At 40.6% G+C, this 123,685-nt stretch overlaps 2 protein-coding genes across 3 annotated transcripts; one reads left to right on the forward strand and one right to left on the reverse strand.

The window, feature by feature from the left end:
• Positions 1–234: 234 nt before the first annotated feature.
• On the forward strand, positions 235–3,051 carry CLDN2 (claudin 2). Its single transcript, XM_059910203.1, has one exon. The coding sequence runs from the start codon at positions 376–378 to the stop codon at positions 1,066–1,068; it is 693 nt and encodes a 230-aa protein (XP_059766186.1). The 5' UTR covers positions 235–375; the 3' UTR covers positions 1,069–3,051.
• A 10,749-nt stretch (positions 3,052–13,800) lies between these two features.
• On the reverse strand, positions 13,801–64,223 carry MORC4 (MORC family CW-type zinc finger 4). Of its 2 annotated transcripts, none has more exons than XM_059910094.1 (17): positions 63,869–64,223; positions 63,678–63,750; positions 57,506–57,638; positions 51,727–51,944; positions 50,828–50,975; positions 48,421–48,553; positions 47,958–48,086; positions 45,122–45,241; positions 43,612–43,712; positions 34,331–34,429; positions 30,950–31,078; positions 29,178–29,246; positions 28,730–28,781; positions 27,171–27,346; positions 15,587–16,280; positions 15,036–15,281; positions 13,801–14,670 (listed from the first exon to the last, which is right to left on the reverse strand). In XM_059910094.1, the coding sequence occupies exons 1-17, from the start codon at positions 63,968–63,970 to the stop codon at positions 14,590–14,592; spliced, it is 2,703 nt and encodes a 900-aa protein (XP_059766077.1). In that variant the 5' UTR covers positions 63,971–64,223; the 3' UTR covers positions 13,801–14,589. The 2 variants fall into 2 exon arrangements, with proteins under 2 accessions (XP_059766077.1, XP_059766076.1); XM_059910093.1 differs by having other exon boundaries at positions 14,998–15,281; positions 63,869–64,221.
• Between the last annotated feature and the right edge of the window lie 59,462 nt (positions 64,224–123,685).

A 123,685-nucleotide genomic window follows, 5' to 3' on the forward strand; every position in this document is an offset into this window, starting at 1 on the left:
CTTTGTCCGGCTGCCAATCTAAAGCATGTACCTACGCAGGAGCCGATGACATTTTGGCTCCATTTTCAAAGTTTTTTTTTTTCTTTCTCATGTGTTATTTCTAAAGATAACAAAGGTCAAAAGGCATCCAGCATTTTCTGGTTTCTCATAAGCTTCTGGTCAATATTTAATCTGGTTTATGGATTTTTTTAGGTCTTCTAGATGCCTTCTTGAGCCTGCTCGTGGCCACCCACAGACACTTGTAAGGAGGAGAGAAGTCGGCCTGGCACAGACACTCTGAAATGAGGGATTAGAGGCCGGGATCTAAGGAGCAAGAGCTACAGCCAGAAGACAAGGGAGCAGGCCCCTGAAGACGCATCTACTGAGAGGTCTGCCATGGCCTCTCTTGGCCTCCAACTTGTGGGCTACATCCTGGGCCTGCTGGGGCTGTTGGGCACCCTGGTTGCCATGCTGCTCCCCAGCTGGCGAACAAGCTCTTACGTCGGTGCCAGCATCGTGACCGCAGTCGGCTTCTCCAAGGGCCTCTGGATGGAGTGTGCCACACAGAGCACAGGCATCACCCAGTGTGACATCTACAGCACCATGCTGGGCCTGCCTGCTGACATCCAGGCTGCCCAGGCCATGATGGTGACATCCAGTGCAATCTCCTCCTTGGCCTGCATTGTCTCTGTGGTGGGCATGAGATGCACAGTCTTCTGCCAAGAGTCCCGAGCCAAAGACAGAGTGGCGGTGGTGGGCGGAGTCTTCTTCATCCTTGGAGGCCTCCTGGGCTTCATCCCTGTTGCCTGGAATCTTCACGGGATCTTGCGGGACTTCTACTCCCCACTGGTGCCTGACAGCATGAAATTTGAGATCGGAGAGGCTCTTTACTTGGGCATTATTTCCTCCCTGTTCTCCCTGGTAGCTGGAATCATCCTCTGCTTTTCCTGCTCGCCCCAGGGAAATCGGTCCAACTACTACGATGCCTACCAGGCCCAGCCCCTGGCCACTAGGAGCTCTCCAAGGCCTGGTCAACCACCCAAAGGCAAGAGTGAGTTTAACTCCTACAGCCTGACAGGGTATGTGTGAAGGACCAGGGGCCAGAGCTCGGGGGTGGCTGGGTCTGTGAAAACCAGTAGACAGCCTCCCCCAGGGCCACAGGTGAGGGACGTTGCCACTGGATCGTGTCAGAAGGTGCTGCTGAGGATAGACTGACTTTGGCCACTGGATCGAGCAAAGGCAGGAACGGGAGCTGGTGTGACAGCGTGCAGGCTGAACTGTCAAGATGCTTGTCAAGCCAGACTTTCTGTTTCCTTCATCTTGGCTCCCCATCTCCCACCCTGAGTTCCCAACCCTCAACTCCACTCCCCTCCCCACCGAGGCCAGGCCCCAGAGTCTCCCCTTTACCTTCTGCTTTACCTGGGAATCCATCCCCAAACCCACGAATCACATGCCACTGACTGACCCTCTCTGTGATCAAAGACCCTTCCTCTTGCTGAGGTTGGCTCTTAGCTCATTGCTGGGGGATGGGGGTGGGTGGGAAGAAGTGGCGGCTTCCGTGGGCATGGCGCTAACCTCCTTCTCAAGCCTCCCTGCAAAGAAACTGATTGGCCAGTAATGGGCCCTGGAGCCTCCTCCATCCCACTCTTGTTATGACTCCACAGTGTCTAGACTGGTTGGTGTATGAACTGAAATAAAGCCATCCCACAGTACGGAGGGAACAGAGAGCAGCTGGGTGTAGAATGAGAGGGAGAGGGTGTAGCAACTGGGTGTAGGATGAGAGGGCGAGGACAGCCTCGGATAAGAAGCCGAGGACCAAAAAAAAAGAGCAGAATCATGGCCCAGGGCTCTAGCCCCCGGCTAGAGGAAAGCACAAGGCAAGAAACTGTGGTGGAACGCTCAAGGCGGCAGCAGGCTCTGACTCTACTGAGGAACTCCCTCAGAAGCTCCAGCTCCAACGTTCACTGAAGCCCCTGCCTCCCTTTGACCTGGCTAACAACGAGACTAAAGGGCCTACACAGTGGTTTCTTTAGGAACGGGATACTGGTTTTTGTAGAGATGGCCCTTGGCTGGGGGATGACAGCATGGGAGCAGCTGGGGACTCAGGAAGGCACCACTCCTTGATGCTGCCCGAGAGAGAATAAGAACTTGGGTATCTAAGAAGCTGGGTGGACATGTGTGGGAACCTCAGTGGGTATTTCTATTGGGCCAGAGAGGCAGCCCCCAGAGAGTCTTCAGGCCTAACGGAGAATCAGCCCAAAGGCTGAGATCAGGCCCCCGGGGTCTGCCCACAGAGCACTGCAGAGCCTCTGAAAGACCACAGCCCCAGCTGGGCCCCCTGTCAGCCACCTTCATATTCTCTCCACCATCCTTTACCAGATATGGTAGAGCTGCTAGAAGGCATCCAAGGGCTCCAGCATGGAATAATCACGCCCAAGGTGCCGTGGCCCTCATCTGAGTGATAGCTGAGCTGCTGCCTGGGATTTCAGTTGAGATGGAAGAGTCGAGAATGATACCCAGGCAGCCGGTTCCAGCTCCAAGGTCTAAAAATGCCCCATTTCCCCTGGGGGGCGGGTCGGGGTGGGAGTCACGAACAAACGGAAAGTTTGAGCATGACCAGCTTCTGACAAACTCCAGTACACCTCCCCAAACCTCAGTGCCAGCAGGAGGGGCCCAGTGACTGTCTGTGACATGCCTTTCACAGTTCTACCTTCTTGCCTATATTTAAGTTCCTCCCCTAAGCGGGAAGGCCCTCTCCCCTTAGCCAAGTCTTCCTCATGCTTGGAGAAGTTGCTCGGCACCACCTCCTTCACTGAGCCTCCTCTGACCACTCCGTCCCTATCCTACCCCTCCGTCCTCCAACCCTCAGTGTAAAAATCACTCTTTGATGCTTATCATTCACAATTTTTGATGGATACTTATCTTTCCATGTGCATGTAACTGATTTCACAAGTACATTGTAAACTCTTGGAGGGTAGGGGCCATATCTTAGACTTGTCTATATTTCCCAGACTATCTGTAAGAGTGCTGGGTACACAGTAGGTGATCAATAAACACTTGTTGATTGAGTAACTGTTTTATTAATACAAATTAATTCAGACAGGGCAGGTGTGACTGAGGGAATTGGGTGAAGGGGAGGGTAGAATGGAAATTGGCCTTTCTCCCCACTGGGTGGATAGAAAATTCAGACTTTACTGGAGACGTTAAGAAAGGAGGACACGGGGCTTCCCAGGTGGCGCAGTGGATAAGAATCCGCCTGCCAATGCAGGGGACACGGGTTCGATCCCTGGTCCGGGAAGATCCCACATGCGCGGAGCGACTAAGCCCGTGTGCCACAACTACTGAGCCTGAGCTCTAGAGCCCGCGAGCCACAATTACCGAAGCCCGTGTGCCTAGAGCCCGTGCTCCACAACAAGAGAAGCCACCGCAATGAGAAGCCTGCGCACTGCAACGAAGAGTAGCCCCCGTTCGCCACAACTAGAGAAAGCCCAAGCGCAGCAACAAAGACCCAGCGCAGCCAAAAATAAGTAAATTTAAAAAAATTAAAATTAAAATTAGAATTAAAAAAAAATAAAAAGAAAGAAAGCAGGACACCCTCCCTCTCCCCAGGGAAACATTAACCTTTTCATAACATCCAGGGATCCTCCCGTCTCACAACAGTTGTTTCATTTATTTGTTAAATGGCTATGTGTTTATTCCGTTCACCTCTGAGCCACCATTATGAGGAAGGTGAAATAGATCAGAAAATCTTCATTTGGCGGATGGGGAAACTAAGGCCCACATCAGTAAAGAGATTTTCCCAGGGCCACACCGCTGGTGTTAGTGCCCCAGTCTCCTGACTCCCAAAACAGGACATTGCCGATCCAACAGTATTCACAGCCAAAACGAAGAGTCTGCCAGAGGTCCCAAGTTGTCTGAGGAAAACAATGTGTGTGGCCAGCAAGGTAACATCGGGGACACATATGCTCTCCTGGTCTCCCGTGAGGGGAATCTGGGAGAACAGGCCCAATTCACCGAGTGAACCACTTGGAACTGCCCCTCCTGCTGCGCTGGCCACTGGGCCAGCCTGGGCCCAGCTAGCTGTCCCATCCCAGGGATGCCAAGCTTACATTTGAATAAGACATGACACCTTAGCTCCAATTCCTCTACCTCTGGAGGTGTAGGAGTTTGGGAGGCCAGTGATTTGGCCCTGTTCTAACCTCACTGGGAATTAACCAAGCTTGATTCTTAAACATGTTAACTGTGGCTACACTGACAAGAATGAAGCCCTAGAAGTCTCAGCTTCCCCCGTCCCCAGACCTAGCGGGCCTCAACGCACAGGAACCTGTTATAAGAGGCACTATGCTTGCATTCCTGAGGTGGGCCTTTTTTGTTGCAGACGCTAGGACTGCAGCATCCAAGCCCATTTAGAGGGAATAGTGGCAGGTAGCAGTGAGGGTGGAGAGAAAGGGCTCTTTGGTCAGAAGTTTAATAAGAGGTCATGCCTCTGCTCTGGTACCAGGAAACCTGGAGTCCTTGACTGGGGGCCGCGGAGGCTGGAAAATGGATTTGCCTTCCTGACTCTGCTGTGCTGAGTGGGCAGCAGTCTGATATGGGCTCTGATGACCCACCACCTGGCAGCCAAAGCGCGTTCAGATCCACGATTTCACTGCATCCTCCAAATACCCCCAGTGAAGCAGGTCTTTTACAGGAGATAAAACGGAGGTCCGGACAGGTGAGTAAATTTCCTGAAGCCACAGAGTGTCAGAGTCTGAACATAAGCTTGGAAACTCTTCGCACAGCAACACGGGTCTGGGATTTTGTCTCAGAAGGTGTAAGAGGGCCCGTTGCTCTTCAGATTCCTGCTGCCCTCCTGCCCCTGTCTGTCACCGCAGTGTAGGGGCTTTTGAGGAAAATAGGGCACAGAGTTTCCCTTCCTCTTAGGTTGAGGCTGGCTGAGAGGTCCTCCTTCCTTTTAATCTGGGAGGATTCTAGGGAAGGAGTTAGAAGTTCATCCTCAACTAGAAAAACTAAGGCAGACCTGATAAAGATCAACTGTTCTCTTTGGCTGGTTGAGCAAGAAAAGCCTCGCTCTAGATAGTTTCCCAGAGTCAGGGTCCAAGTTGAAGAGCTTTCAGTTCACCCCATCGCCTTCCATCATAAAGTAATTTAGATTAGCCACAGACCCAGGGGATAGTGTAGGCCATTATGTTTATTCCCTGGCCTCATGGTTCTGACCCTTGCACAAGGAGAGATGTTTCTGCCCTCCCTCATTCCTCTGATAATGGCGTGACTCATATTCTCTCCCCCTGGGGGCCCTAGTGACCCACTGCTATGTGATCATTAATAGGGGAGGAGGAGGCCGAAACTGGCTTCTTGGTGGAAAGACAAACTCCAGCTTTCTGCGAGACCTGCATTCAGCCAGTCAAACATTCGGCCAGCTCTCTAGCCGGCGAGCTACCAGCCGGCCCACACTAACTGCGCTCTCATCTGGTGGCAGGCAATGTGCTGAAGGCTTTGAGGGTGACAAGGGTGAACAAGGTAAAATCTGTGCCTCGTAGGAGGTGGCAGTTGATCTAAGGGAGACATAAGACATGCACACCTACCTGTGGTACCAGGCGCGATATGGTCTGTCCTGTGAGAGATAAGGAAAAAGTGCCGTAAGATGGGGTGCGTCAGGGGCTGGTTAAAAACGGTTTGTGAATCCCTTCAAATCCCAGCCCATAGCAAATGAGGGTCTGGCACTGCTTGAGCTTCTGGGGGAAGGACGATCAAAAGAAACTGCTTCCTCCAGCTGAAGGACCATGGGAAACAGAGAAATAGGGGAGAGGGCAGTGCTAAGGTGGAAACAGGGCTGCACTGCACAGCGAACGTAGGAGCTCCTTGAGTTTTCCCTCACGGGACACCCTAAGTGGCTCTAACGGCAAGAGTGACACTGGGGCTGTGCCCACCCAGGTAACCTGAGGCCTTTTGGCTCTGGACCAGAGGACAAACACAGACGTGGGAGAAGGGAGAGAGGAGAGAGGAGGGGCCCAGTGCTAAAGGAAGCCAAATGAGGCCTCGCAGGGTCAACTGTTCTCTCCCACTCAGCCCTAGGCTCGCGGACGGGGTATTCTTTCGTGCCTGCAGCTGCCCACTCCGGGACATGGAGGCCCCGGGCTGGGAAGCCCATGGGCTCCTCCTCAACTGGCTGAGGCCTGGCCTTCGCCTAGCCTGGTCTCGCTGCCTGGGCGAGCGGCTCCCAGCTTTGATGAGAAGTTATGTTATCTCAACGGGAAGGAGGCGGGGGAGACCTCGAACAGGAAGTCCAGCAGGTTATCATCTCTCTCTTTGGCCCTAAGTGATGGCTCCCCACATGCTGTGATGTGATCACTGATAAAATATTAACAGGCTGTTATCAGGCACAGCAATACAGAAGCTGTCACCTGACACAACCTACTACCTTCCTGAGAATTGCAGCTCAGGGTTTCCTAGTTAAAACTTGCCTACAGTTCCCTGCTCTAGGCCTCACTTCTCCACAAGACAAGCAGGAGTCTCTTAGGGTTTGATGAAGCAGGAAGTCACCATACAAAAGGGCAAATCATCAGGTGCTGCTTGTCTGTCATCCTGGACGTCCCATTCCTCCAGAAGAGCGCCCTCTCACCGCTTCACAAGTCACTTCCCAGGAGGTCTTTGAAGAAGTTTCTCTTCGCAGACATGGCCTCGTGGAGAAAACACTGAGAAAACTCACGTGCTTTCAAACAGATATTAGGGAGTGTAACGGGATGTGAAACTAGATGCCAAATGAGTGTGAGTAGTGTGGCAGGCAACCCAGCGTTTCAGTGGTTAATTCCTTTTCTCCAATAGCACCTTCAGAGTCTGTGATATTTGACAAAGTTCTGTTTGCGTTGCTCAGGAGAAAGGCCAGTCACACCAAAAGTACAAAGAGAAGATGCTCTTGACTTGAATTTGTCTCTGGAATTACCCAACTGGATGCAAGAAGACGGATCGGCAGCCCCACAAAGGGTATCTGATGACATTGTGAAGACCCTGCTCCCTTGGTTTTAAAGGCACTGAACGCCCTGATTAAAAAGCAAGTATATTTTCTGGGAAGAAACATACATTCAGCCACAGATTGACCATTAACGCCAGAATTTGCACTAGTTTCTCAGTTTAGCCCTTGAAGGAGCCAGAGTGAGAAGATGAGTCTAATGAGTTTAAAAAAAAAAAATAGAACACTAATTCACAGACTACGGACACTGGAATTTGGGGGACCAGGGGACTTCTCTGAGTAACACACACACCCTTCAACTAAATGGTTCAACAGCTTTAAGAATGGAGATGAGGTAGGACTCAAGAGAAAGGCAGACAAGATGAGAAAGGTGGTGCCATCTTCCCCTTGGCAATTCCAGAGGCACCTCGTGTGGTTAATTTTACTCTTCCATGTGTAATAATAAACCAATATGTTCTCAAGGGTCACTTTCTCACTCCCGAAGAGATTTGCCCAACTCAGCACTGTCTGAGGGGGTGGTGCAAAGGAGCCAGTGAGAACACTCAAAGGCAGAGGCCAACAAGTCCAAGACCTCCTGGAGTGTAAGAATAGGATCTCGGTGGCTGTTTTGATATCAGGAAAGCTGCCAAGTGACAGCCCTGAGTGAAAACCCAGTCAAGAGGAAATGAATTTCCACGTTGTTTAGAGGGATATTCGTTACAGAGTGAACGATTTCCTGATCATGAGGGCAGTTAAACATTGTGTGGGATTGTGGAATTTTCTTCCTTGTAAATTCCTATTAGTGTGGGCTGGCTGTAGCATTTTCTTATCAAGAGGTAGAAGACGAGACTGATCGTTTTCAAGATAGTATGGTGTAGTGGGAAAAGAGCCTGGAGGCTCGTTAGCCACACACTCTAGCTGTGTAGTCTTCGGAGAGTCACTTCAATTCTTTACGCTTTAGTTTCCTCATCTGTAAAATGGGGATTATACCTGCCTCTCAGTGTGGTCATGGCATATAGTAGGTCCTCAACAAATGGTTAACTGTATTCTAAGCATAGGTGACCTAAAAAGTCGTGCCAAAGTCACACTAAAATGTGTGTGTCTTTGGGGAAAGGAGGCAAAGTATATTTTCTACCACAGATCAGAATCTGCATTAGCAAGGGGATATTCCTTCCCAGGACAAAACTTCTTAAGATTCTTCCCCAAAGTCTGAGTGAATACCTTGAAGATTTTGAATAGGCTTCTACTCATCAGATTCCATTAACAGAAGCCAGGGGCAAAATAGACTTGAGAAGTTGGAGAGGAAAGAGGTGGTGATGGCTCTTTGACCTTCATCCAGATTTGTAAAAATCTGAGGTGGAACAGAATCATAACCCATCACGTCCCACCGTTAGAGAAAAGCTTAGTCCAGGGGAACTGCAAACTAGGCTTAATTTCCCAAACTCAGCAACAAGTGGGGAGATTTCATTAGCCACTTTCCTAATTCATATCCTACGCAGGCTCCATTGTTAAACAGATTTAGAGCAGCCCCGCTCTTGCTGGCATTCCAAGCCCTTGGTCCATTCTGTTCCTTATGCTCCAAATCGAATAATTCACTATTCCTCAAACCTTCTTGGGCGTTCCCTTATTCACCCCACACCCAGTCTCGTGACTTTACTTATACTATTCCCTACACCTGGAAAACCCTCCCCACACACCTCCACCTTTCCAATCCTTACAGGTTTCCATAGCCCATCTGGAAGATCAAGCCTTTGTGAACACCTTCCTGAGCCTCTGCCTAAAGTCATCTTGCCTGTCCCTGAGGACTCAACGGGCAAATGTATGGAATGTGGCACCCAAACATTTGAACTACTATCTAAAAGTGGGTTGGGGATTTCTGGAGATTCACATCAAAACTTTGGGTTTAGATATAGAGGCAAGTAACAAAACACATTTCTCTTGCAGATTTTACTTTCCATTAGAAAATGAATGCTCTTTATGTCTCACTTAATGACTAAAGCTTTAACATACCCAAGAGTATCTAAGTCAATTCTTTCCAGTTGTGTAGTTTATTATCCAACCACGTGCCCTGACTTTGGAATCAGAAAGTATGGTTCCTGAATTTCTTCTCTGCCTAAGATAATTTATGAGTTAAGGATGTCCTTGTCACCAAGCACAAGTTATTCTTTTGGGGAAATTACACTTGACTTAGCTTGAGCTCACCCCTAGCTTTCCTGAGCATACCCCAGTGCTTGACTCCTAACACAGTACTACAGAAAGAGGTTTTAATGCATAGTACAGAACTCTGAAACATGTTCTATCTGGAGATTACTCTTGGGAACTGAGAGCCTGCCAATTAAGCCCCTCTCTCTAAATTGTTACCCCAGATTATTTGCAGTCTCTGAACTTGGGCAAGCGAATCTTCCTGTCCCCTGGGGCCTCAAAGTCTCTGAACTAGTCCTCTGGTAGGTGCCCATGTGTTCATCCAACAAGCATGTACATACAGTTGTCCCTTTGTATCTGTGGTGGATGGGTTCCAGGATCCCCATCGGACACCAAAATCCAAGGATGCTCAAGTCCCTTAGATAAAATGGTGTTCAATTTGCATAAAATCTATACACATCCTCCCGTATACTTTAAATCATCTCCAGTTTACAATACCTAATTCAATGTAAATGCTATGTAAACAGTTGCCTGAATGAGGCAAAATGAAGTTTTGCTTGTTGGAAATTTCTGGATTTTTTTAAAAATCTATTTTTAATCTATGGTTGGTTGAATTCGTGGATGCAGAACTCACAGATTTGGTGGGTTGACTGTACTTGTACTGATTTGCTAACTTGTGTGGGGAACTTACAGGTATACCTCATGGATAGTTCAGGTTCAATTCCAGATCACCGCAATAAAGTAAATATCTCAATAAAGAGAGTCACAGGAATTTTTGGTTTCCCAGGGCATATAGACTTATGTTTCCACTATACTGTAGTCTATTAAGTGTGCAATAGCATTATGTCTAACAAAACAATGTACATACCTTAATTAAAAATACTTTATTGATAAGAAATGCTAACCATCATCTTAGCCTTCAGTGAGGAACAGCAAAGATTGTTGATCACAGATCACCGTAACAAATACAATAATAGTGAAAAAGTTTGAAATGTCATGAGAACTACCAAAATGTGACACAGAGACATGATGTGAGCAAATCCTGTTGGAAAAATGACACTGATAGACTTGCTCCACACAGGGTTGCCACAAACCTTCAATTTGTAAGAAAAAAAAAAATCGCAACATCTGCAAAGCGCAATAAAACGAGGTAACGAGGTATGACTGTATTTCCTTGAGGTGTGTTCTGTCTGTCCTTTGAAAGAGGATAGCTCCTCTTTCTTCCCTTGAAATAAACTATCATCACTGCTCTTGGGAAAATGAGCAGAAGATTCCTCAGAATTTTTTTCCCTTTGAGTTCTCATTCTCAAGATCTGGTCTCTATAAACTTCTTCTGATTACATTCTGTAATTTTCAGTATGTCAAAATTGAAATCTAGGGAGCCTCCTTGTGATAATATTCAAATATTTGTGGTAAAGGACACCCATATTCCCTTTCTCCTTGATAGCCTAATTATCCAAATCAAAGATCAGCTAAAGAGAAACATTAGGCCTCCCATAACCTGTAGCACTTATTGTCTCCGGCTTTCATTTTCAGAATTTAATGCCCAGGATTGTTATCTACCTCACTCATACTGTATTTATCCAACCCCTTCTACAAACGAGGCACTGTTTCAGGCTCTTGAGGGAGATGCAGATATGAACAAAACACAGTTTCCATCATTAACTCGTTCAGTAACAACCATTGATCATCTACTGTATACCAGGTACCATGATAAGCTCTGGGGTACAGTGATTGGCAAAAACAGGCGTGGCCCTTCCCCTCATGGAAGTGAGGGAAGGCAGAAACTGCGTGTTGTGTTCTCCACTGTATATCACACAGCACACAGTAGGTACCCAATAAATATCTGTTGAATACATGAAATTAAACGGCCAAATATGTGACTGCAAATTGTGAGAAGTGCTATGGATTCCACAAAACAGGAAAAAGTGATAGAATTGGGTAGATAGAGAAAAATGGCTGCTGGGGAAGGCCTGTCTGAGAAAGTTGACACGCTAAGGCCTGAAGGATGAGGAAGAGTCCACCATGCCAAGACTGGAGACACAGCATTCCAAGAGAGGAAACAGTATGGGGAAAGGCTCTATTTAAGTAAGAGCCTGAACTATTTCTGTGGGAAAAGCACAGTGAGCAAGGGGAAAAGTGAGATATGAAGAAGAGTTGCAGGAGACTAAGTAGAAGAAGCAGGCAGGGCTCTTGTAGGACATAGTAAGGAGTGTGGATTTTATTCTAAGTGCAATGAGAAGTAATGGAAGGGCGTTAAGCAGGGAGTCACATGCTCTGATTTGTACTTCTTAAAAAAAAATCACTCTGGCTGTAGTGATAAGACAATTGTGGGAACAAGAGTGGAAGCAAGGAACCAGTTAGGAGTTGCAATTATCTATGGGAGATGATGGTAGTGTGGACTAAGGTAGATGGTGGTAAAAATGAGCGGAGTCAAGACACACTTTGAAGACAGAATTGACCGACTTTCTGACAGACTGGATGTGTGGGACTAGAGGAGGAAAATTAAGGATGGCTTCCAGGTTTCCAGCTTAAGCAACTGGGTGGGTGGAGGTGCCATTTTCTAAAATGAGTAAAATTGGGGGAAGGAACAGTTCCAGGGTGTGTGTGTCACTGTTTATTTTTAACATGTTTTATTTGAAATGTCTGTGAGACCTAGAAGTGTAAATATCAAGTAGGCAGTTGAATTTATTTGAACGTGGGGCTTTCTAATGGGGAACACAGGATAAGGACACTCGTGATAAGAGCCTAAGTGACACAAAACTTGCATGTTCAAAGAAAATGTCGTACCTGGCTAGGTTAATCGGAGGAATTTTCAGGAAAAAAGGTGATTTTAGAGCCAAAGGAAGGATAATGAAGGAAAATATTCCAGGCAAAGGGGATGGAACACGGCAAAGACGGAAAAGGAGACAATCTCAAGGCAGGTTCAGAAACTGAAAACTAGTTGAGTTCGGATGGAACACGGTTCGCGTTTGGAATGTTGGAAGAGTCTAGAGAGCAGGGTTGAAGCCAGATGGGAATTGGTACCGCACTCGGCGGGCAACTGAAAGCGCTCGCAAGTCGTTGAGCAGAGGCCTGACTTGATGAGGTCATTAAAAGCAATTGAGTGACAGCGAGTAGAGTAGACTGAATGAACGAGAATTGGAGACAAGGGAGGCCAGCTAAGAATCTGTCAATTAGGAAGGCATGAGGTAGTAAGGACCTAAATGTTGACTGTGGAAATGAAAAACTGAAGGAGAATTATGATTATGTTAACCTAACAGGATAGCCAGGACGAGGCGCCCACTTCTTTTTTCTTTTGCCTCCACGCTAGGTCATAACCTCTGCTAAGGCTGGGTGACACTTTTCAATCGCTCCACTGCTGCATTTAACTTTGCTTAAAGGGACCTCACGCTGGTAAGGTTTCATTGTAAACAGGTAACAGAGAGGCAGCTCTGGTACTGCCGGGAATGAACTCGCACAGGTAACTCTCGCTGGAAGGAGCATTTTGGGGTTGAGGCCACAGACTAGGAAATGGGCTGCGAGTAAGCACAAGTGGAGTTGAGTTAAACTGTTTCCCCTTTGTTCATTTTAAAGCCCAACTGCCTGACCTCCTTCCTACTCTGCTCCACCGCTGACCCGGCACCAGCCCCGCCCACATCATCTCTCTCAGGCTGACTCTCCAATGCTCTGAATTTCCCCCTGCACCACCCTCCCCTCCACATTGTCCCTATCTGTGCAAAGTCCCACCGTTTCAAAGCCCTCATCTGGAGAACAAGTATCCCTGAGAGAATGGCTGAATGTGCTACCCGCCTTCTCAGTAAACTTATATTTAGACAACCAGGGCCTTCCATATCATGCTCTGTCCGACATGAGAGTTCAACACATGGCAGGCAAGAGCCAGCAGTGAGGCGAGGGAAGGGGGCGGGGCTATCTCTCAGCACTCATTCTACTGGTGAAGCGTGGCTCTAAGCCTCCCCCTACTCCCTTGCAGTCCCACTGGAATATCTATGATGGGCCTCCTTTTTAAAAAGTTCAAGTAAGTTTGGGAGAGTCTTCTGAAGTAACTCTGCAGAGGAGAAATAAAATGACCACCCAAAACATCCCTCCGGACTAGCTAATCCTTTTGCGACTGCTTGATCCCACCTCCTTTTTCTCCATTACTTCCTATTTTTCACTGATGGTATATTTTTATGTGTTCATTGGTCGAAGTCTTTCGAAGAGTACCTTGAACTCTCCGGAGAGTATGCACTATATAAATACAATAAAGAAATGAATAAATAAAATGGCTACTTTTAAAAGAGTGTAAGTTTTACTATTTCTGATAATGTGAGATCTACCCTCACTCAGCACTAGCCTGAAGAGGAGGTAGGAGGTGTATTCTGAGGGATATCAAATAGATCTCGCTGCTCTAAAATACCTCCCCCCCCACTAACTTAAATCCCACAGTTGTGCTGATACACATTTTAAAAATTTGAGCCTTGAAGATTTCTTTTTCAAGAATTCCTTATTAAAATGCAAATACCACAGAGGGGGGTGGGTAGGTGGGTCATGATTTAACCTTAGTTCCCTTTACATTAACCCATCACTCCTACCAGACACATTTTTTACATTCCAGCTTTTTCCATGCTTTCTTTCATGTTATTCTTCCAGAGGTAATGCTAAATACAACATAAATTATAAATACAAAAATTACCTTATATTTTCACACAGTCTTTCATTTGATATCTAAATCCAAGCCTACTCATTTTTTAAAAAAATGATTTATTTTTCCAATGTAAGAAGAATAACAGGTTTATTATAGAAAATTTGGAAAGGCAGGAAGATAGGAAGAAGAAAAAAATATCAACCATAGTCCTACCATGTAAAGAACAACCGTTGTTAACTGTGTTGTTATGCCCATTCTTTAAACAAACCTTAGTTTAGCTCCCATTACTGATGTGGTGCCTTCCTTGACCTTCCTCCCCCAGAACTTCTCTATCATGTTTGTACCACTCACTGTACAAGTCAGTTAACCTGGTGTGTGTCTTGTGTTTCCAGCTAGATTGTTAGATCCTTGACGGCTGAAACCATGAGTTATACTTCTTCACTTGTCCCCAAACACCTGGTACATTGGACCCAATATTTGCTGACTGATTTAACCTAAATGAATACAAATCATTTCAGAAAGGATATGAAATAGGCCAAGTATCTGAGTCATGAAAGTTAAAGCTTTCCGGTCACCTGGTTTGGTGACTACTGCTTTTCCATTCCTGGAACTCTTGAAAGCCTATTTAACTAGCCTCTTTCTCCACACCAAGACTGAATAAGAAGCAGACTGATTAAGAGCCAGGATTTACTCAAAGATTCTCCACGTAAGGCAAAAGGGTGAGAGAGAGACTGAGAGAGAGAGAGACAGAGAGAGAGAGGTGTTCAGAGGGAGGGAGGAAAGAAGAGGGTAGAGAAGGGGATATAGAGTATCTGGTGCTCAATCCAGTATGTGATTTGCCTCCAGCACCGTATACAGGATCCCATCCACTTGTTCTGAGTCAAACCCGATCTCACGAAGCTCCAAGTGAGGGAGGACAGAGGTAAGGAGATAGCTGACGTGGATACGCAGCCGCGTAAGCTTTGCCAAAGCCCTGTATGATGGAGTGAGGGACAGGAGAAGAGATGACATGAAGTCGTTAGCCAACAGAACAAAATGAAGCTCCTTCAAAACGGGCCTACATTTCTCAACAATTACGTTTCCATTAGCTAGAAAGAAAGAAGAAAGCACAATGCCACCAAGCACCGGGAGGTTGGCTGCAGCTCTCTAAGAAGCAATTGCTCAATCCTTGGTGGCCTAGGAATTAATTAAGGCTTCTTCCCTTATCTATGACCAGTAATGGGGGTGGGGGGGGGGAGGGGTCCTAAGGGAGGCTTCCCATTAGCACTCACAAGCTGATTACTAAACCCTAGTAATTAACCTTTCTAGGTCATCTCCCTCTGGGGTCCGGTAGGAGACCTGAGCCTTCTGCAGCACTTCCAGGTGTGTCTCTGTCTCCTTCAGTTTCTCTTTTAGTTCCTGCTTTTCCTCTTTGGTTCTTTCCAGCTCAGCTTTCAGAATCTGGAACTCAGCTTGGCGATAGCCCATGTGTTTCTTGCTCCAGTACAAGCCTTCCGTCTCCTGGGTACTATAGGTCACCAATTCATGTTGGACTTTCTTGAATTCAGAATGCCAGTGATTCCTCTCCTGTTGCAGCTCCTCCACCTGCAGTCCAAGAAACAGAATTTCAATGACCCCACATACTACTGAAAGCTAAAGAGAGCGCCCCAAATTTTCCTGAATATATTCACCCTGTGATTTCTCTAAACATATTCTACTTATGGACCTTTTCAAACCCCAAATATAGGAGGGAAGCCCATTAGGGTTCACTCAATCTGAGATATACCACAGGATCATTCAATGGCTTATTCTGTTTAAAGGCCACAGAACATGAGATCATTGGCGTTCCATCTCTCTGGTTCCTTGGTTACAATGGCCTCTCATTCCTAGTGGTAAGGTGTTACTCTAACCTTTTGCTGGAACATATTCCTTTCTGCCAAAACACGTTCCAACTTTTCCGTGGTTCTCTTCAGTTCTTCTAGCTCTCTTTGGTTCTTCATCTTTGGTGTATGACGACCTCCACTCTCCTCAGAGCCTCTTCCTTTCTCCACAACAGCTGCAGCAGGAGTTGCAGCAGAGGCCACAGAAGAGTAAGGCACCGGGTTCCAGGATTCAACTGCTTTCCTCCTCTCAGCAAGCTCCTCTCTGTTAAAAGGGATCAGCTGAATGGGAGCTCCTGAATCTCTAACACCTTTTGCAACACCGACAACAGCTACAAAAGGTCCCTTGCTTACTTCCTCCTTGTTTAGGTGTGTGCTGCCTCTGTTAGATTCTTCTGCCACCAACCTTGGCATCTGATCTTCTAATTCTTCAGGGAGCAGGGAGCCCTGGTGTTGGTCTTGGGCCCCTGCATACAGAACTGAGACCTCCCTACTCTGACTGGTATTCTTGATTGCTTCTGGGTACTCTGGGGAAAGGTATGGTGGTGTGCTTCTCTCAGAACTCGATTTATCATGGCTGTTCTCCCCTTCGGGGTAGGCAACTGCTGCCTCTACCCTCCTGTAAGGGCCAGGCATGGAATAATCTAGAGGAGGTGTTGTCATCTCATTCTGGAGCCTTCTTCGTTTCTCCACAGGTTCCTCACCTAGGATCCATTTGTACTTACTGCAAGAAGAGAAAATTAAATTTTAAGCTGTCACAATACAAGCTAAGTATATTCTTATCCTGCGGAGCCCCTCTTCAAATTTCCCATATTAAAACCGACTCTAGCTGTCATTCACAGATCATTTCAGATTAGGAATACATCTTTACCCCCAAACCCCAAACCCTTCACTTATGCAATTTGCTGAGACAGCAATGTGTCTTAAGAGAGAGAGTAAATCGGAAGGTATGAAGAGTCAGCATCTGGATATAACAGCACCAGGCTGACCTTGGTAAGATTTCTGAAAATAGGATTGAAGCTAACCTGACTTAGAAGCTTCCGAAAGGCAAGTAAAGGAAGAAAAACAAAAAAATACACATTCAAAATCCCCTAACACGAGAATGGAAAAAAAGGTCATAAAAAGCCTAGTGGAGTAAGCGGAGGAGACCGAGCCAGCTCGTTAACTTTAAAGTGTCACAAAAACCTTCCAGTATCAATGACTTATGCACATTTTTTATACTGCTATGGAACAACACACAATGCCTTTGCCAGCCAACTGGATTGTGGCTATTGCCCATTATCCACTTGTAAAAGTTAATTAAAACACAGGGCCCTAGTCAGAAACAAAGAAACTGAATTGGCCAATTCAAGTCATTCCCCACTTAGGGCAAAAGAATTCCCCTTTGTCAGGGCAAACAGGCACTCCCTCAGTTCTTCAGGAAAGGACAGTGACCTCAAATCACCTTCCATTTGTGGCTGCTATATATACTAACGGTTGAAGGAACTAACAAGAAAACTGATGCCAACGAAATCCATATGCAAGTTTATATCATGCAGCACCATGGGACCCCCATTTTTATCCTTATAACTCTTGTGCTCTCTCTCCAGAAAACCAAGAAATTTCAAGGTGAAAATTAACTTTCAAATTCTCAGTGAGAGGGCTTCCCTGGTGGTGCAGTGGTTAAGAATCCGCCTGCCAATGCAGGGGACACGGGTTCGAGCCCTGGTCTGGGAAGATCCCACATGCCACGGAGCAACTAAGCCCATGCGCCACAGCTACTGAGCCTGCGCTCTAGAGCCCGCGTGCCACAACTACTGAGCCCGCGTGCCACAACTACTGAAGCCCGCGCGCCTAGAGCCCGTGTTCCGCAACGAGAAGCCACCGCAATGAGAAGCCTGCGCACCACAATGAAGAGTAGCCTCCGCTCGCCGCGACTAGAGAAAGCCCGCGCGCAGCAACAAAGACCCAACACAGCCAAAAATAAATAAATTAATTAATTAAAAAATTTTTTTTTCCAATGAGAAAGAGCCAGGCATGTTACTGGCCACCATATCTCAAGGCTGCTTGTATTTCTCTGCAATTTCTGAGAACATCTGTTAAGACATCTCAAACCTTAGCTTCTTAGAATGCCCTGAACGTTCTTCAAAACTAGTGTTCATCCAGAAATAAAACTGGTCTGTCATCTTAATAGATCTTGTTGTGTCGGCCTTAGGGGGAAAGCAAAAGGACTTAGGGGCTATGTAAGAACGAATGTATCCATCTTTAAACATGCGTAGGGCCACTCTAGGCGGTCCATTTAGCGGTGGTGATGAGGATGATAGTAAAACAAGCAGTTTGCAGGTATAAAGGAAGGGTACATGATACTAGATAGCAACAACAAAGTTTTATGAAAGGCAATTAAAGTCAAATTATCTGCCTTCTCTTCATTTTCCCACCTCTAAGGATTCTGTCTTTAATTATCCTCTCTTCTCTCCCTGCATTTCTTTTCTTTTTATTTATTTAATTATTTAACTATTTAATTATTTAATCATTCATTCATTTGGCTGTGCCGGGTCTTCGTTGTGGCATGCGAACTTGTAGTTGCGGCATGCATGTGGGATCTAGTTCCCTGACCAGGGATCGAACCCGGGCCCCCTGCATTGGGAGCGTGGAGTCTTAACCGCTGGACCACCAGGGAAGTCCCCCTACATTTCTTTTCTTTGGTAATCTCATACAATCTTTTGGCTCTAACTTCTGGAAGATATCTTCCAAGTCATTTTCCCAGCCTTGATCTCCAGTACTGAATTTCAAACTGCCTGTTACACATTTCTTTCTGGAGGTCTCACTGGTATCTCACTCGGTATGTATAAAACTGACCTTTCACCTTCACCTTCAAACCTGCTCCCTCTCCCACGTTTCCTATTTGTGTTATGACACCACCAAACTCTCAGTAATTTTATATAGTTCTACCACTATCAATACCCAAGTTCAAGTTCTCATTACCTCTCCTGGACTCTTGCAATGGCCTCCTCCAGTCTCCCCTTGTCACACCTCCAGATCACCCACTGCCAAGTTAATCTTCCTAAGGCATTGCTCTGATTATGTCACCTCCCTATTTGCAATCTTTAGTTATTGTTCCCCACAACATAAAGGTTCAGATGTCTTAGCTTGGTATTCAAGCTTTTCCCTTCCAAAACACAGGAACCATTTACTGAGCACTTACTCTGTGCCAGACAGCTCTTAATGTGTATGGTCTCACCCAATTCTCCCAATAACCCTGAGGGAGGAGGTATTTTAATCTTCATTTTAAAAAGAGGATGCTCAGGCCTAGAGAGATTAAATAACATTCCGAAGGTCAAGTAGCTAGTGAGTGGCAGAGCTGGGATATAATTTGGCCCTAGCTTTATTTCTCACTACTTCCCTTCAAAGATACCAGCCAAACAGAATGCCCCACAAATTCTCAGGCTGCTTCTTTTGATCGGAATACACTTCTCCTCCTCAACACTGCAGGTCTTAAGTCCAGTTCAAATGCCACTTCTGAATTCCTATAGCACTTTAGCACTCTCTATATAATATATATTACTTTCTACTGTGTGTGTGTGTGTGTGTGTGTGTGTGTGTGTATTGCAGGTTTCCCACTAAAGTATAAACTCCTTAACAGAAGGTAGTTTAACTAACTTGCTACATGGAGATGAGGGAACAAAATTTTGCAAATAAGAGGCAATCAAAAAAGGAACTATTATGTTAATGAAAGACAATGTGTGGATTTTACTTACTGGTTCTGTAAATACTCCTGGTTCTTCCCTCTAGGGATCAAATCTTATTCCAGACCTGTATTCACTGATTCAGTAGAGATTAATTTAGGGTTTACATAGCAGGAATTATTTTCCAACTACATAGTTTCTTCTCATTTTCTTTTTTCTTTCAGTCATATTCCTCCATTGGCTGTCTGCAGAGAAGTCAGCTGATATTTTGATAGGGATTGCATTGAGTACTCAATTTGGGGAGTACTGCCATCTTAACAACATTAAATCTGCTGATACACAAACATGAAATGTCTTTCCATTTGTTTAGGTCTTCTTTAATCTCGTTTAACAATATTTTGTAGTTTTCAGTATACAAGTCTAGCTTTAATTTCTGTTAAATTTGTTCCCAAAGATTCTATTTTTGAACCTACTATAAATAGAATTATTTTATTAATTGTTTTAATTTTTGTTGTTCCTTTCAAAGAGCCAACTTTTGGTTTCACTGATTTTCCCTATTGTTTTTCTATTCTCTATTTCATTTCCATTCTGATCTTTATTTCCTTCTTTCTCCTTGATTTGGGTTTAGCTTGCTCTCATTTTTGTAGTTTCTTAAGGTGGAAGTTTGTTACCAATTTGAGATATTTCTGCAGCTTTAATATAAGCATTTACAAATATAATTTTCCCTCTGAATACCTCATTAGCTTCAATCCATAATTTTTTGTATATTTTATTTTCATTTTCATCTTAAGATATTTTCTAATTTCCCTTGTGACTTCTTCTTTTACTCATTTGTTATTTTGGAGTGTTATTTAATTTCTACATATTTGTGAATTTCCCAAATTTCCTTCTGTTGTTGATTTCTAATTTAATTCCACTGTGGTTGGAGAACATCCTTTGTATGATGTCAATCCTTTTAAATTTGTTGAGTCTTGTTTTATGGTCTAACATATGGTCTATCCTGGAGAATATTCCATATGCACTTGAGAAGAATATGTATTATGCTGTTTGGGGGTGAAGTGTTCTGCACATAACTGTCAGGTCCAGTTGGTTTATAGCATTCTTCAACTGTTTTACTTCCTTGTTGATCTTCTACCCATTACTGAAAGTGAGATATTTTTTTTTACATCTTTATTGGAGTATAATTGCTTTACAATGGTGTGTTAGTTTATGCTGTATAACAAAGTGAATCAGCTATACATATACATATATCCCCATATCTCCTCCTTGCATCTCCCTCCCACCCTCCCTATCCCACCCCTCTAAGGTGGTCACAAAGCACTGAGCTGATCTCCCTGTGCTATGCAGCTGCTTCCCACTAGCTATCTATTTTACATTTGGTAGTGTATATATGTCAATGCTACTCTCACTTCGTCCCAGCTTCCCCTTCCCCTTTCCCCGTGTCCTCAAGTCCATTCTCTACATCTGCATCTTTATTCCTGTCCCACCCCTCAGTTCATCAGAACCTTTTTTTTTTTTTAGATTCCATACATATGTGTTAGCATATGGTATTTGTTTTTCTCCTTCTGACTTACTTCACTCTGTATGACAGACTCTAGGTCCATCCACATCACTACAAATAGCTCAATTTCATTTCTTTTTATGGCTGAGTAATATTCCATTGTATATATGTGCCGCATCTTCTTTATCCATTCATCTGTCGATGGACACTTAGGTTGCTTCCATGTCCTGGCTATTGTAAATAGTGCTGCAATGAACATTGTGGTACATGTCTCTTTTCGAATTATGGTGAAAGTGGGATATTAAAGTTTCCAACTATTATTGTTAAATTATCTGTTTCTCCCTTCAATTCTGTCTGCTTTTGCTTCATGCATTTTGGGGGTTCTGTTGTTAGGTCCATATATGGGTATAATTTTTATATCTTCCTAATGGACTTTATCAATATGAAATGTCCCTCTTTATATCTAGTAACATTTTCTGTTTAAAGTCTATTATTCTTTGTGATATTAGTATAGCCACTCTAGCTCTCTTATGGTTGCTATTTACATGGTACGTCTTTTTTCAACCTTTTATTTTCAACCTATTTGTATCTCTGAATATAAAGTATATAGATATTATATTTGTATATGTTAAAAAAATCCAATTGGATAATCTCCATCTTTTGATTGGATTGTTTAATCTGGTCACATTTAATGTTATTACTGTTATGTCAGAATTGACGTCCACTATTTAGCTTTCTGTTTTCTGTATGTGTCATGCCTTCTTTGTTTCTTTCTTCCTCTACTTTTCCTCTTTTCATGTTATGTGCATATTTTCTAGTTTAACATTTATGAATCTAACAATACATTACTACAATTATTACTTTATGTAATGTTATGCCTTTTGAGGAAGCTAAGAGAAGAAAGTGGAGCAAGGACATATTTATAATATTTATAGAGTTTGTTAAATCAACCTTCTTTTTCCATTTTTAATTTTCTTCACTTCTTACTGTGGATCTGAGTTACCATCTGGTGTTATTTCCTTACTCTAATACAGCTTTGCTCCCACCCACTTCTTTTATGCTGTTATCGGCAAATATTTTACATCTATAGACAAGCCCAACAATAAAATTATATTCATATATAAAATTATATACAAATATATACACATATATATGTATAATTAAATATATATATATATATATAATTGTTTATGCAATTATTCTTTAAATCAGTTAAGAATAGAAAGAGGAAGAAATATGCCACTGTATTGTCTTTTATAATTAATTACAGTTACCACTGCCAGTACTCTGTTTTTTCATGCAAATTTGAATTACTATTTGGTGTCACTTGCTTTCAAGGTGAAGAACTCTTTTTAGTATTTCTTGTATGCAGCTTTGCTAGAAACACATTCCATCAGCTTTTGTTTACATAAGAATGTACTTATTTCACCTTCATTTTCTAAAAATAGTTTTACTGGATTTATGATTCCTGGTTAAAAGTCTTTCTTGAAGTACTATGAATATGTTATCCCACTGCCTCCTGGTTTCCATTGTTTCTGATGAGAAGCCAGATGTTAATCTTACTGGGGTTCTCTTTTACATGATGAATATTTTTCTCTTCCTGCTTTCAAGATATTCTCTTTGCCTTTGGCTTTCAATATTTTCACTGCATAGCTGTAAATCTCTTCGCATTTATCCTATTTTGAGTTACTTGAGCTTCTTGGATGTGTAAATTAATGTTTTTCATCAAATTTGGAAAGTTTTCAGCCATTATTTCTTTGAATATTTTTTATACCTCTTTTCCTCCCTCTCCTCTTCTTCTTGTACTCCTAATTTGCATATGTTGGTGTACTTAATGATGTCCTACATTTTTCTGAGGCTCTTTTCATTTTTCTTCATTCTTTTTTCTCCCTATTCTTCAGATAGCATAATCTATAATTGCTGTATCTTCAAGTTTGCTGATTCTCCTGCCAACCCTAATGTGCTGCTGAGTCCCTTTAGTGAAATGTTCACATTAGTTATTGCACGTTTCACCTCAAGAATTTCCATTTGGTTCTTTCAAAAAATAAATTCTGTCCCTTTATTAATATTCTGCACTTGATGAAACATGGTCTCCTTTAGTTCTCTGAACATATTCATAATGGCTGCTTTGAAGTCTTTGTTGGCTAAATCCAACATCTGGGTCTCTTTAGGAGCAGTTTCTATTACCTGCTTTCCCCCTACCCCTATGTACAGGTCACACTTTCCTGTTTCTTTGCATGTCTCATAATTTTTTGTTGACAATTGATATTTTAGATAATAACAGTATAGCAACTCCCACTTCCCTGAGTGGTTGTTGCCATTGTTTGCTGGGTTGTTTTTTTAGTGACTTGGCTGAAGTGACTCCATGAAATTTGTTTCCCCTGTAGTATGCTGAGTATTCTGCTCAGATTTATTCTTGATTTTTATCTTTTACCTGGCAATCTAGGAGTTACCCTGAGTCAACATAGGCCAAAGGTTATAATTAAGCCCTCTTAGCCAGTTAGATTTTTACCCTTTACCACTGGATATATGTGTGGCTTGGAGGCTGCTATCACAGTTCAAGGAATTCATGTTTCTACCCCACATTCAGCCAGGTAGCAGTAGCTTGGATTTTCCCTCTCCAATCACCTCTGACCCCTGGGTCAGAGTAGCTTACTGTTCATCCAGTGGTTGATTAGAGGCTGTGCTTAAGTCCCTAGTACCAGTGAGGCTCCTGCTCTCTGTTGTTTGATCTGTGTGAAGCTTGGGGACTGCATTCAAGTCCACCTTGTGTCCTGAATGAGTGCGGTCTTGTGCTTATGCACAGCCTTCCTAAACGCCAGGGTTGACTATGATCCCAGGAGTGCTCTTCTTGGCTATCTTTTTGCTTGGTTCTCTCTGTTACCAAACTTATGATTATGCAGCCATTTTGCTTGTTGTAACTTGCATCAAGGAGCTATGAGTGCCCTCTTAATTGTTCGCCACTAAGATTTCCATTGTTTGTGACAATGCCCTTAGGAATGGAATTCTTCATGATCTGTTCCACACAAGGTCAGTTCTCCCTAAGCAGAACCTCTGTGACACTGTGCAAGAGCCAATGGCAGGGACATTGAGTGGTCCACTCTCTAAGAGGGAAACCTTTTCTTTACAAATGGGTGCTGGGATGGTTTTTGGCTTGCTCCTTCTGGCATGAACCTCTGCCCTATAAGTAAGCTAGGGCTGGAGCAATAGGAGTGCAGGATTGTCAGCATGCTGTCCCTAGGCGAGTGCTTCCACCCTTTGAGTGGGGGCTGGGTGGGGGAAGAGAGACCCAGTCCTCCTGAGTCTGCTTGGAATAGAGCTCCCACAAGACAGACCTGGGGGATATGAGAAATGTCAGAGGCCTAACCTCCCAGGTGAAACCATAGCTCTAGACTAGGAGCTAGGAAGAGAGGGAGCCCCCAACTTCTTGACCACACCTACCTGGATTACAGCTTCTTGAGTAGTTACATAGCTTGGAGGGGGATGAGAGCAGGTGAATGCCAAAGACTCTTGCTGTTCTTTCTGAGATTTAATAGATTTTCTTGAATGAATGTTTCTGTACTTGCTGTATGCCCCTAGGACAATTTCTAGGAACTAGGAATGATTGCTTTGTTTTGTTTAATAACTTTTTCCAGTTAAGTGGGTACTTGTTGGTGAAAGAGTTCATCACACTACTCATTTTGCCATTCTGGAAGTCCTTCTCAAAGATCATATTTTAAAATGTTAATACTGGCTCTTGAATCAATCTTATTCATTTGCAAAACTCTTTTTCTATTTCTACCTCATGTTTGTTGTTTCAAATATTCCTTTAACTATATTAGAATGTCTTCCTCCTCTCCTTCCACCATTACGATGTAATTTGGATTTTTTTTGGTTATCCTTTTAAAACATGAAATAATTAGCCTTTGACATATAGCTTACTCAAAGGTTCTCTAAATATCTAAATAAATTCCAGCCACTAATTCTCACCTTTGTCTGTATGCTTATGGCTACTTTAGACCTTAGTTTATATCACTCATATGAAACCTAGCATGTACCAGGGATGTTTACATATATAACTCTGAGTACCATAAGCTCCTTCATCTTTGATTCCATCACTGCCTTAGAACACTGCTTTCATATAGTAAGCACTCAAATGTATGAAGAATGAACAAACAGAAAGGGGACTATTTCCTTTAACAGATATAAGCTGTCTTCCCCTCAAAGGTTATGCTTGCTTACATACTAGCTAAACTTACTCTTTATTGCAGGTCTTCCCCTCCCCTTGCTAGATTCGTGAGACTCACAGAGCTGTTTCCAATGACACCTCTGGAACACCTTCTAGGTCTTATAACCTACTCCACTAGAAATTTTTAAAACACACTTGGATAGTGTAGGCTTTATTTTATCTAGAGTTAAAGAGCTGTACTACATGACCCAAGGACCCTTATCAGCTTCAGGTTTCGATAACGAAGGAGACTTTTGCAACCCTTGACTAAACTTATTATTCCCTTAACATGGTTTTAACAGAAAACCTTGTATATTGTATTAAACTCTTGGGCACCTTAATTTTCCTCTATAAAATTTGAATCCCCCTATATGTGTAGCTTGAAAGGACATATCATTTACTGACCTTACATAAAACATATGACATTAGCATCATCGATTATCACATATCTCTTGAAAGAACACTATTCTTGAATTAAAATTACACGTAAATAGTCAAAGTACTTTGCCTGTCCTCCAGAGCCAAAACCCAACTCTGGATACAGCAGTTCTATAAAGACCCATATAGAAATCCTAATTAAGACTGATGAAGTATGCCACCCAATGGATGTACTGCCATACTGCACTCATAAAATACACACATACATAGGTTAGCATTTGTTATCTCCTCCAGGTTACCAAAATTCACTAGACAGTACCAAAAGAAACACTGAAGAGAAAGGAAAAGTGGTCACAGAAGGGAAAGGACAGCCTTCAAGAGCAATGACACCCTGATACTCCAGTGGCAATTCTGATACATGACCATCTCAAGGAGATCGAGGTAGAGAGGTAACAATGTGCTTCGAAAAAACACAGCACTTTACTGTACACCCCTCCCAACTGAAAAGGGGAGTTGGAAAACTGTGGATGGAAACAGTAGAATTAGACTCAAATCCCTGAGACCGACTAGGCTATATTTCTTACTCCCTTGCTGCATGGTTCTATCTCAGAAATAGCTCCTTCAATATGACTCGATTCAACCATTAGTTACTGAGTACCTACTCTCTTCCAAGGCACTATTCTTGATGCTTTCATACAGATTCTCACTTAATTCCTTCAGAGTTCTACTAGTTTTTCTCCTAACAGTTTACTTCTTCTTGAGACTTTTTGTTCATGCTCGGGGTGACATGGGGTTCTTTCAGTATCTACAGGGCTTAATTGTGGAAGAATCACTGAAGAGGGGACGTGCACACATAAAGAGATGTTTTTCTAGGTAAGAAGCTGAAAAGACCCACCTCAGAAGCAAGAAAGAAGGAAAGGAATCAGTAACATTGGCAGGGGCGGGGGCAGGAATTATTTTTACCCTATTATATATTCCATTGCTTTTTTCCTACAGTATGTTAAGAAAATATCCAAACTGAAAAGGGTTAATGAAAACTTCACAACCTACTATTTAACAGTCATATTATTGAGGACTATAGAAGTTTCTACTGTTAGAGAACAACTCTGTACCTTCCCTATGGCTTGGCCCTGCCCGAAGTGAGAAGCACAGTGACGAGGAGAAAGCAAGTCATAAATAGCAGTCCTGAGTTCCAGTCTCATGGCAGCACAGGGGCAGTCATACCTTTTAGTGCTTCAAATATTCCCGATATTTAAGAAAATTTCTGTTGTAAAGACTAACAAAATAATATTGATAAGGTGCTAGAAGATGAACAAGTAAATCCCAAGACTAAACTTATACTAAAAATTTACCCTAGGAAACAATGAACTAGAAGGCTTACCTAATGGCACAAACTTCTAATACTTATTTTTATATGTGGCCAACATGTGCTAGACCTATGGGGCTGCACAGGATTTCAATATTCCTAAACTTAAGGAAAGAAACAATGCTTATCTATGTAATGTTACCTTACATTTGTATAGTACATTATGCTTTTCAAAGAGTTTTCATGTCTGTTATTTCACTTACACAATTCCCAACATAATGTGAATATATAATCCATAAAAAAGCATTTGTCAGATGATCACCTCAAAAAAGTAAAAAAAAAAAAAAAGATCGACAGACTTGACATGACAGTTATAATGCTGAAAAATGGGGGATACATGCAACATACAATTCTATCAACCCAAAATGGTGTTTCTCCTTCTGAATTCCATGCCAGGCCTTAGGAAAAACAAAAACATTATAACCATACTAATTTATTTTACAGGAAAACAAACCCTGAGGCTTATTACTGAAGAGAGTCTATGTTTTTTTACCCACCTGGAAAACTGAAAAACACTGGAATCCAGAGGCTTAAGTTGAAGAGAAGGTGTTCTGCTTTCTTCTCCAACAGATGAAAGCCGGCTAGGGCTATCAATTCCCTCATATTCAATCGTCTTATTATTCAAGTCATCCATATCTTGAATAGAAGGGATCTTGAGTGGATTAGTGAATACCTAGCAAAGAAAGAAATAACTCATAAAAAATCCCAATTTCAAACTAAATACCAAAGGATGAGTCAATCCTTCTGATGCTAGGAAAGAACACTTGGCCAAATAAAAACGAACTGTTTCCTACACAAAACAAACAGCGCGCAGTAATGTACACTAGAACACTGACCCCGGGCACGTTCAGTTATAACCTTATCAACTGGACACCAACAGACCTCCCCAACTCACTTATTGGCTCCTAGAGTCATCCCACCCGCAACACAAACCCAGGTCCCCTAGTCACTGTCTAATTCTCTCTTGTGACCCAGTTTAAGGCTGGGTTTTCACTCCTATGAGCTCTGTGATGAGGGAAGGGATGGAGGGAATAAGCACTGCAGCAAGGGTCTGTGCTGGTCTTGGAGAAATGCATGCGAGAGACTAATATATATTCGTATTGCACACACACAGAGACATGCATCTGGGATCTTGTGGGAGAGCCAGCTTATGAAGATAGTATGAATGATGAAGGTGAAGGAGTATAAAGGGGAGGTAAACTGAATGAGGACAGGGCGGTCCCAGGAAATCTCCCAATCTCTAGATCAGACTATTAAGCCAAGACATGAGGGTATGCAACCTGTTTATCAATACACCTGGGTCTTGGTAGGATATCAGAGGAAGAATTAGTATTTAATTGCCTCTATCCTCACCAGTCTGACCTACCCTGACTGAGTGGGTGGAAGGTGAATCTAACATGCTACTAGCAGATATCTCTGGGAAAGAGGGTCAAGAGGAAAATCATGCAGAAAGGCAAGGTTGGGTGGGGAAGATATATGGGTGCTATGGTGGCTGTCAGGAAAGGAGTGTCCCTGAAAGGACGGCCAACCTTATTGCACCCTTCAGCGTCCGGAGCTGGGCAACCATGTCCGAGAGACAGTGCTCCTGAAAATTCAAAACAGCAGAGTCTTTATAAAGCCAGCCAGCCTGAAAGCAGGGATGGGGAGGGGCACAAAGAACCACCCCTTCTTCCCAAGAGGAAGGAGAAAGGAATCACCCCTGAATCCTGGAAGAAAGGAGACTGAGGAAAACCAGACACTCAACAGGAGCAGCCTGTATGAGGATGGAACATAACCCTGAATATTCTGTGACACCGAATGTGACATTCACACTGTCCAGAATCAGTACTGAATCCAAATCTGGGCAATAAATGATTTGGCTTTTCTATTTTTGGTGATCTGAACATCAGTAACAGCAGATCAAAGCAAAATCAAAAGATCCAGTGAAAAAAAAGACCACCAGGACAACTGGCTTGTTATTTCTATGCAGCTTTCAAGAGTGCTGCTTCCTTCAACCTATGTCCCCTGTTGGGGAAAATTTTGTGTAAGAAAAGCAAGAGGGTGGACTGTCTCTCACCTGGTGGCTCTCACTTTCCACTGGTACCTTCTTCTTCTCAACAGTTTGATCTCTAGGAGAAGATAAAAGGGCTATTTAGTTCACTCATGAAATTTCTCAGTCTGAAATGGATTACCAATTATAGACTTAGGTTATAATGTTCCTTCTAAACTAGAAATAATGTGAGCCTTGTTGAGTAACTAAGTGTTCCTTCCTGAACTCTGCTACTGAAGAGAGATTTCAAATGCCCTATCAAAAGGTGGGGGGAAGAGGGAGAGAGGTTAAAGTCAATCACTAGTTGAGACATTCAGGAGATGATTAGGAAGAATAAAGAACTGGAAGACCAGAGAGGTGAATAGGGAAATCATTTTTAAAAAATCATCTCTCTTCTCAAAATTCCCCTGTCCTATTAGGAAGGGTCAGGCTCCTCTACTGTATGATATAGAGCACCACCTCGGGTATACTCAACTGTTTCTTAGCTTTGCTCAAGTACAGGTCTTCATCAATGAGTTCTTGTTCCTCTGGAACAGAGCACCTCCTGCAGTACAGAGAAGAAATCATCTTTCAGAAACAAAATGTGCCCTTCACTGTTACCCTTTACTTTCCTCACGACTATGACAAGGCAGGTTAACCACCCTCTAACATTACAGAGTTCAGATTCCACCCACATTATAAAACCTGTGTGCAGGATAACATGTAGCGATTCTCTTTTCAAGGCATATCATATCATTATTTTTGGTGTATATATCACCATTCTCCCAAGACACTCAAAGTACTAAAGCATAATTCTCTAGTTTTACACAGTGAAGTTCAAGCACAAGAGAGACTTGCTTGAGGTTCCATACAAAGAGAATATTGCTGGGACTAGAACCGAGGTCTTTTGCCTCATGTACTAAGAAAGTAATTCCCAAGGTGCCGTCTAGAAGCAGGAGCATCCCTAGACTATGTGATGACGCCTGAAGAGGAAAATCAGAGGCTATGATAGAGAGCAGCAAGAAGAGACTAGGAGCTGACATTGTAAAAGGAACAGAACAGAGACTAGCAAAGAGGAGAAAAAGAATTCTATAAATGAAAAGACTAGATGTAAAGCACGAGGAAGAGAATTTTAGGAGTAAAAGCTGAAAGGAGTACTAGAAAATGTATTCAGTGGACAAAAGCAATCCTAGAAATAAACAAAAATTAATAATAATTGGAAACCCTATGTTACACCCATTTTATTAGGGCACAAAGTGTCCTGGAAGGCTATGTCTCCTGGACTAAGTATAAACTGATAGCATATACAGGATTCAAAAATGAGACTTCTAAGCACTCAGTCCTACATTTTAATCACACAACCCTAAGAGATACTTAGGCACATCTGGAGACTACGGGGAAATGCTTGCTCATTACAGATCTGGACTTCATTTATTTAATTTCCTCCATTTTAAATATTTTTTTCTAAAAAGCATACTCTGGTTTAGTACCTTTTTTCTATCAGCATTTATTCTGCAGAAAAAAGTTAAGAAAGTCACAGCTGAATTGAAGCAAACTGAGTTATTACTATCAACCTATGTGACTAAGTCATATAAAAAATATCTGTCAAATTGAAATGAATACCCATGGGTATGACAGGCACTATCTAGATGTTAGCTGCTTCAAGAAACACATGGTATATTAGAAAGACAAACGTGTAAACAACCTGCATTGAATGTACAATAGGTACTACAACAGATGCAAGTATAGGAAGCATATGAAGAAAACTGTCAACTCAACCTGAAATGTAAATCCCTTGTTCTCAAGTAATTTATAATCTCTTGAAGAGCCCAAGTATATATATATGAAAAACATCCAAAAAATTCAAACAGTACGTGAACAAATGTGAAGAATTAAATACCACAGGAAGCCAGAGTAAAATAACTGTAAACTACTGTCAACTGGAGAAGTATCACACAAAATACTTAAGCTTACCAGACGGATATGATTTAGATAGGCAGATGGAATACAGAAAGTCACTGTAAGCAAGTGGAATGACAGTATCAAGTCATGGAGAAGGGAATACGTATGGCATGTGTGGGGAAGAGTGAAGCCACAGGCCTGCTAAAGCAGGTTTGTGTTAAGATACAATGAATAGGTAGGGTGGGACCAGTTAGCATAGGGGCTTGAACGCCAGGGTGAAGAGTGTGGACTTGAGATGAAAAGTGTTTTAGGACACAGAGACAAATCAGGAGTGCTCTCTGACATAATACTGAGTCTTAACCTTACCTGTACTTTGGATGGGAATTATAGTAACAAAACCATCTTGCAGGTAATGTAGATGGATCAACCTTGCCAGGAAGCTTCCTCCATTTAAGACACTCATCACACTGTACCCATGTCTGGTCAGGAATCTTCCTGAATGAAGGAAAACAGAAGCATGACTGTGTATATCCTAGCTCTGTACTCTGTCTTACATTAGAAAGGCATACCCTAAAAGTGAAAGAGCATGATTTTATATATGAAATGTGTTAGAAATGTTATCGTCCAGGTGTCTAAAATGTATATATCTTGAACTTCACAGATAAAATAATGATAGGACTAGACCAGATATGGATATGAAAAATAGTAGCAAGTTTTAACATGGTGAGCTACCATATTACAGAGGTCAATAGTACTTACCTTGGAATCTTATCCTTAAGCAAACAAAAGGATAACTTTAAAATTTATTAATCAGCAAAAAGTTTTATATATACTACAATATTACTAAAAAATAAGACCGATAGAATCATTTTATTTGCTTCTATCCAATCCTGTGATAGATTTGAAATGCATTTGTGAGAGTCATTGAAGCACTGTCATTAAAATGACTCCCCCATTTCCCTGCAGGCTCCCTAGTCCTCCCTTTTTTTTTCCTTTCAAGAAGTCTTTGTTCATACTTAAATCAAAATCAATATTAGGTTGATATTCCCAAAGTTAACCTTAAAAAGTAACATAAATTTGATTAAATTTCATAACTAGAAATGGTGGCTCCAGTTCAACAACTGGGTTAAGTTATGAAGAGAAAATTCTTCCAGAGTTCTACTCTTAAAATACATGCCCATTCCCATCTCCTCTAGGAAGTGTAACCCAGTCACCTACACCTTAGAGTAAATTTGTTTCTCTGTAAGAGGAGATGATCATTGTATAATAGAAGTAGTCAGCATCTAATATGTGAAAGTCAGACCAGAGTGGGAAGGGGGAAGGCTGGAGAAAAGACAGAAAGAGGGTAGAGACACCTAGGGCCAATCTGAAAAACATGTAATTTACACTAAAAGATTTTGTGTATGTTACATTTACACTGCTCTTATACTAGACATTTCAATAGAGTGGTATGATTCTTGTATGTCTTAGTTCAATATTTTTCTTATCTTTTTAAATGGTGTTTTTTTTCTAGTTATAAAAGCAATATAAGCTCATATAGAAAATACAGAAAGATATAAAAAAGAAAGTAAAAGGTGCCCATAAGTCTACCACTCAAATACAATGCCCTCTTCTTGTTCAAAACTCTGTTTTAACAAAGAGTATTCATACACATTCTTGGATATATAGCTTCCTATCTCCTAGCTACAGGCTGCTCCAGCCTTGCAACCTCTAAACTCTAAGCTCAGGCCTGACCTCTGGTGTCTAAATATTTCTGTACAGTCACTGTTTTATTTAGAGCCAGAGAAAGGAGTTTCAGCCGTAGTGGAAGGGGAGAGGAAAGGTCATATTAGCTTTGGTTTTACATGCACACACACAGAAGAGTCTCATGCAGAAGCGTGCCAATATTACTCTCCTGGGGACAAGCATTAGAGACAGTAACTCCCTGCCTCAGGCTACATGCAGACCATAGTAGATCCTCCCATCCAGGCAGATAGGAGAGACTTTTAGCTTGTGCTTGCAATAAGTAGGTAGTTGAAGGGTCTATACCATATTCTCATTGCATCCTTCCAGAAGAGTGTCGTGGTTGAGAACCTGGGTTTGGGGGCCTGACTGCCTATATTTGAACATAAGTGGATCTACCACTTTCTACTTATCCAATCTTGAACAAGTTACTTAAGCTCTCAGTGTATCAGTGCCTACATTTGTAAAGAAGTAATAATATCATCTGTCTATCTCATAGGGTTGTTGTGATGATTAAATAAATACATGTAAAGAACTTAGACCAGTGTCCGGCATGTAAGTACTCAATAGATAATCATCATTCTGCCTCCAGAAAAGGTTGTATAACATACATAAACACACTCCAGCAATATACGAACATCTGTTTCATTGCATTAATCACTGCTTATTTAAAAGGCAAAAAAAGGCATCTCAATTTTCATTTCTTTGAAAACCATGGATGTTGGACAGGAGTAGAGATCTTTAGAATAAGATATAGTGATATTCATACAGCAATCATGTTGCATTTAAAACAAAATTTTATATCAAACATTTGTCTGATGATTTCCATTTTTAAAAAAACATGGGTGCCTACCCCAAAATGAACCTCTAATCTTTGTCTTGATGGTATAATTGACTGTATACATGTTGTTACACATCCTATCCTCTATATTATGCTCCTTTCCTGGCCTACTAAGGCATTTCATCCTGATCCACCATTCTGTGTGTAATTTCCTGTCTTAGATTCAATAAATTCTACATTTTTTTCTGACATGCCGGGTTCTCTACTTCTAGTCTCAAATTTCTTGGTACAGTTCCAACAATGTTCGCTAGTAATAAAGAGAAGGGAAGTTGGCTAATATTTCTGAATGCCTAAATGCCTACTATATGCCAGGTACTGTGCAAAAAAGGTTATGTCATCTAACTTATTATACTCAGAGAGGTGAAGTGACTTACTTAACCTAAGCTCAACCAACTATTAAGAAGAAGATCTAATAGACTTGTGGTTGCCAAGGGGGAGTGGGTAGGGGAGGGAAAGAATGGGAGTTTGGGATTATCAGAGGCAAACTACTATATATAGGATGGATAAACAACAAGGTCCTACTGTATAGCACAGGGAACTATATTCAATGTCTTGTGACAAACCATAATGGAAAAGAATATGAAAAAGAATATACATATGTATAACTCAGTCACTTTGCTGTACAGAAGAGATTAACACAACATTTTAAATCAACTATACTTCAATAAAATCTAAAAACAAACAAAGACTAATAGACATTTATCCATGATTTAATTTCATGATTTTTGCCTAATTATTTGAAAGTAGAGAATACACTAGTGATTTATTTAGGTTTTTAAGTAATATTCATAATTTTTATAGAACTTATGACCTGAAAGCAATTGTAATACATTAGATAGTACATTGATACAATAAAAGTTTCAAGTTGTTTATTAAAAAAAAAGAAGCAGCAGATCTAGATTTTCAACCCAGGAATGGCTGATTTAAATGGTCATCATCTTCTACTATATCATGCTGCCTGCAGGATAAACTGACAGTACTAAACTCTTCATATTTATGATCCAAATCACAGAAGTGTTAAACCAGAATGAAGAGGTCTAGAGAATGATGAAATTAGTACCTGTGATTTCTTATTTTTAGTTAATTAAACTTCCTTATGTGAAAAGCACCATCTTATCCCATTCCTTCCATTTGCTCCATAGACATTACCCCTAATACTTTTATATTCTAAATTTACTACTCACAGTATTGGCCTGACTATGGCTGAGGTCTCAAAATTCTCTTGGGAGGTCTTTTCCTTCCAATAAGCATTGAGCTTCTGGGCAAGGGCATTTATTGTCAACCTGAAAGAAAAAGAAAGAAACATGTCAATGTTGAGAATTTGTTGAATAATTTTGCAATCTTTAAGATGCTCCCATTTAACAGAAACCAGCAATTTAGAATATTCAGCATAGGTCTGAACATCTACACTTTCAGAAACTAGGATGGGAATGTACTGCCTTTGTAACTTACATGTCAAAATGACAAAGTCAGTTGAAAAGGTAAGATGGTCACAAGTCCTAAAAAGTACTGTGTTCTCCAAATTTTAGAATCACGGCGAGGGGAGCTGACATTAGAGACAATGATAGAAGACTAAATTGCAGATAAGTTGTTGGGGAGTTATTCAATGGTCAGATGACTACAGGTAAACAATTGAGGACCAAGTTGAAAGGCAGAGGATCAAATACTGCACCCTATCTATTACAAATCAAACACTAACTTAAAAATGTCTATATAGTTCTTCTTTATCTAAATGCTGATCACAGCAGTTATAGCAGCAACAGGCAACAAAGTCTCCTTCAACCTTCTACTATATAGCTGTTAGTGGAGGCTATGCCCCAATTATGGCTCTTGCCCTTTCTTCTTTATCTCTCTTCCCAAATGAACAACAGCAGACCCAGGGTTAAACAATACAATGTGTAGAAAACCTGAATTTTACTTTTAAAAACTGCCAATTTCTAGTGACTAATTCCTATTTAATTCTACAACCCAGGATTACAACTTAATGTAGAGCTGTATACACCTGAAACACTACAAATTTAGTTTTTAGATCTCTTGACTCACCGGATAATTCCCCAAAGGTTTTGTAGACCTCTTCTCTCCTTAAGAGGAATTCTTCCTTAACTCCACCTTACTCATATTAAATTAGATTCTGACTACACAGAGAAGATTAAATCATATATGAGTTCCCCTATAAACTCTGATTCCCCTCCAACCTACCAGTGTTCCTACCTCTATGTTTATATCCTTCCCTAAAGTCACAGATGAAGAACTATTTCTTGTTTTCTCTTAAAATTTTACTTTAAATCTACTTTTTAAAAAAGATTACATGGGATTCTGGAAAGGTGGTAGAGTAGGAAGCACCAGGAATCTGCCTCCCATCTAGACAACAATTACACTGGCAGAATCTGTCTAATGTAACTATTTGGAACTCTGGAGTCTACTGAAGACTTGTAATTTCCAAGGGAATGCTTGGATGATAGATGGGCAAATTTCAGCTCTTAGCTACCCATCTCCTACCCCAGCCCTGTGACAGGCAGCTGTGCACACATTTCAAGACCAGCTTGCAGGAGCCAGGGTAGGCAAAAAAGACCTTGTCCTCCAAATATTGGGGATCTGTGCTCTGATCTCTGTTTGCTGCTCCTGATCACAGGGTAATGTAATCCCATGGTAACCACAAGGGAAAGAGCTATAAAATATACACAAAAGGAAATGAGAAGAATTTAAATGTTTCACTACAAAAAACCAGCTAAACATAAAAGACCATAGTAATACAGGAAATGAAGGACAAAATATCTATAAGGCATATAGAAAACAAATAGCAAAATGACAGTAGTCCTTTCTTATCAGTAATTGCTTTAAATGTAAATGGATTAAAGTCTCCAATCAAAAGACACAGAGAGATGGGTAAAATAAAAAAATGACCTAAATATATGCTGTCTACAGGAGACTAACTTTAGATACAAAGACACAAAGAGGGTGAAAGTGAAAGGATGGAAAAGGATATTCCATGTAAACAGTAACCAAAAGAGAGCAAGGGTAGCTATACAAATATCAGACAAAATAGACTATAAATCACAGGAGCTAAAATGGTGAAGCAATCCAAGTGTTCACTGATAAATGAATGGATAAGCAAACTGTAGTATATACATACAATAGAATATTATTCAGCCTTAAAAAAGGAAGGATATTCTGACATATGTACATCATAGATGAAACTTGAGTACATTACATTAAGTGAAATAAGCCAGTCACAAAAAGACAAATACTGTATAATTTCACTTATATGAGGTACTTAGAGTAGTCAAATTCATAGAGACAGAAAGTAGAATGGTGGTTGCCAGGGGCTAGGAGGAGGTGGGAATGAGGAGTTATTGTTTAATAGGTATAGAATTTCAGTTTTGCTAGATGAAAAGAGTTCTGGGGGCTTCCCTGGTGGCCCAGTGGTTGGGAATCCACCTGCCAGTGCAGGGGACACGGGTTCGAGCCCTGGTCCGGGAGGATCCCACATGTCGTGGAGCAACTGTGTGCCGCAACTGCCACGGGCTGTGTTCCACAGCTGCTGAGCCTGTGCTCTGGAGCCTGTGAGCCACAACTACTGAGCCCGCATGCCGCAGCTGCTGAGGCGCGTGTGCCTGGAGCCCGTGCTCCGCAACAGGAGAGGCCACTGCAATGAGAGGCCCGCTCGCCGCAACTACAGGAAGCCCACGCGCAGCAACGGAGACCCAACGCAGCCAAAAATAAATAAATAAGTAAATAAATTTATAAAAAAAAAAAAAAAAAAAAGAGTTCTGGAGTTGGATGGTGGTGATGGTTGCATAACAATATGAATGTACTTAGTATCACCGAACTGTACACTTAAAAATGGTTAAGATGGTAAATTTTATGTTATGTGTATTTTACCACACAAAAAAATTGAAAAATAAAGGAAGCAGATTATGTGGTTACCAGGGGTTGGAGAGGAGGGGAAATGGGGAGTGACTTCTAAGGACAAGGTGTTTCTTTTTGAGGTGAAGAAAATGTTTTGGAATTAGATAGTGGTGATGGTTGTACAACTTTGTGAATATACTAAAATCACTAAAGTATACATTTTTAAACGGTGACATTTATGGCATGTGAATTATATCTCAATTTAAAAAATAAAAATAAACCTCTGTTCTCATGTACTCAGGCAACAAATATTGAGGCGAAATTTACATAGAGTAAAATTTATCTTTTTAACATGTAGTTCTATCGGTTTTAACAAATGCATACAGTCATGTAACCACCACCTCAATCAAGACACCATTCTCATGTATTTTGAAACCCCATTCCTTCTTGCAAAAACCTGGCTTGACTCCACTGTTCTAGTAATCTCTTTCCTTTTACTTCCCCAATCCTGGTATGTGGTCTATACCCACTATCTCCTCTTCATTCTCCTGTCTTAATCTCGTGCAATCTAGTTTCCACCATTGCCACTACACAAAACTGTTCCTTCCCCCAACCTCGTTATTCTATCAACGATCCTGTCAATATGCCAGTCTACTAAATTTGAGGCTTTGAAGTGATCTTTGATTCTTTCCTCTCCTTTATTTCCCTTATCCCATTATTAATTTAACACCAAATTTTTTGATCTTTTTTTCAGTATCTGTCACATACTTCCTTTCTCACAGCTACTCTTATTTCACACCTTCACCCCACACCTAGATTACTCAAATAGCATATAATCCTTCTTTCAATCTATCCTGCACCCTGTTTCCAGATTTATCAACTGATATAATTCATATAGAGCACTTTATAAGCCATAAAGCAGTATATAAGTGTAATGTACTATATTCTTAAGATAGAATTGTTCCAAGTCACCCCTCTACTCAAGAATACACAACGAATTCTCATTGCCTAAAGCATCAACTACTCTATCCAATGTCCCTCTAAGACAGAAGTTCTCAGACTATCTCGGTTCATGGTACCTTTAGTGTCCCAAGTTTTTCATGGCACCCTTAGGTCTAAAGAAATATGTACTGGTTCCAATTACTATTAAATGGTTATGTCCAAACAACTTAATAAGTATTTATGTACTAAAATTTAGTGCCCATTTGAAAAAAAAAATATATATATATTTTAAAAATATTTCTGTTTCAATCTTAAATAGCCACAATTACTTATAATGGAATGGGTATGCCTGTTGGGTATTGTACAACTACTCAAACCTTGGAGTCAAACTGGACACAACTTCCCTCATTCCTTATTCAACATTGATTTTTGGTATTACTTGCTTTTTATCACAGCAATCACAAAAAACCCAGATTCACAAAGATATGATATAATCAAGAGGAATGTAAACATTTTTGTACCTGAAAGTGGGGTGCTACCATAACAAATACCTAAAAATGTGGAAGTGGCTTTAGAATTGGACAGTGGGCAGAGGGTGGAAGAATTGGAGGAGCATTACAGAAATTGCCTGGATTGCCTTGAATAGACTGTTAGTACAAATATGGATGTTAAACACCCCACTGGTGAGGGCTCAGAAGGGCAGAGCATGGTCGAGAAAACACAAATTTCCTCAGAGTATATCTAAATAATTGTGAACGGACTGTTAGTAGAATTATGGATGTTAAAATTGTTGCTGGTGAAGGCTCAGAAGGAAATGAGGAACATGTTATTGGAAAACTTGAGGGAAGGTGATCCCCGTCACATAGTGACAGAAAGCTTAGCAGAATTATGTCCCACAGTTATGTGGAAAGCAGAACTTGTAAATGATAAAATTGGACGTTTAGCTGAGGAGACTTCCAAACAGGCTGTTGAAAGTGTGGCCTGGTGGCTGCTTGCTGCTTATATAAAATGTGAGAGGAAAGAAACAAATTGAGGGAAGAACTGTCGAACAAAAAGGAACCAGGACTTAATGATTTTGGAAATTCTCAGTTTATCCAGACTGCAAAAGATGCTAAAATTTAGAAAGATGCTCTAGAGAAAAAGCCAAGGCAGTGGCTGGACAACCTTTTGCTAATATCTCAGGAAGATCAAAAGGTCAACGTATTCAGTCACACAAAAAGCTCTCCGAAAAGATTAAACACGTGAATCAGATCTCCACCACCATCTCAGCAGAAGCCAAGAATAGAAATAGGATTATCTAGGAAAGACCCGTCAAGAGTCTCTTGTCTGATGGAGTGAATATCCATGATATATACTTGAAACCCACAAGGTTCTCGAGAATGGTATACAAGGACAAAACTGCTATATTGGACTGAAAGGGACAGAGAGAGTATAAATGAAAGAAGGCAGTTAGACCCCCAAAACTCTACAGTTAAGAAACAGGCTGATGAAACTACTCAGCTACAAATACATGCTACCCTTCAAGAAAAAGGAAAAATGAGTCTGTGGGTGGAGCCATGAGGACAGAGAACAGAGCCTTAAATCCAGAGGGTGGAGCTGAAAGCCCCAGAAGAGTATTCCCAGGCCTTGAAATTTAGTGGAGTTAGCTTGGAAATTGCTTGGAATCTGTGATTCCTTTTTCCTTCATTTTTTCTCCCTGTTTGAACTGGAACATCTATAACTGGTATCCTATGCCTGTCCCACCATTATATTTTGGGAGTAAATACAAAAAAAAAAAAAAAAAAAGACACACATCTGCAGATGGAGAGGAATTTTACTCCAAGATGCATCAGACTCAGAGTATCATCCATACCTGATTTAGATGAGGAGATTTGGGAATTCTGAGCTGATGACATTAAGAGTTTAGACTGAGCTGCTGTAAGAGTTGAGACTTTTGGGGATGTTGGGATGGGGTAAATGTATTTTGCATGTGTGATGTAAGTGGATCTTAAGGGGCCAGAGGGCAGACTGTAGTAGCAGAATAATGGTCCTCCAAAGATGTCTATGTCCTAATCCCTGAAACCTGTGAATATATTAGATTACATGTCAAGGGGGAAATCAGGTTGCAAATGGAATTAAGGTTACTCATCAGCTGACCTTAAGATAGGGAGATTACCTTGAATTACCAACATAATCATTAAGGGTCCTTAAAAGTGGAAGAGTGAGGCAGAAGAGTCAGAATCAGAGGAGAGTGATGACAGAAGCAAGGTCATCAGAGTGTTATGATGTGATGACCCAACCCACCACTGATGGCTTTGAATATGGATGGAGGAAGGGGGCCATGGGCCAAGGAATACTGGCAGCCTCTAAAAGTTGGAAAAGCCAAGGAAACGGATTCTCCCTTAGAGCCTCCAGAAATAAATGCAGCCTTGCCAACACCTTGATCTTAGCCCAGTGAGATCTATGATGGACTTCTAACCTACAGAACTCTAAGACAATATACCAGTGTTGTCTTAAGGCACTAAGTTTGTGGTAATTTGTTACGAGAGCAACAGAAAACAATTTCTATTGCATATAGGCAAGAGTCAATATCACTGTATCCCCTCGAAAACTGTAAACATCCTGTGGCTCCTCTGTGAGTTCATTATGTGCACCTTGGCACACAGTTTGGGAACTGTGGCTCCAGGACAGGGGTGAGCAAACTACAGCCTGTGGGGCAAATCCGGGCCACCGCGTGTTTTCGTAAACAAAATTGTATTGGACACAGACACCGTTCATTCCTTTACTTATTGTCTACGGCTGCTTTCCTACTACAGCAGAATTGAGTAGTAGTGACAGAGACCATACGGCCCACAAAGCTTAAAATATTTATTTCCTGCCCCTTCACAGAAAAATTTGCCAACCCCTGCCCTAGGACAGGGCCATACTCTATCCATCTGACTTCACTCCCCTTCACTCTACTTACATCCCCTTATCCCCACTCCCCATATTCTTCCCACTCTGAGTTGCTGTCACTTAGCTCACGCTATAATTCCATCCTGGAATTCCTTTCCCTCCCTTTTCTAAACCTGTATCCTTTAGGCAAATCTCAAGTCATACCTTCTACCTAAAACCTTCCCTATCTGTTCTATCAGGGAATGTTTCCTATACCATACCACTTAGTTTTGATTGATCAAACAGCAAGTTTATTGCTCTCTAAACTGTTTCGTGTCTGTGACGATGCGTCATTACAATTACACTGTGAGCTCCTCAAAGACAGCAAGCATGTCTCGAATTTCTCTGGAAAACTCCACAAAATCTAGCCACTGTGCCACGTACCAGTGAGGTGTGTTCACTTAGTATGCGTTGACTGCATTTCTTTAGCTGAAATTCACTCTAAAAATGTTATAAGTTTGAGCCCTGATAGTTGTAGCTGAAATGTGATATCTACAACTATTAAAAGTGATATTACAAATGATTTATTTGTAGACATTCCAGCAGTATGATGGCTGGTATCTCTTATAGCGGTTTTGAAATGTATAATAAATACTCTTAGGATGAGTTTGTGATAGCAGACAACCTTCTCTAATCGCCCTCTCAAACTCCCTTATATTTTAACTAAAGACTTTTTTTCATTTAACATAAAATAAATTGAGTAAAAAGGGAAATGATGCCAGAATTGGGATGAGCTATGCAAATTTATTACCCTCCGAAGACTCTGCATGCAGGATAGTATACTAGTTTTCTGTTTTTAATAAAATGTGTGGCAGATATTAAGCTACTTAAGCCAGAAGTCCCATATGTTTAGCTGAATAAACCTACTCTCTATAGAATACCTCCATTTGGTTTCCCCTGCCATCACCTCAAACCCATCATACTGAAACGAAACATCACAAACCAAGCGTCTAATACCTCTAAAATTTAAAAGCTAGATTGGGGGGTGGCAGAGATGGCTTAAGAGGATGTTACATAATTTTTAATATCTAACATTTGGATTTCACACGTCTTAACTATTCGGTTAATCACCAGAAATTCTCTATTCCTTTCACTCAAGACAAATAGAATGACTTGGCTCTGAGACTTTTGTCAAACTGATGTCATTTCTAAACTTTCACTCTTGTGAGTCAAGTCCTAGTCAAAGATCTCCATTATGTGCCAGACTCATATTTAAAAGACCATTTTACTTAAACTAAGGGCAGGTAGTTATTATAATCATTGAGTAGCCCGAGTGACCAAGAACCAATTACCTTGAAATTAATCTGGGGTTGTCATCCAAATAGTTCTCTGTCAAATACTAAACCTAAAAGTCTTATGGTTTCATATAAATTAAGGTACAACATTTAACTAATTTTACTACAGTTTTGGACACAAAACAAAAGAGATTTGGGGAAATACTTTTCCCCTACTCTAAGAAAAGATTTGCTACTGAGATTTCTAGAAAAATGACACCAAATGTCCTCATGCCTTCTTTCTCCATCCTCCCAGAACACCCTTTGCCCTTTCAAATACTTCCCTGTGCTTAGAATGTCCTCCCCCTCTTCATCCACCTAGCAAACTCCAATTTTTCCTTGAAGTTTAAGCTCAAACATATTCTGCTCTGTGAATTCCTTTAGGCATATTTAAAGCTTCTTCCCATTTGGCATACATCCCCCATTAAAGCAATTATTCTATAGGTATTTAAGTTTCTTATTTACATATATCTCATCCCATTTGTTCATAGGCATCAAGGACTCTTTTTTTATTATTATTTATTTATTTATTTATTTATGGCTGTGTTGGGTCTTCGTTTCTGTGCGAGGGCTTTCTCTAGTTGTGGCAAGCGGGGGCCACTCTTCATCGCGGTGTGCGGGCCTCTCACTATTGCGGCCTCTCTTGTTGCGGAGCACAGGCTCCAGACGCGCAGGCTCAGTAGTTGTGGCTCACGGGCCTAGTTGCTCCGCGGCATGTGGGATCCTCCCAGACCAGGGCTCGAACCCGTGTCCCCTGCCCTGGCAGGCAGACTTTCAACCACTGCGCCACCAGGGAAGCCCGGCATCAAGGATTCTTAACTTTCGTTCTTATGTCCCTAATACCTGGCACAGAGGAGATATCTCACAATACTCGATGAACGAAGGGATGTATGATCCATCCCTCCCCACAAGTTTTAAAACAAACTATTATATCCCGGCTTTAGCAACTCCCTTCTTTGTCTCCTAAAAATATCCTTGCTGGTTCAGCCTCAATGTCAAGTTCCTTTCTGATTCTTTATTGGTCTTACCTATTAAATCTAGATGCTTCCGGGAAAACACACGTTTTTCCTGCTGCTCCAATACTTTCCTCTCAATCTGTTCATTGGCTTCAAGGAAATCTTTTGGAACAAACTTCAAACTGCTGCTTTCCCCACAACATATTCAATAACTTCAGATCCACTCATCTCCTTTCATTAAGATCAATTTCAAGGCTCTTTGTTTCACCAAAGTATTTTACTAAACAACCCCTATGCTCTTTCCCTAATTTTTAAAGTTAAGGTTTATTTCAGTTGGGCTCCATACATCATGTATCAGTAAGCTTTTAATTTAAAAATCAAATCCTTTTATCTCTTATCTTGGAAAATAGATTTGAAAGGATTCTCAGTTAACTTATCTGGCTGGTTTTTAGAGATGATTTTAGAGGTTTCAGAGAACAGAATCGTATCTGAACAAACCATCAGAAACACCTCAGGCTGGGAGTGACTCACCGGTACTCCTTGGTGTACTCAAAGTCTTGTTTGTTGTAGGCAGGTTTTAAGAAATTGCACTCAATGACTCCAATTACTCCCACACCTTCTCCATGAGTTGGCTTACAAGAAAAATATTAATTTCAACACTTACATTACTGTTGACTGCCTGGAGGCACTTCCTTTTGATTCTAAACAATAATAGAAAGGTTACATAACGTTCACGGGCAAGGAGAGGCCAGTAATATCTAGAGAAACACTGAGAATGTACTCCAATAGACTGCAAGTATTACAATGAACTGGAACCTCTGGCAAATTACAGGGCAGAGATTTTCAAACTGTGATCCATAGATTTCCTAGGATTTTCCAGGGATTAATAGCCATCTCTACTTCACCCACACTACCTCCACTTTCATCTGTTTTATATTATGGGACTGCCATAAGATTTCACTTGAACAAAGAATGACAATGCTAAAAAAAAAATCAAGGTTATATACTTCTGTTCTAGGGAACTAAAACCAAACTCCATCTGAAAAAAATTTAAGGATGCTATATAAATCACACTCCATTAAAATAAACCATTTTTATATATGTATGCCACCAAACAACTGCTAAAGAGAGTCAGACTTGCAGTATTATTAATTACAAGTTGATACAAGAGATTTTTGGATTTATAATCATTTTTGTATACTTTAATGGAAGGAACTGAGTCAGAGTGTAATTAGACTGGCAAACAAACAAGTTGTATAAAGATGATATAACAATGAAAAGCAATATAGGTTGAAAACTAGCTCTCCTGGGTCATATGTAACTTTGTCCTACTGTGTAATATAAAGCAGTTTATCATTCTTTGTGCTTTAGCAATCTTATCTGTAAAACAGGAATGAATGGGATACTTGCGGATATTACTACTTTAAGTTGTCATCAAAATTTTAAGATGATGGTAATATTTGTAGAGTTCAGTTATAGAGTACTTTTGCATAATTTATCCCATTTAAATCTCTCAACCCTGCAAATTGTAAGATAGGCAGAGCAAGTAAAATTACTATCGTTGTTTCCATTTTACAGGTAAGGAAATTGAGCCTCAGAGAAATTAAACAGTGTAGCCAAGATTACATGGCTTTTAGGTGGAAAAGCCAGGCCTCAAAACCTGGTCATAAACCACTACATTTTATACATCTTCCACGATGCCTTACTGTCTCCCCAAGAAAATGGAAAGAGCTACCTCAAACATTAATAAACTTATACGCATGGCAGGGTTGCTGGTGCTCTAATTCTACCTCTTATTAACAGCTACCTAGAAAATGCATTCAGTAAAACTCCTGGGTTGATTGACATCTATGAAGAATGAGAAGTAGAAAGAGCTTTTGAACACAAGACAGCTCAGTGGTAACACAGAATTCCAGGATCAGATTTAACAACTATCTCAAGATGAGTAAAAAGCCATTCATTAGTCTATCCCTTTTGCAAAATTTAAATCCTCTTCCTACTCTTTTCAGCCTTCTATGACAAAGAAACATTAACTACTCACCTTCACCTGGCATCCCACCTTCTCAAAAGACTTTATGAGGCGGTTGTTATGATACATCAGTACTCCAAACTGGTTATTATTCTTGCAAGAGAACCCAAAAGTTATTTTCACCTGCTTATTCTGAGAAGAAAATCATTAAGGAGACAAACACCAGGAGCTTTAGCACACAAAATTTTGCACTATATTACAGCAAAAAACATCAAACACCATTGTATGTAAACCGGTATAACCTTTCTAGAAGGCATTTTAAAAATCGGTAGCAATAGCTTTAAAAATATTCTTAACCTTTGAACAAGTAATTCTCTTTCAGGAATTTATCCCACAGAAATAGTCAGAGAAGACCATAAAGGTTTATGAGTTACAGAAATTTATCAGTGATTTATAATGGCTAAAAAAACATAAATAATTTAGATGTCTGACAACAAGGGAATGACTAAATAAATGTTGGTGTATCCACATGGTCTGTTATGCAGCTCTTAAAATTAGGTCTTTGAAAAGTATTTGGGAACATTAGGAAATGTTCAGAACAACAAGTATCATCTAAAAATATATACTATAAATGTATACATAGAAAAGACTATAAGAAAATATATCAAAATACCATCAGTGATCTAAAAATTCATAAATCACAAAACGTTTCTTAACCCTTGCTAATTGCTTAATTTGCTGTTAGGTAAGATACATGGTACAACACAAATTCACACAATTACATGCAATAAGGTAAGTCCGGCTAATCATACAAAACACAATGAAAGCAAAACCATGAAGAACAAAACCACTTTTAAAGGTAAAGGACAATAAATAGTCCTGTTGTAATATATTTCATGGGAAGAAGTTAACAAGCTTGGATAAATGAAATAAAGAGAACTAAGTATTATACATAAAACATGAATAATTTATGAGTTTTTAGCAACTCCTATTTGATTTAAAAACCAAGGTAATAGAGTGAGAAAGATAAAGGAGATAGAGAAACTGAGATTTTCATTAAAACAAATACTAAGAAATCTTCATGTCCAAATGAGTTAACTGAAAACTTATTTTTGTTACTTTTTCAAAAACTGATATCCATTACCCCCTCTAAGTAACAAGCTACTTGCATCAAATCCGTGTGACAAGTGGGTCAGGTATGATATGAAGACATGATACGAGTGGGTACGTAACAGTAATGCTTGGCTCAGAACATATAATGTTCTGGGCTCCAGAGGCTCAAATCAAATCTCAAATAAGACCCTATTCCAATGAAAAAACAAAACAGGGCAAAACTGCCCCAAACAAAAAACCAAAATTCTACACCATAAAATTAACATTTTAAAGATAAAGATAGTCAAATTCTTTCTGTTGTGTACTTTTAAATTCTAAATTATGGGGTGGAAGTACACTGGGGTAGGAGATTCCCCAAATTAGGATAAGGAGAAAGGACAAGAGGAGAGAAGAAGCCTTTGATAACTGAACTGAGGAATAAATAAGTCAGCATCTGTAATCTTTTCCCTCAGTGACTTTAGGGGAAATTTTATTAGAAGTTTCATTTTACTCATGCCTATAGTGAATTCGTTTAGCCCAAATTCTAATAGGGAAAGGTAACCAGTTTAATGGGAAGGGAGGTTGAGAAGAGCTCAGGTACGTACAGAATGCATCCATAGGAGGTACCCTGATAGAAACCCACAGAAGAAAGAAGCTGGAGGTAGAAATGTGGTATATCCTGAAACAGTAGTTGAAAGGCACTTCTTTAGACTGGCTCTGTTAAACCTATGGCACTAAGATCCTAGCTACATACAGTGATATTATAACTAATTTACCTACAGATGCTAACAATGTTAGCTCTGGCTTTGTTAAGTTGGGTTTGTTTAGGGCTTTAAAAAAACCTTTCACAGTAGACAAGGGTTGTGTTCTTCAAAAGGAGAAAATCAATCTGCTTATGAGTAACAACCATATGGCTATTTAAAAAGGGAACGGCATTTTCTAATTTTTGATCAGGGGAATAAGGACAAAGTAAGCTAGATAATGACTTTGATAAAACAAATAGAGTGTGAACATGTTTCTTGGGCCAAGAGCTGAGCTTATTACTAGAAAATAAATTACAAGAGCAATTCTTCATAACTGCTTATGAACTCTCACCCTTTCAAAGACTTTTTTGACCCCAAAATCCATCAACAAAGATGGACCTAATTTCCAAAGCTCATCTTAAGATTTCCTCAAGTGTCTGAAATCCATTCCCAGGGCAATGGGGCAGGGTGGAGGGTAGAAGTGAAAATGAGTAATTACTTCTCTGAGTGGCTGCCAATATGAGAAGTACCAAGAAATCCATGTCAAATCTGTTGAAGATTTATCTCACCCTAGAAAATCAACTTTTAATTTCCAATCTCCTAACTTTTATCAACATAAGTCTGGACTTGTTACAGCAAAAATCATAGTATGTCCAAAAGATGAACAAGTTCTAGTCAACATTTTGCTTATTTCAATCAATGTAATATATATATAACAAAATTCCAGTACAAACCAAACAGTGTGAATCATTCCTTATAGCAGAGATTCTCAAACCTGGCTATTCATTTAAATAAATAAATATTTATTATTAAAAAAAGAGATTTCAGAATCTACTGAACCAGAATCTCTAAAGTCTCAGGATGCTGTATTATTTTAATAATTTCCAGTTGATTTCTGATTAAATTGGCACACAGATTGGCATTCAAGAAATACTTCCTTAGATACCTAAAATAGGGTTTGTACTATAACACGCATTTTTGAATTGGAAAAGGAAAGGTTTCTGTTTTTCTGTGCCAACTTGGAAATCTAATCCTGAAACAAAGAGGTCAGCTTCATGTAGTTGTAAGGATACTGTGAAGGTAGGTTTATATATATCATATCCTACATTGGCCAGGCTCTTGGCAATCATCTGGGTAGTCACCTTCTTTTGACGCAGAAAAATTTTCATTCGTGGCTTCATATATAGAATGCCACAAAATGCCTATGGAACAGTGAAGGGAAAGTTATTACACAATATTGCCAATTCTACTGACATCCCTGTTGCTACCATCTACTGACTCTGCTAGCAACTGAGATCTAATCTGGGCAAATATTTGACTCAGTTTCTATACCTTGTTATTCTAAATCAACTACCACACTAAATGCTGCTGACTATATTAGCTACATTGTTTCAGTGGAGACAGTGAAAAGGAATCCTAGCATAGGGTCAAAAGGTTGTCAACTTTATATAACTAAAGTGAGATCTTGTTTTATAATATTTTCATGTTACAGGATATCTTACCTCTCATCGTTGAAGAAAAACCACTCTTACTCACCCGTAAAGAATACTCTGTTTCTGGCAGCTCAGAGGTAATGCCACCAGTCTCTTTTTCTTCTGTGCCAAAGTCTGATACCAGGATATCATACTGATCTGTATCAAAGTCCAACTCAGACTTTCCATCTTTATTTCTGGGTAAAAGAGACAAGTACCAATCTAACAAAAACTGGCTCCAAAGGACAAAAATGCACTAGGAACCCAAGAGAAAAGAAACAACATGAGCCAAAACTCAGATACCTATTTCTTTCCCTGACTACCAATTCAAAGGAACTACACATTACTTGCTTTGAAGATCACACAATATTTAAGGGCCTTTCCAGCCTAAACAAATCTACTAAGTTTCATAGAGGTGTGATACCAAGCACAGAAGGAAAGAAAAACAAGGAAGGTGGGAATGTCTGTGATCTGATAAATCAAATGGATGCCAGCTATCCTCGAGGCAGGATCTTGAAACAGATCCCAACTTTCTGGGTATTGTTGGGTAGGTCATTCAACATCATTTCCCCCAAATGAATAGATAGATGAATCAAAACCTACTCTTTCCAACTTTAGCAATAGTATAAGGACTACTAAGATTTCCCCAGATCTAATTCTATTTCTTAGAAGGAAAAAAAAAGGTTGTGACAGAAACAGCATATACTTGTTAGTCTTCTAGAATTATCATTCAAATATAATAGTACTCATATTGTTTTCCTTAGGACCATTTCTTCTTCTCATAATCCCTTTGGGTCACTTAAATACGGTCCATTCCAAGACCCTGGGCTACATCACTAACAACTGCCAGGGAAAAAAGGCAAGACCCATCTTTGTTACTGGAAAAAATGCAAAACAAATGATGGGTTACAGAGACAAAATACGTATCAGAACCAATGGTCCCCCAAATTTGTTCTGTGGAACAGCAGTCCCCCAACATACTCTTAAATAAGAAATAGAGAGATAAATAAAGCGTGTATAATCAAATAAAATTGAGAAACAATTCCTGGCTCCCAGAGCCACCTCAAGCTCTAGGGATACCTCCCTCATACTGGAGGTTCCAGAAGCTCAGAGCTGCTGTGTTGAAAATGTAGCTCCTTCTTCAGGGCTGAACCAGAGCCACTATGATATGTATCCTGTATAAAGCTCATGTCACTATAATAGTATATCCCGTATTTTGCAGGATAATCCTGACTCTCGCTACCCCACCCCACTCTAACGCATGTACTCTGAGGAGGTTCCCTGTCCTCTCTGGTGCTCGCCATTCACCATCCAAGGAAAGGAGGTCTGGAGAAACATTTTTTTTTTGAAATTGGGAAACACTGCATTCTACATTGCTCTCTTAAACGTTTTCAATGTATTTTGAAATAACATTAGCATATTAAAGCCTCTGAGAAGTCCTGCAATAAAGCAACATGGTAAGCTTTGTTTAAGCCAGCTTTTTCCAAAGTTATTGGACCATAGAACCCTTTATTTATATAACACCTAGTACCATATAACTGAGAAACAATATACAAAGAAAAAGTCTGCTTATTGTGTTTAAATCACTGGAAATGGCTCATGAAAATGATCCTTTATAATATAAATTATATTACTTGAGGTTTTCGCAGGAGGACACAGGAAGATGTAAATTACCTTACTTTTTTTTCTTTTTAATTGAAAGTACTTTCTATATAAACCAGCATGGTTTTTATCTAAGTTTTACCCAACTAAGAAATGAGGCAAAATACTTGACCTATGGAGAAAAAAAGAAGAATGAATATATCTGATACTCTGTTCTATTAAACGTAAGAGTAACACCTCTATTTCATATTAAAGATTTTTAGGTTTCAGTGGATACTGTGTTCCATTTAACATGACAAAGTTAAACAAATGACATATCCCAAAGTATTTCTATGTTATTTTATTAGCTCTAAATACATGACCTGAAGCCAGCTTCATTATAGTTCAAATGTATCTGCTTCGAAGAGTTTTCCACTTCTAATCCAGCTACTCTGAAAACAGTAATACAGAGGTCCTTATTATTTAAAGATCGCGTTGCGCTTTGTTACCCTAATTTCTTCCTCTTACTTCATTTTCACTGTCAAATAGGTAAAATAACTATCATTGACCTATCTCAAAACAGTGTCCGTGAATATAAAATAGATACTTATAATGGATTCTGAAGATTTTAGAATAATGTTGAACTGTCTTGACGGTAATAGCTTCAGGATATGTATGTAGGTCTCCACCTTATCAAGCTCCACGTTTTACCAATAAGAAGCACTGTCTCAAACAGAGCTGTGGTTCTAAGAAAGTTAAGGATAGGTGTGCAATGATATACAAACATGTATCAAAATTTATCTACTCTGCTTCTCTAGAGCGATTTATTAAAATATGCTTCATCATACTGCTTTTGCTTATTAGAATCTATCACTCTTGGAATACTATACCTGCGGATGTTCCAAATGAGAACACGAGTGCCTTTTTTGCCTGGGATGGCATCAAACTGGGACAGCAGGTCATTTTCACTGTTGAAAATTGAATAGTTCAAGATGGCTTCTAGGCTGGGCAAGGAATCCTCAGTAATAATCATTTTTTGTAAAACCAAGTATAGTCAAAGAAAAATTAATATCTTAAGAGGATGCTATCAGTCAGGAAGATCTGTCTTTTGGGTTGCCCGTTTAGACAAAATATAGACATATAAAGCATGGGCATTACTGCTACAGAAGAAAGGAAAGGGGGGAAATGCAGAAAGGTTGTAGAGACAAAAACCAAAATCAGTTACGCCTGCAGAATATAGCTTCAAAGATATAATGTAAATTAAGACAGTCCTATCTATACTTAAGAAATAGTTCAAAGGCTGAATTTTTCTACTCTTTGGAAGCAATGAGTTCAAACTTTATTGCTATACTGCCTGCGTAAAGACACCTGGTGTCTAACAGAAATAATAGCTTGTCCAGGTATAGAAAAGTGAGCTATTCAGCTGTCAGAGAAGCTGATAAATAGTATGTTTCTAGGAGGGTGACGCAAATGTAACTACCCTTAGGGGAAAAAAAAAGAGAAGGCCCTAGGGAACTTTACCACAGGAGTGGTGGGAGTGGGGAGATAGTATACAGATCCAATCGCCTAACAGTGAAAACTGCAATATAATTCTAAGATTCTGTCAATGATCCATTTACTTAAAAAATATTTAATAGGGTGGAATTCCAGTTAAATTTAAGACACCTGAATGCCTCTTTAAATATGAAAACTTTTGATAGCTGGATTCGACCTGAAGAAAGAGGTTTCTATCAGAATAGTCAGATTAGACTAATTTTTAACTAACATTTTCCATTTCCAGAAAGGATATTGTTTTGCTGGTTGAATGGAACAATTGGTACAATAACTGCTTGGGCCTGGACACATTCCAGATAGGTCTGTGATAGGAGTCCAACAGTGAGAGTACCCCCATTCTTGGTGAAGACAAGAGCGTCCTTTCCTAGTCGCATGGAGCCTGACTTGAAACCATTACCAAAGACCCCGATGGGACACTGGCTCTTCTTTATTACTTTATCTGTAAAGCCAAAGCTGTAATTACACAAGAAAAAAGAAATCAGAAAGGTAAAAAGCATCCTAAGATAGGTAGGCAGAATGTCTGGCTTTCACATGAAGAACACTTATAAAAAGTCCTTCCTTTTTTCTTCCTTTTGGTATTTCTGGGCAAAATTATTAAGTTAAAAACATAGGAAATAACTACAGGGTAATGGGACTGATCTTCCTGTGTGGTCTGTGTGTACATAAATGCTTCCGCTACATTAGAGTCACACTTTATAAATGTAAAGGCGGCCTCTTTTCACTCACAGAGAGAGAGCTAGAGGAGGCCATGGGGCAGCTGCCTTTCTTGTCGAGATAAAATAGCCGTGATTGCTAATAGTAAAGTTAGGGGGAGATGAAAAGGGTGGTTATCTCAGAGTACACCCTAGAGAGGGTAACAAGAGTACCAGATAACTGGCACTAGCACTAGTCAGAGGTACTAGGCTAGGCATCCCTAACCTGGTCATATCACTCTCTAGAAATCTGAAAGTCAGAGGTTATATATCTTGACAATTTCAACTATTCACTCGAAGGATAACACTTCCAGTTCTTACCCTCTGCTCCATCTGCTGGGACAGTTCATTGGAATGTGGCCAAGGGATAAAAATAGGTAGTTCTGCCTCTGAATATCAGCAAACAGCTGCAGTATAAAGTCTCCCTTGTTTTATTAAGGGCCTTTCACCGAGCCACCTCAACAATCTCTGTAGCCCCTTATGATCAGCTTAATCTGGGAGCCAGATCCTTTCCCTTTCTTATATTTTCCATTCAAACACACAACAAAATGACCAAACCAAAAAAAAAATTAAAGATATGAAATCTAGAAAATGATTATTATCTTCATGTATCTTCTCTCATTACAAATGAAACTAATTTTTTAAGGATTAGTTCTCTCTAGATGGACTAAGTTTACAATGTTGTACACTACCATTCATTCAATAAATATTTACTGAGTACCTACTATGTGCTGTGCATCATGCTAAGCACTGGAGACACAACTGTTAGTAAAAGAGACATGGTTCTTGCACTCATGGTTTACAGTCTAAGGAAGGATTTCGTATATTACAGATTAGATGCTTCTCCAACATCAATAAAATAGATGTTCTACCTGCCATGGCTGAGCAGCTTGGCCTTGGCTCTTATTCTTTTAATTGGGTTGAGGTGCCTGATTTCTACTTCCTGGAGGCCGGGGTTTGTGTTCACTTCCTGAGGAAGGGGGACCACCTTTTAATTTTCTATTTCAAAGTGTTAAACGATAATACCATTGTGTCCCTCTAGAGTAGACACTTTATAGGAGCTTTGTTTATCCAACAAATAAGCCCAACCACATAAAAAGGTAATTTCTAGGACAGTAGAGTAGTTCCTTTGAAAATACCAAAAGAGCATTGAGCTTCTGCAGCCTATATGGGTCTTAGCATTCCAGGAAGTAAACTTAAAGAAGTTGGTAAGATTCAGGCATTCTTTTTCCTCCTGTGGAAGAATTACCTAAAAACGATAGGGTCGTTAGGAGGGTTAAATGATACACTGTATGTAAAATATATTATAACTTATAAAGTAGTATTCAAACTTTAATTTTAAACTAACTCTAGAAGTCATTCTGAGAATTGTCATGTGCTATCCTCTACCTCTACTTGAGATCTAATGTCATATCTAAAACTCAGGGCTCTTCATAAACAGTAATGTTACCTACCATGTGAAATGGATCTATAAGGTTATTTGGACTTAAACCTACTCTAATGCCACCAAAGCTTCAATTAGGTGCTCAAGGGAAAGTGGTGAAAACAGGGAGACTATATTACTCCCTTAATTTCCTTACCTTTCCTGCCTATTCTGCCATCTAGCGTCTCTTTTTTCCTCTGTAACTATAAACTTTCATTGTGTTATGGTTTGGGGAGACTAAATGACTATATAAGGTTGAGAAGATAAGTAGTGGGGCAGGGCCAGAACCAGAAATGGAAAAGGATGAGAATAATGAGATGAGAGGAGCTGGAAGCTCAGTATGTTGGTGTTGTTATGTTACCCTTAACTCTTCCCGTGTGTTCTTTTTTATTCCACTTGCATTCCCATATTAGATATTCTATTTAACTGAAAATCGCAGAATAGATGCCAGATACCAATCAAATAACTACCTAATATAAAAGCCTTCACAATAAATAACAGAACTGTAGGAATGTATCTTATACAGTTTGGTTAGACAGGTGGTTTCTCTTCATTAAGTAAGTCCTATTCTATCCTCTCGTGTAATAGACAACGGTGTTTACACACCAAGCGGGCTCTTTGAGTGGAATCCAGGAAAATAGCAGCTTGCTCCCGAGTTCCTTAAAATGTCAAGATTCTAGAATCTAGAGGGGTAAATTTAAATTGGGACTCTGATCAATGAAAAAAAAACCTTAGCAAATTCATGGACATACAAGGGCAGGTACTGCTGTTCCCTATAAATATACTGGTGATGTAATATGTCGTATAAAATAATGAAAGAATGCTAAGCACACTGTTATTCTCTGGCTGTTGTTTTAGAAGAACAGACCTACTAGGAAATGCACTTCTGATCAGAGGTAGCAAATACCTTCAATCCATGGGTCTGTGGCTGCTTTTAATCCTTGACCTTTAAGAGAGGTTTTCCAACTTGCTGAAAAAGGCAGCTGAATATATAGACTAGTTGGTTCACACACTATCCCCATAAGTGAAAGAGAATTAATTGTGGACCTTAAAGGAATTTAATGATAGGGTTTTTCTTTTTAACTTGATTTTCATGGGATTCTGCATTTATGGGAGAAACTGTTGTTTCAGTTACATAACTATTTTATTAGCCTGAAAATATAAGAGTAGCATAAAAGTCAGAAAATGTGAATAAGATTATAACAAATGTTACAGGTCAAAGAGAATTTCTGTAGGCTTAATAATTTTGCATAGTTACCTCTTATTTTTTCCAAATACAAAAATAATATGCCTCCAAACCACAAACAGAAAAATTAATATACTTAATAATAATTTTCAAAGTTACCTCTAAAGTTCAACTATTTTAAAACAAATTGTGGTAAGTGGAATCCCTGGCTGGAAGTTAGAATTGGACTAAATAATCTCTTTTAAATAAATGGGACCTTCTAACAGATTCAAGTTTATTTTAAGATATGATCAGAAATAAAATCCAATACATATAACTATACATAATCCAGGACTCATTTAAAAAATTCTCTAAAATTGAACAGACTTGTGGCTGCCAAGGGGGAGAGGGGTAGGGAAGTATTGGGAGTTTGGGATTAGCAGATGCAAACTATTATATATACAATGGATGGACAACAAGGTCCTACTGTATAGCACAGGGAACTATATTCAATATCCTGTGATAAACCATCATAGAAAAGAATATGAAAAAGAATATATATATATGTATAACTGAGTCACTCTGCTGTACAGCAGAAATTAACACATTATAAATCAACTATACTTCAACGAAATTTTAAAAAATTCTCTGAAATTAATTTTCAAGTATGAGGAACAACTGCCCAGCTTAAATTAGTGGGAAACGTATTTGACATGATAATGCCAAAAAATCCTATGGCTACTGTAGTTCCTGCCTGATTTTTGGGAACAAAACATCCTTCATATCTGAACTCAAATGTCATTTCTTCATGATAGCCTTTTTTTTTTTTAAACATCTTTATTGGAGTATAATTGCTTTACAGTGGTGTGTTAGTTTCTGCTTTATAATGAAGTGGATCAGCTATACATATACCTATATCCCCATATCTTCTCCCTCTTGCGTCTCCCTCCCACCCCTCTAGGTGGTCACAAAGCACCGAGCTGCATGGTAGCCTTTTTTGATTCCACAGACTAGATTAGATCCCTCCGCTATATACCCTCATAGAAACTATACTCTTCCTTCATAGCACTTACCACTAGTGGAATAACCTATGTAGTTGTATTACTAGTCAATTATTTTATATCTTTCTCATTAAACTGCCAGCCCCTTGGCAATAAGGATCATGCCTGCCTGGTTCACCACTTTATCTCCAGTGACTCTCAGAAAAGTGCTCAGTAAAAATTTGTTGAAAGAATCTGGAACAAAAGTTGCTGCAATTATTTCGAAACCATCCTCCTCCTTCCTCCTGCCTTGTAATTGTAAGCACCAAGTCTCACAGATGTAGTTCCACAGACAAAACAGAAGGTAGTAAGATTTGTCGGGCCCACTATTTGACACCCATGTCACCGGGATAAGGTGTGGGGGGAAGGAACCAATAAGAGGATAAGTGATTTTAGAAAAAAACCTAGTACATACAGAATTAGACACATAAATATTTTGGTTCCATCCCATCTAAAATCCTCTTTTTCTTTATATAAAATATTAATTTTAGGAGATAAAAGTGAAGCTATAAGTTTAAAAATAGGGCCAACTCCATACCTTCATCAACATACTGGCAACATTCTTATCTCACTTCTAGAAGCTTTCCTCAGATATTCTTCTAATTATAAGGATCTGAGACATAAGGTACACAGATTGGTGAGTGGTAAAACATAACCAAATTTATAATTGGTTATGTCCAAATTTCACTTCTTTTCTTTGATGGATCAAAGGGATTTCCCTACAAACAGGGTTATAGAATTAGAATACCTTCAAAGAGAACTACAACCAAATGAATTTTTTCCGTTTTTATAGTTCGGAGCCCTTTCCCTCCTCCACAGAACCCCTCCACTGGTACTCATGCTTCACACGCTAGTTCAGGAAGCCTCATGGAGAGTAATCAACCTCATCTGCTAAAAAAAAGGAAGAGAGAAGGAAGGAGTTGAGGAAACACTCATCTTTTACTGAGTGATATGTGAAGATGATAAAGTACAAACTTACATTCTTAACTACAAACCTTTTAAAGTAATTAAATGAACTAACAGTGGCAAGAGAAATCTGTTATCACCAGCTTCAGCAGTTAGAAAAGAGAATTTCCTAACCTTGTAATTCTACTGCAAAACTGTCAAAGATTATGTGTATGATGTCCTCTATTTATCTTTCGTGGGGCCTGATTATACCCAGGCATGTTCATGGTTCAATCCATAAATTGTTCCAACGCCAATACTCCTGACCTAAGAGTGAATTTAAGTTAATATAAGTTTGCGAAGGTCTCAGACCAGTGAAGACCTCCAGGTTTTTACCCATGCTGTTCTTTTTGCCTGGACTCTCATCCCTTGCCCCCTGCTTCTTTACCTCATTGAATTCTACTACTCACCCCTTAGATCTCAGCTTAAATATCACTTCATCTAAGAGGCTTTGCCTGACCTCCTGGATCAGATTGGGCTCCCCTGATGAGTTATCTCATTGCATCCTATACTTTTCTATCATTATACCTGTCATTTTTTGTTATGATTATTGCTTGACTGTCTGAATTGCCAGCTAGACTCTGAGTTCTGTGAGGGCAAGAAGAGTGACTATTTCATAATCTGTGTCCTGGCACATAACAGCTGCTCAATAAATACTTGTTGAATGACTAAAGGGAAAGGAAAATTATTAAGCCTTAAATAGAGTTCATGAACTCAAGACAAGAGAAAAAGAATGAAGACATCTTTACCTGAGCATTCGGTGTAGTTTATGAGGTGTCATCCCACATCCATCATCAGTAAAGGTCAAACAAGATTTATTCTTGACCTCCTCAACATCTATAAAGACCGTCCTGGCAGATACATCTGGATCTACAGCATTATCTGCAAAAGGTAGAAATCTGTGATATTAGATCTCTTTTTCTAATATTCTATTAAAATCTCTAGTTCAGTGCCCCTAAGGCATAGAAACTGTCCTTTATTCCCTTCACGTGAATGTCCCAGAAGGGAGCAGGGAGCATTAATAGTATAGGGAAAAATAGGTATGATGGCAGATGGGTTTATGAAGCTGATTTCTAGATTTCATATGATGACTGATGTGCAATCTGCTTTCTCTCTTCAAACTTCAGAGACTGTGGGAAAAATAACTCCTCCATATATCAAGCATTTTGCTCCATTTTTGTCTTATCACTTCTTGTCTTTTTAGCTACTTTACTGCTCACAAACGTATACAGTAAAGGGTGATTATGGAGAAGAGCTGAATCTGCAACTTTGGTACAAATAGATACATACCACACGCATTAGAGTTTATTGTGAAGATTTTATTTTTTACTTTTTTTTTACATCACCTCCTCCATTGAAGAACACAGATATTATCACCATCCTTGTTTATAGCCTAAGAGGCACTGAAAGAGTTACAGGTTAAAAACCAAAACACTAACTCCCTGCCTAAATCCCAATGATTGTAGTAAGCATGCTTAGAGGAGTGATTCTGCTTAGGCACTCTGTAATAGTCTTGAAGGTGAGGCTGTTTAGCCCTCATTAAATGGAGAACATAGAATTAAAGTAGGAAATATATACACAGAAAGTTTCACGATTCTTTCTGAGTTAGGTCTTCACAATGGGTTAATTATTTAAGACTCCAAAGACATCCAATATAGCCATATTCTAACATATGTGCCATGTCTACAACCCCAGGGGGTGCCATTGTCTAATAGCCACATCTTTTTGCCACAGGTGCCAGTTTACATAATTGTCAGTCACTAACACATGTGGTACAAAAGTCTCATTAGGGCTCACTGGCCCAAGTGGGAGGGCAGTTTGTGCAATCTCTTGGATAGGTTCCTTAAGCACTCCTGTCTTTACTAGCTGTTTAATCAAGACAAAGACCTTCCCTTCCACCTGTTTCCCTTTCCCTGGGATCCTACACTGATTTACTGGTACCATGTGGCTGGGCTGAGAGATCCAGGTAGGGTTCTGGTTGTATACTCGTCCCACTATCAACGTTCAGATCATGGCATTTCTCTACTGGGAACATCCCTTACAAGCAAGAGAAGTATCGCACATATTCAAAATATCAGTTTTTATAACACGATTAACAGTATCAGTTACAACCACTTAAATGTGTGGAATGTCCATCAAATAAAACAAGACAGATTAATTTCAAGGGCCACAATGGTGTTGCCAGAGTCACTGATAAAGCTGTCACTGATTGTAACCCAAAAAGTCTTAACAGCAGAAAGGCATCACCGATAGCCCCAGAAGGGGGTTAAAAGGTCTGATATAGTCAATCTTTAAGGACTAGGTGGTGCCAAGCCTTGTGTCACGTGGTAAATCGAGTGGGTCAACTTTTGGCAGGAATTTTAAGTCTGACATGCGATAGTGGCTTTATCAGAAATACAGTGTTTTACTTTGTAATAAGAGGCAGCAGGTTTTTTTTCTTTAACTGACAGAAGGATTCAGCATTGTGAAGCTGCCTACATTGTTCCAAGAAACTACTTGGCAAGCAGGCCCTGAATTGTTTTAGAACCTATCAATCACTCCTACTGGAAGAAAGCCAAGGCCATTGGGACTGATACCTTTAACTTGTCAACCAACAGGACATCATTTCTACTTTGAAAACTTTGGACATAGAGGAATTTTCTTCTAACACTTTATGAACATTCACAATTCAAACATATAATACATATCAATTCCAATTCTGCATTTATAAAACTGTACATTCAATGAACCAGCTTGCAGGCCTCTCACAAAAAAATCACTTTTATTTTTTCCCTTTTTACTGTAAATTTCACCCAAACTTTACTAGGTACTTTTTCACAGAAACATACCAAAGAGTTTTAATACAGGCATTTCAGGAGTTACAAGGTAACTGCCAGGAGCAGCTAGACATTTTATCTCCTTGGCTGGAAGCGGGTGGAGCACGGGGGTGGCATGCCAGAGGCCAGGGTCAGCTGAAGCAGCAGGGAAAGAGAGATCAGCAGACAGGCCAGCAGCAGCAAGCACAGCTTTGCACTTACTTTCAGTTTTAAGTGGCCTTTCACTTGGCCTCAACAAATGAAATTATAATAATAACAGATTGGCCTCAATAAATGAACTTATAATAATACGGCACCCATCTGGTGGCTGGCTTCAATCTTACCTCTTGCTGCTTAACCTTCCAAAAATTTATCAACATGTAGCATATGCTATCAAATCCTATGGAATCTATCTTCTCCCATGGCCCAGCCCACCTAGCCTGTGAACAGGTAGGGCAGTGAGAGAACCCCTATTCCTCTCCCTTGGCCCACCACTTAGGTGAGAGGGTAACAGGGACACCCAAATCTGACTATATGTTGGATCTGTTTCTTGTACTTTAACCTTTGCTTTCCGCTGCTTTTGTTCACTAAAAGGATACTGTCTATACACAATGGCCTGCCTCAGGGAAGCCTGCCTCTCTAACTGAATGTTAAACCAAAGTGCCTTTGTTCAGGGAAGCACCCTGACCCAGTCCACCTGTGGATGGCTGCAAGAAAGAAGAAATTAACACATCCCTTGCCCGAGGCTGGCCATTCCAGGAGATATTTGCAAAACCTATGGCCTTTTTACTTTACCTCCTCATCTCTTCCCCTTCTCTGTGCGATGAAAGATACTGGCATCCAAACCCTGATAAGATGGTTCTTTTGACACCCTAGTCCGCCATCTTCTCGGTCTGCCGGCTTTCCGAATAAGGTCATATTCCTTGTCTCAACACCTTGTCTCCTGATTCACTGGCCTGTTGTGCGGCGAGCAGAGCGAGCTTGGACTTGGTAACAAGAGCTACACTACCAGATCCTGGGACGTCTTTATTCCCTAACCTGGCCCACACAGTCTCATGTGCTACCAGATCCCAGTAGTCTTAACTCTCGTAACCTGGCCCATGCTACCCTCAGTGGGAGGACTCTATCTCTAACGTCCCTCACCCACCACTTAGGCAAGAGCATGAGAAACCAGACCCCAGGGACTCTATCTCTTATCCCCTAACCATCTGACCCCTGATCTTCTAAAAGAGCATTGTAACTGAAGCTTCATAGCTCATCATAACCCGGAAAGCAATGAGAAAGTGTCCCATGACAGAATCCTTGGAGAGACAGGATGGCGAGTGGGAGATGGCTTTGACGCAGCGCTTCCTCCCATGCCCTCCTGTGCCAGGGGAATGGCCTATGAGGATCCTGCAAGGTTGTCAGGGCCAAGCTGCAGCCCTGCAGACATCCTGCAAGTATCTAAAACCGTGCTTGTCTAAAATTAAGGTCATCATCTTCTGATACAAGGCTATTCTTCTTCCTCTGTTTTCTCTCTCTCTCTCTCTTTCTTTCTCTCTCTCTCTCACACACACACACAAACACACACACACACAGTGTCAGCATTCAAATGACCACAAGTTTGAAATTTCGAAGTCATTTTTTGTCCTCCCTCTCTCTTACCCTATACATCCTTAGGCTCTCTTACACCTTGCTATTGAATATTACTATTCCCATCGACACTTTCTTAGTTTACAGAGTTTATTCCCTCTCATCCGGATTATTTTGATAACCTCCTACCTCGTCTTTCAAAGCCACGTCTCTCTTTTCTCCAATTCATCTTATACAATGTTGCAAGATTAACTTTCCTGAAGCACAGCTCTGATCATGACATTCCCTTGCTCAGAAAACTTCAGATTAAAAGCTCAAATACCCAGGCCTCCCAGTCACATTTCGGTCCCAGCCCACCTTCCTAACTTCATTCCCTGCTTGGTACTTGGAGTAAAAAAATCTGTGTTTGAGTCCTGGGTCTGCCACTTACTAAACACATAATCTTGGAAAAGTCAATTAAATTATCTGAGCCTCTGTATTCTTATCTGCAGGATGATAATAATAATAATAATGATGATGCCGTCTACCCCAAAAGGTATAGTTAAAAATGTATTTATGAAAGCTCTATGTAAACTCTCTAAGGACCTGTAGCTTTGACTATTCATGAACTCCATGCTCCAATTAAACTCAACTACTCAGTATTCTTCATGCCTTTGTTCATGCAGTTGTTCCTTTTGCCTGGAATGCCCTCCCCTCCCCACACCCATATCCACATGTCCCAATCCTTCAAATCTCAGCTCAAATGTCACCTCTTCTCCAAAGCCTTTCCTAAACCTCCTCTTCCTGGTGAGCTGGAAGTCATCCCTCCTTCCTCTGAACTCCCACAGCACCCAATGTGTCTATCTTTGCTGATATATCACTTTCTATCTTGCAGTTATACAAAGAATAAACCTTCTGTACATGTTTTGTCTCCCCTACTAGAAGATGAACCTATGTTGTATTCATTTTTGTACCCACCACAGTGGCCTTGCCCACAGTGAGTGCTCAATAAATATTTATCGAATGAACAGTTCACTAGAAAATTAATGCATAAGTGGAGGAGAAAACTATGAAGGAAAACCTGAAATGAAAGCTTCGGATTACCTATTAACACTTTGTTCTCCCTTTTCCCTATTATTAATATGACCACAAATAGTTGTGATTTGGTTTTAAAATCTGTGTGTTTGTATGTATGTGTGCAGGGATGTGTGCGTATGTATTGATATATAATACACATGTATACTTGCACTTATACGGGTCAGCTTGGGCTAGAATTAGGTTAATACTTAAGGCAAAAATCATATATATTCAAAATTACAAATGGAACACTTTTTAAATCACCCATAAAGTTCAGTACACAGTACAGCATAGGTGCATATGGTTTTGCACAGTGCCACTGTGAGGGAACAACACATTTCTGTCTCTCATTTCCCACTAAGCAAATTGTTACTTTTTCCTCTCTTTTTTTCTTTTTTGTAAGTTACATGCACTTAGATCTCATTCCACTGGGAGTTTCCCTCAAGGCATGGTGCAAAACCTTAAAAATATAGTCCCTGTTCTCTAGGATTCAAAACGTGCCCATGTCACTTTTCCCCCTTCACCTTCTAATGAACATACATATTGTGAGCATTCTGTGTTATGGTCAAACTAATCATCAAAGCTCCCCATCACCCTTCCAAATAACTCTCCTGACCATCTCCCCCTGCTGCCCACTGACTTCTCGCCCAAGGCAATCCACACTGCATGGCCACAGCGATTGCTTAGGTTGTAACTGGGGCTCATCTGGGGAGCTTTGAAACCATTTTCAAGATTTTGTTCTGTGCTACCTTGCCCCATAAACATCTCTCCCTAATTTCAGCTTTTGAAACATTTGCAATGTGCTGCATTTTGTCCAGGAATGTTTTTCTTCTTTGCTTTCCACACAGTATTTAGCACACTGCTGCAAAAGCTGGTGTACTTGGCTTCAAGGGATCAACTGAAAACGCTTTAAAAGCAAACATCGGTGGAGCGAGAGGTTAAGTGCTCAGTATTCATTCCAGCGGTGTGAGGGCGCTCGTGGACCGCGGACCCAGCCCTCTGCAGTCGCAGGGAGCCAAATGCACTCGTGTCATCTCTTAAGAGATGTCCCATCATTCCCAGACTCTCTGGTCCCAAAAGTTAAATAACTCCGTCTTCCAGACCTTTCTTCATGTCCCTTTGCTAGCTTGGCGTCCTCCGTCTGTCGCCGGCCCCCGTGGAGCCCAGCTGCCTCAGGGCCCGATATTTTTATGCATCTCCTTTTGATTATTAACTAAGCTATCCTAAAGTGCCCGGAACATCACGAGCCAGAGAGAAAAACCACACGGGAGTCCTAACTCTTAGGACACACCTTGTTTCTTCAGCTTAATCCGCGGAACCTCGTCCCTGGCGACAGAGCCGACCCCCTCCTCCGCCTGCGGAGCCGGGGCCGGTCCCGACGCCCCCACCCCAGCCCCGGCCCGCCCCGCGCGGCTCCGCACATTCCTCTCGCGTCCGCGGCACCACGTTGGCACCGCTGCCTCGGGCGATCGCGGCCAGGCCCGCCCTCGCCACTCACCTAGCAGCTCCGCAATGGCACTGAAGGGTCGCGTGTGGCTGCTGGAGTTGCTCTGTAGGTAGCGGGGGCTCATCTGGGGGCGAGAGAAGGTCCCGTCCCGCGTGAGGCCTCGGCCCGCCGGGCCCTCCCCGCGCGCCCCCCGCAGCCCCGGGACCCGCGCGCGCGTCCGCCCCCTCGGGCCCCCGACCTACAGTGCTCAGGCGTATCCCAAAGGCCTGCGGGCCGCCGCCCGGCCGGGCCAGCGCGCTGCCCGGCGCGCCAGGGCCCGCGGGGGCCCCTCGGTACAGGAGCATTTTTTTGGCCGCCACGATACTCGTTTGCCGCCGCCGGACTCCTCGCCCGGCCGTCCCGGACTGGCCCTCGCTCGCTCCCGCTCGCAGCTGGCGGCGGCCGTCCGGGACTGGCCCTCGCTCGCTCCCACCCGCAGCTGGCGGAGGCGGGGCGCGCTCCAGCCACCTGTCCGGGGCGGGAGGGGTGAGGCCGGCAGCGCCGCGCGGTGGCCCCGCCCTGTCAGCACCTCTCCCGACCCGCCGACTGCCGGGCCGGCCGCGGGGCCGTACAGAAATATGGCGACCTCCTGACAGCCGCTCCTTGATCCCCGCCCCTAATTAATTCTTGGCGTTTGCCATAGGCCAGGCCGCCGAGCGGGAAAGCGCGGGGGGAGGGGGCGGACGCGTGGGGAGGGGCGGGAATGAGGCGAGGGGAGGGAGAGGGTGTAGGGATTTCTGGAACAGAGTCCCAGTTAGGCGGTATGACTAACGGGCAGGATAAGACAAGTCTTACAAGTTCTAAAGACTATAGTTTTGCTATCTGGGGAGATAGCAGGCTCGCGTGATGGGAAAGCATTCGGACTATTTTGCCTCAAATGCCTCCAGAAACAGCCAGAACTTTCCAGAAGGCAATTGGCAAATCAACTTCAAAGCTTTGCAAGCGTGCAGGGAGGCTGTTTATAAAAGGAGAAATTGGAATGCACTTAAATACCCCAAAGTAGGGAATGGGTTAGGTTATGCAGTATCCATAAAATGGAATACTATGCAGTTCTTAAAGGCCGTATTTGTGGATGAAAATTTATTCATGTGGAAAATATTCATGAGGGAATTAAGGAAACAGGAGGTCACCACATATTGTGTAACGTGATACCTTTTTTTTATTGGAAAAACAAGTACATTTATACATACATATGCACACACACACACACACACACACACACACACTACAATGAGAAACACCTGAAATGATATATTTCAAGATGATATCTCCAGGTCTGGAATTATGAATTTTTTCCCTTGTTTGTATTTTCTAGTTTTTGTACTATTAAACATACACTTTGATTACAGAGAAGAGATTTTTATTTTTTTAAAAAAATATAATGTTCCCTGGTACCATTATTTGACCATTCCTCTGTGATATTTCATGTTGTTTTCCATTTATTTATTTTTGGCCAATGGAAAAAGTGCTGCCTCAGACATCCTCATGTACAGATCATGAATTTCTGGTGCAATTATTTCTACAGAATATTGTTGTGTCTAATAGCATGTGTGTGATTTACTCTTAACGAATGCTGTAAGATGGAGGCTTGCCCTCCCAGAAGCAGTTAGCGATTTTACCCCGTTCATAGCACTACATGGCTTTGATCTTTTAACTTTCTGTCAATCTTTTGAATAAAAAATACTATCTCCTTATTGTTCTAATTTGCATTTCCCTTTCAGTGTAGTTGAATATCTTCTCAAATGTTTATTGTATATTTATATCCTTTGAGCATTATTTCCCCCATTGGGTCCTTTGAATTTGTCTTTTTTTTTTTTTGGCGTCTTAAAAATTTTTTTAAATACACAAAAGTACAAAGAATGACAAAATGAATTCCCAGGTACTTATTACTCAGATTCCAAAACTGAATCACTTTGCTGTACACCTGAAAGTAACACAACATTGTAAATCAACTATATTTCAATAAAAAAATTTAAAAAATTATCAGGGCTTTTCTACATCTGCTTTATATATTCTTTTATTTTTTTATTTCTGTATTTTAGAGCAAATTTCAAACAGCATGTCATTTTACCCTATATACTTCATTGTCCTCTAAAAATATGGACATTTCTAAGATATACAGCCACAATGCCACTTTTGCACTAAACAAAATTCATAACAGTTCTTTGATGTTCTCTAATACCCAGCCATAGTCTGATTTCCTCAATTATCTCAAAAAATGTCTTTTTACATTTGGTTTGTTTAAATCTAGATCCAAACAAGAGGCACACATTGTACTTGGTTATGTGTCTTAAATCTACTTTAATCTAAAACAGTCTTCCCTCTTTTTTTTCCTTCATTCTATTGAGTTGTTGAAGAAACCAAGTCCCTTGTACTGTTGAATGTCCTACATTCTCATTTGTCTGTTTACTTATTTTTGTTGTTACTTAGGTTGCTCCTCTCATTAGAGGAATAAAGTTGACATAACTATAAACCAGAAGTTGGCTCTAAAGGCTTCAGTAGATTCCACTACAAAGTTTTTTAAAACAGGAATGCTCAGAGATGGTGCTGTGTACTTCCTATTGCAACACATCAGAAAGTACAGACTGTCTAACAGTCAGTGGTGTTCAGATTGATCAGTGGGTTCAAGCACAGGCAGCTTGAACGTTCCATTATAAAGTTTCCCATCGATCTTTTACTTTGTAGTTTCATCAATTGATGTTCATTGCCTGAAAAAATATTTTATTAGGGCTGCAAAACAATGATAAACTAATCTCATCATTTCTTGTAATTTATTAACTGGATCCCTCTGTACAGAATTTCTCCTCATCAACCATGGCTATTTGGTTACTCTGAAATACAATTCACGTAGGAAGGACAGGATAAATGCTTAATTCTTTACTTTTAATTGACAATTCTTAAAGAGTTGGTGCCTGTGTTGGATACTGTGATGTGCCAACCCATCTCCCATTTCAATAAAGGACTTTTTAAAAAAAATTTATTTATTTATTATTTATTTTTGGCTATGTTGGGTCTTCGTTTCTGTGCGAGGGCTTTCTCCAGTTGCGGCGAGTAGGGGCCACTCTTCATCGCGGTGCGCGGGCCTCTCACTGTCGCGGCCTCTCCCGTCGCGGAGCACAGGCTCCAGACGCGCAGGCTCGGTAGTTGTGGCTCACAGGCTTAGTTGCTCCGCGGCATGTGGGATCTTCCCAGACCAAGGCTCGAACCCGTGTCCCCCGCACTGGCAGGCAGACTCTTAACCACTGCGCCACCAGGGAAGCCCAATAAAGGACTTTTTGCCTGAGGTGCAGAGAGCACTGTTGGAAAGCTGCCTCTGTTAGCCCCTTCAGGGATTGTCTCAGGTACAGAGAGTTGCCTCACTCAAGGTCACAAAGTTGTCTGGGGCAGCGCACGGTGACTGACCAAAGAAAGGCTATAGAGGCTTGACCATCTCAGCTCAACTTGGGATAATTCGGAAGGGTCATTGTAACTCCAGATCTCTCTGTGGGGTTGGCAGAGGCTGCTGTTAGGTCTACAGTGCAGCTCAACTTTCCCCTCTGCCCAGGACTGCTCCTTCCACAGGTGTTATTCCGAAAGACATCTCTTAATAAGCATCTTGCATGCTACATTCTGTCATAGAGCTGGCTTCCTGGGGAACTCAAATTACGACACTTGAAACTGATTGTTATCCGGGAAAGTCAGCACTTAGATGGGATTTGGGAGCTAGATCACTCACTGCCCAGTTGGCAAGGAGGACCACATCACAGAGGGGTAGGTGGATCACAGAGAGCCCCCTGCCACAAGGTGGCAGTCCTATTATTGTTAAGACTTTCACCGGGTGGTGAATTGGGATGGTATACTGGTAGAAGGGGAACATATGATCTGGTATGATATATCAAGTATTTGAGAAACAGGGTGAAAGGGTAGCTATAAGACCAATAGAATTTGGTGGTTACCGAGCTCCAAAGAAGATTAAATTCCCAATGGAGACAGGTTTGCTGTGCCAAAATCAGGATGCTTCCTGGGAAAGAATAGGACCCTGACATACAGTTTGGTGATATCTAGATGGATGCCACCAAAATCTTGAATCCCCAGATTTCCCTGAACCCTCTGAGCCTGTAGAATTGGCCTGACTTCCCTACTAATAGTCTCCCCACCCCTTACTTGGAGATGATGCAGAGCTTCTCCTCCACAAGACAAAATGTACCTTCACTTCCCCTCCCGGCCACTAGGCCTATAACAAGGGTTAAGGCACAGCATGAACATGCTAGGCTTGATAAGGGAGGAAAGTAACTGTGCCCCAAGGAGCTGCATGGCCTAGCCGGCATAGATCGGCAGGAGCTAGAAGAGTGCACATAAAATTGGATTCTGAGATGGCTTGAACAAGGGAGCTAGACTATAAAGTTGCAAAAGGAGAGTTTATCAATGTAGGAACACTGCCCTGGAAAATAGGATTTAATACCCTGGCCAGGACCACAAGAGTTGGTGCAAACTCACTACTAGGACAGCGCCTAGAGGTATAGAAAACATGATGAGCCACACTAAGTGAGGTCGAAATGCCAGCATTGCTATGGAAATAGTGGAATAAGGGATGAAAAGATTCAGAAGTGAGCATATTGGCGCGGACATACTGAAAAGACTGGAAAACTCATACAGAAAGGCACAGGATACACCATTTACCACGGCTCTGAGGAACATGCTGCTGAGAGGGCTACCGGCACCACTAAGAAACTGAATGGTGGTTCTCCTCTGTAGGTTCGGCCTGTCCAGAGGAGAGGCCATTACAGTAGGCTCACTATGGCAGTGGACATTGTAGGGCTCTGAAAAGACAGAGACCCTATGGCTGAGTGTAACCATCAGAAGTCAGGTGGGTGCAATTATCATAATGAGTGCAAGGTTGGCGGAGAGGTTGGTGGAGAAGTTGGTGCAGAAGCCCGAGGAGCCGGAAGGGCAGTTATGGAAACCGTAAATAGGACGTGGCATCCTAGGGGAAGGGTAAATGAGCAGGGACAATAAGTGTCCATTCTGTGGCCATCATCAAAAAATCTACAAACAATAAATGCTGGAGAGGGTGTGGAGAAAAGGGAACCCTCTTGCACTGTTGGTGGGAATGTAAATTGATACAGCCAGTATGGAGAACAGTATGGAGGTTCCTTAAAAAACTAAAAATAGAACTACCATATGACCCAGCAATCCCACTACTGGGCATATACCCAGAGAAAACCATAATTCAAAAAGACACATGCACCCCAATATTCATTGCAGCTCTATTTACAATAGCCAGGACATGGAAGCAACCTAAGTGTCCATCGACAGATGAATGGATAAAGAAGATGTGGCACATATATACAATGGCATATTACTCAGCCATAAAAAGAAACGAAATTGAGTTATTTGTAGTGAGGTGGATGGACCTAGAGTCTGTCATACGAGTGAAGTAAGTCAGAAAGAGAAAAACAAATACCATATGCTAACACATATATACGGAATCTAAAAAAAAATGGTAATGAAGAACCTAGGGGCAGGACAGGAATAAAGACGCATACCTACTAGAGAATGGACTTGAGGACACAGGGAGGGGGAAGGGTAAGCTGGGACAAAGTGAGAGAGTGGCATGGGCATATATACACTACCAAATGTAAAATAGCTAGCTAGTGGGAAGCAGCCGCATAGCACAGGGTGCTAGTGGGAAGCAGCCGCATAGCACAGCTCCGTGCTTTGTGACCACCTAGAGGGGTGGGATAGGGAGGGTGGGAGGGAGGGAGACGCAAGAGGGAAGAGATATGGGGATATATGTATATGTATAGCTGATTCACTTTGTTATACAGGAGAAACTAACACACCATTGTAAAGCAATTATACTCCAATAAAGGTGTTAAAAATAAATAAATAAATGTCCATTCTGGTGAGGTTTTAACCAGCAGCCTTCTGTCCGGACCGAGCCTCCATAATCTTCCTTGCACAGTGACCCACTGCCATTTCTCCCTCTCAGCCCAGCACAACACTTTTGAAAGCCTTGTTTGGCCCTCACTCTTATTTGGCTCAAGTCTTGGAACTTCTAAAAATGCCCATTTCCTGGCCTTCTTTTAAGGCCTGTGGTCCGTCTGTCTCACTTGCTGTGGGGCATTGTGAACGCTGCACTAAGTATTGGCCTGTTTACTACTTGGGGGATTTGACACTTAAACAAAAGCTTTGTGTCTTCCCAAGTACTTGGCCTCCTGATTGTTAACTGGGGTCAGAGGCCTCCTCTCAGCCCCTCTCCAGCTCCCCAAGACAGAGGGGCGATCCGGAGGGGCCCAGGGAACTGTTGAAAGTCTAGGGTTTGGTCTCCTTTGGGCCTCGCTGCCACTGTACAGCGATAGACAGAAGCAGCAAAGGAATCCCTACAAATTCCATCACTGTGGCTCCACCGGGCTGTAAACAGGCCATAATGCGAGGTTCCACATACTTCACCACCAAACAGGCTGCGGTGGCAGCCGACACATGGTGAGGGAGGACTCCAGTGAGCAGATCCTGCCGGTGGGCACAGCGTAGGTGCCAGTTGTGAACCCCTGGGTCTTGCTGCAAAATGAGGAGCAGGAAATGCATTAGCAGGGTGTGGTGGGCCCTCTGACAATCCCTAGTACGCTCTCTCTGTCTTGGGGCAGAGCTTTAGTTCTCAAGGCCAGCCTCACCTGGTCCACGGCCTTGGGTTCCAAGCCCTGAGCCATTGACATGATCTCTTTTATTTCAGCCTGGTGCAGGCTGAGTTCCCCTAGCCACTGTCCCAGGCAGGTGGAGGAGCCTGGAGGAGCCAGGAAGGCACCTCGCATTTCCTCCTGGCGGATGAACCTGTAACAGCTCTAATTGTCCGACGCTTGCATGTACTCATTACCATGCAGGGCGCTCCTGGCGCACGAGGGGCATTTCTCCTAGCACCCTTTGACCCAGTCTCTAAGGTCACTTGTCCCAAATCCCTGGATGGATGTTATAGAGAGAGAGCCTAAGAGGAATCAGTGTGGGAGGTCAGCCAGGTGTGGTAGAAATGTCGAAAGTCAGAAGACATGGGCTCCTGTCCCGAATCCACTGAATTGGCCTGTGACCTTGGGGAAGCATCACGGGCTGTGTTCCCAGAGAAATAGAGTGTGACACAGAGCTTCGCAGGCAGGAGGATTCTTGGGGAGCAGGAGCGGGCAGAGGAGGAAGTTGAACTGTGATGCAGACACAACATGGGGAGCTCTGGAGCCGGCATGATCCCTCAGAGGTGTCCTAAGTTATGGTAAAGGAGCCAGGGCTTTATGTCCCTGCGTTGACCAGTCACTAGATGCAGGCTGCCACCTGGGATGGGTGCACAGCCTTGGGCACGGTGGCTCTCTTCAGCTGAGGGTCATGCCCGGTGAGGGGCTGGGCTGTGTGCTGTCCATCACCAGCAGGCCCTGCAGCTGGGGAATGAGGGCTCCAGCACGAAAGGGTAGGGGTGGAGCTGGGCGGTGCCCCACAGCATCCTTCCAGCAAGTTACTTCCCTGCTCTGGGCCCCAGTTTTCTCATCTGTCACATTCCAGCTCCAGGGCTCTGTGATTCCACCCCCTCTGCTCTGACCCCCAGGACTCCCCCTCACCGGGCCTCTTAGGCTACACCCAATTTAGCATCCCACCCCTGCTACAATGTTTGCAGCAGTTCCTCATTGACTATGGTAAAGTACAAATCCCTCGGGTGACTTTCAAGGCCCTTCACAATCTAGTCTTGACCTATCCCTTCAGCCTCCGTCCTCATTACTTACTCTCCATGGCAGATATTTTGTTTCTATCATGATTTCCCTGAAAACACTCTCCCTCCTTCCTCTGCTCTTTCAATAAGGATGCATTCGTGAGCAGGGTATAGTGGAAAGGGCTTTGGAGCCAGACCTCAACTCAGGTCCAGCTCTTATCAGCTGTGTGACCTTAGGCAGGTCACTCAAGCTCTCTGAGGCTCAGTTTCTTCATCTGGAAAAATGAAGACTTTTTTTTTTTTTATTGACGTCTTTTTCCATTTGTTTGTTGTGAGAAGCAAATGAGGTAACATATGTAAAGGGCCTACTGCAAAGCCTCTTCCCTTTGTTGAAACAGCTGAACGTAAATAATATCATCCAATGATTAGTTTCAAATATCTTTAGAATGAGTAAATGCTGTATATAATTTGGTGCTTTTCTCACTAATCCTTAACAAAAATCTAGTCACTCAGAATTTTTAGTCTGGTGCCAAGTAAATACCCAGTCTCTGCTCAGGCTGCTCCTGGTCTGCATCTTTCTCAGCAGCCTCTCTGCCTCAGTCATAAGAACACAGAAGCCTTTTTATTCTCTTGGCCAAGAGGCATCAGTCAGCATCACCTGGGAACTTGCTGGAAACTCACATTCTCTGCCACCACTACCCTAGACCTAACATTCAGAAGCTCTGCGGGTGGGACCCGCAATCTGGCTTTTCCCAAGCACCCCTGCCCCAGGAGACTCTGACGCATGCTCCGTTTGAGAACCACCCCTGCTATACAGCATGAGGCTCATCTTAGGCCACGTTCCCTCGGGCTTATCAGCGCTGCAGATCTGTCTTCCACCCAGAAAGAGGGAGGCATGACTTGGCAGGAGTTAGACGACTCCAGAAGAGACCAGGCCTTTGACAGGAGGTCCCGGGCGTAACCTGTGCTCTCTGGCCACTGTAGGCTCCCCAGGAGCGGGTTGCTGAGCTCTGCCCGCTGAGCTAGAGCCTCCTGCAGGGCACATGGGGCAGTCCCTGCCACTGGGCAAGTCTTCCCAGGACCAGAGACTCCTGACCTTCAAGCCTACTCAGCACAGCCCCTAAAGCAGTGGTTCTCAAAGTGTGGTCCCCAGACCAACAGCATTAGTACCGCCTGGGAACATGTTAGCATGAAAATCCTCAGGCCCTGCCCCAGACCCATAGGTGATTTTGATTCAGGTTCAAGTTTGAGAACCACTGGCCTAGACTTTGCAAACTAGTTTAACTTCATTTGCTTTTTCAGCTGCCCCATTCTCTGGCTACTTCTTTCTTCCTTACTACACGGAAGATAAAAAGGGAGACAAAAACATATTGATAGAGAGGATATACAAAACCCTGTTTCCTAATTAGAAGGAATTCCCTTTCCACTTTACTCTTTGAATTTATCTGTTCTGACCAGTCGTTTCAAATAGGACCCATGGCTGGTCTAACTCGATTTACATTTAGTACTTATTTCTCCAATGGCTTGTTGCTAGTGGTAAAAGCTTTGGCACATGAAATAGAACATTTGGAATACAATATGAATAAGCATTTTTGAACAGAGATTTAGTTTCATTGCAGCCACTGGCATGATGTGCTTTACAGCTCTAATTTCAGTTCCAGTTGTGAAGACTTGAGAAAGGCAAACAGATTTCAGAAAATAAATAAAGAAAATAAAGGGCAGAGATGGGGGAGATATACTCTCCAACTGTCATATCAATTAGAGATCTAAATAGATCTAGAGAGCTAAATTAGGCAGTTTTATAGCCAGGGGAACAGGGAAACGCAGTGCTGGAGCATAATTAAACTGTGGAGCCCCCACCGTGGAAGGAGGGGGCTGGAGGACAGCAGGGTTGACTGAGGGCCTGGATAGGAGAGACCAGGGACGGGAAGGGGCTCTGAGGGAGAAGCCCAGAGGGCAAAGCAGGGGCTCAGACCTACGGGCCAGTGGCACAGAGGACTAAAGGACATCCCTTCCCAGAGTGATGGCTCTGCAGACTTCTTGCTGGGAGAGGAATCGACACCCCCCCAACGTACCTGCCAGTCCGAGGGAGGTGGCAGGAGCAAAGTGCTAAATGGGCCTCCTGATCTCCCTCCCAGTGCCCCCAGGACTCCCCCTCACCAGGCCTGTGCAGCTCCCTCCCTTTTCCCAGTTATGGGGAGCGTGGCCGCTTTCCTCCAGCTCAATGCCAGGCATCAGCCCTTCCTACAGGAAGGCACTCTCCTTTCTGGGCTTCGTTGGCTTCTAAGTGAAATCTTTCTCCTCCTTTCTCTTCCCAGGGTCTTATCAGAGGCCTGAGCGGACCTGCCCCAGGACTGGTACCTCGGTCAGCACAGAGCACACGTGTGTCTGTGATTGTGATTTCCATTTTCCCATCGTGACAAACCTGCGCCGCACGCCCCCTGGCTCCGACCTGACAAGAATCCCAGAGCATCCCAGGGGAAAGGAGAGGGAAGCTGCAGCTGCCTGGAGGGGCAGGAAGGGGGCACGTATGGCGGGGAGCCGCCTCTCCAGACCAGGCAGGAGCGTGCCGTTAGCACCCGAAGCTGCCTCTCCCTGGAGAGCTCACGGTGCCAGCTGGCCACCATGCCACAGTTGGTCAGCTGTGAGTCAAGGAGATGTGGTCCCTGGGTACGTGGGGTTCAGAGGGCAGAAGGCACGTGTCTAACCTATGGGCAAAGGACTAGATGAGTAGCTTGTTAGCTCACCCAGGTGGGGCTAGTCCCAGGTGTGTGTGTATGTGTTGCGGATGGGAGGTACTTAAATGGTATGATACACAGGGTTATATGCATTTGTCAAAGTCATCAAATGGTACACTTAAGATTTGTACATTTCGCTGTATGAAAATGTTACCTAAAACAGGAACTGTAAACAGTGATCTCTAATGCTATGCATGCTGAATTTTTTCAGCAGATGTGTCCTGATGTTTGCAGCTTACTTTGAAATGCATCCAAAAATTAAATGGCTTGATACATGGATAGAAGAACGGATAAATATGCAACAAAGCAAATATAATAAAATGTAAAATTTAGAATCTAGTTGGTGTCTACGTGAGTGTTAGCTGTATCATACTTTAAACTTTTTGTAAGTTTGAAATATTTTCCATAATGGAACAGTGGGAAAAATAATGTTGTATTTGGCATGGAAGCGTGGAAGTTAGTGTCATACTTAAAGATCTAAGCATGCAGAGGTGTTAGACTCTGTCACATCTATATTTAATTCACCGATCTGACCCTTAGGGAAAAAGAGCTAGATCTTGGAAAACGACAGGCTATTGTAAATTCAACCAAGTAGTGGTCCTAACCTCTGCCACTGTGCTGGATGTAGGATATTCGGTAGAGCAGATTAGCACAGCCTCAGGCACATGATATGCTGCCATTAATTTTCTGAATGTGTTCTTTTCTACACTATTCAGAAAAGAGGATCAAAAACTGCTCAGATTCACATGGGACAGACCACAATGTACATTTGTGATTTTGTTACAGGGCTACCTTGACTCTCTTGCCCTTTGTCATAAAATAGTCTGAAGGGATCTGGATACCCCACAGGACATCACACTGATCCATAAAGAAATCATGCTAATCAGTCTGGATGAGCAAAAAGTGGCTTGCACATTGGTGGCCTTGGTGATAGACAGTCACAGCACGGGAGATAAATGCTATGATGATTCAGGGGCTTGTCACATCAATACATTTCTTAGGTGTCCACTAAGGTTAGGGGCCCACTGAGTAATCCCAGCCAAGGTAAAGGACAAATTACGACACTTTGCACCTCTCACCACAAAGAAGAAAAGTGCACTACCTGCTTGGCCTCTTCAGGTTCTGGAGGCAGTATATTTCTCACTTGGGAATACTGCTCTGCCACATATGCTGGATGATGTGAAGACTGGCAACTTTGAGTGGAGGTCAAAGCAGGAAGTGCTCTGCAGCAGTCTACACTACAGTGCAAGCAGCCCTTTTACTTGGCCCTGCGACCAGAGTACCCTATGGTATTAAAGGTCGTAATGGTGGGAGAAGCTGCTATGTGGGATTTATGGCAAATCTCACGGGATAATCACAGTGCAGACTCCTGGAGTTTTGGAGAAAGGCCATGCCATCTTCAGAGAATTATATGCCTTTGAAAAACAACTCCCAGTGTGCTGCTGGGTCCTGGTAGAAACAGAGCAAGCTGATCATGGGACACCAGGAGAGTATGTGGCCACAGCCGCTCATCTTGAGCTGGGTTCTGTCTGACCCACCAAATCCTGAGGGCAAATGGACCTAACAGGAAGCTCTTATAAGGAAGCGATAAATCCAGCACAAGTAGGACCAGAGGAGTCAAGTAGCTCTACGAGCAGGTGGCCCAGACTCCCATGTCATCCACCACTCTTTCACTAGCATCTCTTGCTACGCTCACACTTATGACATATGGGAATATCCCTTGTGACCAGCTGACAGAAAAGGAAAAAGCCTGAACTTGGTTCATGGATGGATTGCTATGGCACGTGGGTGTAAGCTGAAAATGAATGACAGCCACACTCCAGCCCCACTCATGATGGCTTTGAAAGAAGGTGATGAGGAATAACTCTGAAGGGCCATTCTAGTTGAGACTATCTTTGGGCCTGCAGCTCAGCTGTACTCCTCCCTCTGCCCACTCCTGCTTCCTGCTTCGCCCTTCCATAGGTGTTGATCCAAAGGTTACTTAACTAACATGCTGCTTACCAACACCATCTCGGAGTCCACCTCCTACCACAACAGTGCCCTTCTTTTCAAACTTCTCAGTGTGTAAGACCTCTTCATATATTAGGAATATTAACCCTCTGTTACATGTGTTGCAGATATTTTCTCCTAGTCTGTCTTTTGCCTTTTAACTTTGCTTACAGTGTCTTTTGCAAAACCAATAATTTAGTTCCATTTTGTAATTGAATCTGTTAATCTGTCCCTACACCTACCAAAAGGTAATGACGTTGATGTATAGCCATTAACCTGAAAGGGTAACCATGGCGTATTGTTAAGAGATAAAAGCAAGTTGCAGAATAATATATAGAGCAGCATTTATCAAACCCTTCTGATTATAGAACTCATTAAACTTCTTTGAAAGCTCAGATTCAATAAGCTTAGGGTGGGGCCCAGGAATCTGTATTTTAAAGACAAAGCGAGTCTATGATCAGATTCATTTTTTTTAAAATTTTTTTGAGACTTTATTTTTTAGAGCAGGTTTAACTTCACAGCAAATTGAGAAGAAGGTAAAAACTTTTCTCATATACTGTCTTCTTCCCACGTATGCACAATCTCCCCCATTGTCAACAGCCCCACCAGGGTGGTGCATTTGTTATAGTTGATGAACCTATGTTGATACGTCATCATCACCCAAAGTCCATGGTTTACATTAGGGTTCACTCTTGGTTCTGTACTCTCACACGTAACCATCTTTGTAGTATATCATACAGAGTACTTTCCCTGCCTTAAAGATTCATTTGGATGTAAAATATCACTCCATGTTTGTAAAGAAAATAAGGGGAGAAGTAAGTCTCTATTTGTGTGTGTGTACATACTATATGAGCATAGAGAAAAGTGTATAAGGATACACCTCAGATTAATGTCATTTTTCAGTGGAAGGAGCTAGAAGAAATAAGGAAATTATGTCTTTATATACTTTTTCATTCCTATTGCAATGGGTATTAACTAATTATAACGTTTTAAGAAATCCAGTAAATATTAAAGCCATTTCAAATTGCCTTGTTATCTTTTGAGAGAATACTGTGAAGAAGAAAAAGAAGCATTCGGAAGAGTTGTCTTAATTCTTAGCTAAGCATTCTCTGCACGCTCCACCACAATATCAGGAATTTCCCCTCTATTAGGGCAGCTAAACCTGGCCAGTGGTGGATGAGGTTTACACCTAGGTGATCATGAAATGGTTAACAGAGTTTCTATGTTGTTAAAATTTTGGTTCACACCAAAAATAGTTTATACAGGTTGTGTAACAGCTGCTGTTGCAATTATGTCTAATGGAAGGTTTTGATTCACACCAAAAACACTTACATGTGTTTTGAGTGGCTAAAACTTCTGGTTTCCAAGGAACTAACTACACAAGTCTCCCCCCTGGGGACTCTGAAATCATCTTTCTTACTTTTGCCTGGTTCACTGCCTTGGAAACATTCAAAACAGATTGCTGATCTGCTTCTAGGCACTGAGATTTTGAGACTTGCTTGTCCCTTTTATTCAGAAAAAATGTTTTTCTGATTATACAAGTAATTACATGCTCACTGTAGAAAATTTGAAAAAGACAGAAAAATATAAAAAGAAACAAGAATCACTCATAACCCTACCACCCAGAGGCAACCACTGTTAATCTTTTGGCATATTACCTTCCAATTTTGTTTCCGTGAATTTTTCATGTATTTGAGCCCATCCTGGGCATATAATTTCATATACTGCTTTTATCATGTAATGTGATAAAATAAGCAATTTCCAACAAACCATACTTTTACAAGATTCCATTTATATAGATGTGCTCTGATCTACTCCACTATTCCCCTTTTATTCAACATTTAAGTTGTTTTTATTATTTTGCTATCTTAAGTAACATTGAAGCTTTTACCTCTAGGTATGTCTGAATTTGAAACCATTGCCCATTTCTAATGCTGATGAAGGTGTTGCCTAACTGCTATACTCCAGTAAGGTACTTAGAACTTCTCACCTTGTAATCATCACAGAGACTTCTAGGATATCTTAAGCCCATCAGCTTAGAGGCAGCTCTCCTGAAAATAGGGGACAAGGAAATAAATGAAATCATAGTTTCAATGACAGAAAGGACAAATGTGTTATCTTAAAACCCAAATATACTGAAATTCCCTAACAGTGACAACAGTGGTATCCTTTGTATTCAGCCACAACTCCTATGTGTCTATTTCTGCGTTGTGCTTTGTTCTTTTCTGAAGTGTTCAGTCAAAAAAAAACAACAACAACAACAACAAACTTTTCCATTCTGTTTGTTCTGGCAGAACCCTTTCAAAGGGAGGAGGGCCAAAAGACACCTTGTCCAGTTGAGCCGTGTGTTGCTAGCTGAGCTAATGCCATAAAAGAGATTTCGCTAAAACAGTTTTTAAAAAATCATGCTGGCAATTTAATTAGGACTAAAGACCCATGAGGTTTGGAAGGACATAGATTTTCTCATTCTAATTTCACACCTCTTCAAGTTCTTCTCAAAAATAAGACCATAGTTGCTTTAAAATACTCCAGAAAAAGAAGTTTGGCTGTGTGAAAAAATAGATGAAACAGGATTAGTGAAATGTTGATAATTCTTGAAACTAGATGACGGGTATGGGTTATATTATTCTCTCTATTCTTGGGTATGTTTGAAAATTTCCGTAATAAAGGAGAGAAGACAGAGAGAGAGACAGAGAGACAGATACAGAGAGAGAGAAATGGAGAGATAGAGAATATTAAAAGACATCTAATAATTAAAAGTAAAAAACAAAAAGAAAAACCATAAGACCCCTATGCAAAAGGTAACATTTAATCTTGTTTAATTTGGAATTTTCTCATCTGTAACTCACTTTCTACAATAGCTAGGAAACGACACAAGCAGTTTGAAGGGGGCACATTTTGATTATGTTGTTTCTCACCTATAATAATCTAGCTATTTGTGATAAACAGGAATCCTTTTGGTCCCTGTATAATTGATGAATTAATATTGCATTGGCTTAGAAAGTGTACTTTGATTAATTAGTACTGCCTTTCACACCTTGCAGAAGGGAAAGGTAGATGAATGTGACTGACTAATTTTTCAAAGGCCAACTAGCCTCACTATCATCTGCTGAACACACAAAGCAGATGTTCCAGAAGCATGGACAAAGTATGGCCTTTGAGTTGTCTGTGACACGTGGCCTCCTTTCGATGCTGGCTCCCTTAGTAGAACCAGTTATTCTACCCAGTTTGTCCAAGTATCTATCCCAGCATCCGGCATCTGACATCATGATATATCCCTCTACTGGTTTTTCTTCCCCTCTAGAATGCCAGCTATTTCGAAGTCAAGACTGTGTCTTATTCAGTTTTTGTTTTCATAGTACCTGGTACAGTCTCTGGAAATGGGTAGGGAGCATAAATGTATGCTAAATAAACAAAGGAATAAATATACAAAACGACTGGAACAGATGGAGGATTAGGATCTAGCTTATATATATTAGTTGCTACAATCTTCAGAAAGTTCCTTAACCTATATGAGTCTCAGCTGCAAAATGGGAATGACAATGCCAAGCTTTCGTACTTCACAGTGTTATTGCTAGACTCAAAATCAACTTAAAGTAGTGCATATGAAAGTGTTTTAGAAACTAAAAGGAGGGAAGGCCACCTGTGTTGTGTTAAGGAGCGAGGCTGTATAGCATGGTGTTTATGGCTGCTATCATTGGGTTACTGTGAGAATAAAACGAGGTGATATAGGTAAAATACTTGGCAAGGTACCTGGGACAAAGTAACCTTTCCAGAAATGGAAACAGGGAAGACGAAAAGGTCCATGCAGTGAGGGTGGTAGAACTATATGGGAGCTGGCAAAATGGACCAGACGTCCTTTAAAATGACCACTTGACCTCTCTGACGCTAAGGAGAGCAATTTAGAATCCTCTAATGTCTCAATAACATCAAACCCACACACAATCTCTGTGGCTAGCCGGTGCCCTCACTGGGCCTGACAGTGGCCCCTCCAGGTGTGCATATATATGTATGTGTGTATATGTGTGTGTGTGTTTGTGTGTGTGTGTGCGCCCCTGTATGTGCATGCCTGTATGTGTCTATGTATACATGGGCTATGCATGTGTGCTAGTATTTGTGTATATGTTTGTATGGTGTGTATGTGTATATGTCAATGTGTATATTTGTGTGTGTATGTGTATCTTGATCAGAGCTGGTCACCTCGGCTGATCTGAGTGGAAGGGGGACGAGAGGCTGCAGGCCCTGCGGATCCCGGGCTGGATTAGGCTGCAGCCCTGTCAGCGGGGCTGCAGAGTGGGTGGTGAAGCGCTGGCGTGGAGGCTGGGGGAGGATTCTCAGCGTGGCAGGCAGGCCTAGCTGAGGCAGTGCTGAGCGGGGGGCAGAAGACAAGGAACAGAACATTTGGAGGTCAGGAGCTGCGGACAGAAAAAGGGGAAGTCACAGGCTGGTGAGAGCCTTTTGTGCAGGAACAGGTCTTGTCCTGGGACCTTCCACTGATGGGCATGGGGGGGAAGGGGAGAAACAGCAGAGTGCCCAGGGCCCAGAGGGGTCAAGAGTCACATCTGCAGCACTTTCCAAGGTCTACAGAGCTCTCACAGAATAGCACCCTGGGAGTTGGAACCTAATGCTAATGAAACTGGATATGACACTGAGGGCTCAAACCACATTTCGCTTCAGTGGGACGCTGAGCAGGGGTGCAAAGTCACCCTCTCCGGAAAACAACTTCAACCTGAGGATAATCGTAGCTCCAAGAGCTATACATTCGAATAGCCCAATGAGCCCTTTCCCTCAATTCATCTGTGGATGATTTCACTGTGTTCACTTTATTTCAGAGACCTGAAAACCTTATTTAAAAGCTGAAAACATTATTGAACTTCCAAGTCAGAGATTTCTGCCTGCCTTATCTTAGATTATATATGACACCCAAGAGAAAAAGTAGCAAAGGACTCAAGGAACATTAAGTTCTAACTTTAGTTGGAAGGTGAGGAAAGTTGTTGGTGATAAGGGGCCCTTTATAAAAAGATTTTTTTTAAAGTCCATAATGTCACCTCCCAGATAATTCGTATGGGGGGAAAAAAGTAACTCATATACAAAGTTAGAAAGTTCAAACACAGCAAGGTAGGTTATGAAAACTGGAAGCCTTCCCTTCCCTTCCACCAGCACCTCTTCCTGGGGATGACCACTTTTTATCAGTTTCTTATAGTTCTTCCCAGAAAAACAATACTCATTTTATTCAACTCCTTAGCACCGTTTGTCTTATAGGTGATCGCCCCCTCCTCCCGAAAACGTTTATTCACTTAGCTTCCAGGCCTCCACACCCCTTTGTTCTCTTCTTGCCTCCTGGGAGGCACCTTCTCAGCCTCTTTTGTTGGTTCTTTCATCTTTCCCACACACCCTTGCCCAAAGCAAACTTGATGATATTCTGCTTCTTTGTAACCTGGAACTAGTAAATGCAGACATAGCCATATCTGGCTCTAATGAAGGCAATTGCATTCTGAGTCCAAAGGCTCACAAGCTATCTATGGTACATTGTTTTCAAAGATGACCATGATAATCTCTCCAGTCCTGCAGGCGCATTTCTGAATTTGCTGCTCCTCCCACCAAACAAGAGTCTATTTTCTTTGTCCTTGAATCTAGGCTGGCTCTGTGACTGGATCTGACAAATAGAATGCGGCAGAAGTCATGTACAATTTCTGAGACTAGGCCTAAAAAAGGCAGTAGTAATTTCCATTGTTGCCCTTTGGGGAGCTATCCTACTGGAAAGAGAAGCTACGTGAAAGAAAACCAAGACATGCCACCCAAGAGTCAGAACCAAGATCCCAGGCATGTGAGTGGGGCCGTCTTGTGTCCTCCAGCCTCAGTTGAGCTGCCCCAGCTGACACCATGTGGAGCAGAGGCAGCCTCCTGAGACCTGCCTGAATTTCTGAGCCTCAACATAGTGAGCAAATAAATCGTCATTCTGTCGCTACATTTTGGGGTTGTTTGTTATGTAGCAATTGATAACTGAAACAATAGTGCAAAGAATCCATATTCAACCAACTGAACATTACTCTGACTCCTACAAGCTATGGCCCATAGGTGCACGTCCACCCATTTTATCACAGCTAGCCAGACGAGCCTTGAAAAAAGGAGGAATCATTTTCAATTAGTGCAGACAGCAAACAGAATGACTTTTCAGTCAATCTGCGCTCTTCAAAGTAATCAAAGACAAGTTCTTAAAAGTCAAAGATCTCAAAAATACTTTTTGATGAGTTCATTATATTCTGTTTAGTCCAAGTTAGAGGTAAAAATAGCATATTAACCAGGGGCTGTGCTGGGCATATTACCGGTCCCAACACATCCAATCCCACAACAACTCACTTTAAATAATTAATGTTATTCCCATTTTACAGATGAGAAAACTGAGACCTAAGTTAACTAAGTTGTGCTTGAGGTCACACACACAGCTGGAAAAAGTTGGAGGAGAGAATTGTATTCAAGTTTTCTAACTTCAGCTATTCCACACTCTTAACCAGTATGCATTTTACTTCTCATTCATTAAGAAGGTCCTTAGGGTGTCAAGACTGTGCTATGGTGAAAGGTAGGTCAAGGTGGAGGGAAAGGAAGAATCATAGCAGCCTCACCTTGCCCCTCCCCACCGTTGTCCTCACTGCCCACTCCCATCCCTAATGTCAGATGGAAAATTCACTATCTCACCTTCTGTATACAAACTAAAACCCACAGTTACATTGGCCCCAGGAAACCATTGATCTACCAGTCCTGTAATCAATCAGACAGAATTCAAGTGCTTATGTCTACTTAGGAGACATGTATAAGAATATTCATGGTAGCACTGTTTTGTGACAGCCAAAAACTAGAAACAGCCAGAATGTCCATCAAGTTAGAATGGACAAATTGTGATATATTCATATGATGATATACTATACAACAATAAAAGTGTACCAACTGCAGCTATCTGCAACAACATGGTTGAATCTCACAAACAATGTGAAGTAAAAAAGATAGTCGCAAAATAATACAGACAATTGCAAGTATATAAAGTTCAAACATCCGTAAAACAAAACTGTGCTGTTTAGAAATGCTTATATGTAAGATAAGCATATAAAATAAGCAAAGAAATGATGATCATAATGGTCAGAATAGGAGTTACCTCTAGGATGGGTGGAAGAATGGCATCAGTGGGGTGGGGGGCAGGGAGGCAGGAGAAGCGAGGGAGTCGGGGTTACCAAGGGGTTCTATTTCTTGTCCAGGATGGTCCTTATATGGGTGATAGCTTCATAAATGTTCTTTTAAATAACAGTTATCTTCTTAATGTTTCTGTTTTATTAATGAAGTAGAAAGCAAGGTCACCAGCTGGGATTGAGGATGAGAGAGGAGGTATTGAAGATTTGAGAAGAAGAAAACGGTATGAAAGAAACAAAGACATTGAAGAGTGAACAGAATTGGGAAATATAGTAGTATTTTTCTTATTCTTTTAAGAAATCTTTTCAATTTCTCCTGATTTATTATGCTTTTTCTCTCATATGTAATGTTATTTTATTAGCTTCAATATACTATACTATCAATATATGTAGTTAATCCAACACTTAAATTATGTTATTTAATGTATAAAAATTAATTTGAAAAGCATTACTGTCATTAAAATACAGCATTAAGATAATAGTCAAAGTACATTAGTTATTTATTATTTCACTTTGAGCTTTAGAAAAGCTGAAGTAGTTTATATTTAGGCAAAAATACATAGAATTCACACAGGGCTTGTATGGTGGCTTTTTATTCTTTTCCTTTCAACTTTTTACGCCAAGCATCTTTAGTATTACATCCTACAATTCATAATTATTTAAACAGATATAGGTATTATTACCTCTCTATTTTATTAAGTCTTAAAATCATTTTTTAAATTCAGAAAATATATTCACATTGAGGATCACAACACAAAATATTAATGTTGAATTTTTAAAGTATTAGAGAATAATTACATTCTTAAACATGACTCAGAAAATTTTAATGGAAATAGTAGCTCTATATAATTCTACAATACCACATGAGTTTTTATATGAACCAATTTATAAAAACAATTATTTAAATTATAATACATTTTAGTTGTAAACCAATCTTTATATTATAATACATAGTTTCAACTACCAACTTACATAATGTAAATGTAGTAAATTTAAACAATTACCAATTGCTGCAGCTCAGCTTGCACTATCTGCCATACCAGTTGTGGGCTTGCTGCTAAGTCGTAATTATAAAAGTAACTGAATGGTGACCTGAGCAGAAATGGCAGAGTAAGGACCTCTGAAAATTCTCTCCTCCATAAAACCAATGAGAATGCTATAAAAAATGGTCAAGGTAAACTTTCTTATAACTCTGGAAATTAGTCAAATGCTTGAAACAATCCAGGGAGCACTTATTCATGAAAAATGGCTGAATTTCATTAAGAACAATGAGCTTTGTGGCATTTTATCCTGCCCCATTGCCAACCCTCTTTCCTCATTACCATGGTAGCCTTCAAAACCAACAGTCTCACCACCTCAATGAAAATCAGCAGCCTAGTGGCCAGCTGGAGCAGGTAGATGGGGTCGAAGCTCCTATAAAGCTGCATGCCCAGATAACTGTCATTATTTGCCCTGTCTGAGAGTTCCCTGTGCTATAAGCCCTCAAAAGGCTTCTCTCTACTTGACCTGACTCTGATCTCATCCAGTATGAAAAGCCTTTTCCTTGGGAGCATTTGTCAAAAGCCATCAGTGGTGATTGTTCAACATAACAGTTGCCTGAGGCAGCGACAAGAGTTGGGGCAAACTGTTCAAAAACTTAAAAAAGAAAAGTTGGAGGGCTTCCCTGGTGGCACAGTGGTTAAGAATCCGCCTGCCAACGCAGGGGACATGGGTTTGATTCCTGGTCCGGGAAGATCCCACATGCTGCGGAGCAACTAAGCCCGTGCGCCACAACTACTGAGCCTCCGCTCTAGACCCCACGAGCCACAACTACTGAGCCCGCGTGCTACAACTACTGAAGCCTGCTCGCCTAGAGCCCGTGTTCCACAACAAGAGAAGCCACCGCAATGAGAAGCCCGTGCACCACAAGGAAGAGTAGCCTCCGCTTGCCGCAACTAGAGAAAGCCTGCACACAGCAACAAAGACCCAACGCAGCCAAAAAATAAATAAAAATAAAAAATAAATAAATTTAAAAATAAAAGAAAAGTTGGAGAAATAGATGTATAAGGGAGCTTTGAAGAGTATCTATATTCCTGGGAATCTAAAAATTCATGCACATGTGTAGGGCCGTGTACATGTCCAGGGATGTGCAATCCCAAGGAAAGACCTGAGAAGGCTGTAAGTTCTCACCTCTGGCTGACCTTGAGGCGCTGCATAAGCAGGAAGTGAAGCCCTGGCTGGGTATCAAAAGTATGCCCCAACATGCACATAGAGCCCCATGGCAAAGGCTGGGAAACTTATTGCTTCCAGGCATTTAGGGAAATCATTCACCGATCACTACCTGACCACTGAGCTAACTGAGCAGAGACTCCAGTGGCCGCACATAACAAAGAATATAGACTTTACAGAATTAGCTCAGAAAAGTCGCTAAACAAACAACAAATCCTGTGGAGGGAGGGATCTAATTTTCAGAGTTGCCACATTATATTATTTAAAATGTCTAGTTTTCAACACAAAAAAAATGAGGCATACAAAAAAAGGATGGTTCATATATAGAGTAAAAAGCAGTTAATAGAAGCAGTCCTTGAGGAAGCCCAGGCATTGGATTTCCTAGACAGACTTTAGACTATTTTAAATGTATTGAAGTAACTAAAGCAAACTATGTTTAAAGAACTAAAAGAAAGTATGAAAAGGATGTTACACCAAGTACACCATATGATCCAGCAATTCCAATCCTAGGTATATATACCCAAGAGAAATAAAACATTTTGTCCATACAAAAACTTGTGCATGAATGTTCATAGTAGCATTATTCATGAGAGCCCAAAGTGGAAACAACCCAAATGTCCATCCACTAATGAGTGAATAAACAAAATATATTACAGCCATCCAATGGAATATTTTTCAGTTATTAAAAAGAAATGAGGTTCTGATATATGTGATAACAAAGATAAACCTTGAAAATAATATGCTAAGTGAAAGAAGCCAAAACAAAAGACCACATATTTTATGATTCCACTTATATAAAATGTCCATAACAGGGAAATCTATAGAGACAGAAAGCGGGTTAGTGGTGATTAGAGTTGGGGTATGGAAAAGGGAATGGGGAGGGGAATGCTAATTGGTATGGGGTTTCTTTGAGGGGCAAAGAAAATGTTCTAAAATTGTGGTGATGGTATGTGAATTATATCTCAATCAACAAAATAATAGTAATAATTACATGGGCAGAACCCTCAACAAGGGCAGGGTTTCTTGGAATGCCATAAGTAAAAACAGGGCTTTAGATACCAGGGCCTTCTTGCAACTGACTTTGCCAGTGAAATGCCAATTTCCACCAATACCACCTCCACCACCCCAAGATTGGAAAGAGATTCTGGCTCAGGGCAGAACTGATAACTTTCAGAAAGTATTTCTGCTAATCATTACCTATTATGAAAGGGTAAGGTATAGAGTCTCACTAAGGAAAGGGGGAGTACACCCTATCGGAATTGTAGATTCTAGTCAGTTCTTTGTTAATCCTAGAGCTGTAGAGTCTTGTGGCTTCACTGGATCAGCCCAGCGACTTGGCAGGTAAAGTATAGTCATCTTTACCAGTGGGGCTGAGGCCCAGGAGACAGTAACTTGCCAGAGTTAGCTGTGTGCTGTGGAGTGGAGAGTGCCAGGGTTCAGCTGAGTCCAGAGTGAGCTAGGATTTGGATCTTGGTTCTCTGCTAACTGCTTGGGAAAAATAGATGTTTTCAAACAGTTCAGTAGAAAATGGCCCCTAGGCAATGAGCCCTATGGGAAATGAGAGGAAGCTTTTAGACCAAAATGGATAAGAACAAAGGGAAGAAAAGCATATTTTTTGTTGTAGCAGGAAGAACCCTAAATAGTTGGGAGACATCAGCTGCAGTCCAGCCATATGAACTCAGGAATGCCACAGTACTTTTCTGGGCCTACTTCCTCATAGGTAAAGAAAGCAGGCTGAATGGATTATATTAGTTTTTTCTCCAACGTGTTTCAGGGAACTCTAGGATGTCATTATGGACTAAATTGTGTCCCCCCTGCCCTCCAGATCTATTTTTTGAGGCCTTAATCTTCCATGTGACTGTATGTGGAGATAGAGCCTACAAAGAGGCAATAAAGGTTGAATGAAGTAATAAGGGTGGGGCCTTAATTTAATAGAACTGGTATCCATATAAGAAGAAGAGACACCAGGTCTCTCTCTCTCTTTCTCTGTCTCTCTCTCTCTGTCTCTCTCTCTCTCTCTCTCTCCCTCCCTCCTTCCCTCCCTCCAAGAGTGCACACAGATGAAAGGCCATGTGAGGACACGGTGAGAATGGGGCCATCTACAAACTAGGTAGAGAGTTCTCACCAGAAACCAACCCTGACGGCACCTTGATCTTGGACTCCTAAGCCTCCAGAACTGTGAGAAAATAAATTGCTGTTGTTTAAGCCACCCAGTCTGTGGTATTTTGTTATGGCAATCTGAGCTAATACAGGTATAGTTATAGGTGCATCAGTTCATAACATTTTATTTGACTTAATTTTTTAAAAGTTTCTTTTAAAAGCTTAATAAAAGTCACGGATACAGTTATGTGTCATAGGCCAACAGTGTTAGAGACCTCTGATTTTTATTAAATTCTGCTGCCAGGTTAGCTCATTTTTGGAAAGACCTTTGAATAAAGCTTCTTTTCCTATCAGCTTAAATGAAGAGTATAAGGCTGTTTCAGAGTAAGCTGTTTTAAATGAGTGAGTCACTAAGCACAGATTTAAGGAGAGGGGATATAGATCCTGCCTCTCAAATGGTAAAAATGTGAAATAATTTGCACACATCTTTTTAAACCACCACAATTTTATAAATATTTTTCTGTGTGAATCAGTATTTTCTCAAAACTGTGCAAACAAATACAATAATAAATTCAATCCTGCACCTGAAAAAAAGAACCTTGCAATAGAGCAATTTTACCAATGATAATAGATATATCATAAATGGAAGATTAATGAAATGAATCTAGGAATGTATTCAAAACCATTATATCATGACCCAGAAGGATTTACACAAGAAATTTGAGATAATCAACACAAAAGAATCCTCTTACATTAACTGCAGTAATCGCTAGATGGTGAGAATATGTAATTTAATTTTCTTATTTTTACTTTTTTATATTTTCTAATTTTAGTGCAGTGCATATGTACTGCTTCTATAATAACAAAAGGTTATACACTTTTTGTTTGTTTGTTTTGTTTTGTTTTTTTGGCCACACCACATGGCATGCAGTTCCCCGACCAGGGGTCAAACTTGTGCCCCCGGCAGTAGAAGCGCAAAGTCTTTTAACCACTGGACCGCCAGGGAAGTCCCTATAAAATTTTAAAAAAGACAATCTCGGGGCTTCCCTGGTGGCGCAGTGGTTGAGAATCTGCCTGCTAATGCAGGGGACGCGGGTTCGAGCCCTGGTCTGGGAAGATCCCGCATGCCGCGGAGCAACGAGGCCCGTGAGCCGCAATTACTGAGCCTGCGCGTCTGGAGCCTGTGCTCGGCAACGAGAGGCCGAGATAGTGAGAGGCCCGCGCACCGCGATGAAGAGTGGCCCCCGCTTGCTGCAACTAGAGAAAGCCCTCGCACAGAAACGAAGACCCAACACAGCCATACATACATACATACATACATAAATAAAAAGAATATAAGCAGACAAGAATAGCATTAAAAAAAAAAAAGACAATCTGGGAGAAAACGGATACAAAATTTATATCAGATAAAAGGCTAACATGCCAAATACACGAAGAATTTTTAAATAGAGAAATAGAAGACCAGAAATTCTATAAAAATTGTTTAAAAAGACATTTATAAAAAGAGGTTAAAATGCCACTTAAACATATTAAAATGTGTTCAACTGAACTCATAAGAGAAATTCCTTTTATTTACTTATTTAGAAAAGAATTTTAGAGCAGTTTTAGTTTCACAGCAAAATTGAGGGAAAAGTACAAATACCCAAATACCCCTACACCTGTACAATCTTCCACATTATCAACATCCCATATCAGAGTAGTACATTTATTATGATGGATGAACCCACATTGACAAATCATAATCACCCAAAGTCCATAGATTACATTAAAATTCACTCTTGGTGTTGTGTATTCCACATCCTCATCAGCATTTGGTGTTATCAGTGTTCTAGATTCTGGCCATTCTAATAGGTGTGGAGTGTGTAGCGGTATCTCATTGTTATTTTAATTTGCATTTCCCTGATGACATATGATAGAGCACCTTTTCACATGCTTATTTGTCATCTGTATGTCTTCTTTAGTGAGGTGTCTGTTAAGGTCTTTGGCCTATTTTTTGATTGGGTTGTTGGTTTTCTTATTGTTGACTTTTAAGAGTTCTTTGTGATTTTGGATAACAGTCCTTTATTAGATGTATCATTTGTAAATATTTTCTCCCTGTCTGTGGTCTATCTTTTCATTCTCTTGATATTGTCTTTTGCAGAAGAGAAGGCTTTAATTTAATTCAGTTTAGCTTATTTCTTTCATGGATCATGCCTTTGGTGTTCTATCTAAAATTTTACTTCCATACCCAAGGTCATCTAGCTATTCTCCTATGTTATCCTCCAGGTGTTTTATCATTTTGCTTTCCATGTAAGTCTATGGTCCATTTTGTGTTAATTTTTGTGAAGGATGTAAGATCTTCATTTTCTTTGCATGTCCAGTTGTTCCAGGACCTTTTGTTAAAAGACTGTCTTTGTTCCATTGTATTGCCTTTGCTCCTTTGTCAAAGATCAGTTGACTATATTTATGTGGGTCTACTTCTGGGCTCTCTATTCAGTTCCAGTGATCTATTTCACTGTTCTCTCACAAATACCACACTGTCTAAATTACTGTACCTTTAATACTAAGTCTAGAACTCAGGTAGTGTCAGTCCTCCGATTTTGTTCTTCTCCTTCAATATTATTTTGGGTAGTCTGGGTCTTTTGTCTCTCAATATGAACTTTAGAATCAGTTTGTCGATATCCGTAATGTAACATGTTGCAATTTTGATTGATATTGCATTGAATCTATAATCAAGTTGGAAAGAACGGGCATCTTGACAATATTGCATCTTGCAGTCCATTATCATGGAATATCTCTCCATTTACTTTGTGCTTCTTTGATTTTGTTCATCAGAGTTTTGTAGTTTTCCTCATACAGATCTTGTGCATATTTTGTTAGACTTATAAGACTAAGTATTTCTTTTTGTTTTTAATACTATTTTTATTTATTTATTTTATTCATTTATGGCTGTGTTGGGTCTTCGTTTCTGTGCGAGGGCTTTCTCTAGTTGTGGCAAGTGGGGGCCACTCTTCATCGCAGTGCGCGGGGCCTCTCATTATCGCGGCCTCTCTTGTTGCGGAGCACAGGCTCCAGACACGCAGGCTCAGTAATTGTGGCTCACGGGCCCAGTTGCTCCGCGGCATGTGGGATCCTCCCAGATCAGGGCTCGAACCCGTGTCCCCTGCATTGGCAGGCAGACTCTCAACCACTGCGCCACCAGGGAAGCCCTAAGTATTTCTTTTTAAGGGGTGCTAATGTAAATGGTATTGTTTTTTAATTTCATATTCACCTTGTTCATTGCTGTTATATAGGAAAGCATTTGACTTTTGTATATTATTTCATATTCTGCAACTTTGCTATGATTGCTCTTTAGTTCCAGGAGGTCTGTGGGGCTTTTTTGTGTTTTGTTTTTTATCAATTATTTGTTATTGTGGTGGTGGCCGATTCTTTGGAATTTTCTACATACATGACCATGTCATCTGTGAAAAAAGACAGTTTTATTTCTCCCCCCCCCAATCTGTTTACATTTTATTTCCTTTTCTTGTCTTGTTGCATTAGCTAGAACCCCAGTACAATGTTGAAAAGGAGTGGTGAGATGGGACATCTTTGCCTTTTACTTGATCTTAGTGGGAAAACTTCAAGTTTCTCACCATTAAGTATGATAATAGCTGTGATCTTTTGTAGACATTCTTTATCAGGTTGAGAAAGTTCCCCCTTATTCTTAGTTTACTAAGAGTTTTCATGAAGAATGAGTAATGGATGTTGTCAGATGCTTTTCCTGCATCTATTGGTATGATCATATGATTTTTTTTAGCCTGTTAATGTGATGGATTTACATTAATTGATTTTGAACCAGGCTTGCATACCTGGGATAAACCCCACTTGATTGTGGATGTATAATTCTTTTTATATGTTGTTGGATTTGATTTACTAATGTTTTGTTGAGGATCTTTTCATCTATGTATGTGAGAGATATTGGCCTGTAATTTTCTTTTCTTATAAAAACTTTGCCTGGTTTTGGTTTTAGGGAAATGCTGGCCTCATACAATGAGTTACAAAGTATTTCCTTTTCTTCTATCCCCTGAAAGAGATTGTTCAAAATTGGTATACTTTCTTCCCTAAATATTTGGTAGAATTCACCAGTGAACCATCTGGGCCTGGTGCTGTTTTGGACAGTTATTAATTACTGATTCAATTTCTTTATAAGATATAGGCCTATTCAGATCATCTATTCCTTCTTATGTGAATTTTGGCAATTTGTGTCTTTCAAGGAATTGGTTCATTTCATGTAGATTATCTAACTTTGAGCATAGGGTTATTCATAGTATTCCTTTATTATCCTTTTAATGTCCATGAGTGACTGTTGCAATGTCCCCTCTTTCATTACTGATATTAGTAATTTGTTCTTCTCCTTCAAGAGTGTCCTTTCTTTTTTTTTCTTATTTAGCCTCACTTGAGGCTTATTGATTTTACTGATCTTTTCAAAGGACCAACTTTTAGTTTCATTGACTTTCTCTATTGATTTCCTGTTTTCAACTTCATTGATTTCTGCTCTAATTCTTATAATGTTGTTGATGTGATATGGAACCAGGGTTCTCACTAAGGAAGAAGGGAAGTTACAAATATGGAATAAGATAGGCAAGAAAAAAGGACCTTGTGGGGATGTATTGGAATTAAAGGAGTCAGCATGATTTCTAAAATACATCTATGCATATGTGCATATATGTATATGTGTTTGTGCCTGTGTATATGCATATTAATACTTCCTACCACTAACCACTGAAAGAATTTAGAAGCAAAGACACCCCAGTTGCAAAGGGCAGACCTAACATCCTGGTCTTTGTCTCTAATACAATTTCCCATTACAGGGAACCAGGGATCTTTGGAAAAATGGCTGATTTCAGGGTTTGCGCAGGAAATATACAAGATGAGTGTGGAATACCTTGTTATGTGCCAGAAAGTAAGGCATATATGATTTTTTCCCCTCACTTATCTGAGAGTTGCATGCATCATGGCTCTTTACCTCTAAATACTTCCGTGTTTATTTCCCAAGAACAGGACTATTATCTGACATAATTACAGTACAGTTATCAACTTTGATAAATTTAACATCGATACAATATCTAATCTACCATCTGAATTTCAATTTTGTAAATTAACACAGTAATGTTCTTTATCTTTATAGCCATACTTTCCCTCCCATAAAAGATCTGGTCTAGGATCAGGTGTTGTATTTCTTTGTCACGTCTCTAGCCTCCTTCAACCTGGAACATTCTTATAGCTTTTCTTTTCTTTTCTTTTCTTTTTGACATTCATTTTTTTGGAGAATAATCTCTCCCTCCTCACTTTTTAAAATAGAACATTTCTTATTTGGGGTTTGTTAGATATTTCCTCATGATTAGGTTCAGGTTATGCATACTCCGCCGGAATACTACATAAGTGAATACTACATGTGTTCAGAGTACTGCATCTAGAGGAACACAGTGTTCATCTGACACTCACAGGTGATGTTAATTGTGATCACCTGGTTTAAGTGTTGCCTGATTTCCACGCTACCTAGTTACTATTTCTCCCCTTGCAACTGATAAGCACGCTGTAGAGAAACCCTTTAAGACCATGCATATGTCCTGTTTCTCTTGAAATTTCCCCCTAGATTTAGCATCCACTGATGATTCTTACATAGCCAGGCTTTATAATGGTACACACGATATCTATAAATACTTTTATATGTAACCATCTGTAGCTATATTAAGTTAAACATAAGTTATTATTGATGTTGCTGGCTCTAATTCCATTACCACATGACATAGGTCATTCTAGAATAGTCCCCTTGATGATCTGTAAATTTTCACTCCAACAGTCAGAAATCTGGTTCCCACCATTTGTCATCTATTTACTTAATTGTTCATTTTCAGATACATGTATAGCACTTTCAGAATTGTTAACCCATTCCTGATGGGAAACAACTTATTTTCTAGAATACAATACTTAGGTGTAGTTTATTTTGCCTTTAGTCTTACAGACTCCATTAAGTTCCAAAGTTATTTAGGTTAGCACCTCCCACCCCCTCAGAGAGGTTGTTTCATACAGCTGTAATACAGTTAGATTTTCTTGTCACAGTCTGCATTATTCTGGGGATTTCCTGAACTCATAAGTGATTTTTTAAGTTTGCATACATTCAGGTTGACCCTTTGCGTTGTAAAGTTCTATAGGTTTTGACAAAAGTATAATGTCATTATTCATAATTACAGTATCACACAGAGTAGACATGCAGTCCTAAAAGTCCCTGTACTCCACCTATTCATTCCTCCCCCACTCCCTATGAACTGCAGACAACCACTGTTCTTTTTACTGTCTGTATAGTTTTTTCTGTTTCCAGAATGTCATATAGTTGGAATCATACAGTATGTAAGCTTTACAAACTGACCTTTTTAACTGCATTTAAGGTTCCTCCATATTTTTCACAGCTTGATAGCTCATTTTTTTAATCACCGAATAATTTTCCATGTATGGATGTACCACAACTTGTTTATCCATTTATTTAATGAAGGGCCTCCTGGTTACTTCTAAGTTTTGACAATTATGAATAAAGCTGCTATAAATATCCATGTGCAAGTTCTTTTGTGCACATACGTTTTCAACTCATTTGGGTAAATACCAAAAAGCATGATTACTGGATCATTTGGTATGAGTGTGTCTAGTTTTGTAAGAAACCACCAAACTGTCTTCCAAATTGGCTGCACCATTTTGCATTCCCAACAGCAATGAATGAGAGTTACTGTTGTTCTACATACTTGCCAGTATTTGGTGTTGTCTTTCTATTTTTTTAAATAAGCATCTGCTAGCTATATTTTGAAGGTCAAGGAAATTCCTCAGGATAATTGCATTTTTGCTTTGAAGTTATTCTCAGTCTCCCAACACTCAAGGAGGAAAAGATAAGAACTCTCCTAGTGCTACTTTATAAAAAAATCAATTAATTAATTAATTTTTGGCTGCGTTGGGTCTTCGTTGCTGTGCATGGGCTTTCTCTAGTTGTGGCAAGCAGGGCTACTTTTCGTTGCAGTGTGCGGGGTTCTCGTTGCGGTGGTTTCTCTTGTTGCGGAGCACGGGCTCTAGGCATGCAGGCTCAGTAGTTGTGGCGCACGGGCTTAGTTGCTCCACGGCGTGTGGGATTTTCCCGGACTAGGGCTCGAACCCGTGTCCCCTGCATTGGCAGGCAGATTCTTAACCACTGCACCACCAGGGAATCCCACGCTACTAACTTTTAATTAATTCCTTGTAACCTACATTTAAACCTATTATGATTTATTTATTTCAAATACTTGTGAATCAATGTTCAAATAAACAGAATACTGATTTAATAAATGCCAAGTGATGTAAATGATTCAAAAGACATTATAAAAAGTTAAAAGGCAAGACACACACACACAAACGGTTTCTAAAACCATAGAATAAGGGTACACACAGAGTATATAAAGAGTGGCAACAAATCAACATGACAAACAGTCCAATAGGAAAAAGATCCAAGGATGTAATTTGGTACTTCATAGAAGAAAACACCCAACTGGGGCTTCCCTGGTGGCGCAGTGGTTGAGAATCTGCCTGCCAATGCAGAGGACACAGGTTCGAGCCCTGGTCTGGGAAGATCCCACATGCCACGGAGCAACTAGGCCCTTGAGCCACAACTACTGAGCCTGCACGTCTGGAGCCTGTGCTCCGCAACAAGAGAGGCCGCGATAGTGAGAGGCCTGCGCACCGCAATGAAGAGTGGCCCCCGCTTGCCACAACTAGAGAAAGTCCTCGCATAGAAACGAAGCCCAACACAGCCAAAAATAAAATAATAAATAAATAATAAATAAATTAAAAGAAAACACCCAACTGGACAAGAAGCATATAAAATATACTCAGCCTTGCTAGTAATCAGGTAAATGCACGTTAAAACGATTGCTCGGGTGTGGAGGAAAGGGAACACTCTTGCACTGTTGGTGGGAATGTAAATTGATACAGCCACTATGGAGAACAGTATGGAGGTTCCTTAAAAAACTACAAATAGAACTACCATACGACCCAGCAATCCCAATACTGGGCATATACCCTGAGAAAACCATAGGTCAAAAAGAGTCATGTACCAAAATGTTCATTGCAGCTCTATTTACAATAGCCAGGACATGGAAGCAACCTAAATGTCCATCGACAGATGAATGGATAAAGAAGATGTGGCACATATATACAATGGAATATTACTCAGCCATAAAAAGAAATGAAATGGAGGTATTTGTAATGAGGTGGATGGAGTTAGAGTCTGTCATACAGAGTGAAGTAAGTCAGAAAGAGAAAAACAAATACAGTATGCTAACACATATATACGGAATCTAAGGGGAAAAAAAAAAAAAAGGCCATGAAGAACCTAGTGGCAAGACGGGAATAAAGACACAGACCTACTAGAGAATGGACTTGAGGATATGGGGAGGGGGTGGGGTGAGATGTGACAGGGTAAGAGGGTGTCATAGACATATATACACTACCAAATGTAAAATAGATAACTAGTGGGAAGCAGCCGCATAGCACAGGGAGATCAGCTCGGTGCTTTGTGACCACCTAGAGGGGTGGGATGGGGAGGGCGGGAGGGAGGGAGATGCAAGAGGGAAGAGAAATGGGAACATATTGTATATGTATAACTGATTCACTTTGTTATAAAGCAGAAGCTAACACACCATTGTAAGGCAATTATACTTCAATAAAGATGTTTAAAAAAAAAAAAAGATTGCTCATTTTACAGTCATCATTGAAAAAAATCAATGTCTGATAACATCAAGTGTGGTGACAATGTTGGGAAGTAGGAACTCACACACTTCTTGTGGGAGTGTAAATTTGTTCAACCGCTTTAGAGAGTCATTCAGAAACTCCTGATAAGCATTCCCTAAGGCTCAGCAATTACACCTCCAGGGGTTAGCACTCCCTAAGGGTCAGTAATTACACTTGTAGGAGTGTGTATATAATCTCTAGATTACAGACAGGGGATGCCACTGTGAAAAAGTGATTAATGCAGACAAGTCACTAGGTAATTACAACATAGTGTGATCAGTTCTAAAATGAAAGCAGTGCAAGATGCCATTGGAGTATCCAAGAGGAAAAATCTAATGCATTTTCCAGATGAGAAAATTGAGACTTAGGTTAACTTATGCTCAAGTTCACATAGCTGGGAAGAGTTGGAGGAAGGAATTCCACTCAAGTCTTCTAACTCCAGATATCCTACATGCTTAACTAGCATGCCTATTATCTCTCATACATTAAAAGCCTTCCCTATTTAAAATAAGCCTGTTATAGCCTTAAATTGTTCTTTAAACTTACCCAAGTGTGAATGTGCAGATTTCTTCCTGACTGAAATCTATTAGTATAAGGTATTTTCATCCTACCTTATTATGACTAGATTCACTGTTCTTCTCTCAATGTGCTCAAAGTGTTTCCATACTGAGGAGTACAGGATGTAATGATACCATAATCTCAGCTTTGTATAGCAGAGATTCATTCCATTGGAGAATTTTTATATATTAAGGGAGTATCACAAATATGGCAGGTATTATAGCAAATATATTTGGGTCTCAATTCTGGGAGTCTATATGGGATTCTCTAGGGAAGAATGGCTCTTTTTATTTTGACAAAACATATTTCCAGCAAAGTATGTAGCTCTGAGGGGCATGCATAGTGCTCCTGATAGAATAGGGGACTCCTCACTGGCCATCTACTGCAAGCCATACTAACTCTGTTGATCAGTAGGGAGATATAGGTCTTCAGCAAATCACCTCCAAACCTAATGGTCTAGTAACATTTATTCCTAATTGACATGATGTAAATGTCATGTCCAGATGCCAGTTATAATGACACATTTCTAGCACTTGTCTCATCCCTATCATACCAACCTGGACCACTTGATTATTTTGTGAATCTTTCATCCTGGTTTCTCTTTCAGCTTCCCATTTAAAAACACATGAATCAATAGACAGGATGTGTTCATTAATTTCAGCTGTGTTTTCTTTTCTGTATGTCACTGATATCCAAACTCACTGAGTTGAGTGCCAGGAGTAACTGCATTATTGAAATTTGTGCTCAAACTTTTATTTGGTCAAAAAACATAGTCATGCAGGATTCCATCTCATCTGACACAGAAATTATAGAGACGATTCCTGAGTGGTTGACTCTGTGACAGGCCTACGTGGGAGGCCAAGGAAGATGAGTGAGAAATAATGAGTGGCTGTGGATTCAGGAAAAAGAGAAATAAGGTTTGAAAATTCCATTTCTGAAACTGGTAATTCAGGTGGGTGGCATTTTAAATCCTGTTTAGGATTCGCTTGTTATTTGCCAGAAGTACGCGTGCCTTTGGAAAAAGGGTTTCTAAGGGGTAAATGGATTCCTTGAGGTGTATGATCGGAAGAACACTCAACACTTGCAATGCGGAGCATGTTGTCTCTGTCTTATTGGATTAGAACCAAGGAAACGAGGCTCAATCAAGTGGGTTGTGGAAGGAAAGTGGCCGGCTATAAGGATACATGCGGAGTCAGGATTCAAATCCCGTTCTTTTGGGGTGAGGCCTGGAGTATAGAGCCTAGACATTCTGCTCTTGAGTTCCCTATAACTTTCACAGACCCAAATCTGCTCTTCCTTTCCAGCATCTGCTGTGTCTGAACCTACGTCTCTTCCTTAAGAGTCTGTCTTTCATTTGACCCCATAGCTCCTTTGTGAGCCTCTGTGTAGGTTTACCTTCTGTTCACAAAAAGAACTGACCTCGATGTGGGAACTGGCTCTGCTCCAAAGGCCAACACAGCTGTGCAACACCTCTGAAGGGAATGCAGCCAGGTTCCCAGAGGAGCTGTCTCTATTCAGTGTCTGAATGCCAACAAAAACTAGCAATTCAGTCTAAGATGTTCATGAGAGGCTGATTGAGCTGGTTAGCAGACAGGCACCCATGGGGATGCTTTGGGGAAGAGCTTGGGAACATGGGCTTTGTGTTCCAATCCTGGATCTTCTTGACCTCTTTTAGACTCATTCTAAAAGTATAATAAGAATTATAGTAATACTTTCTATATCTACGAACAGGTAAAGCACATCTCCCAGGGTCTGGCACATAAAAAGTATCCAGAACTGTGGGGTATCACTTATACCCGTGCACAACTATGGCCACGAAACAAGAAGGACATCTTTCGTATTAAGACTGCAAACTTCTTCTCCTTCCTTTCCACTTCATATTCATATTAAGAATCTACTTAGAATTCAATCACTTACATGCAACAAATTATGGGTCGTTTTCCATCTTTATTGTTTGTCTCGGTCTTGTGGTTTCATGGAATTTAAGATGTTAGCTGTTCCTCAACAAAGTGTGACACCAACTGGCTTTTCCCATTCCTCTTGGAAGACTGTGTCCAAGGTCTTTGCAACTCCTAAAACTGACCTCGAGTCCAAAGAAAGCAGCCCGTGATGATGGCTTGTATGTGACCCAAGCCAGCTCTCCTAGGTAGTGGGGCACCCACCCTTCCACATGCCAACATGACTTTTACAGACAATGCCCCTAATTTCTCCAACTCTAATAGGAATTCTGAAGCTGATCAAATCATAAAGCTATAGTTAGTAGGGGCATAGGGAAGTTGTGGATCTCCTCAAGCTTTTTGTGTGTGAGAGAGAGCACTTATTTTTTTATTTTTACTTTTTGAGAGTGAGCAATTTTTAAATTGAGATTCAAATAACACAAAATTCATCATTTTAATGTGTACAAACTTCTTAGCATATTCACAATGTTGTGCAATCATCACTACTATCTAATTCTTTTTTTTTTTGGCCACACCGTGAGGCTTGCAGGATCTTAGTTCCCTGAACCTGGGGCCACAGCAGTGAAAGCGCCAAATCCTAACCACTGGACTGCCAGGGAATTCCCACTACTATCCAATTCTAAAACATTTCCATCACTCCAAAAAGAAACATCTTAGCTCACTCCCAATTCCCTCTCCCCTCATTCTCTAGAAACCATTAACCTCCTGTCTATCCTTACGGATTTGCCTTACGGATTTGTCCGGACATTTTATATAAAGAGAGTAATACAATATATGACCTTTTGTATCTGGGTTCTTTCATTTAGCATAATATTTTAAAGTTTAAGCCATGTTGCAGCATGCATCATTACCTCATTCCTTTTTGTGGCTGAATAATATTCCATTGTACAAATGTGCCACATTTTGCTTATCCATTCATCAGTTGATGGACATTTGGGTTGTTTTCACTTTTTATCTGTGAAGAATAACATTTAATTCTTTGTGAATGTAGTCCATTCTGCTCCCTCTGGTATTGGGAATGTGGGATGATATTTTCAAGGCTATCCTCAGTGGGAGGGTGGCGATAGGGCTACAGCAAGTTAAAACACCACAATATATGATATTCTTACTGAGAATCCGTGGTTTTTCTTGAATAAATACTCCCCATGTTGCTGAAAGCCTTTGGTCAGTTTCAAGATTTCCTAAAAAGTTTATTCTGTTGGTTTTTGCATTTTATCATTGTTTTTATGGAGTGGCAAAATTCTGGGGTTCCATTTTTTGCTGACATCCCACATCATGTTAAATAAAAACAGTCCACATCTGCCTGAAGAAGATTTGATGACTGAACAAGTCGAAGAAATCAAGTTCTTTTGTTCTCAGGATGCAGATGCCCCTGGTATCATAGCCCTTTTTACTGTAGGGTTGGTAATAAGTTCAGCTTCATCTCATGCTGTAAATCCTACTGGTACAAGCCCACAGTTAACAGCCTTTATTCAGCTGGCATGAAGCACTAGGAAAGGGATGACAAATATGACCAGCCTGAGAAGCCCCAGAGCTCAATTTTGAACAGGGAGTAGGCAGGCCAGCAACCTTCTCCAGGACACAGGCTATTGCTGAGACCTGGCTGACTCTGAGCCTCTTAGGAAACTGCTGAGTCATAAAGTTGGCTCCATTAATAAGTGAACTTCAAGCAAAGAACTGAGGACATGTCATCAAGTCAGACATGCAAAGGCACACAGCAACTCTGTGGGAATGATAAGGCTTATATTTTGGACCCACACTCACATCAACAGTCTCTACGGAATTTATCTGGAATCAGCACTTGGCTGAGAATTTATAAAACTAAAAATATAGAGGGGATTTCTGTGGAATATACTGAGCTGAATTTAAGGACCAGGGCCCTAAAATTCTTCTTGGATTTTCTTCAGGTTCTTTGCAAGTGAGTAAAGCAACTAGAAACTATAGGAAAAGCCAGAAAGGTGTCCAAGTGTATTGCATGATTTTAGGCAATGGAGGCACTGGGCATGGGACTGACATTGGACGTGCAGAGATAAGACTATAACCCAGCAAACCACTTAACCTAGAAGTGGTGAGTATTTAGGTAGTCATCATAATGTAATGTTGGGTTTTGGTTTTTAAAATTTAGAATCAACACATAGACAAAGCATGGAAGACTTAATCTGGTTACAAAACAGAATACAATGTTAATTTTGCCAAGACGATAAGCTGGTATGTAGCAGGAAGGTGGGGGTGAGGTAAGAGCCTGGGTACCAATATCTTCATTTCAAAGAGTGGGAGATAGTAGATACTGTTAAGAAAAAATGAGACAGGAAAATTCAAGTATATTATTTACTTTACAAAGACCAAAAATAATAAAACATTAAAATTAAGAATGGGGTTAGTGACTGAAATCATCATGGTTCATAGACTCACAATGATATCATAATTATGATATGTAAAACTGATAAATTTTTAAAAATGGAAGAATAGATATATGATTGATCCTTGAACAACATGGGTTTGAACTGAACAGGTCCACTTATACGTCGATTTTTTTCAATAGTAAATACTACAGTACTACACGATCCGCAGCTGGTTGAATCTGTAGATGTGGAACCACAGATATGGAGGACCCACGTATAGGGAGGGACAACTATAAGTTATATGTGGATTTTCAACTGTGTGGAAGGTCGGTGCCCCTAACCCTTGCATTACTCAAGGGTCAACTGTAGAATTAAGAGTTATAAAATAGACACCAGAAGAACTAAAAAGGGAAATAAAAACTCTAGGTTGTGGAGCTGGGATTGTAGAGTGGTGGCTACTTCCTCAACTATGAATAAATATGTAGAAGTAATGTATGCATATTTTTTAAAATTAATAAAACAGAGAGGTTTAAAATGAAAACCAGATACACACTTTTAGACATTTCTTCTCCTAGTGATATTTTGATAATTTATAAATTTTAAAATAAAATTAAAATAAATAGTAGGGCAAATATACAGATTGTTGTATATTTACACAATAAGATACCTTATAGTAATGGGAATGGAAAACATACAACTACATCCAAAACATGGATGACTCTTAGAAACAACATTGAGTTGAAGAAGCCAGACACGAAAAAGCACAACCTGTATTATTTCACTTAGATAAAGTACAAAAACAAGAAAAACCCATCTGAATTGTTAAAAGCCAGGATAGTGGTTACCTTTGGGGCAGGTAGTGACAGAAGAGAGTACAAGGAGGATTCTATGTATGGGTTGTTCTGTTTCCTCATCTGGTTGTCAGTTACCAGACATGTTGTCGATTGGGCATACAATAGTTATGCTTGTTTTCACATGCATGTTATACTTCAGTAAAAGCTTAATCCTCCTCCTCCTCCTCCTCCTCCTCCTCATCATCATCATCATAGTAACGGATAATACTTAAATGGTGTTTACTATGTACCAGTCACTGTTCTAAGTGATTCCACATTCATTAGGATTATACCTTAAAAGCAATGAGGGTATACTTGTAAGAAATGCTTTTACCCTGATCTTCATGTTGCTGACTCCTTCCTGCCACTCAGCTCTAAGCCTAGTCTCAACCACACTGCTTTATTTTCATTTATTATTTATCACTTATCACAACTTGAAAATTTTTTCCTCTTCATTTATTTGTGATAGTTTGCTGCCTACCCACTCTAGAATGTAAGAAGCTCCATGAATACGAAGATGTTCTCTCTCTTCTCCACTTCTGTATCTTCAGAGTCTAGAACAATGTCTGGCACCTAGCAGGTGCTCAATACACATTTACTGAATGACTATATGAGCCATCAGATCTCCTATCTAGTTCCTCTTAATCCTTAAACCATATTTGAGCCAGAGTGGTCTATCTAAAGCATAATTTAGATCGATCATTTCCTGCTGGGAAAACTGGACAGCTACATGTAAAAGAGTGAAATTAGAACACTCCCTAACATCATACACAAAAATAAACTCCAAATGGATTAAAGACCTAAATGTAAGACTGGACACTATAAAACTCTTAGAGGAAAACGTAGGAAAAACACCCTTTGACATAAACCACAGCAAGATCTTTTTTGACCCACCTCCTAGAGTAATGAAAATAAAAATAAACAAATGGGACCTAATGAAACTTAAAAGCTTTTGCACAGCAAAGGAATCCATAAACAAGACAAAAAGACAACCCTCAGAATGGGAGAAAATATTTGCAAATGAAGCAATGGACAAAGGATTAATCTCCAAAATATACAAACAGCTTATGGAGCTCAATATCAAAAAAACAAACAACCCAATTAAAAAATGGGTGGAAGACCTAAATAGACATTTCACCAAGGAAGACATAACAGATGCTAAGAGGCACATGAAAAGCTGCTCAACATCACTAATTATTAGAGAAATGCAAATCAAAACTACAATGAGGTATCACCTCACACTGGTCAGAATGGCCATCATCAAAAAATCTACAAACAATAAATGCTGGAGAGGATGTGGAGAAAAGGGAACCCTCTTGCACTGTTGGTGGGAATGTAAATTGATATAGCTGCTATGGAGAACAGTATGGAGGTTCCTTAAAAAACTAAAAAGAGAACTACCATATGACCCAGCAATCCCACTACTGGGCATATACCCTGAGAAAACCATAATTCAAAAAGAGTCATATACCACATTGTTCATTGCAGCACTATTTACAATAGCCAGGACATGGAAGCAACCTAAGTGTCCATCGACAGATGAGTGCATAAAGAAGATGTGGCACATATATACAATGGAATATTACTCAGCCATAAAAAGAAACGAAATTGAGTTATTTGTAGTGAGGTGGATGGACCTAGAGTCTGTCATACAGAGTGAAGTAAGTCAGAAAGAGAAAAACAAATACCGTATATTAACGCATATATGTGGAATCTAGGAAAACGCTACAGATGAACCTATTTGTAGGGCAGGAATAGAGACATAGACGTAGAGAACGGACATGTGGACACAGGGAGGGAAGGGGAGGGTGGGAAGAATTGGGAGATTAGGTTTGACATAAATACACTACCATGTGTAAAATAGATAGCTAGTGGGAACCTGCTGTATAGCACAGGGAGCTCAGCTCGGTGCTCTGTGACGACCTAGATGCGTGGGATGGGGGGGAGGGAGGTCCAAGAGGAAGGGGATATAGGTATACATATAGCTGATTCACTTCATTGTACAGCAGAAACTAACACAACATTGTAAAGCAATTTTACTCCAATAATAATAAAAAAAGAAACTTACAAGCATACCCTCATTGCTTTTAAGGTATAATCCTAAGTCTTTACTATGACTTCATTCATATTTATACTTTGGTAACCTCGGAGGCCTCATCTTTCTTCATTTATCTCCTCCCAAGATAGTTCTGCCATGCTGAACTAGTGTCACTTTCCCTAACACACTAACTTGCTCATATTCAAGTTTGCGAGCCTGGGGTTCCTTCTGCCTGGGGTGTTCTCACCTTGCTTTTCCTCCTCCTCACCTAATTAACTTTGCAGCTTGATGGCTTTAAGTTAGACATCACTGCCTCTGAGAAGCATCCATGACCCAGACACGGTGGGAACTTCTCCTAACTGCTTCCACTGAATCCTCAAATGTCGTACACAGCGCTCAGGTGGACACAAGGAGCAGATGCACAGCTCTCTGTTCTACTGAAATCCTGGGGAGAGCTGTGCAAGGGCCAGATGCAGCTGGGCACATTGGGTCTGTGCTCTAGCAGAGGGAATCAGGCCCCTGTTGCTCTCCCTTTTTTATAGAGCAAGTGAGAGAGCAGCCTTGTCAGAAGAGCAAAGAGAGCTCAAGATTTGACACCAAATGACCTGCGCTTAGGTGTCAGTTTTCCTAGGAGTTGCTGGTAATGCCAGCTTCTCAATACCCAAAGGCCTTGGGGGAAGTTGAGGTCATGTGCAGTCCCTCTCACTGAGGGGAGAGGGATCCCAAATAACTCATCTTCAAGCAATCCTAAGAGGATTCCTAGTATCGTTCCTCTCACCACTATTTTAGTAATTATCATACTGCATTAAAATTGAGTGTTTACTTTGTCTCGCCAACTAGTCTGAGTGACTTTTGGGGCCTAGGTCCATATTATTGACCATTATTGTCTCCAGCACCTCGTCGGGTTTTACATAATTCTGTTCCTTTGAATGAATCAATGAATGAACGAAATGCTCTCTGAAATTACACTTGGAAGGAGCTGTCCAACTACCTTACTTAATAGGCCCCACCTATTTACATGTATGTTACTGTCTGAGCCTTTTGAAGTATACCCCGGTGGTTGGAAAACCTCCCTAAGAGCCAAATGAGAAAATCTCAAAGCTGGCAGAACTCCTAGGTATTATCAAAGTGGAGAATCACGTTCCCTTGACTCACTTGTGTGAGTGTGTGTGTGTGCGTGTGTGTGTGTGTGTGTGTGTGTGCGTGCATCCATCATTCTTCACTGGCCTCAGTCATGATCACAGAAAAGGGGAAAACACTTGTATTGGAACTTGAATTAAAACTATATCAGAAGGTTTGCTAACTCTAAGCAGAGTCTCTGAAGGCATTAAGATAATATAAAACATTGGCATATGTAATGCAACAAAATCTCCCTTATGAATAAATATAAAACTTTAAAAAACTTCTCTAAGCTTTTTTGGAACACGCTGATATCTTTCTAGATGTTTGTTGGATAAATTATAAAGCCATAGCAACAGAGGAATTATTTATTTTAATACAGCAGCAGATTTCTGAATGGTCCCTCCCTTATTACTGTGAAAACTCCAACCAGACCTATTTTCCCCTTCCTTCTGGGTGGAACAGAACAACATATCCCCTTGTAGGGAGGGAGTCCTTTCATCTGTGTATTGCTTTGACTCCCATATGGGTTTCTCCCAACCCTGCTGTAAATCTAAGAGTCCCCCAAGGACCTAATAGATAATTCAAGCACTGCTTATGCTGAAGGAGGAAGCATAGATCAACAATAATACTTGGAGTCTAATCAATTGCAGTGAGGAGGATCATGGAATTACTCAATAGGAGAAGTAGTATGTGAATATTAAGGCCCACCTTAAAGAAATGTCCCATTTGCAAATTGGCTAATGCGACCTATCCTACTTCATATAAATTCAGGGATTAAAAAGGACAAAATTGATTTTGTTCTCTCTTGAGAAAAATTTACACATATTTTCAATTGTGTTTGGTGTGGAGAAACACTGAGTTAAAAGTAATGAAAAAAACTTCAATTGAATATTTTTTAAAAAACAACATGTTATTGCTCCATGAACTCAATTGCTTTTAACTTAAAACTCAGTTAAATGAACTTAATTGTTTTTAAGTGTCTGATGACACTGTTCTCTTCACTTGGAGAGATTTTGCCCTCATTAGTCAGAAATGGGCTGATTTCTACAACATCTATCTTAGTACAAGCCTACCACACATAACCAAAAATAACTTATACTTGGTGAGCATTTTCTTTGGAACACATACGTGTTTATCATTGCAAATATGTAGATTCGATCAAATTGCCAAATAATGAAGAGCCTATAAATAAATTACTCTAATCAGGTGGTGATATCTCAAAGTACTGCTCCTTAGAATATGATTCATAAAATATCTAAATATGTCATCTAGAGACACCTGCAGAAAATATCAAAATACATCATGACTAGTACATGAGGGGGTATCTGCCTTGACACATATATGTACACCTGCCATTGAATTGGACTTACACAATGTGGTAAGAAGCAGGAATCTCTTACTCTCAGATATTTGTAAGGGGAGGTGACCAGGAATAACTTACTCTCACCAAAATGTTAGAGATTATTCATACTTGATCCAGGTCTTTTTGAAGAATATTCTGCAGGAAGGCACACAGAGTACTTAAGCACCACAGGGACTATTCTCTTTCGGCACAAAAGTTAGCTTAATGCATCTCTTTCAAACTAAACCCTGGTTGGAAAGGCTGAATTTTGCAGGGAGAGACCACCAGTTTCTAAGTTTTACCACTGAGAATGAACCATTCTTTTTCTTAACCTGGCTGTGCACAACGTCTGGGGGGCTTTCCTTCTATGATTTACCTATAAGTAGTCAGTAGAAACTGACTAAGATATCTGGTCTGGAATAGGTACATGTATGCTTATATTTTTAAACTATTGGAATTTCAGTTAAGTCATTTTTTTCTAACCACCAGAGAATCTTAAATATCAAAGTGAAATAAATATTCTCTTTTCTGGTTTATAAGACAGGCAACTTATTGTATAGATTCAATGTTTACCCTGTCCATCCATGTACAATGATTATTTAGAAATGGAAATCACAGCCAAACAGATAGTTAAGTGACAGAGATCATATTTGGGTCTTGAAAAGTTGTTTCCCCTAACGAGCCTGGTGTTCCTTGGGAATAAGTTGGCACTTAAAACACTTCTATACCACACTTTATAGTGTGTATAATTTCAAGTACAATCAGTCATAGTTATTTGGGTGTACCTTACCAGCAAATTTTCAGAGCTGTTTTTGCTTTTTCCTACAGAAGGAGAATGGAGCCCAATAATACATGTTATTTATAAGGTACGTTTTTCTTTCCCCAATAGACATTGTTCTTTTCTGACTTTGCACTCTCCCTTTCTCCACTTTCTTACTCTGTAACCTTCCCCTAATCTTTCCACAATTGCACTATGTAATAGTAACACCTTACAACAACCTTGGACCCAGAATTGTCCCCCTTAAGCTCCTCTTGGCTACTTTCCAAGCACACAGTGAACTGCTGTCGTCAAACGGTCTTGGTTTCTTCTTTCTACTTCCTTTGCCATGTGCTTAATGCCAGTTGGTTTTATCATCAATCTTGTAATTAAAACCCTCCTTCATTGAATTTATAGCCTCTGCACCTCCCTGAGCAGTACATTCTTTCTGATCCTTTGAAAGTGATTCTCCTGATCTTGTAGCACTGCTGAATTTCTTGGATCCTCAAAATCTGCATTCATGTCCACCAGCTGAAGGCTGGAAGGACAGATACTATGACATCTTCCAGGACAACTTCAAGGCTGAAGCCTCTAAGAAGAAAGGGCCACTTCCAAGCTGTAGGTTCATTTCTTTCGATAACGACAGGGTTATATTGCTTTCTAAATATGGTTGGAATAACAACAATAGCCACCAATATGTGACAGGATCCCCCGGTAGCCCTTCCTCTTATTTCAGTTCCACCAGCGCATCCCCTAAATAAATGCAAGCCCACACATCTTTAATAAATTTGCATTTCTGGTAGGGAAGAGTCTTCTTCCCCTACCTTCTCTTTCTCTCCTCTTCATATGGGCTTGAGACAGGTAGCACATCAACATATCAGCAAACTGTCGGCAATATCAGCGAAGGGTCTGTTTATTTCACAGATCTCTAAGAATCCAAAACATCTATATAAAATCTTCTCAGGTGGGGAATTCAAGAGTGGAAATGTAGGGGGTAGGAGCAAGACTTAAGAAGATCTCCTGGAAGTGGAGGAGATAGGAGAGAAAGGTGGGACACCCTAATGCCCATTGAAGGAGAATTTTGGACTCATTGATGATTTGATGGGGAAAAATAAAGCCAGGTTCGTCACATCCCCTTGACTCTGTGCTAGAGTGACTGGCTAGCGGTAAAATCTGATTCCTGGTAATGACCTTCCTTATACCTTCCCAAATGCTGTTTCATAAAACGAGGCTATATATTTTTTTACCAAATATATTGGGGGAACCAGGGAAAGAGTTTATATCATGCACCTTTATGAAATTTCAGATAGTTGTCAAACACTCTGTTTTTCAATGAAGAATTCTTCTCATGTTATCAATCCTTTCTTCTCCTTCTTCACAGAAATTATTTTTCAATACTACCGCAATTATCCTTAGATACCCAACTCATCTTCATCTTGGTGTCCCACTTAGCTAAATAAAAGACTAGTGGTTAAGTCAAAAAGCAACAATCTACTCTTGTTAAAAATCCATGCCCCCATGAGAATCTTTCCCTCACCCTACTGGCTTTTCAAAGTACTTTATCCAAGAAAGATGATTCCTATATATCTTACACATCATTTTATTGAAATGTTACTGCAGTGCTAGGCCTTTTATATACATGTATAATATTACATGTTCAGATTTAGTAGAGAATGCCAGACGACTTTCCAAAGTGGTTGCAACAATTTACATTTTTACCAGCAATATATGAGAGTTTCTGTTGCTCCACATCCTCATCATTTGCTATCATCACCCTTTAATTCTGACATTCTAGTGGATGTGTAGTGGTACATCATTGTGGTTTTTATTTAAACTTCCCTGATGACTAATGATGCTGCACACCTTTAAATATGTTTATTCTTCATTAATGTTTTCTTTTATTAAGTGCTTATTCAAGTGTTTTGCCTATTTTATCTATAGGATTTTCTCTCTTTCTTACTGATATTTAGTGGTTCTTCGTGTATTTTGTATATGAGTCCTTTGTCAGTTAAAAATTTTGCAAACATATCCTACTCTTTTGCTTACCTTTTCACTCTCTTAATGATATAATTTGATGGTCAGAGTTCTAAATTTGAATGTATTCCAATCTATCAATCTTTTCATTTAATGGTTAATGTTATTTGTCCTATTTGAGAAATCTTTGTTATTCCAATTTCATGAATATATTCTACTATGTTATATTCTAGAAGCTTTACTGTTTTACCTTTTACATTTAGATCTACAATCCACCTTGAAATTATTTTTGTATAAATGTGAGGTTGAGGTCAAGATTCATTTTGTCCTTTATGGATATTCCATTGACCCAGAAGGATTAATTTAAAAAAATACTTCTCATTACTCTGCAGTGTCACCTTTGTCATAAATCAAATGTCCATATATGTGTGGGCTTATTTCTGGACTCTGTTCTATTGCTCTAATTGTCTACCCTTTTGAAAAGACCAAACTATCTATTAATGTACTTTTATAAGTCTCGCTATCTGATGGCATCAATCCTCTTTGTTCTTCTTTAGGATTGTCTTGGCTGTTCTTGGCTCTTTGCACTGCTTTGTAGAGTCAGCCTGTCAATTTCCACAAGAGAAGAAGAAGGAGAAGGAGGAGAAGGAGGAGAAGGAGGAGAAGAAGAAGAAGAAGAAGAAGAAGAAGAAGAAGAAGAAGAAGAAGAAGAAGAAGAAGAAGAAGAAGAAGAAGAAGAAGAAGAAGAAGAAGAAGAAGAAGGAGGAGGAGGAGGAGGAGGAGGAGGAGGAGGAGGAGGAGGAGGAGGAGGAGAAGGAGGAGAAGGAGGAGAAGGAGGAGAAGGAGGAGAAGGAGGAGAAGAAGAAGGAGAAGGAGAAGGAGAAGGAGAAGGAGAAGGAGAAGAAGAAGAGGAAGAAGAAGAAGGAGGAGGAGGAGGAGGAGGAGGAGAAGGAGAAGGTGAAGGAGAAGGAAAAGGAGAAGGAGGAGAATGTACAGAGATTTTGATTGGTTGGATTGCAATCTATAAATCAATTTGGAGAGAACTGACATCTTTAAAATATTGAATCCTCCAGTCCATGAACTTAGCAAATTCCTCCATTTGCTTTCTTCTGTTTCAACGTTTTTCAATAATACTTTGTAGTTTCCTGTGTAGAAGTCTTGTTTGATTAATTCCTAGGTAGTTTATGTTATTGTAAATGGTATCTTTTTCAATTTTTCATTTACAATTGCTTTTTGGTAGTATATTGAAATAAAACTGATTTTTGCACACTGAATTTTTAAAATAAATTTATTTATTTTATTTATTTATTTTTGGCTGCGTTGGGTCTTCTTTGCTTTGCATGGGCTTTCTCTAGTTGCGGCGAGCGGGGGCTACTCTTCGTTGCGGTGCGTGGGCTTCTCATTGCGGTGGCTTCCCTTGTTGTGGAGCACGGGCTCTAGTCACACAGGCTCAGTAGTTGTGGCACACCGGCTTAGTTGCTCCGTGGCATGTGGGATCTTCCCAGACCAGGGATCGAACCCATGTCCCCTGCATCAGCAGGCGGATTCTTAACCACTGCGCCACCAGGGAAGTCCCGCACATTGACTTTTTACCCATTGAATTTGCAAAATTCACTTATGAATTATATTTATCTATAGATTCTTTTGTGTTTCTACATACACATTAATGCAGTTAATGCATTTTCATAAATATGTGTGTATGTGTATATGTATATAATTCAAATATCTGCTGTGAGACTGCAGCAAGGGGGTGCCTCACATGTGACTAATCTATCAGCTTTGGTTTCCACTCAGCAGGCACTCTGTGCTTTCCTCCTTTTCTGGATCCCCTTTGTCTACATTTGCTGCCTGTAAAGCTACTTAGAAAAGCATCACCACTGACACCACCTATAGTGTCAGGTAGGCTGTCTCTAGATGCTTCTAAGATGCCCAGTCTTTGGTGTATCAGACCTGTACATGGTCCCATGAAGAGGTAAAGGGCCTCCCTACTCTGTGTTACACTGTGTTGTCTGGGTTCTAAAGCCAACTTGCTTGTACCCAGAGTTTCAGAGCCTTTCTCTCTGGCCACGCCCACCCATGCAGCTTGTGGGATCTTAGTTCTCCACCAGGGATGGAACCTGGGCCCGGCAGTGAAAGCGCCAAGTCCTAATCACTGGACCACCAGGGAATTCCCCAGAGCCTTTCTTGAATGTTCCCTGCAACTTCTAGCTTTCTCATCCTCTCTAACCACAAGAGGTCACTCAGTCCACAGGGCTGGGGACACATTCTATATCATCACCTTTATCCTCTTTCTTCATCTCTTTTGGTCCTCTCCCCATAATTAAAACAAAACAAAGCCCTCTCCTAGTTTATGAATGTAGGCAAATGGACAATGGATTGTGCAAAATGGAGGGTGGACAGGGAGCTCATTATACTATACTAACTGCAGCCAACATAAATTTTCCATTATTATTTCACAACAGTAAAATCTACAGTCTTTTGATTTACTTGTCCCTTCTTAGAATGGTGTGTGTGTTGGGGGTGGAGGAATGTGGGTACAAATACACAGGAAGTAGGATAATGGAAGAGGGCTATTTTATTTTATTTATTTATTTTTATTTTTGGCTGCATCGGGTCTTCATTGCGGCGCATGGGCTTTCTCTAGTTGTGGCGAGCGGGGGCTACTCTTTGTTGTGGTGCGTGGGCTTCTCATCGTGGTGGCTTCTCTTGTTGCAGAGCACGGGCTCTAGGAGTGTGGGCTTCCGTAGTTGTGGCTCGCGGGCTCTGGAGCACAGGTCAGTAGTTGTGGCACATGGGCTTAGTTGCTCCACAGCATGTGGGATCTTCCCGGACCAGGGATCGAACCCATGTCCCCTGTGTTGGCAAGCAGATTCTTAACCACTGCGCCACCAGGGAAGTCCCAAGAAGAAGACTATTTTAAATGCAACTGTAAATAGACTAAAGAGACTGGGATTCTTTTAACACGATAACTCACAGAAGTTATGTTCAAATGCCAGATTGATGGGGATGGCTTCCTTCACCCTATCTTCTTTCTACACAGATTTAAAGATCTTTCCATCTTCCATGAAAAAACTAGATGGAACAAATGACAAACAACCTGGGTCAAAGTCTAAAGCAAACAAAATGTAGGAGCTCAGAAGAGGAAAGCACAGAGGTTTAAGAGCAGGAGGGGTCTGTGGAGGAATGAAGGTAGAGATAATACTCCAAAAAAGGAAGAGGTTCCCTAGGAGAAAGGTGACTATATGAGTGGATCTAAGAATCAGGACAGGATTCAACACACTTGTAGTGGAGCAGACAAGACGAGCTGCAGAGTGTGGAAAAGCTACTTCCAGTTGTCCCGCAAGGGGAACACTCTCCTGCACATTCTTCTGGATTCTGAGCATGTGGCTGATTGGCTAAGAGTAAGATTTGTCTCTTTGGGAACGCATTTTATTGTGCTCTGTTTTGGAATTCAGGGCACAGTAAGCAACACTTACCAACTCTAAGAGTATTTGGCTTTGAATGGCTTCCAGGGAAGCTGCTGTGTTGGCAACATTAAAAAAAAATTTTTTACCAGTTTATTAACTCACAATTTCCATGGGTCTTTAGTCAGGCACAGTTCGACTGAGTCCTCAGTTCAGGGTCCCACAAGGCTGCAATCAACATGTCAGTCTGGGCTGCTATCTCATCTGAGGCTCATAATTCTCTTCCAAGCTCACCGCTGCCAGAATTCAGTTCCTTGCAGCTATAGGACTGAGATCCTTGTCCTGTCTATGCTTTGACTTTAGTGCAGTGAAACAAATTTCAGATTTCTGACCTCCCAATAGTTCTGGAGGCTGGGAGTCCCAATCAAGGTGCCAGCATGGTAGAGTGAGGGGGCCTTCTTCTGGGTTGCAGGCTTCCTCTTGTATCCTCCCATGTAAGAAGAGGTGGCAACATTTTTCATTGAATGCAGGGAGAATTTTCACATTTGACCCTGGTGCCCCTAGTCATTTTCAGCCTCAAGCTAGATCCTATGTCTACAGTTCTTTCCTTCCCCAAATGGCTAATGCCATCATGAGAAACTCTCACAACCATGGGAATAGCATTCTTGAGGTATAACCAATTTTTTCCATTGCCCTTGCACAGGGTATCATGTAATATACCATTAACCAGTACTCATTTATGCTATCCTTCAAGCAAAGTATTTATTCGTCTGGAGATAGCTTATATAGGTTTTTTCTAGGAAACCTTTGGTTTTTCCTTTAACTCGCCATTTTAGCTTGCATTTTGTCCATTGTCCTTACCTCCTAGTTGGAACATTGACAAGCTGCCATGACCACAGAGTTGATCACCACCATAGACCCAGTCTCTGGAGGCAGCCCCAAGCTTTAGGTGATTTTTCACTCAAGTGTCCTGCACTTTGAGAGCTATAGATTGTCCTGAACCCTTCATTGGAGATAGTTTAAATAATCTGTTGGTATGTGTTATAAGAGACAGCATCAACATCTTAATCTTGAGCCCAGATTTATAGAAAATACTGTATTGAATAATAAAATTGTTTTATTAGTGCTACTGCTGATAGCACTTAGCTTAGCATTGGTAAGTACCTAGATCAGCAGTACATCTGAAAAGGCACAACATAAACATACTCTCTGTAAGAGCCCATTTTAAAGTCCAGTATTCTATTTTGCGAATAAGAAATTGAGTTTCACCTTCAGGCAGACTTATAATGGCAATAGCTATAATCCTCAGTTCTTCATCCCTCATGATCCACAAGAGGCTAAATTGTTTTCCCCACCAACTGTCCCAAGAACAGGTCTAAATTTGCATGTGAAATGACTAGGCTTTGGGCTGTAGAAGTGTCTTCATACCCAAGGAATCTGGGCGTATCAAGTAACATCTGCCCCCCCCTTCTGAATCCTTAGTCAAAGATTCACTGTTTTAAAAATTACTTGCCATGTACTCAACTCTTTTCCTTTCCTTTTCTGATACCTCTCATGACTTGCAGAATAATACCTTCAGGAAGTGCTAAAAGCCATATTCACATACTCTTTCCTTTTGAATAATTACCAGTCACTGTATATATGCTGACTGAATGTATGAATTAATGGAAATATAGTCATTATATATTAAGTGAAAAATCAAGTTATAAGACATGCATAATATCCTTTCTCTGTATAAAAAATCATATATATTTGAATATGCCTAGATGCATGGAAAAAAAGTCTGCAATTATACACAAAAACTTTTTAATAATAGTTTGCCTCTAGAGGATTTTAAAAAATTCTTTACTCTTTACATTTATTATTGTTTTGTTCTTTTCCACCTTCCTTCCTTCCTTCCCTCCCTCTTTCCTATCTTCCACTTCTTTCTTTCCCTTCTTTATTCTTTCTTTCATTTTTTTCTTTCCACCACAATCATGTAGTACATTTCTAAATAAGCTTTTTTATTTTGGAATAATTTTAGATTTACAGAAAAGTTGCAAAAGAGTATACAGTTTCAGTTTCTCTTAATGTGATCATTTTATATTACCATGGCATATTTGTCACAATTAGGAAAACAACACTGGTCATTATTAACTAAATTCCAGACTTAAATAATATTTTACCAGTTTTTCTACTAATTCCATGTTTCATTTCCAGGATCCAATCCAGTATACCACATTGCACTTAGTTGCCATGTCTCCTTAGTTGGCTCTGGTCTGTGACAGTTTCTTTCCTTGTTTTTCATGACCTTGACAGTTTTGAGGAGTCCTGGTCAGGTATTTTGTAGAATATCCCTCTATTTGTGTTTATCTGATATTTTATCCTAATTAGACTAGAGTTATGAGTTTTTGGAAAAAAATACCATAGAAGTGATATGTCCCATTGCATTATATTGAGAGTACATGATATTCAACATGATTTATCACTGCTAATGTTAACATTGATCTCTTGGGACTTCCCTGGTGGCTCAGTGGTTAAGAATCCACCTGCCAATGCAGGGGACACAGGTTCGATCCCTGGTCTGGGATGATCCCACATGCCCCGGAGCAACCAAGCCCGTGCACCACAACTACTGAGCCTGCGCACCACAACTACTGAAGCCCGCGCTCCCTAGAGCCCATGCACGACAACTACTGAGCCCGTGTGCTGCAACTGCTGAAGCCTGTGCACCTAGAGCCTGTGCTCTACAAGAGAAGCCACCGCAATGAGAAAGCCCGTGCACCACAACAAAGAACAGCCCCTACTCGCTGCAACTAGAGAAAGCCCACGCACAGCAACAAAGACCCAACACAGCCATAAATAAATAAATAAATAAATAAATAAATAAATAAATAAATAAAAAACAAAAAAACATTGATCTCTTGCTTAAGATGGTGTTTCCCAAGGTTCTCCACATTAAAGTTTGTTTTTCCCTTCCCAGGTATGTATAAGTTTTATAATAAAATAACTAATAATACATTTTCAAATGTAGAAAAAATTATGCCAAGGACCAAATGACTCCCTGCAGATTAGTGGCTTCCCAACCTGTCCAGAGCCTTTTTCAGGAGATTCAGACACTGAATATGTTATTTCCCAGAGAACAGAGGAATATGACTTACTGGAAATTTATTTTTTATTTACTTTTCTGACAAAATTAAATTTCACTCATATCCTTTCTATGCTTCCCTCAGGAATATAGGACTTGCTTTGTTGAAGCAGTTTGAGTAATAATGGAAAAAGAAAGTTTCCACTTTGTTTTACAGCAATCTAAAAAGTGATGATTTGAACTTGATTTTTGGAAGTAGCTTGAAGTGTTCTGTGAGGATCCTAGACCACAGCTGCGTTGAATGCGCTTTTACACTTAGGGTATGGTATCATAGAATGTTTTTCTGTTACTTTCACAACTGAAATGAGAGCCCAAGGCCTCATTCTGGTTGAAGTTTAAATTTAAGTAATTAATGCCTTTGTGGGGAAATCGTTCTGCTTCCCTAAAGGAATATAGAAAAGTGGCATTGTTCCTTGGGTACTGCAATCTTTTAATTTCAATCACAAAAAGAAATGATTTGTGTTTTGGTTTTGTTTCATTTTGTTTTTGTTTTTGCCAAAGAATACTGTATAGCATTTAAAAGCATAAGCTTGTTCTCGATCCATTATTTACTATTTGTGTAGGTCTCATAATGTTTCTATGATTTAGATTCTTCATCTGTAAAAACTGGAATAATAAAAAAAATAGTATCTACCTCAGAGTATGAGGACTATTGTCTTCCTTTTGAATTGACATTTTTGTCATTACAAAATGTGCCTCTTTATCTCCAGTAATAATTCTTGCCTTAAAGACTACTTTGTCTGACATTAATATAACCATGACAGCTTTGTTGGTGGTGGTGGTGTTTGCATGGTATATTTTCCATCCTTTTACTTTCAATCTATCTGTATCCTTATATGTAAAATGTCTCTTGTAAATAGCATTTAGTTTGTTTATATTAATGTAATTAATAATATAGTTGCATTATTATTGTTTTCTATTTGTCTCCTCTGTCCATTGTTTCTTTGTTCCTCTTATCCTGCCTTACTTGGGATTAATCAAGTTTCGCATTATTATTATGCTATTTTGCTTATACCATTTTCTAATGTTTTTAGTGGTTATTCTAGGGCAGTATTTCTCATCCAGGGGTGATTTTGCTCCCAGAGGACATTTGGCAATGTCTGGAGATATTTCTGGTTGTCACACTTGGTGGCTGGTGCTAGTGGCATCTACTGGGTAGAGGCCAGGAATACTGTTAAAACTCTCGCAATACACAAGAGAGCCTCCCACAACAAAGAGCTATCGAAGAGTGACAAGGCTGAGAAATCTTGCTACAGAGGGTTAGAGACTACATCATGCATCTGTAATTTATTACAGTTTACCTTAAATTAGCACGTTGCAACTTTATGACAAATGCAAAAATTATACAACAGTAGAGACCCATTTATCTGCTCCCATCCTTTGTGCTCTTATCATATATTTCACTTCTACATACATTCTACCGCAAGGCACTGATATTATTGCTACTTTAAATAATAAAGTTTTACAGATCTTCCTCAACTTATAATGGGGTTCCATACAGATAAGCACATCATAAGTTGAAAATATCATAAGTCAAAAATGAATTTAATACACCTAATCTACTGAACACCACAGCTTGGCCTAGCCTACCTTTAACGTGCTCAGAACTCTTATATTAGCCTACATTTGAGCAAAATCATCTAACACAAAGCCTATTTTATAATAGTGTTGAATATGTCATGTAATATATTGAAAACTGTACTGAAAGTGAAAAACAGAATGGTTGTAGGTGGAGCTTGCTGCCACTGTTCAGCTTCAGGAGAGAGTATCATATCAAACATCGCTAAGTCATTTGATCATTGGGAATGATCAAAATTCAAAATTTAGAGTATGACTTCTACTGAATGCTTATCACTTTCACACCACCATAAAGTCAAAAAGTCGTTAAGTCAAACCATCCTAAGTTGGGGACCATCTGTATATTTACCCACATATATACCCCTTCTGCCCTTCATTCTTTTCTGTAGTTCTGTTCTTCAAAGTAATAGTATAATTTTCTTTAGCCTGAAAGAATTAGTATTTTTTATAGTGCAGCTCTGCTATCAATGAATTCTCACAACTTTTGTTTGTCCAAAAACATCTTTTTAAAAATTTTTATTTTATTTTTTATTTTTTTAACCCTTTATTTTATATTGGAGTATAGTTGATGAACAAAGTTGTGATAGTTTCAGGTGTACAGCAAAGTGATTCAGTTATACATATACATGTATCTATTCTTTTTCAAATTCTTTTCCCATTTAGGTTGTTACATAATATTGAGCAGAGTTCCCTGTGCTATACAGTAGGTCCTTGTTGGTTATCCATTTTATTTTTTTTTTTTTTTTGAAATGTCTATTTAGGTCTTCTGCCCGTTTTTGGATTGGGTTGTTTGTTTTTTTAATATTGAGCTGCATGAGCTGTTTATATATTTTGGAGATTAAGCCTTTGTCCAATGATTCATTTGCAAATATTTTCTCTTTTCGTGTTGTTTATGGTTTCCTTTGCTGTGCAAAAGCCTTGAAGTTTCATTGGGTCCCATTTGTTTATTTTTGTTTTTATTTCCATTACTGTAGGAGGTGGATCAAAAAATATCTTGCTGTGATTTATGTCAAAGAGCGTTCTTCCTATGTTTTCCTCTAAGAGTTTTATAGTGCCTGGTCTTACATTTAGGTCTCTAATCCTTTTTAGTTTATTTTTGTGTATGGTGTTAGGGAGTGTTCTAATTTCATTCTTTTACATGTAGCTGTACAGTTTTCCCAGCACCACTTACTGAAGAGACTGTCTTTTCTCCATTGTATATCCTTGCCTCCTTTGTCATAGATTAGTTGACCATAGGTGCGTAGGTTTATCTCTGGGCTTTCTATCCTGTTCCATTGATCTATATTTCTGTTTTTGTGCCAGTACCATACTGTCTTCATTACTGTAGCTTTGTAGTGTAGTCTGAAGTCAGGGAGTCTGATTCCTCCAGCTCCATTTTTTTCCCTCAAGACTGCTTTGGCTATTCAGGGTCTTTTGTGTCTCCATACAAGTTTTAAGATTTTTTGTTCTAGTTCTGTAAAAAATGCCATTGGTAATTTGATAGGGATTGCATTGAATCTGTAGATTGCTTTGGGTAGTATGGTCATTTTCACAATATTGATTCTTCCAATTCAAGAACATGGTATATCTCACCATCTGTTGGTATCATGTTCAATTTCTTTCATCAGTGTCTTATACTTTTCTGCATACAGGTCTTTTGTCTCCCTAGGTAGGTTTATTTCTGGGTATTTTATTCTTTTTGTTGCAATGGTAAATGGGAGCATTTCCTTAATTTCTCTTTCAGATTTTTCATCATTAGTGTATAGGAATGCAAGAGATTTCTGTGCATTAATTTTGTATCCTGCAACTTTACCAAATTCATTAATTAGCTCTTGTAGTTTTCTGGTGGCATTTTTAGGATTCTCTATGTATAGTATCATGTCATCTGCAAACAGTGACAGTTTTACTTCTTCTTTTCCAATTTGTATTCCTTTTATTTCTTTTTCTCTGATTGCCATGGCTAGGACTCCCAAAACTATGTTGAATAATAGTGGTGAGAGTGGACATCCTTGTCTTGTTCCTGATCTTAGAGGAAATGCTTTCAGTTTTTCACCATTGAGAATGAGGTTTGCTGTGGGTTTGTCATATATGGCCTTTATTATGTTGAGGTAGGTTCCCTCTATGCTCACTTTCTGGAGAGTTTTTATCATAAATGGGTGTAGAATTTTGTCAAAAGCTTTTTCTGCATCTATTGAGATGATCATATGGTTTTTATTCTTCAATTTGTTAACATAGTGTATCACATTGATTGATTTGCGTATATTGAAGAATCCTTGCATCTCTGGGAGAAATCCCACTTGATCATGGTGTATGATCCTTTTAATGTGCTGTTGGATTCTGTTTGCTAGTATTTTGTTGAGGATTTTCGCATCTATATTCATCAGTGATATTGGTCTGTAAGATTTCTGTTTTTGTAGTATCTTTGTCTGGTCTTGGTATCAGGGTGATGGTGGCCTCATAGAATGAGTCTGGGAGTTTTCCTTCCTCAGCAATTTTTTGGAACAGTTTGAGAAGGATGGGTGTTAGCTCTTCTCTAAATGTTTGATAGAATTCACCTGTGAAGCCATCTGGTCCTACACTTTTGTTTGTTGGAAGATTTTTAATCACAGTTTCAATTTCATTACTTGTGATTGGTCTGTTCATATTTTCTATTTCTTCCTGGTTCAGTCTTGGAAGGTTATACCTTTCTAAGAATTTGTCCATTTCTTGCAGGTTGTCCATTTTATTGGCATGGAGTTGCTTGTAGTAGTCTCTTAAGATGCTTTCTATTTCTGCAGAGTCTGTTGTACTTCTCCTTTTTCATTTCTAACTTTAATGATTTGGGTCCTCTCCCTCTTTTTCTTGATGAGTCTGGCTAATGGTTTATCAATTTTGTTTATCTTCTCAAAGAACCAGCTTTTAGTTTTATTGATCTTTGCTACTGTTTTCTTTGTTTCTTTTTATTTCTGCTCTGATCTTTATGATTTCTTTCCTTCTGCTAACTTTGGGTTTTGTTTGTTCTTCTTTCTCTAGTTCCTTTAGGTGTAAGATTAGATTGTTTATTTGAGATTTTTCTTGTTTCTTGAGGTCAGCTTGTAGAGCTATAAACTTCCCTCTTAGAACTGCTTTTGCTGCATCCCATAGGTTTTGGATCTTTTTGTTTTCATTGTCATTTGTCTCTAGGTATTTTTTCATTTCCTCTTTGATTTCTTCAGTGATCTCCTGGTTATTTAGTAACATATTGTTTAGCCTCCATGCGTTTGTGTTTTTCACATTTTTTTCCCTGTAATTGATTTCTAATCTCATAGCACTGTAGTCAGAAAAGATACTTGATATGATTTCAATTTTCTTAAATGTACTGAGGCTTGATTTGTGACCCAAGATGTGATCTATCCTGGAGAATGTTCCGTGCGCACTTGAGAAGAAAGTGGAATCTGCTGTTTTTGGATGGAATGTCCTATAAATATCAGTTACATCTATCTGGTCTATTGTGTCATTTAAAGCTTGTGTTTCCTTATTAATTTTCTGTTTGGATGATCTGTCCATTGGTGTACGTGAGATGTTAAAGTCCCCCACTATGATTGTGTTACTGCCGATTTTCGCCTTCATGGTTGTTAGCATTTGCCTTATGTATTGAGGTGCTCCTATGTTGGGTGCATATATATTTATAATTGTTATATCTTCTTCTTGGATTGATCCCTTGATCATTATGTAGTGTCCTTCTTTATCTCTTGTAATAGTCTTTATTTTAAGGTCTATTTTATCTTATATGCGTAGTGTTACTCCAGCTTTCTTTTGATTTCCATTTGCATGGAATATCTTTTTCCATCCCCTCACTTTCAATATGTATGTGTCCCTAGGTCTGAAGTGGGTCTCTTGTAGACAGCATATATATGGGTCTTGTTTTTGTATCCATTCAGCAAGCCTGTGTCTTTGGGTTGGAGCATTTAATACATTCACGTTTAAGGTAATTACTGATATGTATGTTCCTATGACCATTTTCTTAATTGTTTTGGGTTTTTGTCGGTCCTTTTCTGTTCTTGTGTTTCCCACTTAGAGAAGTTCTTTTAGCGTTTGTTGTAGAGCTGGTTTGGTGGTGCTGAATTCTCTTAGCTTTTGCTTGTCTGTAAAGCTTTTGATTTCTCCATCAAATCTGAATGAGATCCTTGCTGGGTAGAGTAATCTTGGTTGTAGTTTCTTCCCTTTCATCTCTTTAAGTATATCATGCCACTCCCTTCTGGCTTGTACAGTTTCTGCTGAGAAATCAGCTGTTAACCTTATAGGAGTTCCCTTGTATGTTGTCATTTTTCCCTTGCAGCTTTCAGTAATTTTTCTTTGTCTTTAATATTTGCCAATTTGATTACTATGTGTCTCTGTGTGTTTCTCCTTGGGTTTATCCTGTATGGGACTCTCTGCACTTCCTGGATTTGGGTGGATATTTCCTTTCCCATGTTAGGGAAGTTTTTGACTATAATCTCTTCAAATATTTTCTCGGGTCCTTTCTCTCTCCTCCTTCTGGGACCCCTAAATGTTGTTGCATTTAATGTTGTCCCAGAGGTCTCTTAGGCTGTCTTCATTTCTTTTCATTCTTTTTTCTTTATTCTGTTCTGCAGCAGTGAATTCCACCATTCTGTCTTCCACGTCACTTATCCATTCTTCTGCCTCATTTATTCTGCTATTGACTCCTTCTAGTGTAGTTTTTATTTCAGTTACTGTATTGTTCATCTCTGTTTGTTTGTTCCTTAATTCTTCTAGATCTTTGTTAAACATTTCTTGCATCTTCTCGATCTTTGCCTCCATTCTTTTTCCGAGGTCCTGGATCATCTTCATTATCATTATTATGAATTCTTTTTCTGGAAGATGGCCTATCTCCATTTCATTTAGTTGTTTTTCTGGGGTTTTATCTTGTTCCTTCATCTGGTACATAGCCCTATGCCTTTTCATCTTGTCTATCTTTCTGTGAATGTGGTTTTTGTTCCACAGGCTCCAGGATTGTAGTTCTTCTTGCTTCTGCTGTCTGCCCTCTGGTTTGAATCCTGGTTCTTCATTTAACAGATTTCTATATTGGTCAAGTTACTTAACTTCTCTGTGCTTCAATTTCTTCACCTGGTCCGATATGCTGAAGAACAGCAGGATCTGGCACTCTTGTCCATAAGCACTTTTTAGCGAGCTCTGTGTATCTGGGGGTGGGGCAATATGCCAGAAGTGTGTGGCATCATGGAGGTCCAAGAGTGAGCCCTGGAAATGAAGCACACCTCTAAGAGCTGGAAATGAGAGCCAGGGAAGTAATTACTAGGGGCAGCCGGGGGTGGGGGGATCTGCTGGCAGATGAAAGGGCTCAGGAAGTGAAGTGGTCTCAGAGGCGTGGTCCAAGTCCTCAAAGAAATAAAGAAGGCTCCTTACAAGTCCTCCATCACTTCTTCCAATCATCCAAGAAGCAAGAGCACTGCTGAAGATAGTGGCAACACGGTGAGTAACGCACAGATATTGCTGGGCCCTGGAGGGCTCCGCGGCGCTTGTTAGGCTTCTCCCGGGCACGCGGGGATTTCTGTCTTCGGAGCGCGGGGCTTGTCTTTCCCGGCCCCCCTGCTCTGCCCTCCCTCCCCTGCTTGGCCGCTGGGCTCCTTCTCTCCACTCCCAGCTGCACGGAGTCGAGCTGCGTTATTTAATAATCCTGCTCCTCCTGCCTGCGCCAGCAGAGCTGCTCTGCCTGAGCCACCGCTTCCCAGGCAGGCATGTTGTGGAGACAGGGAGAGGGCGAGACGCGGACTGGCCGTCGGTCGGCGACCGTTCGTGGTGAGAGAGGGAAGAGCGGAGCAAGAGGAGGGCAGGGGAGGGACGTGGGGAGGCGCTTCCAAGTGTGTGAGTGCGCGGAGTGTGACTGAGTGGGGGACGAGAGAGCCACCTCCCGGCTAGGCCGCGCTCCCTGACTGGTTATCCATTTTAAATATAGCAGTGTGTATATGTCAATCCCAAACTCTGTAACTATCCCTTCCCCACTGGTAACCATAAGTTCGTTCTCTAAGTCTGTGAGTCTGTTTCTGTTTTGTAAATAAGTTCATTATATCATTTCTTTTTAGATTCTGCATATAAGCAATATCATACAATATTTCCCTTTGTCTGACTTAACTTCACTCAGTATGACAATCTCTAGGTCTGTCCATACTGCTGCAAATGGCATTATTTCATTCTTTTTAATGGCTGAATAATACTCCATTGTATATATGTGCCACATCTTCTTTATCCATTCCTCTGTCGATGGACATTTAGGTTGCTTCCATGTCTTGGCTACTGTAAACAGTGCTGCAATGAATGCTGGGGTGTATATATCCTTTCAGACCATGTTTTTCTCCAGATATATGCCCAGGAGTGGGATTGCAG

This window comes from Balaenoptera ricei, chromosome X (genome assembly GCF_028023285.1).
Source record: "Balaenoptera ricei isolate mBalRic1 chromosome X, mBalRic1.hap2, whole genome shotgun sequence".
NCBI classification, from domain to species: domain Eukaryota; kingdom Metazoa; phylum Chordata; class Mammalia; order Artiodactyla; family Balaenopteridae; genus Balaenoptera; species Balaenoptera ricei.

What these genes read in the sequence shown, in the direction of transcription:
- CLDN2 (XM_059910203.1), top strand. Translation starts at nt 376, where the DNA reads ATGGCCTCTCTTGGCCTCCAACTTGTGGGCTACATCCTGGGCCTGCTG.
- MORC4 (XM_059910093.1), bottom strand. Translation starts at nt 63,970, where the DNA reads ATGCTCCTGTACCGAGGGGCCCCCGCGGGCCCTGGCGCGCCGGGCAGC. An exon ending in TCCATTCAACCAGCAAAACA is followed by an intron (nt 50,976 to 51,726) that starts ATATCCTTTCTG and finishes ACTTGGTTTTAC; the next exon opens with AAAAAATGATTATTACTGAG. An exon ending in AGGTGGGATGCCAGGTGAAG is followed by an intron (nt 43,713 to 45,121) that starts GTGAGTAGTTAA and finishes TTTTCTTGTAAG; the next exon opens with CCAACTCATGGAGAAGGTGT.